This window comes from Rhinatrema bivittatum, chromosome 16, assembly GCF_901001135.1.
Source record: "Rhinatrema bivittatum chromosome 16, aRhiBiv1.1, whole genome shotgun sequence".
Classification (NCBI taxonomy): domain Eukaryota; kingdom Metazoa; phylum Chordata; class Amphibia; order Gymnophiona; family Rhinatrematidae; genus Rhinatrema; species Rhinatrema bivittatum.
This window is the reverse complement of record NC_042630.1, coordinates 4519444-4651228: the sequence shown is the minus strand read 5'-3', so window position 1 is coordinate 4651228 and position 131785 is coordinate 4519444. Positions and strand designations below refer to the sequence as shown.

Here is a 131785-nt window from a genome sequence, read left to right as displayed (position 1 = left end):
GCCACGATAAGTGTTCACCCTTTCTACTGCCCTTTATAATCTTGTGTACTTTTGACACGAGGACTTACCATTAACAATTGGCAGAGAGACCGATGATTATAACATTTTGTTACGGTGAAGCCACAATTTTATCACCGCACATTATAGATATTGGCGTTCAAGGGCAAACGAATCAATAGCCCGCCATAATATATGAGGTCTCACTGTCAAAATAATACACTAGGCTAGAGCTATCTTCGGAGTGTTGTGATGGTATTTTGAAATAGTTGCAATGTTACCTGTCATGTATTGACTTGACAGCCCGCTTAAACCTAAATTATATACCCTAATGTAAGACTCAAGTTTTTCAACATGCTCAGTGTTTATCTGTTAAATACTATATGTATTATTGCTTCACCTACATAAAGTTATATGTATCGTTGTTTCAACTGTAAACCATTGTGAAGGCCAGCTCCAAATAACGCTATATAAAAGCACATAAACAAACAAACAAATAGATAGATAGATAGATAGATAGATAGATAGATGGTGTTCCCTTTTTACAAACCAGTGCTGCAGACTCTGTTTCCTTCCTTCCATTCAGGTTGGTGATCAGCTGCAAAATTCACATCAACTTTTATGATGGTGATGTACTGAAATCATTTATTTGTTTCCATTTGATTACTTGCTTGACACAATAAGCTTCCAAGCATTGCATTATTAAAATCAGTGTGTTTTGATGGAATTTTTATTTACTGCACTGTGAACATATGATTCAGATTCCTTCCATTTTTTCAGAGCATTAAAGAAAAACTACTCTTGTAAGCAAAATAAAATAAAATAAACCCACTATAGGGAAATGCATGCATTAGTAAAATCTTGTATAATTGAATCATTGGTTTGCTAGAATGTGGACTTCTGGGCAAAATCAGTGGTTGATGCCAATTATCTAATCAACCTGGGAGGTGGTCTCATTCCTCTTCTTCATGTCATGCCTCACCCGCTCCCTTCCTATCAATCATCAATTCATGTCATCTACAACTCCAGTAGTAGCCATCACCCTGTCCCTTCCAATCAGTTTTCACCCCAAGCCCTGAACACACCCAGTAATAATCAGCACTCTGCTCCCTCCTGTCATGCCTCACCCTCTCCTTTCCTATCAATCGTCAATCCATGTCAACTACAACTCCAGTAATAGCCATCTCCCTGCCCCTTCCAATCAGTCTTCACCCCATGCCCTGAACACACCCAGTAATAAGCAGCACTGCTCCCTCCTGTCATGCTTCACCCTCTCCCTTCCTATCAATCGTCAATCCATGTCATCTACAACTCCAGTAGTAGCCATCACTCTGCCCTTTCCAATCAGCCTTCACCCCATGCCCTGATCATACCCAGTAATAATCAGCACTCTGCTCCCTCCTGTCATGCCTCACCCTTTCCCTTCCTATCAATTGTCAATCCATGTCATCTACAACTCCAGTAGTAGCCATCACCCTGCCCCTTCCAATCAGTCTTCACCCCATGCCCTGAACACACCCAGTAATAATCAGCACTCACTCCCTCCTGTCATGCCTCACCCTCTCCCTTCCTATCAATCATCAATCCATGTCATCTACAACTCCAGTAGTAGCCATCACTCTGCCCCAGTAGCAACCATTTCCTAGCGCTTTCTATCACTCCTCATCTCGTCCCCAAAAGTTCCAAAAAGCTTTGCCTCTATTGTACTAACGAAGGATCTCAGGTTTTTTTGTAAATTAGACATTGCTCTGTTCTATAGGATTTGTAAACATATTTGTTTTTGATCAAAATGAATTTGATTCGCTGCTCCTCAGGGTCACAGAAGGTAGCCTCTCTATCTTTTAATCTCATAAATTCCTGAATAGCCAACAACTAATTGACCCACTGACCAATATAATCATGAGATAGCAGCAAGAGGGAGTGATAGTCTTAGTCAAGGACATGATACAAAAATGGGTCTGCCTTGTGAAGCAAATGTCAGAGAATGCACTGCTCTGGGAAATGCATTACCAAATTTTGAACAGATTTATATATTCACCCAGATAAAGCCTTTAAAGTGGGAATTATCTCCACAGGAGTATGTAGCAAATGCAAGTCTTGTAAAGGTACTTATCTACACTGCATATGGGAACACCCAAAAATGTCATTATTTTTGATCCATATTATTACATGGAATGGTTAATTGCTTACTTACTAAGTCTTTTTTTATTGTATATCTTTGATTAATGTGCAAGTTTCGCTTCTTTAAATTAATATCATTCCTTGTTTGTAAAAGTATGCTTATGGCCAAAAATTGTATAATGATCAAATGGACAGAGGACACCCCACCAGATGGTGGACCTGCCAGTTATATATCATGCAGGTAATGGAATGGATTCCAGCCAAGTAAGGCACCTCTAGAAAGAGGGACGTGTGCCTGTAAGAGTTAGAAATCTATTCCAGGGACAGAATCTCCCATTTCACAATTAGTGTCCCAGATAGTGAATGATAAACTCATGTTAAATTGTTTAATTAAGAGAAGTCCACCATCAGGCTGGGGTTTGGGAAGGAGGGAAGTGGGTACTCTTCTCTCTTACTCCAAATTCACTACTTGTTCTTCTGACCTGTCCCCATCTGATTCCTCAGCTCTATCTCCCCTGCAGTCAGTCCTTCTATCTGCCACTGTTCTGCAATGGTCTACCCTGTTATAGAGTGCATCAAGCTAGAGCAAGAGAACATTGTAGAAATCTCATCTTTGTGAGACTTTCCTCACTCCAAATGACTTCAAATCTTTACCGAGGTTGCTGTTTGTACATCTCACTCTGCATGTCAAACTGACCCCAAAACTCTAAACCACCACCAAATCCTCACCTCGAGTTATTAGCTGGCCCTCCTATAGTGATATAAATAGTTGACTACAATGAAAGCCTTAAAAAGAGTCTCTCTCTCTCTCTCTCTCTCATGAATCTAGGCCATAGAGTTCAAACAATAACCCTATGAATCTTGCTGAACTCCCCACTTTTCAGTGAATGCTTCCTCTATTTCTTTTTTATCTAACCTCAAAGAATTGATCAATAAAAGGCCCTTGATTTGCAAAGGTGAAACTTGAAAAAGGGTTTAAAAAATGTCTCCATTGCTGAGAAATTGCAAGATGAAAATTCAATGTGAGATGAAAAGTCATTATTCAGCCTTCTAATCTTCCCTGTGTGACCTTCACCAGGGCAGCTTTAACGTCTTTGTTCCTTAGGCTGTAAATGATTGGGTTCATCATGGGGATCAGAGTGCTGTACAGTGCGTCAACGAGTTTAAAAAGTTCTGTTGTGTTCTTGGTGTGGGGTCTCAGATACACAAAAATTGCAGTGCCAGTGTATATACTAACGACCATGAGATGGGAGGAGCAGGTGGAGAAGGCCTTACTCCTCCCTTCCACGGATTGGATTTTCAAGATGGCTGAAATTATTTGGGCATAGGAAGTCAGGATGAGGAGTATGGATACCAAGGCCAAGCACAAGTTTAGGGTGAGCATCAGCAGCATGATGGTGGAAGTGTCACTGCACGAGAGTTTCGGCATTGTATAGAAGTCACAGAATAAATGGTTAATAATATTGTGCCCACAGAAAGAGAAATTAGAAATGGTCACACTGTGTGGCAGTGCATCCAGAAATCCCAGTGTCCAGGAACAGGCAGACAGCAGAATGCAAACCTTCTTGTTCATAATGATTGGGTAGCGTAAGGGGCTGCAAATAGCCACATAACGGTCAAACGCCATGACACCGAGGAGAAAGAATTCTAAACTAGAGAAGGACATAAGCAGATAGAGCTGAGTCATGCATGCTTGGAAAGAAATGGCCTTGTTGTCAATTATAAAAATTGCCAGCATTTTTGGGAGAGTGCAGGAGGTTAAGAAGATGTCCAGAATAGCCAGGTTGCTGAGGAAGAAATACATGGGTTTATGTAGTCGGGAATCAATGCACATTACTATCAAAAGTGTAAGATTGCCCAAAAGGGTGATCAGGTAGATTGATAGGAATACTACAAAGAGGAAACTCTTAAGTTTTGGATGTTCTGAGAATCCCAGGATGAGGAATTCTGTGACCTGGGATTGATTTTCCCTCTGAAGGTCCTTAGTAGTCATGGATTGCTGAGGGTGGAAGAAAAGAGACAGCACAGAGAAATCAGGGAACTGGTAATAGACAAGCAGATAGGTGAAAGGTCAATGAAACAACAGTTAGCTTTGCTAAGATGTGGGCATTCAGTTCAGCCATTTAGATTAAAGTTAACCCAGCTATAATTTATCATCAATAATTACAAATAATAGTATTGATCATGCAAATTAATATTAGTAAATTATTATTAATAAATCCTTCTTAACTTCCCTGTGGAAAATGTTAAGTAGACAGAGGTCTTTGAATTCTTAAGCTGTAAATAGCATTGATCTCATGCTGGAATGGAAGGAGACATATCTCCATTGTTATAAAAGAGCGATCATTAATCCAGGCAGTCTGTCTTGGTTGCGAGGTTACACCACACTATAACAGGCTGAAATAGGGGCTCTATCAAGCCATGTTCCACCTACTTCCAATCACCCTAGACCCCCAGCTCTGATTTCAGCTTTCTTCCATCCTTCTGACCAGTGATGATGATATCACCTAAGAGTACATATTGAAGATAACTTTCAAACAACGGCGTAAGGTATGATATATGAGCATACATGGCAGCGCGCATATTTGCTGTGATATTTTATCATACACATGTATGATATGTGCGCATTTTATAAAATACACATAATTCTGCCATGCAACATACGTGTGCAAATAGGCGTATGCATAAATACATGCAGTGCATTGAAACGTATATTATTGGATTGAATGTGAGTACTTTACAACCTATTTTAATTATATACATACACAGGTCGGCTAATTTGAAAACATGTGCGTGTTGAGAAAGTTAATTAATTTACCAATTAGTCCACCAGTTTGCCCAGTCCTTCTCCAGGTTATGAAGAGTCGCCTGGACCTTTAGCCTGAACTCCCCCCCCCCAGTTCCCCCTATCAGTATTACACAAAAAACATGCTTAACATCACAAACACCAGATAATTAGCAGGTGCACAAACAATGTCAGTGGGAAAATGTGTTTCTTAAAATAGCAACTGTTAGATCCACCCTGGAATGCTTCCCCTTTTCTTCCACGCACAACATGTGCATGAAAGTGACTATGCAAGCAGAGGCTACCTACGCATGTCTATGCTATACTTTACGCGCACGAGATTTTGAGAATTCACCTTACTGCTAACCTTACTTCTGTGGCTGGGGTGTGAGTTAGAGCTGACAGATTATTACAGAGCCTTCACACTTTTCACTGTAAGAAAGTAAATGATTTCTATTGGGCTTGTCCTCTTTCTTTTCTGTGAACTCATGTTCACTCTTTTGGGTAGGGTCCCTTCCTCACCTCACCTGTGCGCCCGTCTGCTGCTGATAAGAACAGCTAATAATAACATTAACACATCCCTCCAAATAATTTCCCTCTCACACTACCCTGGGCAGATCTCAGTCTTCCAAGCAGTTCCTTCTGGTGAGGAATAACTTTAGTTAGTGAGTGACATTCTGAGCATCAGTTATAACCATTTTACTTCTCAACAACCTAAAGAAATAAGAGGGTGGAGTTAACCTCAGAAAGCGTTGATCTTTTTTATTTTCATTTTTGCAGAGACAGCATTTAAACAAACGTTGACGCAAGCAATTCATGCAAGGAATCAGAATGCTTCCTCTTACCTGCTAAGCGAAGGGTCCCTGCTTCTTCCTCTGCATACCTGGAGGGCTCTGACAGGAATACTTAACGGGGTTTCAAAACCTTTTGGGAGCCGTGGAAGAAGCCCCAGCCTTGAGACTTGCAGTCCTTCCTCCAAGGACATTAATTTTAATTGTGAGCTGCCGCTCAGCTTCTCTGTGTACGATTCTCTTTTCTTTTCTTTTTTTTTTTTTTATTAGAAAACTAATTTGGAACCAATTTAGAACTGCACAATTATCTTGTGGAAATAATTCAATTGATACAGTGAGAACTGCTCCCACTGTTTTGGTTTGCCAAGGATATTTTTTAAGATGATCATGGTAATCATGTTTTATAGGATACTGTAACAGCATTGTTTGCTCTGTGCTGGGCAATTAATATTTAGGGCAGAAAAGTACAGAGTCCTACATCCGGTGTGCAGCAATCTAACAAGGTCATTCATCAAAATGTGTTGTGGCGTTAACGCACTTCATAATGTGTTAACGCATGCATTTAACGTCATAAAGCATGTGATAATTGTACTATCGCACGGCACGAATGCAAATTTTTGGAAGGGGCAGGATCAGGGAGGAGTTTGGGCAGGATTAATGAAAATGAGATCACAATACACAAAAGTCATGTTAGTTTTTCCATTTGTATGAAAATTCAACTGTACCTCCATTGCTGTCATTCAAGTATTTTTGCATTAACATCACAATTTACTGCATTTTTAAAGATGCATTTCTAACTTCTGTTATTGACACATTTTAATGCAATATTCACTGATGGGCATTAAGTCCTTATGGGTCAATATTCAAGTGGTGTGTCTGGCTGGACTTTACAATGCTTTCTGTGGCCTTTTAATATTCTCATGCTCTAACTGCCTCCAAGTTATCGAAGTAGTTTTTTGTATTTATCTAATTGTCTTACATTTTATGGTATTTCAGAGGCAGGAGGAAGTTGAGAGAGTGCCTTGGGGACACCTACAGTGGAATTGCAGCCATCAGATAAGGTGGAGATATGGGGATGGGAGTGAGGGAGAGAAAGAGAGGTAAATATATAATGGATGATATTGGGTGAAAGGGAGAAAGAGTAGGTTATATCTAGTCCACTCTAATACCCTCTCAGAACTCCCAGACATGTCCATCCCATCTGAGAGATTGACAGAGAGGGAGAGAATTAGAGATAGATTCTGAGAATAAGAACAAAAGAGACTGAGAGAGTGAGACAGTGAGAGAGACTGATAGAGTGAGCGACTGGGTAAGCTATATATCATTTTATTGTGTTTCTGCTTTTCCCTTATCCCAGGGGATATTCCCATCCCCTGACCTTTGGTACAAAACAAAAATTAGTAATGTGACTCGGTGTAAAATAAGTTTGCCACCCCTGTGTTAGATACATTTTAATACTCAAATGATGCAGAAGAAATAAACCTTTATTAGAGAATAGAAGCCTCTAGAACAAAAGGTCTTCGGATGGCACACCAAGGGGATAACCTGCTATGTAATAGGACATTTTCATCACTGGAGGCCTGATAGATAGGAAATCAAGAAAACAAGAGATAAGCATAGAGAATCCTTTGTTTCAGAATGTGAAAAGAAAGCCAGAGAACAAGAAGGATGTAAAACATTTCCAAAAGGTATGTTCAAAGGGAATAAGCAATGTTAGGGAATAGTGTATATCTGTATTTTTTTTCTTCTTAATGTAAGTCATTATGAGCACTCCTGGTTCAATGACTAATCAGATTAAAACATATAAAAAGTCCACCCTCTGAGTCAGCACTGACCCAGTGTCCCAGCATGGTGTTAGGGGTCACTCTTCCCTCTGAGCCAGTACTGACCCAGTGTCCCAGCATGGTGTTAGGGGTCACTCTTCCCTCTGAGCCAGCACTGACCCTGTGTCCCAGCAAGGTGTTAGGGGTCACTCTTCCCTCTGAGCCAGTACTGACCCAGTGTCCCAGCATGGTGTTAGGGGTCACTCTTCCCTCTGAGCCAGTACTGACCCAGTGTCCCAGCATGGTGTTAGGGGTCACTCTTCCCTCTGAGCCAGCACTGACCCTGTGTCCCAGCAAGGTGTTAGGGGTCACTCTTCCCTCTGAGCCAGTACTGACCCAGTGTCCCAGCATGGTGTTAGGGGTCACCCTTCCCTCTGAGCCAGCACTGACCCAGTGCTCCAGCATGGTGTTAGGGGTCACTCTTCCCTCTGAGCCAGCACTGACCCAGTACCCTGCATAGGATTAGGAGACACTCTTCCCTCTGAGCCAGCACTGACCCAGTGTCCCAGCATGGTGTTAGGGGTCACTCTTCCCTCTGAGCCAGTACTGACCCAGTGTCCCAGCATGGTGTTAGGGGTCACTCTTCCCTCTGAGCCAGCACTGACCCAGTGCTCCAGCATGGTGTTAGGGGTCACTCTTCCCTCTGAGCCAGTACTGACCCAGTGTCCCAGCATGGTGTTAGGGGTCATTCTTCCCTCTGATCCAGCACCGACCCAGTGTCCCAGCATGGGGTTAGGGGACACTCTTCCCTCTGAGCCAGTACTGACCCAGTGTCCCAGCATGGTGTTAGGGGACACTCTTCCCTCTGAGCCAGTACTGACCCAGTGTCCCAGCATGGTGTTAGGGGACACTCTTCCCTCTGAGCCAGCACTGACCCAGTGTCCCAGCATGGGATTAGGGGTCACTCTTCCCTCTGAACCAGCACTGACCCAGTGTCCCAGCATGGTGTTAGGGGTCACTCTTCCCTCTGAGCCAGCACTGACCCAGTGTCCCAGCATGGTGTTAGGGGTCACTCTTCCCTCTGAACCAGCTCTGACCCAGTGTCCCAGCATGGTGTTAGGGATCATTCTTCCCTCTGAGCCAGCACTGACCCAGTGTCCCAGCATGGTGTTAGGGGTCACTCTTCCCTCTGATCCAGTACTGACCCAGTGTCCCAGCATGGTGTTAGGGGACACTCTTACCTCTGAGCCAGCACTCACCCAGTGTCCCAGCATGGTGTTAGAGGTCACTCTTCCCTCTGAGCCAGCACTGACCCAGTGTCCCAGCATGGTGTTAGGGGTCACTCTTCCCTCTGAGCCAGCACTGACCCAGTGTCCCAGCATGGTGTTAGAGGTCACTCTTCCCTCAGAGCCAGCACTGACCCAGTGTCTCAGAGTGGGGTTAGGGGTCACTCTTCCCTCTGAGCCAGCACTGACCCAGTGTCCCAGCAAGGTGTTAGGGGACATTCTTCCCTCTGAGCCAGTACTGACCCAGTGTCCCAGCATGGTGTTAGGGGACACTCTTCCCTCTGAGCCAGTACTGACCTAGTGTCTCAGAGTGGGGTTAGGGGACACTCTTCCCTCTGAGCCAGCACTGACCCAGTGTCCCAGCATGGTGTTAGAGGTCACTCTTCCCTCAGAGCCAGCACTGACCCAATGTCTCAGAGTGGGGTTAGGGGGTCACTCTTCCCTCTGAGCCAGTACTGACCCAGTGTCCCAGCATGGTGTTAGGGGACACTCTTCCCTCTGAGCCAGTACTGACCCAGTGTCCCAGCATGGTGCTAGGGGACATTCTCCCCTATGATCCAGCACTGACCCAGTGTCCTAGCAAGGTGTTAGGGGACACCCTTCCCCCTGTACCAGTGAATGCGTAGTAACTCAACATGGTGTACAGAATATTTATTTAAAAACTCTTCTATACCGTCGTTAAGTTAGATAACCATCACAACGGTTTACAGCAAGGCACGAAAATGTAAATATGGGTGTTATAGATTACAAATTAAACATGTGCCATCATAGTACAGTAACAATTTAATACAAAAAAAACTATGTGTGTAAGTTAGGCTTGTCTGTTGGGAACATATTAGGCAGTTTGAATTTAAAATTAATATGCATTTGTTGGTTACAAGTAATAAGTTCTAGTTTGATGCGTCCTTATCAATCAACTGGATTTCTCCTTCTCTATATCTTTATAAAAAGCTTGTTTAAAGAGCCAGGTTTTCAGATTGGTTTTGAATATTTTCAGATTTCTCTGCAGCCTAATTTCGAGAGGCATGGTGTTGCAGAGCACGGGGCCAGTCAGTGACAGTGCTCTCTCCCTTACTTGCATGAGGCAGGCTGTTTTTACAGAGGGGATAGATCGTAGAGCTTTGTTAGCAGATCTCAGGTTTCTTTGCGGGACATGTACATGCAGTGCAGTGTTAAGCCAGTCAGCTTTTTCCTCGTGTATTAGTTTGTGAATTAAGCATAAAGCCTTATATTGAATTCTTTGTTCAATTGGGAGCCAGTGTAATTCGGCGAGTGTTCCTGTAATGTGGTTATTCTTTTTTTTGCCAGTCAAAATTCTAGCAGCTGAGTTTTGTAATATTTGCAGTGGCCGAATTGTGGATTGTGGTAGACCTAATAGTAGGGAGTTACAGTAATCTGTGCTTGCGAATATCATTGCCTGCAGAACTGTGCAGAAATTGTTTAGCGTTAGGAGGGCTTTCAGTCTTCTCAGGATCATTAGTTTCGCGTATCCTTCTTTTATTTTCAATGAGATGTGTTGTTTCAAGTTTATTTCAGGGTCAATTATTACTCCCAGATTCCGAGCTTTTGTTGCTAGTTTAACGGTTTGGGTATTTTTGATTGTGAGTGTTGGTTGAATGTGATGTATGTTTTTGCGTTCAAGGTGTAAGAATTCCGTTTTGTCAATGTTTATTACCAGTTCCATTTGATTTAAGAGCTGTTTGATAATTTCAAGATACATGTTGGCAAGTTTCATTGTCTCTTCAGTGGTGTTCGCAATGGGTAGCAGTAGCTGTATAGCGTCTGCGTATAAGTAATGTATGATTCCAAGTCCCACTAGTAGGTGACATACCGGGAGGAGGTAAATGTTAAAGAGTGTTGCCGACAGGGCTGATCCCTGTGGGACACCGGTTAGCAGTGGGACTTTGTCTGAGAGTGTATTTTTTATTTCTGCTTGAAAACATCTATTGTTTAGGTATGACTCAAACCATTTTATTGTTTTATTCGTGAGACCTATTTCTTTCAGTCTATTGAGTAGTATTTTGTGATTTAATATTGGGTGAGCAGTAATAGCAGGGAGGAAGGTTATTGGCTAGTACAGGAGTGACAAATGATGGTATGGGGAAAGATATGGTTATTACTGTGGTGTTGATGCTGTGGGGCCAGTAGTGACAGGAGGTGCTTGCCTCCAACTGAATTGGAATAGGCTTTTTAGGATTATGGAATATGACACTATGAGCTTCTTCCGTAGGTGTAATGTAAAACTCTGCATTAGTAGATTAAACTTAGGTTCATCACTTTTGGTGAAGATATACTGAAAAAGGTGATAAATAAATTGAAAAAATAATTGTGAGTCCCGAATCCTGCCTGAAGGTGTCGCTTAGAGTGGAGGCTAAGACATGCAGTCTCCCCCAGGTGCTGTGATCTCATTCTTTGATGTCTCATGAATCTATCACAGGTCTTCTACCAGTTAGCCACTATGGTGTCCATATAAATATTTTAATTTTATGATAAATGGAGAGTTATGCTGTGTTCTTTCAATCCGTCTAGCTGTCTTGAAACCAGCATCTATAATTGATTATATCACCTTGAAATGCTGCTACCCTGGCTGAAGTTTGATAGGATCATAAACCTGTGTCATTACTTGTGTAACTACTGAAGTGCTTGAGTCAAAATCACATCCCATGACCGATTCTGCTGGTGAGGCTCATGCTGGTCCTCATGCTGCAGCTCATGTGAACTGTTTACAGATGAGGATCTGTACCTACAGATGCAGCCTATTAGTTTTCCTGAAGTCTAGGACCCTTGCATTTGAATGAACCTTCATCTCCTGTGCTCTAGTACTGAACCACACTGTGGTAATTTGGGTGATAGTGACTTGGAAACAGCCAGAAGGAATAAGGAGGCAGACTCTGGCTGTTTCCCTTATGTGCAATTTATTTACAGTGAAAAATGAAGTGCAAAGCAAAACAAATGATGCAGCTCACCTTAAAGTTCAGGTAACCCAGAGACATCACTCATAGCAGGTTTTCTCATACAGTGGCTTCCTGCCTGCTCCCTGGGGTCTTTTTAACCCTTCTAGGTCCTGAGTTATTTTACTGTGGTGAGGGGCTCCCCCCTTCTCCCAGGATTCCTTGTGGGCCTGCATCTTAAGGAAGACTGGGTGAGATAGCAGTGCCCGGTCCCTTAGGGTAGTCTGAGCGAGTTTCCTATAGACTCCCTCACACACACCATCTGGTGATCACTGGAACCCAGATAATTGTTCACGTCAACATTAGAGACAATGTCCCTGCTGGGTCCTGCATCACATCCTCCTCTTTGGGTCCCATTACCAGTTGTCAGAACAGTTCTCCCTGCAAAGAATCCAGGACCTTCCTGCTCCTAGAACACAACATTGGGCAGATTGAAATCCCCTAGCAATAGCAACTTCCTTTGACAGCAACCTTGTAAATATCCTCCCTTACGTCCTATCCATTTCTTTTGCCTATAAGGGAGATCTGTATATTACACCAATATAAAGAGATGTTTGATGTTTGTTCACCTTGCCTCCTCTTCTTGGGAGCTTGATGCAGCTCTATTAAGAGATCCCTCTTCCTTCCATTTCCTATACCTGCTACTCTCCCCACCTGCCCTTACCACTGTGCTCTATATCATGGTTTGGGTTACTTTTGCTGGTAGGTTATTCCAGGCACCCGCCACTCTCTTATTAAAGAAACATTTCCTTAGATTTCATCTGCGTGTCCCTCCCTCCAACTTCTTATCATGACTCCTCCTTCTTGAATTTTTTTTTTTTAATAGAAAGTGCTTCCTCCTCGTTCTTTATTGAAGCCTGCTAGATATGTGAATATTTCCCCCCTGCTTTACCTTCATTCATTAGTGGGTATATTTTGATTTTCTTAAGCCTCTCTATGTAGGGCTTGTATTGCAGGCCTTGTACCATTTTGGTAGCCTTTTCTCTAAAAATGCTTACAACCTCTCAGAAGGTGATCTTCAAAGACATTTACCCAGGTAAATAGGAATTTGCACAGTAAAATGACATAAATAATTATTGCCCTCTTCATATGCAACTAAAATTTCACACCATTTCCCTAGCATAGCATAGCTGTGGGAAAAAGAGGCATTCATATGGCTGAGTTTAGGTCGGGGGAGGAAAAGAGTGTGCATATATTCAATTTCCAAAAAATACACTCGCTGTTTTCTCACCCTCTGTTCCACTATCCACACTTTTCCTTCACCACTATGGACTATACTGACCACTACTTTCTGAATTCTGTTGCTTAATCAGTTCCTTACCCTTTTAACAATTTCCTGCCCAAGCTGCCTAGGGGACAATAATCAAACTGCTCAGATGGAGGCAAACTCCCTGGATTGATATTATCCTTGAGGTACTTTTGATTTGAATATTGTCCCAGGAAAAAGTACTTGCATATTATTGCCTCTCCTGACTTAACCCTGCCTGTGGGAACATCTCCAAACAATGTGTGTAACATTACATGCAGTGTTTAATAGTACAAATGTGAGTAATATTACCTGCGGTGTTTAATAGTACATATGTGTGTAATATTACATGCGGTGTTTAATAGTACATATTATTTAATGTGAGTAATATTACCTGTGGTGTTTAATAGTACATATGTGTGTAACATTACATGCGGTGTTTAATAGTACATATTATTTAATGTGAGTAATATTACCTGCGGTGTTTTATAGTACATATTATTTAATGTGTGTAACATTACATGCGGTGTTTAATAGTACATATTATTTAATGTGAGTAATATTACCTGCGGTGTTTTATAGTACATATTATTTAATGTGTGTAACATTACATGCGGTGTTTAATAGTACATATTATTTAATGTGAGTAATATTACCTGCGGTGTTTTATAGTACATATTATTTAATGTGTGTAACATTACATGCGGTGTTTAATAGTACATATTTATTTATTTATTTAAAAATATTTCTATACCGTCTTTACAAACAGTGTTTAATCAAAACGGTTTACAAATATCAAATAAAAGGGATAAAAACTAATAAAAACTAAAGTAAAGGTTACTTAAAGATAACTTAGTTATAGAAGATATAAAAAATTACAAAAATTATTCATTAACATAAAATAAATTGAAATAAAATAGGTAATTTAAACAGATCAGAAAGCAAGTGAAAAGAATCGGGATCAGGTGCCAAAACTGGGAATATGATGCATTATTTGGTGGGTGGTATATGAAATGCAATTTGAAATAAATGTGTTTTTAAAGATTTTTTGAATTGTTTGGAGTTGGGTATGGATCTGATGGAATCTGGTAATGAATTCCATAAAATGGGACCTATGACTGAAAAAGCTCTTTTTCTAGTAATATCTAAGCGGGCTTGTCGAGGTGATGGGATATCAAGAAGATTTTTGTCCATTGACCTTAGGTGTCTGGTAGGTTTATAAATGCGGAGGATAGTGCATAAGGTAACTGAGTTAGGGGTATGAATGAGAGAGTGTATAATGGATAGAATTTTAAACTGTATTCTGTATTTGACTGGTAACCAATGTAAAGATTGAAGTATTGGGGTGATATGATTTTTTTTTGAAGAATTTGTTAGGATACGTGCTGCTGCATTTTGGATTAATTGAAGTGAATGAAGTGTGTTTTCTGGGAGACCTATGTATAGAGAATTACAGTAATCCAGTCCGGAGAAGATGAGTGATTGAAGAATAGTCCGAAAGTCATGAAAGAAAAGTAGAGGACGTAGACGTTTTAAGAGTTGAAGTTTATAGAAAGAATTCCTAGTTAGTACAGATATATGCTGTTTTAAAGAAAGGTCTGTATTGATGGTTATGCCTAAGTTTTTTGCGGATTTTGATATGGGGATAGTTGTTCCATTGAATATAAGTTGAGAAGGGGGACCTATAGATGAATCAGTTATTGATGAGAGGTGAACTATTTCTGTTTTATTTGGATTTAATTTCAAATGGTTGTGGGAAAGCCAGGTATCGATGGTAGTGAGATATAATGATACTAAAGATAATGTATGGGACCAGGAGATGTTATATGGCACCATGAATTGTATATCATCAGCGTAGATTTTGAATTTTACCTGCGGTGTTTTATAGTACATATTATTTAATGTGTGTAACATTACATGCGGTGTTTAATAGTACATATTATTTAATGTGAGTAATATTACCTGCGGTGTTTTATAGTACATATTATTTAATGTGTGTAACATTACATGCGGTGTTTAATAGTACATAATATTATTTTACCCACTTAGAGGATGGGCAGTTTTTAGAAAGTCCATGTTAATGTCTAAAATGCTTTTTTTAAAGTTGCCTTTACATGACTAGTTTGCCTACTAGTCCAGTATATATAAAAGTGTCAGCAGCTTTACTGAAGTTCAGATATGAACAATATATTGCTCTTCCCTGATCCAGTACTTTAGTCACCTCGTCATAGAACTCAATTACGTTTTTTTTTGACAATATCTCATGTTTGCAAATCAATATTCTTGGGGTTCCTGTGTTCTGGTTGCTTTTTGATACTTTTGTTTCTCGAAGTGGCTCTTCTCCCCATTGTACATTTCCTAAGGGCAGCTTTAACGTCTTTGTTCCTGAGGCTGTAAATGATTGGATTCAGCATGGGGATCACGGCATTGTAGAGTGCTCCAAAGAGTTTGTCTCCAGGCAGTGTGTTCATGTCCAGAGGTCTCATGTATAGAAAAAGTATAGTCCCATAGTATATACAAACGACCGTAAGGTGGGAGGAGCAGGTGGAGAAAGCCTTGTGCCTTCCTTCAGCAGAATGGATTTTCAAGATGGTCGAAATGATGTAGATGTAGGATGTCAGGGTGAGCAGGAAGCAGCCCATGATCAAAAACATGTTGAATGTCACCACCACCATTTGAATAACAGAGGTGTCACTGCAGGAGAGCTTGAGCAGAGTCTGGAAGTCACAGAAGAAATGGTTGACCTGGTTGTGTCCACAGAAAGAGAAGTGAGACGTGAATACAACGTGTGGTAGCACATCCAGAAACCCAGCCACCCAGGAACTGAAGGCCAGCAGGACACAAACCCTCTTGCTCATGACGACTGAATAGCGCAAGGGATTGCAGATGGCCACGTAACGATCGTAGGCCATCACAGTGAGAAGGTAGAACTCCACACTCGCAAAGACCATAAGCAGGTAAAGCTGGGTCATGCACCCCAGGAAAGAAATGATCCTGCTGTCTGTTAGGAAAATGACCAGCAGTTTTGGGAGTGTGTCAGAGATGTAACAAATGTCCAAGAGCGCCAGGTTGCTGAGAAAGAAATACATCGGTTTGTGGAGGCCTGGGTCAACGCATGTTAGTGCGAGAATGGAAAGGTTTCCGGTCAGGGTGACCAGGTAAATGGTCAGGAAGACCACAAACAGCAGAACCTGAAGGTTTGGAAGATCGGAGAACCCCAAGATTAGGAATTCTGTCACCGAGGTCAGGTTTCCCCTCTGCCCATCTTCCATTCTTCGTCCTGGCTGAGGTGGGAAGAAAAAGGAATAACACAGATGTATTTATTTTATTATTCATGTAGAGTTCTTCTGTAAATGCCTTGAGGAGGATGAAAACCAAGCACCGAAACCAGGTAGAAAGATACTTGGGTCATAAAATCAGAGATGGAGCACAACTGGGGAGTTATGCATGTCTGACACGGTGAGATTTAGGTGAGACTGGAAGAAAGACTGAAAGGAGAATAAGAGGGAGAATCTTGGAGGTTTGCTGGTAAATTTGTAGTGGTTGAGAAGGCACTGCTTTCCCACACTGAGTGATTTCTTTGAAGTAATTGGAGATGACGATTCCTAGAACTTGACAAGAACTGACTTTTTACTTTGCCTCACACATGAGCTCGGCCAGGACTCAAACTAAAAGCCCTTGGACACTGGGCGAATGGTTCAGGGCCAGGAAATGTTTCACCGGTGCTGACTTTTCACTTTACCTCCCATTTCATCAAGGTGGTGAGTGGGGCTTTAAACGATCGTCCCTCTGACCCGGGGACAGCTCCAAATGCAAACCCTTTGAGGATGTTAGGTTGGAGTTCACTGTATTTTCTTACATTTCTTACTGGATGAATGTTAAGAGATGCCAGGGTCTCATCTCCCAGAATATCTTTTCATCAATGCTCTATTCTTTCAGTCTTCTTGTATAATCCAACATCTGGTTTCCATCCCTTTTTAAACAGGGTACAAGCAGGGTGGAGATTACTTTAGGAAGATTGCTCCTCTATGCTGGGACAGTGACAAAGCCTCGGTGATCAGGGTTACAGTTCACAAGCCTTACAGCAGCTCTTCCACATCTGTTTATCGTGGACTTCCTAAGCACCAGCAGAAAGTAGAAAGGGAACTCCTGGTTAACCCCAGCACAAACGAAATCAGGTTACAGACAACTTTATTTCCTTTTCAATTTATTGTCTTTTTCTAATATTCCAGAGCAAAATTAATTTCTCTGCAACTAACTAAAATCAGTCAAGTGTTAATACTTCAGGGAAAAATGTAGATTTGTTTTTTAGTTTGGTTTGAGAGATTTTAGACAAAAGATACTATAAGGGATGGAGGAAAAATCCTAATTTACTCAGAGTTACAAATTTACATTTTGGATACATGTCTGTGTTCATTGCTAGAACATCCAAAGATAATTATAGTTTTTGTTTGAGCATCTGAGATCTCTGAGGATCCTCTTACATTGTTCCAAGCAAGGCAACCTTACCTGCAAAATGTCTAGTTCACAAGCAGAAGCAATCTTTTCCCTGCAGTTTGTTGTGCTGCTCAGTGGTTATTCATAAGAACATAAGAAGTGCCATGCCAGGTCAGACCAATGGTCAATCAAGCCCAACATCCTGTCTCTAACAGTGGCCAGTGTGGGTCACTTGGAAGCAGTATCCAGAAGGGGAGATTCTTTGCCTGTTGCTCACTTCCAGAAGAAAGAGATGCTCATCTATTTATCTGCCTGGCTAATGGTTATTAATGCAGCTGTTTTGCTGAATATTTTGTAAATCCAGCTGTATTATTAACCTTGACCACATCCTCTAGTAGCAAAGTCCTCAGCTTTATTGTGCATTGACTGAAAAAATATTTCTCCAATTTGTTTTAAATCTGCTATTTGCTAATTTCATGGCATGTGCACTAGTCCCAACACTGTTTGATACAGTAAATAACCATTTACTATTTACCTGTTGCACCCACGCAGGAATTTATAAACCTCTTATCACATCCTTCCTCTGTCATCTAATCTGTTTGGCTTTCTCCATAAGGGAGCTTTTCCATCTCTTTTATCATTTTATTCATTTTCCATTTCCGCTATGTCTCCTTCAAGATAGAGTGGCCAGAAATGCAGACAATGGTCAAGGTGTGATCACATCATGGAGTGATACAGAGCAATAGGACTTTCTGTGATTTATTCTCCATTCTTTTCCAAATAATTCCTAACATCCTGTTTGGCCCAGTTGCTCCTCCTTTCTCCTGTTGTTTTCCAGTTCAGTCTGAATCGGGCTCAGGATCTAATGTCATGAGCCTTCATTCACAAATAGCTGGAGATGTTCCCTCTATTTTAATAGACCTTCCCTCCCACTCTAATCACTGCAACACTGGTCCTGCGGCCAGAAGCCATGCACCGGCACACTTTACTGAGACTTGTAGCATAGGCTCCAAATCCAGTCACCAGGTATCACCCTGCAAATCTGATCATTTCACGCATTGCACCATTCTCCGGACCATTAATGAATAAGTTAACACATCCTAGGACAGATGCCTGGAGAACGCCATTATTAATATCTTTCCACTGGGAAAATTGAGCATTTAGTCCTACTGTCAGCTTCCAGACCATGATAGGACACTGTGTCCTATCCCAGATGTCTGAATTTCCTGAGGAGTCTCTCATGGGCAACACTGTCAAACGCCTTCTGAAAATCCAAATACACTATGACAACTGGCTCACCCTTATCCACATGCTTATTTACACTTTCAGCAAACTGTATAGGTTCAGTAAGGCACGACTGGCTCTTCTCCATTAAATCGTGTATATAATCTATATGGCCAGTAGCAATCACTTCCGTCATTGTACGTGGCACCAAAATCAGGCCCCTACCCCCACCTGGGAGACCTCAAGTTCAGGATCCATTGGTATCTTCCCTTACTGTAACCTTTGATTTACCCTGGCAAAATCAAAGTGAAGGAAATGAGAGAACAGGGAAAGATCTCAGCATTCAGGATTTCTAAGAAAGAAGGAGCAGGGCACTGGGAGCAGGGGAATCTTTTAGGTCTTTCATTTTTTTTAAAAATAATACGTTACAAAAAAAAAAAAAATATATATGCGGTTTTCCTTTACCTCCAAAAATACTCTGAAAGGGTCTTAATAATTAGGGGCACATTCCTGACAGACTCCGAGGCCTCCATTGGAGATCTGTGAAAGAATTTCATAACTGAGAAGCGTTGATTTGTCTGGAGACTCTGAATTGTTGGGTATCTAACCAGCCAGAGATGTTGCAAAGAGCTGGATACTGGATGTACAGCAAAACAAAATGCAAACTGTGTCTGAGACTCCAGCAGAGTAAAGCAAGGAAGTAACATAATCTCACTTCCTACACCATCTGACAAAGTGGACTCTGTCTTGGAAAACTGATGCCTCAATAAATTGTTTAGTCTATAAGGCGCCACCCACCTCTTGTTAATTTTCTTACAGCAGACTAATATAGCTATCCCTCTAATGGACTAACTCACTTCCTCGAGCAAGACTGGAATAGTCTACAAGGACTAAAATACTGAGCTATGGTTACGGTAATAATTAATAAATATATTGTGCATCTAAGTCTGAGGATATAACGGAAGTTACCTGTCCAAGGAACACCCCCTCATCTTCTGAATGGAAAGAGACCAGAACCCTGCTGCTCAATTTAAACAGGACCCAAAGCACCTGGGATGAAGCTCCCCAAGGAGAGGTCTTAAAATTTGCAAAACATTAAAGCTCTTTCAAAATGTTTTACTTGTTATGCGGAGCTCACCCAGGGATCAAAACATCTGTTCTCACCTGGGTTTCAGCAAGTGCTGAGACAAACCCTAACATAAGTCAAGTGGGAGTGAACCTACCTCTGACTCTGTTTCCCTGTAGTATGTTACGGTGCACTGACCCGATGACCCAGCACGGTGTTAGGGGCACTCTCCCCCCTCCCCAGAAATAGCAGATATTCTCTGTAATAGCAGAGTGAAGGAGCATTTATAATTGCAAAAGTGAGCATTTAAGGTTTTCCGTGCTGACCTGACTCCCATCTCTGTCTTTCTCGGTTATATGTTCACTTGTAAATGTGACCTCCCCAGCAATGGTTAATTAAGCCTGGACAGATGCAATGTTTCTATTCATTTCTTCAGGTTCCCCAAGGCTAAGCTCTGCAAGCCATCAGACTGAATTACCTGCAGTGTTGTTTCACTGGAGGCGCTGTCAGGCTACCCTCACCATCACCTTTATTCCAAACTCTTTCTTTCATGGAAGACAAAATAAACCTCCGTCCCTGCACCAGGAATTCTTCTAGCATTAATAATCATTTCTGGGAAGCTTCTTTCCTTTTTTTTTTTTTTTTTAAGGATTTGGCAGTTTCCTCTTGCTCTTTTGGGCTTCTGGCTCAATCAGAAACCAGGCCTGGATTTGGCACCATGAGCCCACATTTATTATTTATTTAAAAGATCTCTAGCCTGCGCTATCCACAGTCCTAGATGGGGTACAATTAAATACTCTCAGTATTTAAAACCAGACAATATACACAATTTGTCTCCAAAGGTGCAAGTTTACCAGCATAAACCACACACAGAGCAATCAAGGCAAGTGGGCCGGGCGCTGGTTCTCACTGGCCTGGATTATCAGAGTAGCCTTTCAGTGGCTCTACCACAGATAGACTTCACTGCCTTCTGTTGACCTTCTGCATACAATTTAAGGTCTATGCTTGGGTAGCTACAGGTTATCTGCAGCCTTGTATCTTTTTATCAAACAACTGGATCATTACCTTTCTCATGGGATTTTTCTTCTCAGTATCTCTTTCTTGAAGGATACACTTCTCTTTAGCAGTATTGGTCCTTCCATGTGGAAGTGTTTACTTTTTGCGCTTAGGTTACTTCAGGACCAGCAGATATTCCAAAAAGCAGTTAATGATTGGTTATCTACAATGGACACTGGCATTTCCAGGTTAAAGCATATGCTCTAACCCGTTAAATTATTCGTATCATGTTATATTTATTCTACCTGCCTCTATCTTCCTTCCAGCTTGTCTTTAAGCCTCCAAGTTTTCCATTCCTTGTTGATTGTAACTTTGACTTATTCCTTTTTCTTTTGTTATCTATTATTTACCAGAATTGTTACCTCAGTTTACCCTTTGTTAAAATGTAAACCGATCCGATATGGTTATCGACTATGAAGGTCGGTATAAAAAACTGTTAAATAAATAAAATAAATTTGTTTTTTTGGTGGGGGACACATATGGGAGGGCTGATTATCAAGATTTACGTTGTAGGGTAAATTTTATTATTATGTAGTGGAATTATTTATGCATATAGTTTGATTTTCAGTTTTAAGTTGAGATTTTATGAATTTTGTATTTTGTTTTTTACTATAATTATATTGATTATGTATACTTTTGTTGTGATTTATTTTGTTGTTTAACATTTACTATGTTTTACTTGTATTTTGCTTGGAGAATCTTGGCAATCAAGCATGCAATAAAAAAGATTGGACAGACAATTTTATACCAAACCATTTCCACAGGAAAAGCACTATTTTACCTGCAGAAATGACTTAAAAAATGACCCTCTCTTTATCTAGTACTATATTTCATAGCTCACAAGTGTTCTTTGACAGACAAAATGTTTTCTGCAATATCTATAAAATTAGATTAACTTGAAACTTAACAGATCTGAACACTATAAACAAAAATAATTTGAGTATAAACCACAGAAATATTTGACTAGTTACAGTGCTCACTGATGTTTATTTTTGTTAATTATTGCTGTAAGTTCTAGAGTTACATTGATTCTCTGTCCCTCCCTGCTGAAGGTTGCAATCTTGCAAATAATGTTCCAAGTCCTCAGCCTATTTTCCCCCTGGTGTTCTTCATCAAGGCGTCTTTAACGTCTTTGTTCCTCAAGCTGTAAATGATAGGGTTCAGCATGGGGATCACAGCATTGTACAGGGCACCAAAGACTTTGTCCTCAGGCCGTACATCCATGGATATAGGTCTCATATATACAAAAAGTACAGCCCCAGAGTATATCATAACCACTGTGAGGTGGGAGGAACAGGTGGAGAAGGCCTTGCGCCTCCCTTCAGCTGAATGGATTTTCAAGATGGTGGAACCGATGAAGACGTAGGAGGTCAAGGTGAGCTGGAAGCAGGCCAGGGCCAAACACAAGTTTAAGGTGAGCAGCAACGTTGCAACAATGGAGATATCACTGCAGGAAAGCTTCAGCAGGATCTGGAGGTCACAGAAGAAATGGTTGATCTCATTGTGATCACAGAAAGAGGAGCTGGAGGTGAACAGTATGTGAGGCAAGACACATAGAAACCCAGACATCCAGGAAGCGGCGGCCAGCAGGACACAGACTCTCTTGTTCATGATGACCGAGTAACGCAATGGATTGCAGATGGCCACGTAACGATCATAGGCCATGGCAGTGAGGAGGAAAAATTCCACACTGGTGAAAGATAGAATTAGGTAGAGCTGGGTCATACACCCAAGGAAAGAAATGGCTTTATTTTCTGTTAGGGATATGATTAGCATTTTTGGGAGAGTGTCAGAGGTAAAGCAGATGTCCAAAAGGGCCAAATTGGAAAGGAAGAAGTACATGGGTTTATGCAGGCGTGAGTCAGTGCATGTTAGCAACAAAATGATAAGGTTCCCCATAAGTGTGACCAGGTAAATGCACAGAAACACCACGAAGACCAGAATCTTAAGGTTTGGATAATTGGAGAATCCTAAAATAAGGAATTCTGTGACCTGGGTCTGGTTGTCCCTCTGTGGATCTCTCATATTCATTTCCTGCTGAGGAAGGAAGAATAGAGACAACACCAGAAAATCAGGGCATGAAGAGACTGGCAAAATGTATGAGAGGGGAAAATCTTCAGTACTTCACTCAGGTGGCATTCACTGGGGGACTGTCTAATCAGGACATTTGGTATGAAATCAACATTCTTATCATAACTGATCTGACTAATCTAATCTCACGCTGCTGAAGTACTTATTGAACAAAGAGAGATGTGAACATTTCATGATGGCTTGTTTTCTTCTGTGCTACAAATATTTGCACTTGGTAATTTACTGTGTTTGTCATGTAGATTTCTATGTAATAAGAACATGATTAAACATTAGAGAGAGTTTTTCCCTATAGGATATGAGACAAGTGATGACCTCAACTGGTGATGACAGACACTAACCAATGGCAAGAAAGCTTTGAAAATACTCAATTACATCACACTTTGCTTCGTTCTTCCCGAGATTACAGCTGAATGGAACTGAACTGGCCTGTTTTCTTATAGGAAGGAAAAAAGAAAAAAGGATTTTAAGAAGTAGCATCATCAAAGACAGTTGAAAAGTACAAGCTGGAAGGGGAGAAGGGGGTAACAGGGTGATCTGATATTTTGGCACTAATTTGAATGTAGTTGGATGACAAGATGAAAAAATATTAGGGCAGGACAGACACCATGATCTTTATGGGCTGAATTTTCAAATCCTTGTTTTATGTGTGTAAATATCTGTTACAAAATAGCCCGAGACTCAGAGCACATAAAAATACAGGAGTGAACTGGTTACATGCATATTTCTATATGAACTGGAAAAAGGTGTTCTGGGGAGGGCAGAGTTAAAACGTACACACATACTTTGTGATTTTAAAAAGTAGGGGGGATTTTCAAAGGGATTTATATGCATAAATGGGCTTTTGAAAATTGCTATGATATAGGCCATTGAATTGTCCACAGGATTAACCCGTGTTCAGTGCATGTTAAGCGCATAAATGGGATTTTGAGAATTGCTAGAATTTTGCTAATTTTATGTGTGCTAGTCCTTTTGAAATTTACCCCATGACCGTAAACTTTCAAACCAGCATGTGTGCGCACATTGGTGTGTATATTTTTTATTTATTATTACATCTTTTATTCCACCAAATCCATATTGTTCAGTGCAATTTGAAAACCACATACACAATATATAAAACAGTATTAAAAGCAAAACAACAATTAAAACATTTTTAAAATAAATTAAACCCAATTTCCTGCACTTCAAAACTGCATTCCCTCCTCCTCTCCATCATACGCCTTTTTAAACATTTCTGCCTTAATTAATTTTCAGAAGGGCAAATGGTCTTGTTCTTGATGCAGCCAGAGTGGCAACCCATTCCCCGTAGCTGGCGCTATAATAGAATAATATGCCCTGGCCCTCGCTCTAGCTAAGTGAAAAGGCTTAACAGAGGGCAGCCTGAGCACATCCTGAGCAGAGGATCTTAAAGTATGTGGCAGTACAGAATGTAAGACTCCTGCATTACAGCCTTGTGCGTGCATACTGTGCATCTCTACTGTACCCCATACGCAATGAACACCTCCCATGGTGGCTTTATTTACCGGTAACTGGGATTGAAAATAACAGAACAACGGGGTAAAGATGAAATAAATAAACAAATAACTAAATCGCCCTAGTGGCCGCATATTGTATCATTTGAAGAGCTTTAATCAAATTCAGCGCATTTCTATAGAAATACTGCTGCAGTAATCTATAAATAACTTAAAACTAATACCTGAACAATCGTTGGAAAATCCACTTTCCGCCATGGCTTTAGAAGTTTCAATCTGAAGAAAGCCCTTTGGGCAACCCTCTTCCTCTGAACCCTCAATGACAAACGCCGACTCCGATATTACTGGCAACGTACAATCCTCTAGAATTACTAATGCTGGTATTTGGGAATCCCCTAACCATAAAATGTTTGTCTTACCACAATTTAAAAGCAGTTCATTTTCCCTCAACCATCCCTGAATTCTTTCCATACTACAATAAAATTCCTGCACTGGTAATTCTCTAGCCTTAACGCTAGGAATAAATAATTGCACATCATTCGCATAACTTTTGAATGCTAATCCTCAGTTTGAAAGCACTTTCCCTAAAAGGCTTATGTAAGTATTAAACACTATCAGGGACAGTACTGACCCTTGTGGTAGCCCTACCTGAACACTATACAGTCCCAAAATGTCCCCATTATCTGTGCATATGCCTGCATGTTATAAAATAACCTGGCTGCATGCACGTGTACACGCAGGGGCGTGCAAATCCCGCTTCTACCGATTTTAAAAGGGTGCACGCCAGCACCATCCTCGGTTCACCCGGTTAAGCGACAGAGCCCTCCAACACCCCCCATGTTTGAAAGCCTTCATTCCCCCCACTTAGCCTCCACCCTTAAAACCCCACAGATCTGCTTAGTTACACAGCATCCATAGCAGAAGTAACGTTTTGCCACGGGGGGGGAGGCTTCGATGTGCGCTGGATCGATTCAGTATTTACGCACACATCTTAGGTTCACGCCACCCCTTCTTGAGAACTTTCGAGATGTGCGCTCTACGGGCGCTACGCGTGTATCTCGCAGGCTTTTAAAATCCACTTGGCGCGTGCGAGTCTGATTTCTTCATGCATTCCCTAATTAACGCACGGGTCGGGCTTTTAAAATTCACCTCTATGTGTGTAATTCAGCCTACATGAGTTGTGCCCTGTGAACAGAGGGTGTAACTTTGAGTGAATTAATCTGTACGCATATCGGCCAATTACTCAAGCATTTTGAAAGCTAATTTTGCTTTGTAAATGTTGGCTAAAGTCTGCATTGTACAACGTTACACGTGGACTTTACTCCTACCCGCACAGTTATAAAATTGCCACCTATAAGGTCAGTTTCCCTATAGGAGACTAGGCTATAAATGTATTTATATAATTATCAATATTACTAGTTTGAATTTTTAATTATTATTTGTGATCACATTTCTTATGATCAATTGCATGGCAGCCATTAAAAGTACAGTAGAATTTGCAGTGCAATAGACAACATAGCAAAAAAAACCCCAATAACACAACATTAAAAAAAAACATACAAAGATGAAATACAACAAATTCTTCCTTCTCGTCTCTCCCTTTAGAAAAGCTCCATGCGGTCTCCCAAGCCATTCCACCAAGATTTCTACATTATAAACTTCACTAGCTTCGCACATAACATAGGAATACAGTAAATGAAGGCAGATAAAGACAACACCCATTTCTGATTTTACCATTTCTCTGTCCACTGACGGCTATTAGCAGATATGGATACATCGTATGTACTGCTGAATATTTCTTCGGAGGAGGTCTCAAATCAGATAATGGAGTGTTCCAGTGTCTTATCACCTAGGACTGTTAAAAAGAAGTTATGCTTCCAGTTTCAAAGTCAATGTATTACTTATTCATTGGATTTGGCCTCTGTCCTCTTTGTTAATCTCTGTTTTAAGGTGAAATCTGGGTTTAGCACACAAGAGCTGGGGTTGAGCATCTCTGAAAGAGCTCAGGTACCTGCAGTGAAGAGGCTGGGATTGGGGGTCTCTGAGAGACCTCGTGAGCCAGCAGTCAAGGAACTAGGGTTGAGGATTCTCTGAGAGAGCTCAGGGTCCAGCAGAGAAAAATCTGGACCTGGAGATCTCTGAGATAGTTTATTTCTTCTCGCACTAAACACATCTGTAGCAGAGTCCTATACACGTGCTGAGGAGGTTTTGGAATAGAAAAAAAATCCATATCTAGATATTGCAATTGCAGACATAGTAACAAAAATCTATAACGTTCAGCACAATTCAATCAGAGGACACAGGTGACTTGGTGTTTACCACTGTACGCACCTGGTGGAGTGAATCTAAATATAAAAAAATAATAAATGATACAAAATGTCAGCATTTCTTGGATATTTGTACACATCGCAAGGGATTACAAATGCTGGGTCAGATCAAGGTCCATCGAGCCCAGCATCCTGTTTCCAATCCAGGTCACAAGAACTCAGCAGATTCCATAAAGTAAACAAAGTATTATAGATGTCTTTTTATTTTTATTTTTTATAAGGAAAGGCCGACAGAACTGGATTTCCAGAGGCCAATGGAAATAACTTATGGAGTTTCCTAATTCTGAAGAGGAAATGGTTGGTTGTTTTCAGGTCCGAGAGCTTTGAGAAACCTCTAGAAAAGGAATTAAATGTCTGGAAGCAATAGATACTCAATATTGTCAAACTAAAGTGCAGATACTGAGGGGCTCACTGGTAGGAAGTTCCAAAGAAAGAGTACAAGCAATGTTTTGAATTTTAGTGAAGAATGATTTGTTTTTGTAGGGCTTGCAAAGAGCAAAGGAGAGTCTCTGGGCCAGACCTGTTCTGCAAACGTGGTTTGTAAGACCCTTCTGAAAGACAAACGTAGGTGAAGGAATGAATTGTTTGTCCTTAAAAACAGGTGCCTGCACCGTGCGTGTGGAGAAATAAGTGACTGTCTGAAACAGGACATGAGGGCAGGCCAGTGCACTTACAGAAATCCTTGCTCATCAAACAGGGACACAATTGTTCTGAGGACATCTGTTAATCAGCTCCATCCCAGAACACGTTTAACCTGAGAGATGTCTCTGAGCAAGGTCACTGCAAACTCTTCAGAGCACTCTGAAATAATCAGACAGAGGGGAGTTTATTATCTCTGCAACACTTACAGGCTCGATGAAACGATACAGGACTCAAGGGAGGAAGGAGAGCAAATGGGAAGCCATCCGATTGGAGAGAGTCAAGGCCCAGCATGAGGAAGGCATCATGGACCTGAACAATGACCAGAAAGGAAAACCCTGTTAAGCGTTTGACATGGACAAACAGATTTTTCTGTGTCACAGGGACCAGGATGGGGTGAGTTCTAATACAGGCTTTGCAACTGGAGAAAGGTGTGTGAGTTCCCCCAAGTGGAGCAGGCTGGCGACTTTCTGAAAGGACTGATTGACTGCCCTCATTAGAAGAGGCTCAGTTTGCTAAATAACTGCTCAGGACTTTGACTTCGGCTTAAATAATCAGCACTGGAGAGGGGCAGAAGAACGGGAGTCTCTGGGAGCCCTACTGGGGCAAAAGAACAGACCTGCAACTTTTTTTTGAGGGATTTGGGAACCTGTCCTGGATTTCTTTTGACACAGCCCTTACAGATTGGCGATCATCAGCCGGAGGAAAGGCCCTGGTGCACTCACCAATTCTTCCAGCTGGGACTTGCAGTAAGGAAGAGAAAAGCCCATGTGATGTCCGCTCAGACTGGGGAATCACTGCTCCAGAGACTTAACATTACTAAGCAGAATTATCTTTACACTGTTCATCCACCATTCTTTAAAACTCTACAATGTTTTTAGGTTAGAGACTGCAAAGGAGTCCTTGGATACCCTCCTTGGTGATTATTCCCCAGAGTATGTCTTTGGTTTTACTGTACCTGCAGTAGGAGGTTTCCTCTGTGAAAATCGATAGGAAAGAGACAAGGCAACAGGAAAAGAGTCAATGTCTGGGAGCAATATCACAGGGGAACTTCTCACTGAATAGAGATTTTAGGGAGTTAACTTTAAAACAGAAAACTGTTCAGTGACGTCTGGGGAGAACGACACACAGGCTGGGAACACCTTACAGAGTAAAAGATTTATTGAGGGAAGAAGGTTTGAAGGACAAGAATATTAATTAATGCAGTCTAGAAATTGGATCTTAATACAGATACCAGTGAAAGAGTCACAGAGCAGCTGCAGATACTAAGGATCCTCCCCATGGCAGAAGGACATGTCATCAACGGGCCTCCAGAGCTCTACTGGGGACTCCAGGCTAGCAAACAGCAAAACGTACGGGGCCCAGGAGCTTGAAATACCAGGGGCCATGTCAGAAAACAATCCAAAGCACTGCTGCAGACTAAGAAAGGGCTAAAAACAATCCACCACATTTCTAGCAAATCCTGCCCAAATTAAGGACTGTATGTAATACAGAAATCACTAAACCAAAGGTTTAATATTCTAATTATACAAAAGGTAGAGTAACATGTTAATCCTGTGTCTGTTACAGCGAGGATAAGAAAGGATCTCACTTCTGTATGGTATATGCACTCGTCTTCTGTATGGAGAAAGAGAAGATTTGTGCTGCTGAATTTAAACATGACCCAGAACTCCAGGGAAGACATCCCCCGAGCAAAGAGAAGATTGTAATGCCTTAAAATATTAAACATCTTTAAGAACGTTGTGGAACAGGAAAACTGTTTATTCTGAGTCCACCAAATAAATCAGGAAAATATGCCGTAGTTTCATAGGTACTTATACACCCAGGGTCTCAGCAAGATGTTCTCTTCCCTCTGAGCCAGTACAGACCCAGTGGGTTAGGGGGCAATGTTCCTTGTGAGCCGGCGCTGATCCAGAGTCCAATCATAGCATTAGGAGGCACGTTCCTCTCTGAGCCGGCACTGATCCAGAGTCCCAGCATGCTGTCACAGGGACACTCTTCCCTCTGGTGTCCCAGCGAGATGTTAGGAGCCGATCTTCTGACCCAGCCTAGTGCTATTCATTTCATGTATCATTTATTTATTTAAAATAGTTATAGCCCGCTCTTCCATAATTCAGGGCAGGGTACCATACACCATACATAAAAATTCAAGAACACAATAGTTACAAACATGTAGGGAATGACTAATTCGTGTTACTGATCCAGTGTCCCGGCCCAGTTTTAGCACTGTTCATTCCTCTGAGGGAGTACTGTGGCTACAGAGGACATGGAACATGACATGAGAGGCGGGACAGTGTGATAGTTATTATTGTGGCTACAGAGGACATGGAGCATGACATGAGAGGCGGGACAGTGTGATAGTTATTATTGTGGCTACAGAGGACATGGAGCATGACATGAGAGGCGGGACAGTGTGATAGTTATTATTGTGGCTACAGAGGACATGGAGCATGACATGAGAGGCGGGACAGTGTGATAATTATTATTGTGGCTACAGAGGACATGGAGCATGACATGAGAGGCGGGACAGTGTGATAGTTATTATTGTGGCTACAGAGGACATGGAGCATGACATGAGAGGCGGGACAGTGTGATAGTTATTATTGTGGCTACAGAGGACATGGAGCATGACATGAGAGGCGGGACAGTGTGATAGTTATTATTGTGGCTACAGAGGACATGGAGCATGACATGAGAGGCGGGACAGTGTGATAGTTATTATTGTGGGTACAGAGGACACCGGGTGAGGAGTGTTAGGAGGGGGCAAGGAAATGGTCATTTCTTGATATAGATAACATGAGGCGAGGAGTGATAGGAAGAGCAGGGTGAACATTAATATCATGAGTAGATGAAATTGTTGACTGCTTCCCACAATTAAACCATTTCCCCCCCCCCCCCCCCCCCCCCGAGGTCCTTCTAATTCCTTTGAAAAATGTGTAGCTTCGAGGAAATATATTTTAAAACTGAGAAGTATTTTGTAATATTGATAACTGAATGAGAACACTTCCAGAAATCTCTTCCAAATATATCATTTATTTCCAGTCCCTCCCAACTACTATAAATCCTGCAAATAGTGTTCTCATTCCTCAGCCTCCAAGCCTACCCCGTGTGCATTTCCTTAGAGCGTCTTTAACATCTTTATTCCTGAGGCTGTAAATGATGGGGTTTATCATGGGGATGACGGCATTGTACAATGCGCCAAAGAGTTTCTCTCCGGGCATTGTGTTCATGTCCACAGGTCTCATATAAACAGAAAGGACCGTCACATAATATATAGCAACCACCATGAGATGGGAGGAGCAGGTGGAGAAGGCCTTGTTTCTCCCTTCGGTTGAATGAATTTTCAAGATAGCAGAGATGATGTAGATGTAGGACGTCAGGGTGAGCAGGAAGCAGCCGAGGACCAAACACAGATTGAGGGTTGTCATGAACATTTCAACGAGGGATACATCACTGCAGGAGAGCTTCAGCAGGGTCTGCAGGTCACAGAAGAAATGGTTAATCTCATTTTGACTACAGAAAGAGGCGCGAGCTGTCAATACAATGTGTGGTAGAGCATCCAGAAACCCAGCCACCCAGGAACTGGTGGCCATAAGGGCACAGACTCTCTTGCTCATAACAACTGAGTAGCGCAAGGGGTTGCAGATGGCCACATAGCGATCGTAGGCCATGGCGGTGAGCAGGTAGAACTCCACACCGGTGAAGGACATAATCAGGTAGAGCTGGGTCATGCATGCTTGGAAAGAAATGGCCTTGCTCTCTGTAAGGGTAATGGCCAGCATTTTGGGCAGAGTGTCGGAGGTGTAAGAGATGTCCAAGATGGCCAGATTAGAGAGGAAGAAGTACATAGGTTTGTGCAGGCGAGAGTCAACACACGTTAGTGTCAAAATGATGAGATTTCCCGTTAGGGTCATCAGGTAAATGGAGAGGAAGACCACAAAGATCAGATACTGAAGATTCGGAAGGTCGGAGAACCCCAAGATCAGGAATTCTCTCACTGTGCTCTGGTTTCCCCTCTGCTTGTTTTCCATATTTAGTGTTCCTGAAGTTGGAAGCACAGGGAAAACAGACTTATTTCTTTGTTACTTATGTCACTTACCCAAAGTGCCTGAGATCAGAGCACAGATAAAGTAACGGAGGAGGTCAGGAGTGGAGTCCGGTGGAAGATGAGAGAAAAGGGAGCTGGTGGTAAGTTATTGCATAGAGCGCATGCAAGATGGGGGAAGGGCTGATAGCAGGGGAGCGCATGACTGAGAGTGTGGTGAGTACAGAGAGATGGCGAGGTGGAAGGGCAGCGAACCCTTGGGACTGAAGACCAGGGCTCTGACAGAAGGCCAGTGTAGTCACAGACAGACAGAGGGACAACGAGGAAAGCAGCACAGGATGCTCTGAAAGACCTGAGCTGGCTGGGCTGAGGAGTCTGCCGAGGCAACCCAGGCAAGAAAAGCAAACAACGTGCAAGAAAGAGATCCCGGGCATTGCAGGTCACAGAAGAGCCCATTTCAGGAACATCTGGAAGCCTGCAATGTACAAGAGCAGCTGATTTAAGGAATGAGTGCATGCAGAAGGGAAGAAAGGGATGCAGAGTGAGCCGTACTGTATAATTTACTGTAATAACGTTGCCAGAAGTTTCCCCGAGATGTGCAACTTCCACTTGTATTTTAAAAGATCTGCCCCTCATTCCTACTCCTAACCTTCAATGCAGTAGCATCAGCTGCGCCCCAGCAGGGCAGGCAGGCTGCCATCCATAGTGTAAACCTTGGTGTGCACACACCCAGACACCCAGACAGTCACTTTTGTTAAAATCAGAGCACATTGAACTGCTGATGCTGGCTAAGTAGGGGCTTGAGTTTAAAACGTATTTACATACATAAAACCGGGCTTTACTCAAGTACATGCACTTTACTGGAGAAAGTGGGCTTTTGAAAATTGCTACAATAATAGTCCCATTTACACGTGTAACTCCTTTTTGAAAATTCACCTTTCTGAACTTAGGGGGTAATTTTCAAAGGAGTTACGCATGTAAATGTGACATACTATCGTAGCAATTTTCAAAAGCTATTTACTCGAGTAAAGTGCACTTACTTGAGTAAATCCTATGGACAATTCAATGGCATATATTGTAGCAATTTTGAAAAGCCCACTTTCTTGAGTAAAGTGTATTTACTCGAGCAAAAACCAGTTTTGCTCGAGTAAATGCTTTTGAAAATCTGGCCCTTAGTGCACAAATCAACCATACAAAGAATGTAATTTAATTTAAAAATATTTCCTGCTCCAGCGTAAATCGTGCGCAAGTTACAATAAACTATTCGTAAAGGCGGAGATACTTTAAACCAACCTCATAAAACAAACTTTGGGCACATTTATCCTGGTATCGTAGAAATAAAGAGAAGAATTAGTGCAGCGTCAGTGTGACGACGATTACACAGAGAAAGCAAGCTGCTCCCTGCACAGGCAGTCCCTAGCCCTCTCTCTCTCTTCCTGTGTCTTCCAGATACTGAGAGAAGGAAAGGTTTACCTTGCTGATATACGGTGATGACACTGAAACCCTTAACAGTACAGGTCTTACTTCTAGGACTGGAAGCATGCACTTATTTTCTCTTCTAAATCTCAAGCTTTTTTCTTAGCTTTTCTTTACCTCTCTGAGATCCCACACAGGAATGGCTGAGATTAAAATGGTCACTGGGTTCTTAGTTTCACTTTCACCTAAAAAAAACAAGCAAAAAAGATGAGGTCACGCCATTTAGCTGCCAGCTAGGATAAACTGGATCAAAAAAGTTTTGAATTATGGTTGGCCCTGCTCTTTCCTTCTCATATCCCCATCCGGCTCTTTTCTGTCTGGCTTTGCTTACCCGATAGACTTTAATGGGACTGAACTGAATGAGCGAAACGTTTGGGGGGAAATGTGCCCATTCAGTTCAGATAACGTGAACTAAACTGAAAATCATCTTCTTCAGAGCAAATTTCTCATTTGGATCATCTAAATGCATATCCCTATTTTAAAAACGTTTCCTCGCGGCCTACAAGTTACATGTGTGAATGCTTTCTATGACCTGAACATGCTAGAAGAGTCAAACAACAGAATAATCACAGGACATTAAACATTACACATTATCCCAGGGATCCAGGAGCTCTGCCGAAGACACTATTACGGATTTTTGTTTAAGAAATGTGCATCAGTTTTCCAGAGACCCTGAACTTTCAGGTGTCAAGCTGGAAAGGCCAGAAAGAGTCCAAGACCTCAGGAGCTGCAAAGGGCAGAAGCTCCAGCAAAATCCATGGGGCTGAGGGATAACAGCAGCCAGAGCGTACAATGATGAGGGAAATTCACAGCATTAAAAGTACTCTCGTATTCAGACTTACTGCCTATAACCTGGGACTGAGTGAGGAAGGAGTACTCAGTACTGGAAATACTGACAGTAATGACCAGCAGAGGCTAATATTGTACTGGTGAGAAAAAAGACAAAGGATCTTACTTGTGCCTGGGAGCAACCTCATCTTCTTCGTTATGGAAAGAGCATGGAATTGTGCGGCAGCATTTAAACGTGACAGAGGACTCCTGGGACAAGATCCCCCAAGGAAAGGGAAGATTGCAAAGTCTTAGCCTCTCCAAATACTTTAACTGTTCCCCTTATTTTACTGAACCCATTTGGTGTACAATGAAGGAACTGGATCTGCTCTTTGGGATCTTCCTAACGATGGCCTTCTGGCCTGACTCAGCATGGGAACGGTAACACTGCCCTCTGACCCAGCGTCCCAGGATGACCCAGTGTACTATTAAAGGGCACCTTCTTTGCTTCCTGTAGGCTCTGCGATCTTGCACAAAAGCGACACAGTCTCCAACAATTCAAACAGCCGTGTTCAAGGAGTGCCAGCGTGTTTGAGTTCACAAGTATTCAAGCACTAGGCATCATCTGAACACACAGCTGTATAATGGAAACAGCTCATGTCACACACACACAGTAGGAGAAAAGAAAAGAGGAAAGAGGACGTTGAAGCTCAGTTCAATCTCAGTTTATTGTGACAGTACACAGCACAGACAGAGAGAGAGAGAGAATATTATATGTCTTCACATCAATGACAGAATGCGTTGCTACAGGTGATAAACACCCCCTCTCGCCCATCCCACTGCAATAAAAGCACACTTCCCACACATTAAAAGAATATTTTCCAGGGGTCCTGTTTCTCAGCAGTCATGGAGATGTATTTCTCTCCAGGCTAAATCTCTAAATCATATTTAAAGAGAGTTGGGCTTTGTTTTTTAAGCCTTTCAAGGTAGCTGCTAGTAATTTGCACTAACTTCCAAGTTCTCCTGAGCACTCAGTCCCTGCTTCGTGTTTTTCACTGGCACTTCACTTTCTGCTGGGTGGGCTAAGGGTCACATGACCCGACCTGACCTGGCCCAATGAGCAATATGCGAGCTATGGAATAGTAGGCAATGACCTCACCTAACTTCCATTTTCTGGCACTTTCTTTTCACATGGTAGCATAAAATAACGTTCCGGGACTTCCATTTGAAGTGACAGAGATTCCAGGCTTTTACAGGCCTTTGTCCCTCATATGGGCAACAGAATCTGTCTGAGACATCAGTAAAACTAAGGTTTCAAGCAGGGCCCTATGGAAAACCAGTGGGAAGGCCGCGGCTTTGCATGTTGCAGTCAAAGGCTATCCGGAGGGTATCCCGCAGCTTACTATAGGACAGGACGTGACCTGGGTAAATGAAGCAGAGCTCTAGTCATGAGGGCCTTTGGAAAGAGACATTATGCTGGTGTAGCCCTGCCTCCTGGTGCCAGAACCCTTCAATATCCAAAGAAATGAACTCCTTTTACTTCTCTCCCGCTGGGAGGAGTGGGGTAGCGTTAGGAAAAACTGATCCTCTAGAATAGCATCAATAGACAGCATAAATATCCTACAGAGCAGGGATGCGGCCCACTCCTGCACTAGGCAAAACATGACCGCCATCACCTTGGAATGTAAGCATGATTCCAGGGGAGGAAATGGCACAGTCACATAGTTAGTTTGAAAGAAAACCAGGTGCCTACTGAGCATAACATTTAAGACACAATAGCGGTTTGGATGGAGGGCGTCTTCCTAATTCATCCAAGATGATGGCACAGCCTCTGCACACTCAGACGAGTTGTGGTTGCCCTGATTCAGGTTGCCCCTCTTCACATGCTTCCCATGGCCTGGGAATAGAAATCACCCAGTGAAACAATCCGGTCACCATCTGAAGCATCTCAGCAAGCTCTTGGACAACACGATGGAGCCAAGACTGAGAGAACACCCATTCATTTCATCAAGATATCCTGAAAGCAGAGACCAAAAGAAAGCAGAGGGAGCCATCCACATTGTACACAGTCACAATTTTCTATTCCTCATATACAGGACAGAATTCTGGACAACACTTATGGCCTCCCCTCCCTCTCTCTGCTAATATCAAAGGAAGAAGATTGAACAGGTCTCTGAATTAGTTTCTATCACTGTCTCCTAGTCCAATGCCATCTGTGCATTAAAACATGAAACGACCGAATACATCCCCATGTCCAGTATCTCTTCTGTATCTCATTGTAAACATACTCATGTCTAATACTATCCCTCCTACATCTCAACCCTACAATCATCAGTTCCCAAGCCTGTGCATACCCCTCCTGTATCTCAGCCCTCCATCCATTCACCCTCTCCTGTGTCCGAGTGCTACAGTACAGCCCCCAGATCTATTCATGCTTCCCTTGTATTTTCATGCAACATTTCTTTCCTTCTGTGGTTCCTGTGTATACGAGACACCTCTGAATTAAGTACATGGTCTTTCACATCTTCTGCAGATCTGGTTACCTCTGTATTTCTGGCCGCATGAAATGTGGAAGCAGCAAACAGAATTTAAGATTTAGCTTAGGGAGTCTGCGGAGAAATGGGCGGTAAGAGGCACGCTTCATTTAAGCTTCAACCCTGTCAGCAAATACATTTAGCTCAAATCAGCCCTGCCATGCTCATGGGAAAAAAACAAAGGAAAAATAAGAAGCACAGGTTAGATCATCAGAAGTACAATTTGTAGAACAAGTGACCAGAGAGAAGAGAACCCATCCAGAAATGGGGTCGGTAAAATGCTCAAGATATGGAAAACAAATTTCTCCCTCTATATAAATTTTAAAGTCGATGGAAGTGAATGATGTGGTTAGGAGGGAGATGCCATTGAAGTCTATGGAGGTGAATGATGTGGTTAGGAGGGTGATACTACTGAAGTCTATGGAGGTGAATGATGTGGTTAGGAGGGAGGTACCATTGAAGTCTATGGAGAAGGTACAGAGAAGGGCTACCAAAATGATAAAGGGAATGGAACAGCTCCCCTGTGAGGAAAGACTAAAGAGTAGGCCTTTTCAGCTTGGAGAAGAGACGGCTGAGGGGGGATATGATAGAGGTGTTTAAAATCATGAGAGGTCTAGAACGGGTAGATGTGAATCGGTTATTTACTCTTTCGGATAATAGAAAGACTAGGGGGCACTCCATGAAGTTAGCATGTGGCACATTTAAAACTAATCGGAGAAAGTTCTTTTTTTATTCAACGCACAATTAAACTCTGGAATTTGTTGCCAGAGGATATGGTTAGTGCAGTTAGTATAGCTGTGTTTAAAAAAGGATTGGATAAGTTCTTGGAGGAGAAGTCCATTACCTGCTATTAATTGAGTTGACTTAGAAAATAGCCACTGCTATTACTAGCAATGGTAACATGGAATAGACCTAGTTTTTTGGGTACTTGCCAGGTTCTTATGGCCTGGATTGGCCACTGTTGGAAACAGGATGCTGGGCTTGATGGACCCTTGGTCTGACCCAGTATGGCATGTTCTTATGTTCTCATGAGGTGAATGATGTGGTTAGGAGGGAGATACCATTGAAGTCTATGGAGGGTAATGATGTGGGTAGGAGGGAGATACCAGTGAAGTCTATGGAGGTGAATGATGTGGTTAGGAGGGAGATACCATTGAAGTCTATGGAGGAGAATGATGTGGTTAAGAGGGAGATACCATTGAAGGTTATGGAGGGTAATGATGTGGGTAGGAGGGAGATACCATTGAAGTCTATGGAGGGGAATGATATGGTTAGGAGGGAGATTCCATTGAAGTCTATGGAGGTGAATGATGTGGTTAGGAGGGGGATACCATTGAAGTCTATGGAGGGGAATGATATGGTTAGGAGGGAGATTCCATTGAAGTCTATGGAGGGGAATGATGTGGTTAGGAGGGGGATACCATTGAAGTCTATGGAGAGGAATGATATGGTTAGGAGGGAGATTCCATTGAAGTCTATGGAGGGTAATGACATGGTTAAGAGGGGATACCATTGAGATCTGCATAGGAGAATGATCTGCTTTGGGTGGATGACACTACTGAAGTCTATGGAGGGGAATGATAGGGTAAGTGGATGAAATTGCATGAATTATGGTTGCTATCACAAGAATGGAAAGGACAGTTGGGATTCCTGATTATGCATTACTTTCTATAGCACTGTTAGTCAGCCAAACCCAGTCAGCCCCCCGCATCCTGATCTTTTATGTGTACCCTCTGATGACACTGTGTGCTTTCTGACTGAGGTCATCTCCCTCCTCCGCTACATCAACAAAAGAAATAGCAATGCAGGTCATTTTGGCTTAGCTTTTGAGGACTGCATGTGCCTAAAAGAAAAGGCCAGCCAAGGCTACCCTCCCACTCAAAACGTCCAAGATTGCTGTCTTTTGGAGGAGTGCAAAAAGCATGCATAGTGGTGAGGAGTCCATCAAACCCTCAGAGCAGGGAGTTGTTTTTTCTCCCAGCCTGCTGTAAGTTACCTGTGCATTACCCTGTAAACACTATGGCACCCCCTCCAGCGATGACATCACACGCAGCACAAAATGGAGGCCTGCAGAACAAGGAAACAGCCTCTTTGTAAGCAGGCTCAGAAAGGGTGTCAGTGGCTCTCTAGCAAGGAGACTCTGTACGGGTTGTGGCACCAGCCTTCTGCATGCTGGGATAGGAAACGTACCGGGGTGTAGCGTTGGGGCTCTGCTTTACTGCCTTTCACCTTCTCCTCAGACTCTGGTGAGTTCTCATAACGCAGGAGTTTTGTAACTGAAAGAAAAATTATTTGACATTATTTCCTCTCTGCCTCAGTTCTAAACACCGGCTTTCTCACAGACAAAAGAACATAAGAACTGCCATACTGGTCAGACTAAGGATCCATCAAGTTTCCAAAAGTGGCCAATCCAAGTCACAAGACAGGAAACAGAGAGTAGGATTAAATGGTCAATTTTCTCAGTGGAAAAGGGTAAACAGTGGAGTGCCTCAGGGATCTGTACTTGGACCAGTGCTTTTCAATATATTTATAAATAATCTGGAAAGGAATACGATGAGTGAGGTTATCAAATTTGTGAATGATACAAAATTATTCAGAGTAGTTAAATCACAAGTAGATTGTGATACATTACAGGAGGACCTTGCAAGACTGGAAGATTGGGCTTCCAAGTGACAGATGAAATTTAATGTGGATAAGTGCAAGGTGATGCATACAGGGAAAAATAACCCATGATATAATTACACAATGTTGGGTTCCTTATTAGGTGCTACAACCCAAGAAAGAGATCTAGGTGTCATAGTAGATAATACTTTAAAATCGTCGGCTCAGTGTGCTGCAGCAGTCAAAAAAGCAAACAGAATGTTGGGAATTATTAGGAAGGGAATGGTGAATAAAACGGAAAATGTCATAATGCCTCTGTATCGCTCCATGGTGAGACCGCACCTTGAATACTGTGTACAATTCTGGTCGCCGCATCTCAAAAAAGATATAATTGCGATGGAGAAGGTACAGAGAAGGGCTACCAAAATGATAAAGGGGGATGGAACAGCTCCTCTATGAGGAAAGGCTGAAGAGGTTAGGGCTGTTCAGCTTGGAGAAGAGTCAGCTGAAGGGGGAATATGATAGAAGTCTACAAAATCATGAAAGGGCTTGAACGAGTAGATGTGAATCGGTTATTTACTCTTTCGGATAATAGAAAGACAAGGGGGGCACTCCATGAAGTTAGCATGGGGCACATTTAAAACTAATCAGAGAAAATTCTTTTTAACTCAATGCACAATTAAACTCTGGAATTTGTTGCCAGAGGATGTGGTTAGTGCAGTTAGTGTAGCTGGATTAAAAAAAGTTTGGATAAGTTCCTGGAGAGAAGTCCATTACCTGCTATTAATCAATAGGGAATTGCTACTGCTTGTTGCTGGCATTAGTAGCTTGGGATCTATTTAATGTTTGGGTACTTGCCAGGTTCTTATGGCCTGGATTGGCCTCTGTTGGAAACAGGATGCTGGGCTTGATGGACCTTGGTCTGACCCAGTATGGCAGTTCTTATGTTCTTACCTGGCAATAGTAAATAGATTTTATGCTTCTATTGCACTGTGATAAGTAATGGATATTTCTTAAGTCTACTTGGTTAATAACAGTTTATGGACTTTTCATCTAGGAACTAGTCCAAACCTTTTTTAAACCCAGCTACATTAACTGCCTTTACCACATCCTCTGACAATGAATTCCTGAGTTTAAATGTGCATTGAGTGAGCTGCTGAGTAACTTCATGGAGCGTCCCCTAGACTTTGAGACAACTGATTCACTTTTATTCTTTTCTCTCCACTCATGATTTTATTGACCTCTATCATATCCACCCTCAGTCATCTCTTCTCAAAGCCTAAGAGCCTTCATCTCTTTTCACTCAACGTATAATAAAGCTCTGGAATTTGTTGCCAGATGATGTGGTTAGTGCAGTTAGTGCAGCTGGGTTCAAAAAAGGTTTGGATAAGTTCTTGGAGGAGAAGTCCATTAATGGCTATTAATCAATTTTACTTAGGGAATAGCCACTGCTATTACTGGCATCAGTAGCATGGGATCTTCTTAGTGTTTGGGTAATTGCCAGGTTCTTGTGGCCTGGTTTGGCCTCTGTTGGAAACAGGATGCTGGGCTTGATGGGCTTGATGGACCCTTGGTCTGACCCAGCATGGCATGTTCTTATGTCCTTATTGTTTTGGTTACCCTTCTCTGTACATTTCCTAATGTGGTCTCATCATGGAACGATAGAGAGGGTTATGACATTCTGCATTTTATTTTCCATTCCTTTCCTAACATTCTGTTTGCAATTTTGACTGCTGCCATATACTAAGCTGAGGATTTCAACATGTTAAATCCACCATGATGTCTAGATCCTTTTCCTCGGTGGTGACTCAATATGGAACCTAACATTGTGTAACTATAGTTTGATTTATATTTCCCTATATACATCATTTTTCACTTGTCCACATTCAATTTCATCTGCCATTTGGATGCCCAGTGCAATTTCTCACAATCCGCTTGTGATTCTGATTCTCTCGGTGTGACTTCAGGGGAGTCTCTTTATCTCCCTGTTCCTCACTTCTCCTCCCTGGCTCTATTACTGACTTTGTATGCATGGCATCAAGAGAGTCATCTTATCTCCCTGTGCCTCAGTTCTAATCCCCAGCTCTGTTACTGACTTAGTGTGTGACCTTGGAGAGTCACTTTATCGCCCTGTGCCTCATTTTACCCCAGTAAAAATAATGTTTCTTCTCTATCTTCCTCTTGAGAAGCTTTCCTAAAATTCAGAGAATAATATTAGTATATAATCTTTCTGTGCCAGATGGAGCTGCACGTATGTTTTCTAAGTATTAATTTGCTGGGGTATTGTTTGGATGAAAGGTGCTGTATAATTCTAAATGTATAATATTATTGGGCGGGGGTTAATTATATTTTTTTCTCACAATCACTGTTTTTGTGGTAGGGCATTGACATTTCTCTGAGTGTTGTCGTATTGCTTCCTTACCTGGGGAGGCCATGCTGCTGGGCGTGCTGATGCTGTCCTCCAGCCAGACACTCTGCACCAGGGACTCTCGCTTTTGGGGACCCTCGGGCGAGTACATCAGCTCCTGAGGGGGTTGGAGGAGAGGCAGCGATAAAAAATCCCTGAGTTTGATCAGTAAGGGAGAAGCAAGTGGAGAGGCTGAGAGGGAGAGGCAGGGAGCAGAGAGGGGAAGACAGGAAAAGGGAAAAGAGACAGAGACTAGGACGGAGATGGGAGGGTTTATGGAAGGCAGGAAGGGCTGCATGGGAGGGAGATGCAGGCATTTAAAACAACATTGAAAACACAGGTGACATTTGTTTCATTTTTCCATCTGAAATGACAAAAGATGTGTTTTGAATTGTTTTTGAAATTTAGCGTACACTAAATGGTTTTAGCGTGCTGAAATTATCCAGTGTGCACTAAAAATGCAGAAACTAAATAAAAGAACTTCTGAAAAGTTAAAATGAAATGATAATTCTTCGCCTGCCCCCCCGTGGTGCCCGTTTCCAGAAGAAGCAGCTATGTGTGGAGGGTCCTTGCGATCTTGGGCTTGCAGTGGGATCTGCAGCTGCATATTTCCCCCTTGGCTTGATGGAGTTTGGCCGGCAAACTCCCCTCCCCCTCTCCCTCCCCCAGCACCACCTTTTCCCTTCCTTCCCTCCCACAAGGATGACTCCTGCTTTACCGCGTTGTCGTCCTCATCCTCCGAGGTCTCTTCTTCCCGCAGTGCGCTGCAGCAGCTGCTGGCGTCCGATGGGGAGCGAGAGAGGGGCTGCATCGCGCAGTATCCCAACATCTGGCTGGACAGGACCCTGTTGGAGGGGGTGGGATGGGGTGGAGAAGGACATGAGTGGGCTCTCTCAGCGTTTTAGGGAGAAGTCCGATGAGCGTGCATGGGTCTAGGAGGAAGTGTGTTGCACGCCTATGTGATGCCCATCCCTCATACTCCCTATGTCTCCTATCTCGACAGTAGAGTGGACAGATGTTTTACTGCCATCTGGGGAGCAATGGCACTATCTGGTGGCCGCTGAGCTGAATGCATGTTCGGGTTTTTTTTACTAGGAAATTTGGTTTTCTTTCTACTTTGAAAAAGTGACAAAAAAATGGTTTGTTCACCAAGTTACTGTGAAACTCTTGTCCCTTCTGGCTGCATTTGCACTCCAAATTCTGCCCTGGTGTTTCATAGAATTCCCATTTTCCTGCCTTTTTCTATTGACCAAACCATGTGAAAGATATTCCTGAAACCCCTAGGGTGAGAGAGGAAAGACTGTCGAGCAGGCATTGAGGGAAGCGGATAAGAAATCCGTGCAACGCCTGCCTCCGAGCTCTTGTTAATATTATGGGCTGCCCCCAGCAGCTGTCCCAAGCATTTCTCACTCTTTTTACCTGCTTTTCCTGTTGGGGATCTCCGGGGAACTGGGGCTGGAGGAGCCATCGGATTTCAGATCAAAGAAGGATCCTGGGCTTTCCGAACCTTTCTGAATCCTGTTGGATGAATCCCTGTGAGAGGAGTGGAGGGAGAGTGAGATACATTGAAGGGCAACATGGAAAGAGAATCACATCGTCCTCAGAATATCATTGAATAAAAACAAACAAAACAATCAAGCAAATTCTTATTGAAATCAGGAGGCGGGCTGTTGCGGTTCATTGAAGATAAGAGCTGTAGAGAAAAGTGTTTTTATTAAGTGCTATAATACAACATAAATCTTAGACCTTAAATAATACAGTACCTTATGGAGAGGAAGCAATGCCGAGCAAGAGACCAACGTAAACTGCCTCTGAAATGATTTTACCCATAATGGAGAAATGACTTACCTGATACTTTTGTTTTCCTTAGTGTAGACAGATGGACTATCGGACAAAATACACACCAGAGTGTGTATCCCATAGGCTGCTTTCATTTATCGGAAAGTACTAAACATTCATTTGGTGTTTTAAAATATTTGAGTAAAACAAGAAAAGACAATTGGTTTTGACATGAGAGAACTCCCCCCAGCTGCCTCCCTCCTCCCCCCCCACTGATCCCCCAGCTGCCCTCCCGTCCTGTTTTTGAGAATGTCAGTCATCATTTTTGCTCCATTTGGGGCTGGGGTAGTTATGCTGGGGGGGGGGGGGGTGCAGGAGTTCTGCTTCCTGTTTTAGGACCCTCCCTGTACCTGTTCTCTTCCAAAATGTTTACAATCCCAATAGCGCTGCTACGGCGTCCATGAAAGTGACTGGCGCGGGAGCGCGAGGGGCTCCTCCTGGGGAGGACGAAAGACTGTGGGGAAAAAAAAACGAGGAAATCACACTGCAGGCAGATGTTGGGAGGAAGTAAGATGGGGGTTTGTCAGGGCTGGAGAATGGGGTGAAAGAAGCTTATCATGGATGGGGGAAGGGAGGAGAAGGATTAAGGATTCATGAGGGGCAAGATCCCATCTCAAAGGCGGGCATAAGGTGGGGTGATGTGTAAAAAAGAGGTCCACGTGTACAAAGGGGCCAGACAGACGGAGAGTTATCCTGAAAAGCACAATTATTTAAAACCTTTATCACTGTTTGCTCTTAGGTCATGGTGGCACCTCATAAATCTGGGACACGACTGTTAGTCCCCAATTTATCATCTCACACCTTCCCAACAGTATGCAAAGCAAGTGTCCCAAGGAATACAGAATTCCCCCCACCCCCAAATCCTTACCTCGCCCAGCCTCTGGCAGTGTATCGCCTCACTTCATCAAAGATCTTCACCCACCCATTGATCGCCTCACTTCATCAAAGATCTTCTCCCACCCATTGATCGCCTCACTTCATCAAAGATCCTCTCCCACTCATTGATCGCCTCACTTCATCAAAGATCTTCTCCCACCCATTGATCGCCTCACTTCATCAAAGATCTTCTCCCACCCATTGATCGCCTCACTTTCATCAAAGATCTTCTCCCACCCATTGATCGCCTCATTTCATCAAAGATCTTCTCCCACCCATTGATCGCCTCACTTCATCAAAGATCTTCTCCCACTCATTGATCGCCTCACTTCATCAAAGATCTTCTCCCACCCATTGATCGCCTCACTTCATCAAAGATCTTCTCCCACCCATTGATTGCCTCACTTCATCAAAGATCTTCTCCCACCCATTGATCGCCTCACTTCATCAAAGATCTTCTCCCACTCATTGATCACCTCACTTCATCAAAGATCTTCTCCCACCCATTGATCTATTAGAGACCCTAATAAACACAAAACTGTACATCAGGAACCTAAGATCCCCATATAAAAGGTCCCTATCAGCTTGCCCAACTACACCTCACCCCATATGCACAGACCACAGATAACTCTGTCTCTAATTGCCTCTGAAAGGATAGGAAATCTTGACCTGATTTAATTACATTAAATAAATGAATTTTTCAACTCAGTAAAATGGTGATGAATTACTGATGAAGGCAGCAAGATATGAGATATGAGACAGGAGAAGGGAGAAATTCAGGAACCGAACTGATAAGGAAAATACTATTATGGTTAGCAGATTTGGATGGTGAGAATCAGGAGCTGGAGTGAGCAGTGAAGGTGAGAGTGACTGTCTTACCGCAGTGATGGCCTTGGGTCCCTCGGTAATGCTGGGGGGGAGTGCGAGGTTGGCTGTGGCTGGGCGATTCAGTGCCGGGGGGTGCTGCTTCCTCAATGCCATCCCTGTGGCATCTAAGCTTTGGCTGCGTCCACGGATCACGCGCTGGGCAATCAGCAGAGAGACAGACAGACAGAGAGAGACAGACAGACAGACACATGGGAGGAGAGCAATCACGGGTGTGGTGATGGAAGGGGAATGGATGGATGGACACTGCTCACACGAAGAGTTAATTCTCTTCCACATCGGACACTCCCAGCTTCTCCGTGGCATGGAGATTTCTCACAACATTTCCCTGACCATCAGAGACCTGTTCAACCCTGGATATTATTTCAAAGGGGGAGAGAGAGAAGGGAATGCCAATATCAACCCTCCCCCGCCATGTCCGAAAAACTGACCATGCCCAGGACAAAAATGAACAGCCGGACCCAATAACTCCTCAGCCTCAATAAACTATAGCACTACAGTGAATTGTAATGGGTCCTCACTACCACTGCCACCACCACCACCTCTAGTGGCAAGCAGAGGAGATATCAGGGCTCCCAAATCGTGCTCAGGAGGGAAGGCGTGCCCAGTGAGCGATCCTTAGCATTGCCACAGGTATTGCCTCTTTCACTTTCCTTTTTCCAGGGAGGACGTGCTTGCTATACTGAGTGGTGCGAAGCAGCCTCCTTATTAATAGGGGGAGATTGTTTGTAACTGCAGTGACAGCGAGACTGCAGGCATCCAAAGCCTTCACAACAGGATCCCCCATCCCCGAAACCTCCTCAAACACCATTCTGCCCTGCTCCGGCACTGTGCTTTGAAAATACTTGTCTGAGGAAGGCATTAGGTTGAAGTTGTTCATTGTCCTTCTGGCCCCAGAATTCAAGAAAGAACTGACTAGGATTGAATGCCCAGTTAAAAAGAAATTAAATCCAAAGCGAGAACAATGTAAAAAAAAAAAAAGTCATGCAATTCTTCCCTGCAGCCACCAAGAGGCATCAAAACTGTCCCGGGAAGGTCAGAATTACTGTTCTTGTCTTTCTCCCTGTGGGAAATAATTGTTCTTTTCACAGGACGCAGAATCCCGGCCAGAGTCGCCCAACAGAACGTTCTTCCTCACCTTGAAGTTCTCGAAGAAGCCTCCGCCCCCGTTCTCGATCTTGTCATCGTCGCCCGCTAGCCCCATCATGCTCCGGCTGCGCAGCTGCAGCTCCTCGTACAGGCTGTCCATCAGGGCCCCTCGCGTGCGCTCCTGCAGGGGGTGGAGTGGGAGTGTAAGACGGAAAAGAGGTAGCAGAGAAGCCTTGGGCAGGCGTAACTCGTAAAATAAAGGTGGGGGGAATTAGTTAGGGCTGGGGTGGGTTAGATAGGGGAAAGGAGGGGAAGGGGGGGGGGGGGGCGGAAGGAAAGTTCCCTCAGAGGCCGCTCTGGCTGCCGATTTTGCACAGCCTTGCGCGTGCCGACCCTGTATTTTATAACATGCACGTGGCAGCGTGCACAAGTTATAAAATCGGGAGATTTGTTCACCCTGGGTTGCACGAACAAATCTACTCCCGCGCGCACCTTTTAAAATCTACCCCACTGTGTATAAAAGTTAAAGGGTCACCCTAGCCATATTATGTTCTATTAGTTTATTTGTATGCCAGTTATGTTGAGAACCCTAAGTGGCTAACTAAAGAACATGCATAGTAAAACAAACAAGTAAAATCAATATGAATTAAAAGCAATTAAAATAACATAGCATTAAAACTAACATAAAACAATGGATTCAAACAATGAGGAATAAACATTTTGGATGAACACTTTTATATAAAAAAGCATGAAAGAAAAGGAAAGTTTTAATTTTTTGGGTATTCATATTTTTGGTGTCCCCTATTTTTGCTATGGTATGGCACATGTATACACAAACACACAGTCTACACGGAGGTTGAGGCTCACACTCATGGAGATGATTCTCACCTCAAGTTTGGCGAATTTCTCTGCCTTGTAGCAGCTGTACTCAGCATTTATTAGCTTGGCCAGTAGAAAGTCCCGGAATTCAGAGTCCTGGAAGGGAGCAAGGAAGATCAAACCCATGATCCAACATTTCTAATATGTGGCAGGGAGTGGAGAGAGAAGGATCACCATAAGGTGCAGGTAACGTGATGAGGTGAGTGAGAAAGAAAGAAAGAGTATTCTTTATGATAACTGCAAACTAAGAGATAAGCTCCCAATATCGTGAGGTTAAGAACGCCACCTCGAGCTTTTCAGGATTTAATGGACATCATAGGATGAGTCTGTGACCTGCTGTGTTAACTTTTCTTTCTCTGGTTATGCTAATATCTGGGTAACTTGGTAATGAGCCAGTAGTCTGTAGAAGGCATGGTGTAATAGATTTTCTATGCAAATGCCAAAGGACCTGGATCCTGTCTATGTAGGTAGTGTAGTGGCTGTTGAAGGGGTCTCTGTTCCCTAAGGAGATGCCACACCTCAGTAGAAATGGCGCAGCACATTAAGGATGGGCAGTTTGGTCTTCTTCTGCCGTCGTTTCTATGTTTCTATGACCTGCTAGGTAAACCAACCTTTCTGAAGACAGCTGGATTTGGAAGGGAGGGTCCAAAAAATGGGACATCATCTCGGGCTGTGACAGAGACCTGAAGAATGAAGATAGGAGAAAAGAAAGCTGAGTTCCAGTGATTTTCCTTACTTCTTTTACCTGTCATGATTATTCCTATCACATATCCATTTAGCCATCATACATCCTTGGTTTGCTAATCCAGGCCACCAGGGTGTCATCTGGTAAGTCAGCCATTCCACCGCTGTGCCACTATCTCGTCATGCGTCCATGCCGTACAGGCAGCCAGCCAACCAAGACGCCAAGCAGCTGGAGGCGGCCAAGCAGCCAGCCACCCGCCACCCGGAGCGCGGCAGGGGCCAGCCGGACAGGCAGCAGCCAACCACGACGCCAAGCAGCCAGGCAACCAACGAGCCGCAGGCGGAGGCGGCCAAGCAGCCAGCCACCCGCCACCCGTTAGCGCTTCATTCTTCCATCCTTACAGTCATCCATCCAACCACTACTCCAATCATCCATTCAACCACTATCCTCATTTCTTTATTCTTCCAATCATCCATCCACCCTCCACCCTTTATCTCTTCATTCTTCCATCCCTTCAAACTTCTATGCACAATCTCTTCATTCTTCCATCTCTCCAACCTTTATCCATCATCAATTCCTCATCTTTCAAGCCTTCGTGCTGTCATCACCCATCCCACTGTTCTTCCTTCTGTTTATTCACCCACTCAGTTAGTCAGTCGTTCTCCATTCTCCATACATCATGGCATAACCTGCACATGTAATCCGGAAATTGTGACCCACTAAATCTGAGAGCCAGCAGGTGGTGCCTACCTTGTAGAAGGTCTCTCCCAGGTCCCCATAGATTGCTTGCACCACCACATAGGCATGCAGAAAGTTGGAGGCAATCATGTCCGGGACAAAAGGAGTGTTTTCATCCTGGAAGACAATGGCCACAATGTCGTTTCCTATGTGGCGTTTGCGCTGTAGCTGGGTGAAAAGAAAGGGAACAGCAATCAAACATGGAGTGTTAAGAAGAAGGCTTCCGGCTTCTGCCTCGGAGAATGGTAAATGTGGAACGAGAGCTTGTTGTAATGAGGTCACACTGGAAACAACTCCTTTTCCTCCCTCTACCTTGTTGACGTCTCCATTTTTTCTTGTCTTTCTTCAACTCTCTTCTTCAGTTTCCTGACTCCCTCCCCCCTCCTCCTCTTCATCTCTGTAGCTCGCTTCCTCACTGATTCTGTCTCCATATTTATTTAGTAGAGAGGGAGAGAGTGGTAAAGCTGAGATCAGAGAGATTCTGAGATACTGCAGCAGGGAGGGAGAATGAGCAGAGACTGTATGGCCTGCAGGTCTTTCTCAGCATTTTCTGTCTTTCTTTTCCCATCTCCCTCCAGTAAATATTCGTTTCCTTTCATCTACATCTCTGTGCATGTCTGTCTGTCAGTTGGTCTCTCTATATATGCCTTTGCTTATCTGTATGCACGAAATTGTGAGACCAATGCCAGGGTAACTGACCTGCTGAGGGTCTCCCTCTAAGTAAGGCAGCTTTGTGGACACATGGAACATGATTTCCTTTCCTCGGTAACTTGTGTAGACAGACTCAGTCCCCGTCTGACCCCGGGTCACATCTAGGCCGCCACGGAAGCTGAGAAGAAGTAGAAGAAGTTCAGAAAAAGTCATCTGGATCAAGGCTGGGATATCTGGGAAGAATATATTGGAGGGACAGGAGGAAGGGGGATGGTGATCTGCTTTATCCTCTGCCCTTAGCATGCAACAATCTGCTGTGATTAATGGAAGGCTACAGAAGGCAAAATGACTTAAAGCAAGGAACTTACTAGGCGTTGAAGCCCTGTCTTAGTGTTCCTGTCTACATAGGACAGTTATGAGAAGGGCTCACCCTTGAAAGTCCTGCAGCTGAATACGTTCACCCAAGAAGTCCAGAAACTCAATGAATCCCAAACTTTCCTCATTGTTCCTGAAAACCTCCTCCTCTGTGGTCTGAAAGAGAGGAGGAGAGGGGGATATACACAGATAGGAAAGGAAAGCAAAGATGGAGAGGGAGTGATGAAGGTGCCAACAAAAAGAGTGGGGTGGAGAGAGAAGGGGAAAGGTGGAGGGAGGGGAGGGGAAAGAGGAATGGGAAGAGAGGGAGAGGAGGACTTGGAGTTGAAGGGAGAGGGAGAGGGCTGCTTCAGAATTAGAAGAGCACTGAAGGAGGGAATGAGAATCCCGAGTGCTGTAATCTGAGTTAATGAGCATGATCCGTTATCACAGCATCCATCCCTCAATAGCAGATGGGCCAGCAAGAGTTCAAAGAAAGGGGAAATCATACCAGTCAGCATTTTCCTGGTGGGTCCAGGGCAGCCTGGGACTTGTCCTTCTGTTTTCTTAGAAAGGCAGGAATCCCATGTGCTTAGCTACATCAGGAATCAGGTTGGTGGAGTAAAAGCAGACCCGGAACCCCATGGTGACCCTCAGGGAAGCTGAGACAGAGGGTGGGATTTCTCTTGTGGGTGGGGGGTTGGAGGGAAGGATTCTCACCTGTCCAGACATCTGATAGATGACTCCAAACTTAAAGTTATTGCTGATAACATGTTCATCAAAGGTCACTATGAGCTGGGAGGCCTGAAGTAAAAAGAAAACACAGCTTGCCAGACGACCAATACAGCAAAACTACTTAGTGGGCTTTCTGGGTGAGCCTAGAGAGGCGAACAACGTGGGGGGTGGGGGGAGATTGGTCACTCCTCCTCTCCACAGAGGGAGGGAAAGAGGGAGAAGTATAGAGCAATGATATGTTCTCCCAACCCTTGAGGGCCACAAACAGGTCAGGTTTTCTGGACTTCTCTAAAGATCTTGCATACAGTGGAAGCAGTATGCATGCAGATATCCTGAAAACCCAACTTGTTTATGGCCCGCAAGGGTTGAGAGTGATGCCACTCTTATAGATTCACCCTAGAAGGGTGTGTGTGGGGGTGGGGGTGAGAGATCACAGGATGAATAAAGGGGGTCAGAGGCACAGATGTAACAGTCTATGTCTCCTACCTTAGGATAGAGGACTGGGAAGCACCTGTCCACATTCACCTCCTCACACAGCAGCTACAGCGAAGGGAGAGAAGTGAGGCTATTATATTCTGTTCTTGGCATAAAATTTTAAAACAATATTAATTCCCCAGCAACTCAAATAGAAATGGGGGAAGACAGGTTATATCTTAAGGCAATGCAAAATACATTGAAAAATAATGGAACAGTGGGGGAAAAAAAAAATTGCATTCTGATTATTGGCCACCAGATGGCAGAATTGTTCCATAAACCAATCCATTAATCAGCTTCCTTTATCCTGACTTTTCAGGAAATGTGATTGCTATTAATTAATTATTTATTATTCTTCACTTCCCTTTCGCACCCAATTGAAATCATTTAATTTAGTCTGGCTTCCTGGGTCAACAAATTTAAGGTGAATATAAATATATTTTAAGGGCAGTTCAACTGCTCTCCCGCCTCATTCTTTTTCCAGCCCTCCCCTTCCCTTCTCTGATATTCACTTGTCCTCTCATTTTCCTTCCCCATCTGTTGGTCTCCTGCCCTCCTCTATCCCCCTCCCCCCCCCCCCCCCCCCACACACCCTTTAGCCACTCGCACCTTTGCCATCTGCACTGCATTCGGGAGCTCGGTCAGACAGGAGACGGGGATGAGGTCGTGTTTGGTCATTGTCCTCGATCTACAAAATAAATCCCCCCCCCACCAAAGACATGACATTTAATGTATGATGCCTCCTCTCCAGATGTCATCGGGCCTTGCCCCTTCCTCCCCCTTCATACCTCAGCAGCAGCCGCAGGTGTTCCTGCTTCTCCACCTGCTCGTACCTCACAGACAGCACCAGGGAGCCCAGGCTGGGGTCGTTTGCGTAGAAGTTCTGATGCTCCTTCAGAAACAACGAGAGGTAAGGGAGGAAGCCCCACAGTCATGGCAAAAAAGCAGCAGGGGATGCTAAAAAAAAAATACCCAGCATTCTAGATGGCATTTACTCCCCCCCCCCCAGTCTAAAAAAGCTGCATTCACCCCGACACATTGCAAAATACAACTATTTGTGAAATACCCTATGTGGCAGGAACTAGGAATCTACCCATCCAGAGGGGCCAAACCCTAGAGGATTCCTTTCTCCCCTCCTCACCTCACCTTTCCAAGGAAGTGCTTGCGGTAGAGTTTGGCGAGGGGGTCACACTCCAGCTTTGGCTTAATGCCGGGGGCTGCCGGCTGCTCGGTGGCTGAGCTTGGGACGCTGTGAGAGGTGCCCTCTATCCAGTACCCCCCAAACTGGGGCAGTATGATGAGGGGGTAAGGTCTCCCCTTCCTTAAAACCTGGAAGGGAAAGGAGAGAGGGGGCACTTAGGGCCGAGAGGTCCCTCCCTGGGCTGTGCTGCAGACAGATGGAGGGACAGATGGATAGAGAGACTGCTTACCTCATGGATACTGGGGTAGGGGATATAGTCCTCTTCTCTCTGCAAGGACAAGAAAGAACAGATGAGCTGAGGTGTTGGGGCAGAGGCAGATTAATAATTTGGAGGCTTTTAACCTATCTTTCCAAATTATGCTGATTCATGTACAATAAATCCATGCCTCAAAGAGCTTGGATACCTAAGGCAATGAGGGATAACATTATGTTCTCTTAGTCTATAGGGAATTGCCATTGCTTGTTGCCGGCATTACTAGCATGGGGTTTATTTCATGTTCGGGTACTTGCCAGGTACTGGTGACCTGAATTGGCCACTTTTGGAAACAGGATACTGGCCTTGTTGGACTCTTGGTCTGACCCAGTTTGGCATCTCTTAAGTTCTTCTGTTACCCAAGATCAGCAGGAGAGGCAGTGGGAGAAGCGAGATGGGAGCCCTGGCTCCCCTGATTCTCAATGCATTAATCTAACTGCTAGGCTACTCCTCACAGGAATCCCCCACAGAGATGTCACCTCACCCAGGTCATCCCAAAGGCTTTGATTCAGTTCTGCTTTTCCCTTCCTCTCCTTACAATTGCATTTGTGGATTGCTAGGGAGTGGGGATGGGGGCAACACCAGCACTGTAAGGCTTGTTAACCAGAATGAAATGGTGACCCTAATCCCCCCCCCCCAACTCTGCATCCCTAACTGTCCCCTAATATTGCACGTTTCCCATAATCCCCTCAGTAGGTATAAGGTGAACAGAGAGAAAATGATCCAGTCCTGGTTTTACCATTTCATGCAGGGAGATGTAGTTTTGAGTTGTCTTAAGTAAGGGTAGAAATCCAGCTCTTTGTATGCACTGGGGCTGGGAAGGAAAGTCTGGGATCCCTGGCACCATAGTGGAAAGGGTCAGGTTCCTGTACGAAAAGATGGAAAGAGTGGGGCAGACAGCTGGAGGATGGGTTGAGATGGGGGGGAAGAGAGGGAGGTGAATGTGGTGGAGGAAAGGAATCGTGTGCCAGAGACAGTGCTTAAGAATACCTTGAGAGGGTTAGGAAGGGAACATCTCTGATCATCCAGGCGACTCCCTGTGGGCAGAGAAGGAAAGGAATAACCGATGACTCTGAAGAAGGGATGTGGTTAGTGCAGTTAGTGTAGCTGGGTTCAAAAAAGGATTGGATAAGTTCTTGCAGGAGAAGTCCATTACCTGCTATTAAGTTCACTTAGAGAATAGCCACTGCCATTAGCAATGGTAACATGGAATAGACTTAGTGTTTGGGTAATTGGCAGGTTCTTATGGCCTGGATTGGCCACTGTTGGAAACAGGATGCAGGGCCTGATGGACCCTTGGACTGACCCAGCATGGCAACTTATTATATTGCTAGGGACAGAGACCATCATAGAATAAAATGATTTATCACTGATCATGTTTAGATGTTTCTTTATGTCCTTGAATTTTTGTACTTCTGTGGTTCAATAAAAATGTAAATTGCAAAAAAACCAAAAAGAATAAAGTGACTTCCTTGTCGACACAGAGAGTCAGTGACAGAGCTGGGGATTAGGACTGAGACTCTGGGACATACAGGGACCCTCTGAGTCCCACAGAAAGCCAGCGACACGGTTGGGATGAGAGCTGAGGTAGGGGATTATACTCTGGTCCCTATTTCCTATAGGTCCTCCTCTGGTGACTATGAGTTAGCCTGATGTGTGATTGTCCTCTTTGTATGCCCAGCGTATCCCATGATGGCTTCCTTTGCACAAGGACACAACACGAGTTACCTTATCTCACCTGGTGACCTGGAAAGGAGAGGGGGCTTGTATCATTCTTTCAAACTGAAAATGCAGATTTAGAGTCAGGGGAAGGGCAGGGATGGATGGGCCCCAGGCAGTATCCCGGCCTTAGGGTCCCCCCTCCCCCCTTCACCCAACCACCCACGCCCTGCTCCTGCACATTTTAGCCTTACCCTTTAATCTAACCCTGTGTGGGCCTTTTCTAGGCTTGAGCCCCTGGTAACTTCCTCATTCACCCTCCCCCCCCCACACATTTTATCTGTCACTGGGGAAGGGTCTTACCTGCATTTTCTCAATCATTTCAAAGAGGTCCACAGGCTGTGAGGAGAGAAATGGAGAGAGAGTGAAAGTTTGTGAGGGAAAGAGATCAAGAGATGAAGAGATTGAGAAATGGAGGAAGTTATCAAGGGTTGAGCAGAACCTAAGATCTGAAATCCTCTCACTGTGACCTCTGAAAAGTTGTCTCACCTTGCTGTGACTGCTGAGTGGTAGAGGTGAGGAGATGTCCTGTGTGGGGGAGTCGAGGACGTCTGTGATGCAGCGTTCCACCTCCTCTGACTTCCTGAAGTGTGAGGGAAGAGAAAGATAACACTCAGGATGGTCGCCTTGGAGAGCTCCCCCCCATATACACAACATGTGGCACACACACACACAACGAGTTACACAGAAGCGCACGCATGTGCACGCATTTATATTGCTGAGTTACACGCACACACACACACACCACACACACATACACACACACACACAATGAGTTGCACAGAAGCGCAAGCATGTGCATGCATTTATATGCTGAGTTACACGCACACACACACACCACACACACACACATACACACACACACACACACACACATACACACACACACAATGAGTTGCACAGAAGCGCAAGCATGTGCATGCATTTATATGCTGAGTTACTCACCACGCACACACACAATGAGTTGCACAGAAGCGCAAGCATGTGCATGCATTTATATGCTGAGTACTCACACACACAACACACACACACACACACACACACACACACACACTTTGCTTGGGATTGTAATGGATGTTACGCTTAAAGGCTGCAAAACTGCCCTGCTTTCAAAGCCATTTTTCCACCTTGCCATTCCCAAAGGAAAAGTAATAGCCCTATGAGACGGATTTTCCAAACTCATCAGGGAAGTGCCACATGTATTATCCACGGGGCTGCAGAGAGCCTTGGCACCATGCCTTCTTGCGAGTAGACAGCAGGTGGCAGCAGTGGGCCAGAAAAGGAAGACCCTGCAATCAGGTGACCTAGGAATGTCTGGGGGCTCAAATTCAAACTGAGCTACTAAAATCCACAGGAATTTTATTCTCTTCCAGAAAGGCCACCGTACTATGAACGCATCCTGCCCACATGAGTAAAGGGACTGCGAATACCACCTGAAAAGAACTTAGAAATGGTTTGTGGTTTGCCTTCCCCCCTCCTCTTGGATACCATAAAGCTTTTTATTTGATCTTTCTAAATTGAAAGCATATTCTCTGGGGGAGTTAAAGAGGTGGCAGGAAGGGGTTCAGGACTCCTTTACCAGCTGTAGGAGCAACCGATGCTGTTTTCAATATGGTGGATGGGGATTTCCTACAGGTTTAACTATTGCCTGTCAACATCAGTAGCTCTCCTGATTTCCTGAATGTACATCCCAAAGTACTCAGGTATTCTGTAATCAGCATTCCAGGGATCAGGAGAGGATTGTGGGAAAGCCAAGCTTGGCCCATGGTATCCTTCTGGGAGTTGGGGTCTCTGGGCTGCCTCAGGGTCCTCAGCAGCATCCATCAGGACCGGCTGCTTTCCCTCTACCCAGAAGGGATTTGTGCTCACCTAGATCCTGTGCAAGCGAAGAATTTGTCCACCCTGTATAGAGAGAAAGGAGGATCAGTTTAATCTGTTCCTGAAAGCATGGCATAAACCTAAAAATAATCACAGCCCAGGTGGACTCTAGCAGCGCATGTGCAGCCCCTGCTTACCCTCTCTGTCTCCCCTCTCCTGTAGTCAATGAAGACACCAACAATTAACCCCACTGTCAATAAGTGGACCAGTAAATGCTATGGAAGGCTCCAGTTTGCCTGTTTCTGATGCTGAGATTCACGAGATAGAATTTTAAACACTGTTTCACCTCCCCAGAACGGGTCAAACAGCTGGGGCAGATCTGGTGGAAAGCAGGTGACAAATGCAACATGTGCTGTAAGCCATGGGTGGTGCCTGGGAATCGGCCATAAAGTTCAACAAGAAGTCATATATTTTTCCAATGAGGTGAAAGGGACTCGTGTGGGTACCAACAGGCAAATAAGATATGGGAGTGGAGGAGGAGAGGTGGGTGGAGTCCAGCAGTGCTGATCTAAGCCATAAGTTTCAAGGAGATCCCAATCCATTGTATTTCAAATCCACCCCATCGCAGGTGCAAATAACTGCTGAATGCAGTTTATAACAAACTTCCCAAGTCTCTTCCTCATCCCCATCCCAGCATCTCAAGGGACTATCCTTGCCCTAACAATTTGTCTGGGTTACCAAAATAATATGTAAAGTGGGAAAGATAAAAAATACATCAAGGCAAAAAAATCCCAGATACAATTTCTGGGTTCTGGTGCTGGTCCGTATTGTCTCTTCTCAGATCCCAGTTCTGGCCCAGATTCTCTCTGCTCGGATCCCGGGTTCTGGTGCTGGTCCGGATTCTCTCTGCTCATGTTACATTTCTCGCCCAGTGAGAGGATCCCACAGACTCTGCTGCTCTCGCTGCTGTTTCTCCTCTTTCCCCCAGGATTAGACGCAGTTTTTCCTGCTCCTTCTCTTGTGGGAAGTCTGTGATTTTCTCTCTCAGCTTTGGGAAATGTGCGTCTCTTCTCTCTTTGCATTTTGCACAGTGCAGGGGAAATGCATGGCTGCTTCTGGTGCTGATCTGGATTGTCTCTGCTCAGATCCCAGATTCTGGTGCTGGTCCATATTGTCTCTGCTCAGATCCTGCGTTCTGGTGCTGGTCCGGATTGTATCTGCTCAGATCCTGCGTTCTGGTGCTGGTCCGGATTCTCTCTGCTCAGATCCCGGGTTCTGGTGCTGATCTGGATTGTCTCTGCTCAGATCCCAGATTCTGGTGCTGGTCCATATTGTCTCTGCTCAGATCCTGCGTTCTGGTGCTGGTCCGGATTGTCTCTGCTCAGATCCCGGGTTCTGGTGCTGATCCGGATTGTCTCTGCTCAGATCCTGGTTCTGGCCCGGGGGCAGGATCCCACAGACTCTGCTGCTCTCACTGCTGTTTCTCCTCTTTCCCCCAGGATTAGGCGCAGTTTTTCCTGCCCTTCATTTTGTGGGAAGTCTGTGATTTTCTCTCTCAGCTCTGGGTAATGTGCGTCTCTTCTCTCTTTGCATTTTGCACAGTGCAGGGGGAAATGCATTGCTGCTTCTGGGTTTCCAGTAGTGCACTCCATGCAGTCTCTGGTTTCTTCAGTTTTCGGTTCAGTTTTTGTCTGTATGTTCCTGTTTCTAATTTGCGACCCCTTTTCCATGTTCTGCGTGAGTGGCCGAGTTGAGGGATTCTGCTAGCCATGTCGTTTCTGTGCAGGGCTCTGTTGCAGTCTGGCTCCTTCTATTTTCCCAACAGGAAGTTTTAGGGTCTGATGTAATATTTGCAGGGCTGCCTTTTCCTAGGGAGTTGGGTGGTTGCTATGTGAGTGCTGCAATGATGGCAGATTTGCTATTTCTCCTTTTCTTTTTCGGGTTGATCCAGTTGCTCAAATCAATTCAAGTGGATGGTTCAACGGCCGTAGAAATAATGGCAGCCCAGGGGTAGATGCTTGGTAGGTCATTGCCTCAATGTTGTGACATCATCATCTGGTCTCCCGCATTTCCACAGGGACATCCCATTTCCTCCCGGATGACAATATTAACCCCACAAAAGGAACCTCTTTCACCCCCTCCCCCCAATGCACAGAGTAAAGCTGTACCTACCCTCCATAAGCACCAAAGGTAAAACTTCTCTTCCTGGAAAACATGGTCTTGAGGGAACCTTACAAAGGGCCTCCTGCATGAAAAGTCCATTTAATAGCTCCGCTCTGCTCAGGCTGCCTCTGCTACCTCCCGGTCCTGTTAGGATGTGGCTCTCTGTCTCTGCTGGAGGACTCCAGCTCAGGCAGCTTAGCTATCCATGGGGGGCTCTTCAAAGGAGGAAGGGAGTGAAGAATATCACAGCTGGAGTCAGGGAGCTGGGGCAGGGCTGAGGGCCAGGGAGGGATGGAGAGCGTGAAGAGCTCTGGCAATGCAGGGGGAGGATGGAGGGCTGTGGATAGAGATGGGGTGGGCTGTGAAGGGCGGGTTGGAGGGCTGCAGGATATTGAGGGGATTAAGAAGAGGGGGAATATTGTGGGATTTGAAAGAGGAGAATACTGAAGGATTGGAGGATGGGGTGGGGACAGTGAAGGGATGGAAGGAGGGGGTATTGATGGGTGAAGGAGAGAGAGGGTTAGGGAAGGTAGGGAGGATTTGCTCTGCTAGCAGGTGAGGGAAGGGCACAGCTTCAATAATTAAGTCCTGGAGGAGAAACTTCAAAGGCAGCTGCAAATGTCACCAGGAGAGCAGAGCAGTGCTGCTGGCTCAGAGACCCTCACAACCACATCCCTGCGTCTCGCCATGCCTCACTAAGAGACCCTCAAAATCACATCCCTGCGTCTCGCCATGCCTCTCTAAGAGACCCTCACAACCACATCCCTGCGTCTCGCCATGCCTCGCTAAGAGACCCTCAAAATCACATCCCTGCGTCTCGCCATGCCTTTCTAAGAGACCCTCAAAATCACATCCCTGCGTCTCGCCATGCCTCTCTAAGAGACCCTCACCATCACATCCCTGCGTCTCGCCATGCCTCTCTAAGAGACCCTCACCATCACATCCCTGCGTCTCGCCATGCCTCTCTAAGAGACACTCACCATCACATCCCTGTGTCTCGCTATGCTCTCTAAGAGACACTCACCATCACATCCCTGCGTCTCGCCATGCCTCTCTAAGAGACCCTCACCATCACATCCCTGCGTCTCGCCATGCCTCTCTAAGAGACCCTCACCATCACATCCCTGCATCTCGCCATGCCTCTCTAAGAGACCCTCACCATCACATCCCTGCGTCTCACCATGCCTCTCTAAGAGACCCTCACCATCACATCTCTGAGTCTCGCCATGCCTCTCTAAGAGGCCCTCACAATCACATCCCTGCGTGTCGCCATGCCTCTCTAAGAGACCCTCACATCACATCCCTGCGTCTCACCATGCCTCTCTAAGAGACCCTCACCATCACATCCCTGCGTCTCGCCATGCTTCTCTAAGAGACCCTCACCATCACATCCCTGCGTCTCGCCATGCCTCTCTAAGAGACACTCACCATCACATCCCTGCGTCTCGCCATGCCTCTCTAAGAGACACTCACAATCACATCCCTGCATCTCGCCATGCCTCTTAAGAGACACTCAAATCACATCCCTGCGTCTCGCCATGCCTCTAAGAGACCCTCACCATCACATCCCTGCGTCTCGCCATGCCTCTCTAAGAGACACTCACCATCACATCCCTGCGTCTCGCCATGCCTCTCTAAGAGACCCTCACAATCACACCTACGTCTCGCCATGCCTCTCTAAGAGACACTCACCATCACATCCCTGCGTCTCGCCATGCCTCTCATGTTGCTCTGGGAGTTTCTATGGTGTCTATGGGCAGACTGGATGGGCCTTGTGGTCTTTTTCTGCCATCATGTTTCTATGTTTCTCTCTGGGTCTCCCCAAATCAATCATGCTCCTAATTTCTGATGGGCGTGTGTGTGTCTCTTGAGCTCTGCTTTTTGGGGGTGAGGAAATAAGAAGGCACAGGGGCCTTCCAACACATCCCTGCTTCTCCTGGCTGCCCCCTTTGTCACTGGCTCCTGGGAGGTGCATGGGGGCCCTTCGTATTAACAGGGACTGAAACCTGAAAAGTGACTGAGAAATTGGAAGAGGATGGTGGCTTGTGGGGACAGATATAAAATCCAGGGCCCACGGGGAGGGGACATGGGATTGTGGCTCTCGGGGGCTCTGAGGTCCCTGGTTAGAGGCTGCCCTGGGATTCAGACGGATTGGCTGGAGACTGTATCTATGTTTCCCACATGAAGAAACCCAGCCAAAGCCCGGATCGCCTCCTGTAGTGCCCTCACCCTGGCTTCACATCTGCAATCCGATGCTCCCAAACTCCATCCCCATGCATTTCTCAGCCAATATGGAGTCATCCCCTGGTGCAATGGATCCTGAATCGAATCCAGCTCCCTGTCCCAGAGTGCAATTGCTTAACTCCAAGGATTAATATGGAAACCGACTTCCTAACTCCTCCTGATGTCGAGGCGAGCAGCAGTGAATCTGGAAGGAACGGGGGTGGGTCTTAGCCCTCTCTCTCCTTCCTCAGTTTTGTGGCTCCTGAGGATACCCCGCTCATGTCTCTCTGTCACCCCCCCCTCCCTCAATATGAAGTTGGAAATCATCTCTTTTTCTCAGCACACATAAACATTTCCTGCAGAAAGGAATGGCATGGGAGGCTTAGGCTGTGCCCTCGTAGGTACAGAATATTCATTAAGCACTGTAACACACCCCAGGCTTGGGAGGTCATTTCCACCCTCAGCAAAAACCAGACATAAGTGAATCTGAGGCAGGAATCATAGAGCAGAGATACACACAGGCAGCAACTGCAGGGTGTCACAGAGCAGACACGCACAGAGCAGACACATGCACACGCACACACAGGCAGCAACTGCTGGGTGTCACAGAGGAGACACGCACAGAGCAGACACATGCACACGCACACACAGGCAGCAACTGCAGGGTGTCACAGAGCAGACACACACATACACACACATGCACACGCACACACAGGCAGCAACTGCTGGGTGTCACAGAGCAGACACGCACAGAGCAGACACATGCACACGCACACACAGGCAGCAACTGCTGGGTGTCACAGAGCAGACACGCACAGAGCGCAGACACATGCACACGCCACACAGGCAGCAACTGCTGGGTGTCACAGAGGAGACACGCACAGAGCAGACACATGCACACGCACACACAGGCAGCAACTGCAGGGTGTCACAGAGCAGACACGCAACATTACACCACATGCACACGCACTTACACAGGCAGCAACTGCTGGGTGTCACAGAGCAGACACGCACAGAGCAGACACATGCACACGCACACACAGGCAGCAACTGCTGGGTGTCACAGAGCAGACACGCAACAGAGCAGACACATGCACACGCACACACAGGCAGCACCTGCTGGGTGTCCACAGAGCAGACACGCACAGAGCAGACACATGCACACGCACACACAGGCAGCAACTGCTGGGTGTCACAGAGGAGACACGCACAGAGCAGACACATGCACACGCACACACAGGCAGCAACTGCTGGGTGTCACAGAGGAGACACGCACAGAGCAGACACATGCACATACATGCAGATGCACTCACAAGCAGCAACTGCAGGGTGTCACAGAGCAGACACGCACAGAGCAGACACATGCACATACATGCACACGCACTCACAAGCAGCGATTGCAGGGTGTCACAGAGCAGACACGCACACACACCAAGGCAGCCCCTTCGGTGTCCCAGGGCAGAGACACACACACACAAGCAGTATCTGCACAGTGCCACAGAGCAGACACGCACATACACACACACAAGCAGTATCTGCACGGTGCCACAGAGCAGACACGCACATACACACACATACACACACACAAGCAGTATCTGCACGGTGCCACAGAGCAGACATGCACATACACACACATACACACACACAAGCAGTATCTGCACGGTGCCACAGAGCACATATACACACATACACACACACAAGCAGTATCTGCACGGTGCCACAGAGCACATATACACACATACACACACACAAGCAGTATCTGCACGGTGCCACAGAGCAGACACGCACATACACACGCATACACACGCATGCACACACACAGGCAGCAACTGCAGGGTGTCACAGAGGAGACACGCACAGAGCAGACACATGCACATACATGCACACGCACTCACAAGCAGCGACTGCAGGGTGTCACAGAGCAGGACGCACACACACACACCAAGGCAGCCCCTTCAGAGTCAAAAGGCAGACACACATACTCACACACACATACGCACACACGCCCACAGGCAGTAGCTGCAGGATGCCATAAAGCAGAGGCATGCAAAGGAATCATTTCCTTATGAGATTTTGCTGAATCCAAGGTCAGACGCGATCTCATAAGCTAAGGTCCTGGCTGTAAAAGGTTCTGAAACTCCCTCTGACCTCCATAAAATGAATAAATAATATTAATACCATTTTTACTGGGCCAATACTTAATTACAGGAATGAGTCTGCTCCATGCAGGCAGTTTCAATCCACAGGGCTCTTGGGGACCCAGTTCTTGCCGTCTTTCCATGCATAATATCCTCAAGAAGCAGACAGGCGGGGGGATCTGAAGGGATCCTCATACATGGACAGAGAGAGAGAGACAGCCAGAGAGTCATACAGAGAGACAGGGGGGGAGCTGAAGGGATCCTCAAACATAGACAGGGAGAGAGAGACAGAGAGACATCCAGAGAGTCATACAGAGAGATGGGGGGGGGGGGGATCTGAAGGGATCCTCAAACATAGACAGAGAGAGAGAGAGACAGAGAGACAGCCAGAGAGTCATACAGAGAGATGGGGGGGGGGGGGGGGGGGGATCTGAAGGGATCCTCAAACATAGACAGGGAGAGAGAGACAGAGAGACAGCCAGAGAGTCATACAGAGAGATGGGGGGGGGGGGGGATCTGAAGGGATCCTCAAACATAGACAGGGAGAGAGAGACAGCCAGAGAGTCATACAGAGAGGCAGAGAGATGGGGGGGGGGGGGGGGGGGGAGCTGATGCGATTCTTGTATGTAGAGAGACAGCTCGCCAAAAACGGCACAGAGAGAGAGAGAGAAGCCCAGATAGAAAGGAAGACAGGAGGTGCTGAAGGGAATCCTCATCTATCTGTGCACAGGCAGAGACAGGCAGGCTGGTTCTTTGCTGCTTCCCTCTCCCTGCCCTCTCCATCCCACAGTGAAGGAGGGGGCAGGATCAGGGCTGGGGAGCTCAAGCCAAGATCCTTCTCACCCACACCCTCGCTCCCTGCCCCTCCAAGGTGACTGCTGCTAATTGGCCCCACTGGGGATGAATAGCTGGGAGCTCCTTACCTCAGCGTGCAATCCCATCCCCTGCTGGTCCTAGGATGGAGAACAGCTGAGGCCCAGGCTCCCCCCCTTCCTCTCTCCTCTCTCTCCCTATCAATTATTCAGCATGCAGGACACTGCAGCTCCTCCTCTCCCCTCCCTCCCTCCTCAGTCTCTCTCTCTCTCTCTCTGCAGAATGGATTATTGGGAGTCCAGACAGGGCAGTACCTTCCACTACTAACCTGTGACAGAGCCAGTGATTAATACTGTGGCAGAGCTGGGGATTAGAGCTGAAGCCCAGAGAAAGTGAATCCCCAGAGATCATACTCAGAGTCAAGAGATTAGATTAGAACTGAGACCGCAGGGAGGTAAAGAGACTCCACCCACATTCACACACAGAAAGTTGACAGAGCTGGGGTTTAGAACTCCTATCCCAGAATTTCTTCTCGCTAATGCTAAAACAATTCAGCCCCTCTCTGACTTTCTAGGCACTTGGTGGAAGAGGACAGGTTGAGTGGAGAGGACCCCTGTTTATGTGTGGTACATGCCTCCAGGACTGTAAGTTAAAACGATCCTGGCTGAGTCTGGTAAGGCTCATGACAGGTGTGAGCAGCAGGAAGCGAGTATTAGGGAGAACGTGCAGCCTCTTTATAAGCACTGTGCCCCTGATTGGTGTGGCGAGCACGCAGCAATGCAGCATTCCCACTGCAGAGAGGGAGGGCCACACACGGCGAGAGAGAGGAGCATAGAGAGAAAGACAGGCACACACAAAAAGAATTATAGAGCTACAGCAATAAGAAATGGATGCACAGGGAGATTAAGTGAATCATGCAGGGTCACACGGAGAATCAGGGATACAGCTGGAGATTAGAGCTGAGGCACAAGGAGATAATGAGACTCCCCCGGGGTCACACAGAGAGTCAGAGACAGAGCTGGGGATTAGAGCAAGGCACAGGGAGATAAAGTGACTCCCCGAGGACACACACAAAGAGTCAGTGACAGAGTCGGGGATTAGTGCTGAGGCACAGGAAGCTAAAATGACTCCCCTGAGGGCACACAGAGAGTCTGTGACAGAGCTGGGGATTAGAGCTGAAGCACAGGGAGATAAAGTGACACCTCTGAGGTCACACACAAAGAGTCAGGGACAGAGCCGGGGATTAGAGCTGAGGCACAGGTGAGATAAAGGACTCTCCTGAGGTCACACACAGAGAGTCAGGGACAGAGCTGGGGATTAGAGCAATGCACAGGAGATAAAGTGACTCCCCGAGGACACCACAAGAGTCAGGGACAGAGCCGGGGATTAGAGCTGAGGCACAGGTGAGATAAAGGACTCTCCTGAGGTCACACACAGAGAGTCAGGGACAGAACTGGGGATTAGCACTGAGACACAGAGAGATAAAATAACTCTCCTGAGGTCACACACAGAGTTGTGGACAGAGCTGAGGATTAGCATTGAGGCACAGGGAGATAAAGTGACTCCCCTGAGGTCACACACACAGAATCAGTGACAGAGCCGGGGATTAGAGCTGAGGCACAGGGATATAAAGTGACTCCCCCAAGGTTACACACACAGAATCAGTGACAGAGCCGGGGATTAGAGCTGAGGCACAGGGAGATAAAGGACTCCTCTGAGGTCACACACAGAGAGTCAGGGACAGAGTCGGGGATTAGAGCTGAGGCACAGGGAGATAAAGGACTCTCCTGAGGTCGCACACAGAGAGTCAGTGACAGAGCCAGGGATTAGAGCTGAGGCACAGGGAGATAAAGGACTCTCCTGAGGTCGCACACAGAGAGTCAGTGACAGAGCTGGGGATTAGAGCTGAGGCACAGGGAGATAAAGGACTCTCCTGAGGTCACACACAGAGAGTCAGGGACAGAGCTGGGGATTAGAGCTGAGGCACAGGGAGATAAAGGACTCTCCTGAGGTCACACACAGAGAGTCAGGGACAGAACCGGGGATTAGAGCTGAGGCACAGGGAGATAAAGGACTCTCCTGAGGTCGCACACAGAGAGTCAGGGGACAGAGCCGGGGATTAGAGCTGAGGCACAGGGAGATAAAGGACTCTCCTGAGGTCGCACACAGAGAGTGAATGTCAGGGCTGTGGGGGTTAGAACTGACCTGTAGCTCTCTGTTTAATCCCAATCGTTAGGAACCTTGTAGCCACATGAATAATCTTTGTACAGTGCCGTGTACAGAAATGTGCTATAAAACTAGTAGTTACTATCAGTGGGATCTGCAGCACTCACAATATTTCCCTGGAGTAACCTGTACATGAAGCTTGCTGCCTTCAGCCTGTGTCCCCCTTCATGAAAGAGGATCCTGTGCCTGGGTCTGGCTTCCCTCCCTCTCTCAGTGTAACCTGCTGACCCCTGAGCCCCCTCCTCCCCCTCACAGTCTTCCCATGCGGGTGGGTGCTGAGTTTAGGGGAATGGCAGGTGGCCCTGGGTCCAGGGGAGAAGGAACTCGGGAATAGCAGAAATGCAACTCAGCTGAGTTAAGCAATACCTTCCTCATTAACTGAGTTCAGAGCTATTAAGCCACCTCAGTCTATGAAGGGGATGACCCTCCTTAATGTCCACCAGTGTAGGATTATCTGAGAGAGAGAGGATGAAGGAAGCAAGAAACATACAAGATAGCCTGGAAGACAGAGCTGGGGCGTGAGTGACCAGAAGTATTTTGTATCAATCGTATTGAGTGTGAGGGAGCGCAGGCTCTAATGAGCCCCCTCCTGCCGTCCCTCACTCAGCTCGGAGGGTGGTAGGGGTGCAGGACAGTGAGGGGACCTTTTACCACTCTTCAGCCAATAGCAGCTCATCTTTCAGGGTTGTGGTGGAGAGAGAGGGCTGCAAACCGCGGCAAAAAGAAAAATTGACAGGTGCGCTGGCAGCCATCTTTAAAGTGGATCCACCACAAAATGAGTTTCTTGGCCAAGGAAGGCTGGATCGCTCAGGATGGGGTGCGGAGCATGTGCCAGCACAAAACACCCACGTGGGTCTAAATTACATCAGTCCCTGTTACACATTTCTGGCTTTTACAGCTGAACTGCGTCTGGACTGAGCCACTCCCCAGCACGGACTGCTTACTGGATTGTAAAAAAAAAAGTTTTATCTTATCAGAGGGGGCTGGCACAGGAAGGCTTTGAAGAATCAGTTCCTTGCTTAAAGAGGATTAAGTCTACTCTGCCCCAGGGGATCTCTCCTGCCACTCAGATGCAAGGTCCAGGAGAGGGTTGGGGTAATCTGGGGTGAACTGCAGTGGGGCAGCAGGAGAGAGGCAGGGAAAAGGCAGCGATTTCAGGTAAGTCACTCTGATTTCTGTCTCCACCATCGCTCCCCTCCATTCCCATCTAGTTCCCCAACCTCCAACCTCTTCCGCACTGCCCCTCCCCCAAGCTCAGTTTCTCTGGCTGTGCCTTGTTTCTCCTTCTCTCAGAGGACCCGTCCCTGTACGCAAAGTACCAGGACCAGATAAAATTTATATCTGAGGGGGAGTCACTACCTCAAAGCACAGAAACACTCCTGATCAGGAAGCAGGTCTCCTTTACAAGATATGTAGAGTCACATCCTGATCAGGAAGCAGGTCTCCTTTACAAGATATGTAGAGTCACATCCTGAGCAGGAGGCAGGTCTCCTTTACAAGATATGTAGAGTCACATCCTGAGCAGGAGGCAGGTCTCCTTTACAAGATATGTGGAGTCACATCCTGAGCAGGAGGCAGGTCTCCTTTACAAGATATGTAGAGTCACATCCTGAGCAGGAAGCAGGTCTCCTTTACAAGATATGTAGAGACACATCCTGAGCAGGAGGCAGGTCTCCTTTACAAGATATGTAGAGTCACATCCTGAGCAGGAGGCAGGTCTCCTTTACAAGATATGTAGAGTCACATCCTGAGCAGGAAGCAGGTCTCCTTTACAAGATATGTAGAGACACATCCTGAGCAGGAGGCAGGTCTCCTTTCAAGATATGTAGAGTCACATCCTGAGCAGAAGCAGGTCTCCTTTACAAGATATGTAGAGACACATCCTGAGCAGGAGGCCAGGTCTCCTTTACAAGATATGTAGAGTCACATCCTGAGCAGGAAGCAGGTCTCCTTTACAAGATATGTAGAGTCACATCCTGAGCAGGAGGCAGGTCTCCTTTACAAGATATGTAGAGTCACAATCCTGAGCAGGAGGCAGGTCTCCTTTACAAGATATGTAGAGTCACTTCCTGAGCAGGAGGCAGGTCTCCTTTACAAGATATGTAGAGTCACATCCTGAGCAGGAGGCAGGTCTCCTTTACAAGATATGTAGAGTCACATCCTGAGCAGGAGGCAGGTCTCCTTTACAAGATATGTAGAGTCACATCCTGAGCAGGAGGCAGGTCTCCTTTACAAGATATGTAGAGACACATCCTGAGCAGGAGGCAGGTCTCCTTTACAAGATATGTAGAGTCACATCCTGAGCAGGAGGCAGGTCTCCTTTACAAGATATGTAGAGTCTCTTCCTGAGCAGGAGGCAGGTCTCCTTTACAAGATATGTAGAGTCACATCCTGAGCAGGAGGCAGGTCTCCTTTACAAGATATGTAGAGTCACATCCTGAGCAGGAAGCAGGTCTCCTTTACAAGATATGTAGAGTCTCTTCCTGAGCAGGAGGCAGGTCTCCTTTACAAGATATGTAGAGTCACATCCTGAGCAGGAGGCAGGTCTCCTTTACAAGATATGTAGAGTCACAATCCTGAGCAGGAGGCAGGTCTCCTTTACAAGATATGTAGAGTCTCATCCTGAGCAGGAGGCAGGTCTCCTTTACAAGATATGTAGAGTCACATCCTGAGCAGGAAGCAGGTCTCCTTTACAAGATATGTAGAGTCACATCCTGAGCAGGAGGCAGGTCTCCTTTACAAGATATGTAGAGTCACATCCTGAGCAGGAGGCAGGTCTCCTTTACAAGATATGTAGAGTCACATCCTGAGCAGGAGGCAGGTCTCCTTTACAAGATATGTAGAGTCACATCCTGAGCAGGAGGCAGGTCTCCTTTACAAGATATGTGGAGTCACATCCTGAGCAGGAGGCAGGTCTCCTTTACAAGATATGTAGAGTCACATCCTGAGCAGGAGGCAGGTCTCCTTTACAAGATATGTAGAGACACATCCTGAGCAGGAGGCAGGTCTCCTTTACAAGATATGTAGAGACACATCCTGAGCAGGAGGCAGGTCTCCTTTACAAGATATGTAGAGACACATCCTGAGCAGGAGGCAGGTCTCCTTTACAAGATATGTAGAGACACATCCTGAGCAGGAGGCAGGTCTCCTTTACAAGATATGTAGAGTCACATCCTGAGCAGGAGGCAGGTCTCCTTTACAAGATATGTAGAGTCACATCCTGAGCAGGAGGCAGGTCTCCTTTACAAGATATGTAGAGTCACATCCTGAGCAGGAGGCAGGTCTCCTTTACAAGATATGTAGAGTCACATCCTGAGCAGGAAGCAGGTCTCCTTTACAAGATATGTAGAGTCACATCCTGAGCAGGAGGCAGGTCTCCTTTACAAGATATGTAGAGTCACATCCTGAGCAGGAGGCAGGTCTCCTTTACAAGATATGTAGAGTCACATCCTGAGCAGGAAGCAGGTCTCCTTTACAAGATATGTGGAGTCACATCCTGAGCAGGAGGCAGGTCTCCTTTACAAGATATGTGGAGTCACATCCTGAGCAGGAGGCAGGTCTCCTTTACAAGATATGTAGAGTCACATCCTGAGCAGGAAGCAGGTCTCCTTTACAAGATATGTAGAGTCACATCCTGAGCAGGAGGCAGGTCTCCTTTACAAGATATGTAGAGTCACATCCTGAGCAGGAGGCAGGTCCTCCTTTACAAGATATGTAGAGACACATCCTGAGCAGGAGGCAGGTCTCCTTTACAAGATATGTAGAGTCACATCCTGAGCAGGAGGCAGGTCTCCTTTACAAGATATGTAGAGTCACATCCTGAGCAGGAGGCAGGTCTCCTTTACAAGATATGTAGAGACACATCCTGAGCAGGAGGCAGGTCTCCTTTACAAGATATGTAGAGTCACATCCTGAGCAGGAGGCAGGTCTCCTTTACAAGATATGTAGAGTCACATCCTGAGCAGGAGGCAGGTCTCCTTTACAAGATATGTAGAGTCACATCCTGAGCAGGAGGCAGGTCTCCTTTACAAGATATGTAGAGTCACATCCTGAGCAGGAGGCAGGTCTCCTTTACAAGATATGTAGAGTCACATCCTGAGCAGGAGGCAGGTCTCCTTTACAAGATATGTAGAGTCACATCCTGAGCAGGAGGCAGGTCTCCTTTACAAGATATGTAGAGACACATCCTGAGCAGGAGGCAGGTCTCCTTTACAAGATATGTAGAGTCACATCCTGAGCAGGAGGCAGGTCTCCTTTACAAGATATGTAGAGACACATCCTGAGCAGGAGGCAGGTCTCCTTTACAAGATATGTAGAGTCTCTTCCTGAGCAGGAGGCAGGTCTCCTTTACAAGATATGTGGAGTCACATCCTGAGCAGGAGGCAGGTCTCCTTTACAAGATATGTGGAGTCACATCCTGAGCAGGAGGCAGGTCTCCTTTACAAGATATGTAGAGTCTCTTCCTGAGCAGGAGGCAGGTCTCCTTTACAAGATATGTAGAGACACATCCTGAGCAGGAGGCAGGTCTCCTTTACAAGATATGTAGAGTCACATCCTGATCAGGAAGCAGGTCTCCTTTACAAGATATGTAGAGACACATCCTGAGCAGGAGGCAGGTCTCCTTTACAAGATATGTAGAGTCACATCCTGAGCAGGAGGCAGGTCTCCTTTACAAGATATGTAGAGTCACATCCTGAGCAGGAAGCAGGTCTCCTTTACAAGATATGTAGAGTCACATCCTGAGCAGGAGGCAGGTCTCCTTTACAAGATATGTAGTGTCACATCCTGAGCAGGAGGCAGGTCTCCTTTACAAGATATGTGGAGTCACATCCTGAGCAGGAGGCAGGTCTCCTTTACAAGATATGTGGAGTCACATCCTGAGCAGGAGGCAGGTCTCCTTTACAAGATATGTAGAGTCACATCCTGAGCAGGAGGCAGGTCTCCTTTACAAGATATGTAGAGTCACATCCTGAGCAGGAGGCAGGTCTCCTTTACAAGATATGTAGAGTCTCTTCCTGAGCAGGAGGCAGGTCTCCTTTACAAGATATGTAGAGTCACATCCTGAGCAGGAGGCAGGTCTCCTTTACAAGATATGTGGAGTCACATCCTGAGCAGGAGGCAGGTCTCCTTTACAAGATATGTAGAGTCACATCCTGAGCAGGAGGCAGGTCTCCTTTACAAGATATGTAGAGTCACATCCTGAGCAGGAGGCAGGTCTCCTTTACAAGATATGTAGAGTCACATCCTGAGCAGGAAGCAGGTCTCCTTTACAAGATATGTGGAGTCACATCCTGAGCAGGAGGCAGGTCTCCTTTACAAGATATGTAGAGTCACATCCTGAGCAGGAAGCAGGTCTCCTTTACAAGATATGTAGAGTCTCTTCCTGAGCAGGAGGCAGGTCTCCTTTACAAGATATGTAGAGTCACATCCTGAGCAGGAGGCAGGTCTCCTTTACAAGATATGTAGAGTCACATCCTGAGCAGGAGGCAGGTCTCCTTTACAAGATATGTAGAGTCACATCCTGAGCAGGAGGCAGGTCTCCTTTACAAGATATGTAGAGTCTCTTCCTGAGCAGGAGGCAGGTCTCCTTTACAAGATATGTAGAGACACATCCTGAGCAGGAGGCAGGTCTCCTTTAAGAGATTCTGATTCACTCCAGCCTAATCCGGGCATCACCTTACTGATGCTATATTTCTCCCTTCCTCCACTCTCCTCTCCCCCTCACATCCACCCTGCTGCCCCCGAGGTAGCACTGAAGGTTAAGGTTGCCTTATATTAAATATGAAAATAAGCCTTTCCTTAACTTCCATCAGTGACCATCAAGGATCCCCCTCCTTCTCACCGCGACCCATCTGTACCTGGCACTTTTCCTTGGCTGCTGTTCAAGTTCCTTGTGCACTTTTACCTTCTGCTGCCGGATCTCAACCTGTTGCCAGCAATAAATCTCTGTTCCCAGGAGCAGGCGGGGAGCCAGAGATTAAAAAAAAAAAAAATCAATACATTTCTCAGCTACCACAATCTGAAAAATGCGTCTTTTCTACCCACCCCCACAATAAATACACCATCGTCTCCCTCACTTTTGTGTTTTCATTTAAAATATTTGCATTCTGCCTTTTCCATCATCAGTGTTTCAGGTGGCTCACAAGATGCACATAAAACATCAAAAATCTCAGCCTTTGTGTGCCCAGGCTGGTTGATCATTGACAAGGGCTCGGCCCCCGTGAGCCGGAAGGTGCAGAGTGAAGGCTGCAAGGAGTCTCTCTCCCCCAGCACCTTTCATTGTTACCCCCTGGGACTTTATCCCGCAGAACTCCTGGGTGCTATAGAAGTGCAATATCTCCAGATTAGTGCAGAATGCGGCTCACGGCAGGGTCCAGACCCCCAGGATGGGATTGCTCCTGAATTGCAGGATTTACACTGGGTGCTGGTTGCCTTCCGAGTTCAGTATAAGAGCTTGACATTTGTCCATAAGGTTGAATTAGGGGATGGTCCTCAGTATATGAGGCGCTTTTGTTCCCATTTGTTATCAACTGTACGTTCGGTTCATCTGAGAAAGTGCATCTTGCAGGTCCATCTTGGGTACAGGATACCCAGCTAAACGTCTGTACCATCCCTGGCCTGCTTTCCAGCCACAGCTCCCATGCAAGGTTTCTGATTATTTCAGTTTCACAAAAGACATCAAAGGTTATTGTCTTCCCAGGCCTTTCAGCTAAAACCTTCATTTTTTGTTTCTTTGCTTGTTTGTAGGATTGTTCTGTTGTTTGCGTTAAAAAGAAGGCAGATTTTGTATTTTTATTTTTTGTAAGTCATTTGTCATTTATAATTATGTATATTTTATCATAATCTGCTGTGAAGAGGACACGGGATAAAGCAGAATCTAATTACCATTTAAATAATTAAGTTTTGGTCCACATAATTTTACTTTGTATAGGATGCAAAGAAAAAAAAGATATCCAGGCTGGCTTCTGGGAGCTCTTTGATTCTGGCTTGCAAAGGTGGATTCTTGCATGAGACTTTGCTTTTACTGCTCACCGCACTATTAATCCCGCGTCCACGCAGAGTCCTGCTGTGAAGCGCGCCACGCTCCTTCCCCCGGGCGTTCATTTATTGCCATTTTGCCAAGGTTCTGTCCTTATTCTCCTGGTTTGTGCATTCTCCCTTCCCCTCGCTTGTGTGTTACCGTGTCTTTTATTTTCAGCTTCAGGATTGTGCTAGCCGTATAGGTGACATCCGGATTTGGGACTGGTTTCAGAATTATCCAACGATGACATTCTATGTGAGATTTCAAGACCACAAATACATCCTCTTTCAGTTCAAAATAAAAACCTGCAGAGAACTTGCGAGCAGTTCTTGCTTTCCTCAATTTCTTTCACTAATTTGAGTCCTTGTCTTTCCCAGACTAACGTTCCCAAGGCCTCTGGGTGGACCTGGACAGCCCTGACCAGCTGAAGCACAGGTGACTAGGGGGAGAAGACCATGTCTGAGGTCATGCGATGCAAGCTCATAAAGAAGACGGTGGTGACAGCGGGCATGGCCATGATTGTCATTGGGGTGGTGCTGGTGGCACTCTCTGAAAATATCCTGCCCATCGGGGTCTTCTTCCTTTTGACAGGGTCCGTAGCAGTCCTCTCCTTCCTGATGAGTACCCTGGTGAAGTGCATCAAAATGCCGGCCAACCAGTCAGCAGCCACCACAGAGGGGCAGGCGGGTCCCAGGGAAGGACATCAGGAGGGGTCAGTACTGAGTCCACCACCATATTTGTCTCATGCTTTATGCGCCTCTGGATGGGTGATGCCTGCACAGGGCTCTGATGAAGGTCCGCTCTTCTGCTCTCCATAACGCATCCACACTTTACATGTGTTAGTGTGATGCAAAGCGGGTTTTTCATGATTTTGGCTGAAAAGCGAATTGAATCATCAGGTTTGAAAATGTGGCTGTTATTCTTGTGTGATCATTAGAAAAAAATGTGGAACAATGGTGGAGTCACGTCTCCATCTGATGGACAGGACAGGGATTGCATCCCTTGGTTTTCTATGAATGGGATTTTCCTTTGGATATTACATTTAAAGAGTTGTAGCTGTTTTCTTCCATCTTTACTTTGTATATGTGTATGTATATGTGTATATGTGTATGTGTGTGTGTGTATTTTCACATACACACACACACACGCACACACACACACACACACATATATATATATATATATATATAAAATGTGAAAAATGAAGGAACACAATTATCTCAGATACAAACAATATTATATGGAAAAAATGTGTACTTTTCTTTTTTAGTTGATATATTTATCAGAGATACAAATGCATACATATAATTGTTTTATAACACTACAAGTGTAATTGAAAATGAAAATGCTGCATCCATAAGACATTCCTTAAAACACAGTTTCTTAGGTAGCAATTACTCCTTAACTAGTGCACAAAGAATTCATTATTTCCCTATAACAGACAGGAGCGAGGATGATACAGATTATTTAACTTTCTCTGACATACTCTCAGCTTCCCAACTCACTGCAACGCTGCATATGTATAATTAGACAAACGTCAGATCACATCCATTTTTATGCTGATCCTCTACCCCTTTTGGAGAAACATAAAGGTCTTCAGTCAGGGCTTGAAAAGCTGTCTGATGATGTTGGGAATTTGAATACAATCTGGCGCTGGACCCAGTGCACGGCTCCGGCACAGATGATTGCAAATTGACTCTGAATACGTATCATCTTCGAGGCAAGATCACTTTATCACAGAATATTCATTTCTGTCCTTGTGGACTATTTAAGGACTAATTACTACCTAAGAAACTGCTGTTTTACTGAAGAATTCAATGTCTTATGGATGAGGCATTTTCATTTTCAATTACACTTGTAGTGTTATAAAACAATTATATGTATGCATTTGTATCTCTGATAAATATATCAACTAAAAAAGAAAGGCAACATTTTTTCCATATTATATTGTTTGTATCCAAGATAATTTTGTTCCTTCATTTTTCACATATATTATGGGTTGCAATGTTTGTAATTAGTTTTGTGTGTGTGTGTGTGTATGTATATATATATATATATATATCTTTGGGGCATATGTTTCATTGTGATTTTGCAACCTTTTACAAGGCCAAGGAATTTAGGCACCGAGTGCTGATTTTCAGTAATAGGTAGCTAACCCAGACTTGGATCTAGGCAGTTAAAGTTTTGGGCATTTTAAACTAAAACTTTGGCTCCTAAGTTTGACTGAAAATTTCCCTACATTTAAGTGGCCAAATTTTAGCCACAGAATCTTAGGTTATCTGTGAATTCTTTCCTGGATACCTTTAAACCTGCTCCTGAGGCCAGCTAGTGTTAGCAGAAAAACTTATTCAGATAACTCCAAATATCAGCTGGATTAGTCTTCCAGCTAATTCATCCCTGCCTTAGAAAGCACTCAATAACTTTTTGGATACATTTTAGCTGGATAAAGACTTACCTGGCTACAATTTATTCTGATAAGTGAAACCGACATTCAAACATCTGCATTTATCCAGATAATTCAAAAGTTATCCTGATAAATGCCTTTCAGTACTGGCCCCCTAGGTTTTTTTTTAAAATTGACCCCCTTAATGGCATTTGAAATGTTGGATGATAGCTGTGCCATATCCACAGTGAGTGGCAGAACTGAGGCACCGAGCAATAAAGTGATGCCCCATGAAGTCAAACACATATTAGATAGTCTTTTGCAGAGCTGGGCATTGGAACTGAGGCATAAGGAGTTAAAGTGACTTACCTGAGATTACACTCAGTTAGTATTTACGTTCAGCTCTCTTGGTTCCTAGCCCGCTTTCTATCAAGTCCCCACTTCCTATCAGTGATGATTGTAGAGATATCATTATATTTGTAGGGAAAATGAGCTGCAAGAATTTCTCATTCTGGTTTCATTTCATAGGACCCTTTCCATTTACGAAGTCCCAACATATGAGGAAGTGGTGGCCCCAGACTTCCGACCTCCCCTGGGAATCTGGATCATTTCACCAAGTCTCCAGCCTCCTCCGCTTGGTGAGCCCCCTCCCTACAGTGTGGTGGCTGATGAATCCATCAGCCCTAACCCTGGGGAGACCGCAATCGTGCAGACCCGTCTGCCTGCTGGAAGGGACCATGATGGAGTAGCTGAGGAACAGGATGTGAGGATGGCACACGAAGCAACCACAGATCCGAGTCTGCCGCTCCGCATCATAATGCCCCCCAAACTTCAGAGGTTTAAATCAGATATCCATGAGGTGAAGGGGGGTCAGGAGGTGGCAGTGCATCTGGAGCCCCTGACGCCTCCACCAACATACCACAATGCCTTAGAAGATGAGGTCTTTGAAGAAGCTTTTCAAGCTGCTTTATAAAGAACAATCTCAGTAGTAAGGAGTTCCCTGGAAGAGCATGGCCATAGTGATGGTCATGTCAAGTCAATGAGCTGCCCACCTTTGAGATCTGAAACCCATGTAGACTGCACTCTCTTCACTGGAGGGATAAGAAGGTGAGGAATTGCTTGAAAATGAACCAGGTGCGGTCACGAGAAGCAGCCAAGATTGACCTGAGTTTATTAGAAAAGACAGCACTTTATGAAGTTCCTTGGGGCTCTCTTCTTGGAGTTCTTCAATGGTCTCCCCTGCCCCAGATCCTCTGTAATCTGGACGGATTTGCCCAAGATTACAGACAAACTGTAATACTGCACTTTTGAAGGATTTTCTTTTAATTTTTGAGTGCTATGAACATTTTCAAAATCTTCTCAGAAATTAGAAGATGTGGATATCAGAAATAGTCTCTCTATTTTTGGCATATTTTTCATGTTCAAAATTGTGAGAATATAATCCTGATTTGGATGCCTTGGAAGGTTTTTGTTTCTAAAATTGAAAATATAACTGTAGATAACACTTGCAATATGTAATTATTATGTATTTATATATTGCCTTAGTGGGAATTCTAGGGATCCAAAAACTCCTCAGGCAATGACCATGAGCAATAGATCCATTAAGGGGAAATGGGACATATTTGAGCTAGGGACACCTCAATCAGCCATTGAGTATTATAGACCCACCATGGAGGAAATAGGAGACTCAGAGCAATGGACACCTCAATCAGCCATTGGCTGGTCTTTGTTCTAAAGCATGTGGGGACAGATTTAAAGATCTAAACATTCATACCATAGAGGAAAGGTGTGATAGGCGAGATAAGACAGAGACCATGGGAGAAACAGGATACTCGGAACCATGGACAGCTCAATCAGGCACTGACTGTGTATTATACACCCACCATGGGGGAAACAGCACACTCAGAACCATGGACAGCTCAATCAGGCACTGTCTGTGTATTATACCCCACCATGGGGGAAACAGGACACTCAGAGCCATGGACACCTCAATCAGACACTGACTGTGTATTATACACCCACCATGGGGGAAACAGGACACTCAGAGCCATGGACACCTCAATCAGACACTGACTGTGTATTATACACCCACCATGGGGGAAACAGGACACTCAGAGCCATGGACACCTCAATCAGACACTGACTGTGTATTATACACCCACCATGGGAGAAACAGGACACTCAGAGCCATGGACACCTCAATCAGACACTGACTGTGTATTATACACCCACCATGGGGGAAACAGGACACTCAGAGCCATGGACACCTCAATCAGGCACTGACTGTGTATTATACACCCACCATGGGGGAAACAGGACACTCAGAGCCATGGACACCTCAATCAGGCACTGACTGTGTATTATACACCCACCATGGGGAAACAGGACACTCAGAGCCATGGACACCTCAATCAGACACTGTGTATTATACACCCGCCATGGGGGAAACAGGACACTCAGAGCCATGGACACCTCAATCAGGCACTGACTGTGTATTATACACCCACCATGGGAGAAACAGGACACTCAGAGCCATGGACACCTCAATCAGACACTGTGTATTATAGAGCCACTGTGAGGGTAATCAAGATGTTCAGACCATGGACAGCTGAATAATATTCAGGGAATGTTTGGTATTGCCATGAACCCATAATGCATTCCAGACGTATTGTTGGAGACAAATTATTAGATCCAATAATATAATGGGAACTATGAAGCCATGAATAAGCAGTAATGAGATACTTCACTAATACATCTGGTGTCTGCTGTATTTGTTGTGTTGGGTGAAAGGTCAGAGATTAGACTCATGAATCAGTGAAACCCTGGGCAAGTGCCTGCTCTGCCACTGACCATATGATTGCCTTTGGGCCAGTACTATATTAATTCCCTACTCCTTTGTGTATCCAAGAACATGTGAGTAAAAACTAACAAGTTATGTTTTCTTGGTTCCCTTTGCAAATTGTCTTCCTAGCCCAGGCAGCAGAGATATGACACCCGGTCATCCACCCCAGCGGAGGCTGCACCATTGGGAAGCTGGAATGGTACAGAAGGGAGTCTGTGAATCAAACTACTGTTGTTATTAGTTTTTCTAAGCCAGGTCATCCTAACCATAGCGTTTCAGCAGGACAGAAATGAGAATGTATTCTTGCCTCCTGGAACACCTTTTTCACTCCTAAAAGTAAACGCGTGTATTCCTCGACTTTAACCATGTGCGACTGTGAGCTTTTAAAGGCTGGAAAATGAAAGCAGTGCCTCAGCCAGGGGTCTCCTCTGCTGGCCTTGCCGAAGTTCAGCCACATTGTATTACACGTCTGACACTGCGGCCTTATGGTTCTATTTTTCAGTAAAGATTGTAGTTGTTTCATTTTTCAGGAGTCTTTTATTCTGGCTTTATTTTCATAGGGATATTAATAGTAAGGGAAACACAAAATAAACATCCAGTGAGCCACGTTTGTGTGGCGGCTGTTTAACGTGTATGGTAGTGCTTGCCATTTACTAATTATCTCATTAGAAATACAAATCACTCCCTGTTTTATCTGGGTTTTAGTGTGTGCTCTATTTTATCTTTTTTTTTTTTTGTTATCTATTAATTATAACCTTGTGACACTGCGGAAAGCTCAGGCAGGGATGGTGTAACTTCTTATATAAGGAAGTTTAAAGGAAATGCAGCTCACTTTATTGCCTCCAAAACGTCTAGCGGTGCAAAGAGTGCTAGGAGTTTTGTCTTTGATGAGATCTGACGTTCTGATATGGCCTTGGGTGCACGGCTCCCCCTTCCCCTTCATCACCTGCAGTTTGTGATATCTGTTTGTCTTCTCCTGAAGTTCCTGGCTCAGCATGGTTTTGTGTTCATACACATACAGAAGGCTTAACCCGTTCTCCTCACCGTCAGTAAGCACGCACACTGCTTGTAGATCTCCTGGGCCTGGCCCCGCCGCACACTTCACAGCCCTCAGGCTGTTGGGAGCAACTTTCATAGAAACCCTGAGGAGTGATCTGCTTCCTCAGAGACGGGGGTCTCTGCTCCTACCAGCAAATTCATTGCAGAACTCTAATTTCCACAGCGCCCACCCACAGGTCAGAGGGCAAAACACTGGTCCTCTGACGGGCCTGCCACAGCTTCTTACCTGCGTATGGTCCAATCTGGGTCCAAAGTGCTGGAAAATTGTGAAAGAGCATACAAGGGTGCCATAAATGGATTTCCTTCGCCCTGTGCCGTCCTGCGATTTTATCACCTGTCACTGGGTTCATGATATGTTTAAAACGAGTTTCATTAAATTAACGGCGTCGTTGTCATAACAAAGGAAAGAAACACGAGGAGCAGGAGGAAATAGCTCTGCATTTTAATTCATAAGCACCTTCAATTCTTTTCACAACAGTTTTTAATTTTTAACCTTTTTAATGCAGTAAAAAAGTCAATGAATTAAAAAAATTGGTATATTTAGTTTTTTTTAGTGCAGTAAAAAATCAAATAAGTTAAAAAAATGACCTTATCAATGGCTTAATTTTAAGTAATTGTTTGTTATTGCTTGTCCGATTTTATTTTGTATGTTTTTTGAACTCTGCTGAGATTTGTGGATCAATGAAATACAAGTTTGAATATATAAATAAATACATAGAATATTTATTTATTTATTTATTTAGTGGTTTTTCGATACCGATAACCATTTCCACATCGCATCGGTTTACAGGGAACAAGGAAACGAAGGCCTAAATATATGGCAAAACAAAACAAGTACATAGAACGCATGTGAAACAGGAAACTTCAACACATAATAGCAAATACATGGACAGGATGGAAACAGGGTAATGCGATAACAATGGCAATAAATACGTTGGAGGGAGGGGAGAGAATGCAAAGAACGGAGGGGAAAGCTGGCATATGTACATAGCAGAGGTTGGTTGTGATTTCTGCGGAGAATTGTTAACAGCCCCTAGGTATTTATTTGAAAGGAACTTGGAGAAGTGCGCGTCTGACATGGACCATATTTCGAGGAGAGCTCTCTGCCTGTGGGAAAATAATCCGTATCCCTCTCATAAGATGAGAATCCATTGATAATACAGCACAAGAGCTCACCAACTGCTGACAATCCTGAGAAAAGGAGGAAGTGACTGCACGAATGCCCATGGACTTGTAAATTGTGAAATGGATGAGGTCATTCAAAAACCCTCTGATAAACTCTGTTTACGTCAAGAAACAATTGAGTAAATAGTGACCTTTAAAACCAGGCCCTCTCAGCTAAACTGATCTTTATTGCCTTATAAATAATCATTGTTCACAAGGGTACAGTCCAATTTTTTGTGAGAGCCTGAACGTGTGCAACTGAGAACTGTTTTCTATCGTGAATTGACTGGCGAGTCCCCCAGAGAATTCTATGGGCATTCAGGTTAATTGTGCTAAACTGGTGCAATTCTGGGAGAACATTTTGGGTATTGTCTCTGCTACCATGAAAAGATCTCATGAGATTTTGGGGCATGTGAGCCTGCTCTATGCTACTGCAGCATCGTCAGAGATCAAAGCAGCAGTATCAGGTCTGATGAGCTCCTCTAGATCCGGTCCTTTCTGAATGTTACACTCTTTGAAAGATTCCTTTTTTTAGCTGTTTTGGCAGAATTAGTTAATCTTTTATTGCGTGTGGGGTATTTTCCAGATTGCTTTAAAAAGGCATTCATCTGCCCTATATTTAAAGGGACCAATGAGAAGCCGGATCACACTGATCCACTAAATTCTCGCCCCATCTCTGTTCTTCCTTCTATAGGAAAGGTTGTTGAGAAGATAGTTTTGAAAAGTCCGACTCTCTCCACAGAAGATAACGATATATTCCACCTGTACCAGAGAAGGCTTTAGACAGGGCCATAGCTCTGAGACTGGCATAGCAGATTCTGTGCGAGGGAGTTGGGTAAGGTCTGCTGCCTTTCACTCGGCCTCACATGCTCTTCTATTGACCAGAGTCATGGACATTGAGGGAACGGTGGGAATGGTTTATATCGAGTGAGAGTGGACCAGGAAATGTCAGACTGTCTGGCACTGCAGTGGGGGGGGGGGGGGGGGGGGGGATCCCCAAGTTTCCTGTTTGTCAGCGATGATGTTTAATATCCACCTCCTGGTGATATGTGCATTATTACAGGAGATGAAGGATTACGCAGAGGAGTTACAGTTGCTGTTTACTGTAACTGGTAGTTCAGATGATTGTATGCACGAGGTTACTGTTACTGTAAATACTGTCCTGCAATGGGTGAGTCAAAATGCTTTACTGGTTACTGTTATAAAAAACAGAATGGATCCCATTTCCACAAGTTACAGAGTTAAAGTCCCCCTAATTTTCAAATTGATGGGGATAGGATTATGGCAGTTGATTCTGCCTGAGATTTGGGGGGTGTTATTAAGATACTGGGTTTATGCTGCGCCCCCTTCTCCAGGCTGTTGTGAAAAAGGGATTTTTTTAAATTAACGTTCTTTGGAGATTAAAATATGTACTTGAAATAAACGAAGCTATATTTCTTTATACTTGGGACCCTGATACTCAAGCATTGTTCTGTCACGTACTGATGAGATTTCTATTGAAGGCTAAGATGAAAGTCACCAATGATTGAGTTTTATTCGTACTATCATTAATCCACAACAATCAGGGTTCTTGGCATGGATTCAGATGCAGTTACGTAAAACAACGAATCCCAACCTGCTCTCTGGCCATCAGTGCAGATTTTATCCAGTTCCTTGGTTAGAAGCTGGATCCCAAAGTCTCATTGTTCGAAGAACCCTGAGAAGAGGAGGCACGAGTGGTCGGCTGGTGCTGGAGTGACGCCACCTGCGCTCCCGCTAGCTCCTGGCTGTTGGGTTTGTACACTGGCAAGTGGACCGGGAAGGAGACGCTGCCATCCACGGGAGGCCCCATGCTTTGCCCACACCTTACCCAAAGGCCTGGATATGTGTTCAGCAGAACCTGTCCCTGTTCTCCCGGGGCGCCACTCCAGGGCACCGCAGCAGCGGGACCCAAAGGGACCGTAGGGGATTCTGTAGCAAAGAGGCTGTACGGAGGGGGCTCCTCCACTGGGCCGACATTCACATGCGAGCTGATGGTCCAGATCTCTGGCCCGGGCCTGGGGTTCAATATTTCTTCAGAGGGTGGAGCCGAAGAGATACTGCAGAGAAGAGAGAAGGGAGAGGGTAAGTGAAATAAACTAGAAATTTCATAGACATTTCTCCTGTTCCCCCGCTCCACTGTCAGGAGCAGGCAGAACGAGGGTTTCTGGTCTACAGACGAGAACTGGAAGGAGGAACCAGAAGAGCTCCCGAGATCTCAGGTACATAAGCCTCTGGCTCTGTCCCTGTGTGCGTGGCCTTGCCTCGTCACCTTCTCTCCTCCTGAAGACTAATTGCTTAATACTAATAACACTCCTCTTTCTTTTCTCATAAAGATCGAACGCACAGGGCACTAAGGGAGACTCCCAATCCAACACAAGTGGGCAAGAGCTGGCAAATTGTGAGAAATTCCCTGCATCGTTAATGCCGCTCGTTATCTGGGGAGGATCATTCCATAACTTCCTGCAGATCAGTAAAGTCTCCATGTAATTTCAAAGCAAATTTATGTGCATACATTTGCTTTGGAAATGTGCATGAATTAGTCCGACATGTGCACAGATTATCTTGTGTAAGGTGACTGCTACAGAGCTTAATTTACATGCATACTTTTTAAAATAAAAAAACTACATGAGGTCCACATTCAAAAGCCAGTTAGATAGGTAATGTAATAGTTATCCATCTAAATGGCTTACCTGGCTATATTCAGCCTTGATCCAGCTAAATTCCAGCCGGCTGATAAGTTAGACGGCCAGAATTTAGGAAGATAAGTTAAGGACTGTCCAGGAGCATAACTAGGAGGAGCTAAGATAACTGACTAACTCTAATATTAAGATTTAGCCAGATAAATCTGGTCAAGTCAAATATCTGTCCTAAAGTTAGCCAACTATAGTTAGCTTCCTAACTAATTAAGGGGGTTATTTTCTAAAGCTTTATCGCGTGTGTGAGGACCCTAATGCATGCGATATCATGCAAATTAGGGGGAGGGGAGGAGTCAGGGCGGGGAGGGGAGGAGTCGGCGGGGGCTTTGCTGCCGGCGATAATGTTACTAACATTATTGTCGGCAGTAGCGCGCCGAATAGCGCCACCTTTCATGGTGGCGCTATTTGGTGCGAAGGCCGGCAGCCGGCGCACCGTGGCCGCCGAAATCGCACCACCGAGGTGCGAAGGCTGCCGGCTTTCACAGGCTCACCCTCCGCCCCCTGTTTTCACAGGATTCATCATTCTGCGAACAATGATGAATCCAGGCCTGAGACAGCTGCACTTTAGAATATGTTTCCAGAGTTAGCCAGATAAGTTTATCCGGCTAACTTTGCTATCCGCACTGTGTCCGAATATAAACTTCTACATTTGTAAGTCCCAACCCCGCTCCCCAGAATGCGTCTCTGCAGTTTGCATTTGTGCCATCCGAACCCTGGACTATTTACACGCATGAAGCTGGGTTTTAAATATGTGGATAGCTTGAAATTAACCCCACGAGAGCAGTGTTTGAACTGTGAATATTTGTGCCAGCTTCTTTTATAATATAAATCTGATGCCATTCTGGCAGGCTATGAAAGGTCCAAACTGTCGAGAACGTGAAGAAACTGGGTTTATTTAGCCTGGAAAAGAGAAGATGGTGGGGGAGGGGTAAGCCGGGGTAAGAGCTAAAGGGAGTTACAATGAGGTCAGGGATCGGACGTTCTCCCTCTTCCTGGGGGAAAAGGGCAAGTTGATGACATTTGGATTATTCTCTGCTGTAAATGACTTTGGATTGAATGTGCTAGGAGAGTTCTCTATAAAGGTAGTAGAATGTAACATTAGAAACACTTTTAATTACTGGATGTTTCAATTATTGTTTTTATTAATCTGAACATGTAACAAATGTGAATAGATAAACACACTAAATGTGCAGGTGGTCAAGCACAGGAGTGTGTGGCCCCAGGGATGGAGCTGATGGGGTGGGATCTCCAGCACTGGAGGACTTTAAGGTTATGTCCACACTCCATTTTTCTCTGACCCACTAATGTCTGAGGACATTTTGGTGACGCCAAGCACACAAGCAGGTAGATTTTATAAGATACACGCGTAGCTGCGCGTATCTTATAAAATTCGGGGTCGGTGTGCGCAAGGGGGGTGCACATTTGTGCAACTTGTGTCTGCCGAGCCCTGCGTGCGCTGCACGTTCCCTCCGAGGCCGCTCCGAAATCGGAGCGGCCTCGGAGGGAACTTTCCTTCCACCCCCCCGCACCTTCCCCTCCCTTCTCCTTCCTAACCTACCTCCCCGGCCCTATCTACCCCCCACCTTTGTCAGCAGAGTTACGCCTGCCTGAGGCAGGCGTAACTCTGCGCGCGCCAGCAGCTGCTGGCGCGCCATCTCCCGACCTGGGGGCTGTTCCGGAGGCCTTGGCTGTGCCCCCAGAAGGCCCCCGGGCCGACACCACACCCTCGACATGCCCCTGGAACGCCCCGAACGTTGGCCCACCCACCCGACACGCCCCCAACACGCCCCCTAGCGAAGCAAGCAGGGGCATTTTAAAAGGGTTAGGCATGTACCTTATGCATGTAACCCTTTTAAAATCCGGCCCTTAATGTCATAAGAACATAAGAACATGCCATACCGGGTCAGACCAAGGGTCCATCAAGCTAGGAGTCGTGGACCCTTGGGCCGGCCAGCGGATGATGATTGACAGAAGGAAGATCTCCGCAGAAGATGGAGTGGCCGGAAGGCGGAAGATGCCGGGAGACCAGAGGAAGCTTCACCCGTGGAAGCCCGAGGTCCCCCCGGGAGGAGCCTGTGAGGACCCGAGCCGCTGGGACTTAGGCGAAGTCTCCTGGAGGCAAAGTGCAAGATGAAGTCCAGAAGTCACAGTGGAGAAAGGAGCAGAGCTGTGGAACGGTCCGAGAATCAGGGCCAGAGGCAGACCGGAGAGACCAGAAAGCATACCAAATCAGAACCAGGAAGACAAGCCGAAGGATCAGGAACCAGGACTGGAGCAAGAACGGAAGCTGGATCAGGAATATTTAAAAAGGGCTCCAGGGGCGATCCGGGAAACTACAGACCGGTTAGCCTGACTTCAGAGCCAGGAAAAATAGTGGAAAGTGTTCTAAACATCAAAATCACAGAACATACAGAAAGACCTGGTTTAATGGAACAAAGTCAGCATGGCTTTACCCAGGGCAAGTCTCACCTCACAAATCTGCTTCACTTTTTTGAAGGAGTTAATAAACATGTGGATAAAGGTGAACCGGTAGATATAGTATACTTGGATTTTCAGAAGGCGTTTGACAAAGTTCCTCATGAGAGGCTTCTAGGAAAAGTAAAAAGTCATGGGATAGGTGGCGATGTCCTTTCATGGATTACAAACTGGCTAAAAGACAGGAAACAGAGAGTAGGATTAAATGGACAATTTTCTCAGTGGAAGGGAGTGGACAGTGGAGTGCCTCAGGGATCTGTATTGGGACCCTTACTTTTCAATATATTTATAAATGATCCGGAAAGAAATACAACGAGTGAGATAATCAAATTTGCAGATGACACAAAATTGTTCAGAGTAGTTAAATCACAAGCAGATTGTGATAAATTGCAGGAAGACCTTGTGAGACTGGAAAATTGGGCATCCAAATGGCAGATGAAATTTAATGTGGATAAGTGCAAGGTGATGCATATAGGGAAAAATAACCCATGCTATAATTACACGATGTTAGGTTACATATTAGGTGCTACAACCCAAGAAAGAGATCTAGGTGTCATAGTGGATAACACATTGAAATCATCGGTGCAGTGTGCTGCAGCAGTCAAAAAAGCAAACAGAATGTTGGGAATTATTAGGAAGGGAATGGTGAATAAAACGGAAAATGTCATAATGCCTCTGTATCGCTCCATGGTGAGACCACACCTTGAATACTGTGTACAATTCTGGTTGTCGTATCTCAAAAAAAATATAACTGCGATGGAGAAGGTACAGAGAAGGGCTACCAAAATGATAAGGGGATAGAACAGCTCTCCTATGAGGAAAGACTAAAGAGGTTAGGACTTTTCAGCTTGGAGAAGAGACGACTGAGGGGGGATATGATAGAGGTGTTTAAAATCATGAAAGGTCTAGAACGGGTAGATGTGAATCGGTTATTTACTCTTTCGGATAGTAGAAAGACTAGGGGGCACTCCATGAAGTTAGCATGGGGCACATTTAAAACTAATCGGAGAAAGTTCTTTTTTACTCAACGCACAATTAAACTCTGGAATTTGTTGCCAGAGGATGTGGTTAGTGCAGTTAGTGTAGCTGTGTTTAAAAAAGGATTGGATAAGTTCTTGGAGGAGAAGTCCATTACCTGCTATTAAGTTCACTTAGAGAATAGCCACTGCCATTAGCAATGGTAACATGGAATAGACTTAGTTTTTGGATACTTGCCAGGTTCTTATGGCCTGGATTGGCCACTGTTGGAAACAGGATGCTGGGCTTGATGGACCCTTGGTCTGACCCAGTATGGCATGTTCTTATGTTCTTATGTTCTTAATGACTGTAGCACGGACAGCTGAAGTACGTCACTCACCACGCCTGCCCTGCTGCTTCTTGCCTGACATTCCTCACTTGAATTCCCTGGACAGTCCAATTTGCAACTGCGGATGTGGATGGTCTGTGCTTTGAACAGGATATTTTCATAGTGTAATGTAGAAACAAAGTCATGAAGACACCACCGACACATATTATAAAGATACCAAGTGGGAACGACAGCTTGCGCATTAGAAGTAATCCCATGATGGACACAGTGAAGGCGAGCAGCAGCAGCAGCACTAGACAGATACAGAGTAGGCAGGATTTATTTCGCGCTGGCATTGCAGAACCTGGGAAGAACACAGAAGGAGTTCAGGAGAAAATATGCAAGGACAGTCACACAGACATGACAACAATCAGGAGGGCAGACATGGAAGACCGGAAGAGAAACATCATTACTAAACAAGGCAGCACACTGTAACTGTGCAAGACTATGGAACACGGAGAGATGGTGGTGATGTTAGTACATTCTGACCATGTCACTACAGATAGGGACATTACCACATGATAATGCATCATCGTATAACTGGGAAACATCATTACTAAACAAGGCAGCACACTATAACCGTGCAAGACTATGGAACACGGAGAGATGGTGGTGATGTTAGTACATTCTGACCATGTCACTACAGATAGGGTCGGGGACATTACCACATGATAGTGCATCACCGTATAACTGGGAAACATCATTACTAAACAAGGCAGCACACTATAACCGTGCAAGACTATGGAACACGGAGAGATGGTGGTGATGTTAGTACATTCTGACCATGTCACTACAGATAGGGTCGGGGACATTACCACATGATAGTGCATCACCGTATAACTGGGAAACATCATTACTAAACAAGGCAGCACACTATAACCGTGCAAGACTATGGAACATGGACAGATGGTGGTGACATTAGAACATTCTGACCATGTCACTATAGATAGGGACATTACCACAGGATAATGCATCACCGTATAACTGGGTAACATCAGTTAAGGAAAAGCCACCTCACCTTAATGCCTGTCAAATTTCTCTCCCATGCAAGCAAAATCCTCAGTTAGGAGTTTTCTCACAATCTGATGTTTTAGTATGTCCTTCTTCACACGCTGTTTCTGTGTTTGCTGGTTTGATCTCTGCTTCTCTTCTCCTGAAGTTTTTAGAAGGTATGAATCAGGAGCCTTGATCTGCACTGGGTCCGAAGTGCTAAGTATTGTGAAATAGCACACAAGGCTGGCATAAACGAATTTCTTTCAGGTATAACAGCCTAGGGTTTATGACACGGGGAGGGTGCTTGACTATCAATTAGTTCATGGGACACTAAAACAAAGGTCATGGGTGACTTTCTCCTGACCCAGTCCAGAACTGGGCTCAGCTGCAAGAGCGTTTGTCTCTCATTTCCTGGGAAAATCAGAATTAGCTTCCACCTAGATACACTCTCGTTTTTAGGCGTTTTTCTTTTCTGAAGAGTAAATAAAGGAATGCCTCAAGGCCAGGTCTTCTCCATCCATCTGTCTGTGTGGGTTTTCCCCCTCATGATGCAAAGACTGCCTCCAGGATTTTGATGAAATTTGGTGGGGCGTCTGTGGGGAACCGTCTCACTGTGGCTGACAAAGTGGGACTCTGCCCGGGCTATGGCTAGTGGCTCCCTGTGCCAGTGCTAGCAACCCCTTGGTGTAGGAGGCACACACTATGGATAAAGCACAGGGAACAAAAAGAGATTCTGGGACATCCACCCGATTGGCACCACGGCAGACTCACAGCACTGTGCGGCAGGGGAAGCGTGGCGGGATTACAGGACCGAGGGAAGGTGGAGGCAAACAGGAAAGAGTAAAAAACCAATATAGCAGAAAGAACGAGAGCACAGGAGACTGCACGGGCATGCGGGGAAGGCAGATACTACAAGCGATAACATTGCCACCCTGCATTTGTGGTATAGGGGGGCAGAGACGGTGGAGACTTACATGTCTACTGGAAAAGAGCAGTGGAATAGGAAGGGTTAGTTAGTTGCTTAACACTTAAGCTTACACTATAGTACAACTTGACGTATGCAGCACTGTACAAAAAACATATAAGAGACATTGCCTGCTCAGTAGAGCTTACAATCTAATCAAGACAAACATACAGGGCAATAGAAATCTGGGGAGCTTTATTTATTATTAAGACAATGGTTACAAATTAATGAGACTGTAAGCAGGACAATCAGGGGTTAAGATTTAAGAGCAGCCTCAAAAAGGTGGGTCTTTAGATGGGATTTAAGAAAGAGAGCATGCTGCACCAGCTCAGGAAGTCTATTCCAAGCACATGGTGCGGGCAGGTGGAAAGCTCGGAGTCGGGAATTTGCAGTGGAGGAGAAGGGCATGGATAGGAGTGACTTATCTGACGAGCAGAGTGCACGAGGAGGGGTGTAGAGAGGAGAGGCAGTGAGAGCATTTATAGATGAGTGAGGGAATGAAAAGGGACTTGAGAAGAGGGGTGATATGGATATGTTTAGAAAGGAATTGATGGATTTTGGCGATGTTACAGAGAAAGAAATGGCACATTTTACCGGGGTTTTGGATATGTGTAGAGAAGGAGGGAAAGCAGTCGAAGTGGATTCCAGGGTTACAGGCTGAGGGGACCGGGAGGATTACAGTATTATCTACTTCCTAGTTTCTCTGGATAGCAATGGAGCACAGTTCAAGGTGCAACCATGTTCAGTCTTCTCCCCTCAGCTCTGATGTCAGTCACGTAACAACAAACCCGGATACTCCCCAAGTGGAAGAACGGCCGGCACTGCCTTATGGTTTCCACACTTCCGCTGTTAGGGGACTTTGAGCAGCCACTAACCACTCAATAAAGAAGTATTTCCTCCTTTCCTCTTCATATCAAGATTCCTTCTCCTTCAGCTTCCTTCACTATTGTAAAGCTGAGAGTTTCCCTCAGGGGTCCTATAGAGAGCCAGAACTGTGCACGAGTACAGCAACCCTGCTCAGACATTTCACAGACTTTGCACAGGATGCTGGTGGGCTCAGGAATCATTCAGCAGAATATTAGTCTGTAGTATCACAGAGGAAAGACCCAAGAACCCTTCCGCCTCACCTCTATCAGTGGGCACTACCAGACTATTTGCACCATGTAGATGGGTCTGACCTCTGTGCATCCTCCAGCCCCTGACAAAGGCTTCTCCTTGTTGTACTTAGTTTTCATTATCTAGGTAACGAATGTGTAAGGTCTGAATGCGACCTCTGAGTCACACCTGCATGTAGGTGCTCTGTGACTTCTAGTTAATGTCTGATCATTTCACAAGTTTATAATCATTTCTTAAGAAGCTAAAGCGTCTTCTAATGCTGATACAATACAACAGTGGGGCTACAGTTTGGTGATACAGACCAGAATAGCTAATTGCAGGTTTCTGTAAACCTGTCCAGTGCTGAGAACTCCCGAGAGTAAAGGAGGTGATGATTTATACCAAGCAGTCTCCAAGAGACAGGCGTAACCTTTAAGCTTAATGAAACAATTTTCCTCATAATCCCAGGGGAAAACCTGTCTGCTAATCAGCGATCTCCATAACGTCAGACACAAATCCCTAAGCCTTGGAAGGTGATGGCGTGTGCTCTGTAATCTTCCAGTGCTCAAAACCCCATCTGCTAATCAGCGATCTCCAGAAAGTCAAATCTTCATTCCTCTAAGAGAACATTCAGGTGGGGAGATGGATCTCTTGTTTTCTCAGACGCAAACCTTCCAGCGCTCCTGAAACAGGACCAGAAGTCTCTGCATTGTAAAATATAGTCATGTTTCCTACTATTGCAATCAAGTTCCACGCTCTGATCATTTTTTAATCTCTTTACTGTTGGGATTCAGATGTCTAGGAAGCCTTCAGCTTTCCCTTTAAAGCAAACTTTCTCCAGAGGCGAGTCGCTCTTGAAAAGTAGCGCTTGTCTTGGCTTCCCTTGGTGGATAATCTTTCTTGGAGTAGAGTAGAGTCTGCTGTTGCAGAGAGCAAGCTTCCTTGTCCTCTGTTTCGGATGTTCTTGCTCCGATTAAAACGTGAGTTGTGAAGCATAGTTCTTGTGCCCATGCTTTAGTAAAGACTCGATTCCTTTGAAACAAAATGTAAGGCATTATGAAAGGGCTTGCGGGAAGGAAAAGTCAAATTAAAGGTTGGAATTGTATAGGTTAGCTATATCAGTATATTGTAACAAGAGAGAATACGTCTCTACATGTATTTATTTAATATAGACTTCCTAAGTGGTTTACATAAAAACATACATAATCGAGAACAGAAAATAATACGTAGATTCATAAAAGTAACAAAAAACATGAACAGTTACTGAAAACACAAAAACACAAAAACAAATACATAAAATGAGACCTTGGATTTTGCCGTATAATATAATCAAATATTAATTCTTCTCCATCTAGATCAAGGGAATTGTTTTATATAATTGGGTCCTTGGTTGACCCTTTGAAGAAGGGTGCTTGACCATTGGCTGTAGTGAAATTGTTGGCACCATTTTTCATGATAAGATTAAAACTCTTACAGTTTGATTTTTTTGGTTTATATTCTGCTTTTTGGCACGTCAAAGGAGATTACATTCAGGGACTGTAAGTATCTTGCTATCCTCAGATGGCTCATAATTGAAGTTTGTATTTAAAGCAACAGAGAGTAAAGTGACCTGCCCAAGGTCACAAGGAGCAGCAGTGGGATCTGAATGTTGGATTCTGTGGTTCAACCACAAGGCTGCTCCTCCAGCCCAGTATTTGATCAAATACAGACGAATGCCTTCCTTTACTTGAGTCTAAGATTCTTATAAGGAATTGTTGAGGTTATTCAGATTATAGCCAATATGAAGCTTTCCTTTTGTCCTTTAAGTGCTTGCTCAGATGCCTCCTTTAAGGTGAAAAGGGAAGATTTGGGTGAATTTCTTTCCGCATTTGTCAATATTTCATTTAAGGAAGATAAAACCCACTTCTGTGCATCCATTATTAGAAAATCCTAATGCAGACCCTTCAGAGTATTCTAATTTGCCATTCCTTGCAAAAGTGTTAGAAAGGGTTGTGGTATCTCGGGTATTGCTTTAAAATGCAGCTGAAGCTAAGATCGTGCATTCCCTCCTAGATGCAATCACCAGTCCGAGCTACGATGGGTTGCTCTAGCGTTACCTCCCCAAGTCCATAATCTGGGAGTCGATTTCGGCTCCTCTTTAACCTTCAAGGTACATATTCAGCATCTCTTTTTAAACTGAAGATGCTTAAACCGCCGCACTGTTTTTGGAAGCCAGATTGATTAACCATATGCTTTAGTTCTCAGTAACTTGGATTACTCAGTACTTTATTAGTGGGTTTAGTTATTATAGCGATACCACATGGCAGTAAGGATTTCAGATAATGCCAGTATTGCAGTAACGTGGAATTTGCATTGCCTCCCACTGAAGTGCAGATCTCAGTTTGGAATTTTCGTTATTACATACAAGTTGCTATTCTCTGAGGTTAAACGTGGACTGGCAAATTGTTTGACTTGGTATCTTCAGGGACTTTTCTATTAAGCGTACCTTCTGCCCATGATGGCAGATTGCAAAGTGCTGGTGAGAGGGCACTCTCTTGGATGGGTCCTAAGCTGTAGCATTGCCATTACAGCTGACCTTACTCCCTTAAACTGGAAGGCAGAAGATGAGGCCCTTCGGCTGTGATCATTTTAATGGGGAATGGCTGACCACAGATGCTGTCACCTTACACTGGGATTGGAAAACAACCCAAAGAGGGTAACTGATGATCCTTGAACGTAAAAGGAAGAGGACTTAAAAAGAAAAAGGTTCTAAGACAAACTCCATCGTTTGTATTCTTTGCATATTGGAGACAGAAAATCAGGGTTTCCCCTTTCATTTTACTATTGTATGATATCTGTTACATATTCTCGCTAAGTGGCATGGGATCAGTTTAGATATGGAACACAAATTGGGGGTATGAGATTTAAAAACGAAATGCTCAGAGCGATAGGGAGGGAAAAATGCTGGTAGGAGAGCCCCATCAACTAAGGAGGCGATCTGCTCAGTGTTAATGAGTTTTCTTCATTTTTCCTCAGGTTTTGATGAATTCTTTCCTTGTATAAATCTGTAGAAAGACTCCTCAGACAGTGTGGGCAATATAATAGCTTCCTATTATTGTATCCAGGTTTATTTGTTAGGACACCAATGTATTCCATCCTTTTGCAATATTTGTGAAACAGCAAATTTGTGGGAACTAAATGTGATTATGGGATACTTTTGTGAACCCCTACTTTGATTCTCAATATATTTAGAGAAAAGCAAACCAGCTGATGATAGTGAGAGAATATATTTCAAACAGGAAATGCCCCCTCAAAGATTGACTGGTGAGGACATTTCCCTGTGCTTCCATTCGAATTTGTGTGTCTGATCTCAGTGAAATTACATTCTCTCTCTCTCTGCCTGGGTTCCAATTCCCACCTCTGTCAGTGACCCTGTGTATGACCAAGGGGCAGTCAGTTCATCTCCTGGTCTCCATTTCTAATTCTTGGTCAGCCAGAGACTCTCGGTGAGTGACATAGGTAAATCTATGCATCTCCTGCTACCAAAGATTGAGTTCTGATTTTTCCTTCTCCTCTGCAGTAAATTGTTTAACACTACAAATGTTTGCTTCATGATTGAAAATCTGTTCTGGATTGTCTGCGGGTTTGCTTCAGCTCTTCCTGTCATCTCTGAGTATGGTGCATTCTGGCAAATGACCAGATGTAAATGTGATTCTGTGAATTAACATGATAGTGGCCATTAGGAGATCCTGAATTATCTTCCAGTTTATTTCAACTGATTCTCTTTTTTATCATAATCTAAAAAAGGAACCATGAGAGTGAGGAATCAGACGTCAGTGACAGAATTCATCCTCCTGGGGTTCTCTGACCACCCTCTGCTGCAGGGTCTCATCTGTGGGACAGTTCTCCTGATTTACCTGAGCTCCGTGCTGGGGAACTTCGTGTTTCTGATACTGATGTACATCGACCCTCGCCTCCACAAACCCATGTACTTTTTCCTCAGCCACCTGTCCTTCTTAGATATCTGCAGTCCTTCTATTACCCTCCCAAAAATGTTGGCCAACTTCTTTATACACAGCAAATCCATCACGTACCACACGTGTATGACCCAAGTCTACTTCTTTGTAGGTTTCACGAGTACAGAATCCAACCTTCTGGCCATCATGGCGTACGACCGCTACGTGGCAATCTGTGACCCCTTGCATTATACCCTCACCATGAAGAAAACAATCTGTAGTCTGTTGGCCACCACTTCCTGGACTCTTGGATTTCTAGCTATACTTCCTTATCCATGGATGCTTTCTCAGATTTCCTTTTGCATGGCTAACGAAATTAACCATTTCTTCTGTGATCTCACGGCTCTCATCAAACTTTCCTGCAGTGACACACACAATCTAGAAATTGTGATATTATTTGAAGGTTCAACTCTAGGATTCATCCCCTTCCTGCTAACTTTGATCTCTTATATCTTCATCATCTCCTCCATCCTGAGGATCCGTTGCACAGAGGGGAGACGCAAAGCCTTCTCCACCTGTGCCTCCCATCTCACCTCTGTCATTCTGTTCTATTGGACCCTTTTCTGTGTCTACCTGAGACCATCCTCCATGTATTCTCCAGCCCAGGACAAGCTCTTCTCCTTACTCTACACGGCTTTGATTCCAATGTTAAACCCCATCATTTATAGCCTGAGGAACAAAGATGTAAGAAACAGCATTAAAAAAATTTATCCATAGAAAAATTGCCTTGAAATTAGAAAGAGATGCCTACAGAAGCATTGAAATTCCTAACAATCATAAAAATATTGCCTGTGTTTTCTTCATTGGTCTTATTGGGAATTTAAAGCTCATGTTAATTGGCAGAGAGTCCACATTAGAAGAAAAGCCTCTGTGTATCTACAGGACAGGTAGAGATGGGGCAAACATCCCAATCCCACCTGGAGGGTGAGGGGGTGATTCAGTCTCTATATCATTAGTTGTTTTTATTCTCGATACTACACATGAGGCTACTGATTTGATGCCAAATGCAATGATGCTGTTAAGAACATAAGAACATAAGAATATGCCATACTGGGTCAGACCCAGGGTCCATCAAGCCCAGCATCCTGTTTCCAACAGAGGCCAAACCAGGCCACAAGAACCTGGCAAGTACCCAAAAACTAAGACTATCCCATGTTACCGTTGCTAGTAATAGCAGTGGCTATTCTCTAAGTCATCTTAATTAATAGCAGGTAATGGACTTCTCCTCCAAGAACTTATCCAATCCTTTTTTAAACACAGCTATACTAACTGCACTAACCACATCCTCTGGCAACAAATTCCAGAGTTTAATTGTGCGTTGAGTAAAAAAGAACTTTCTCAGATTAGTTTTAAATGTGCCCCATGCTAACTTCATGGAGTGCCCCCTAGTCTTTCTATTATCCGAAAGAGTTAGAGGGACACGGATACCTGTCACGGGGAACTCAATAGAAATTGCTGACTCTTGTAATATGGTGTAGTAATGAGTTTCTTGTAGCAGCTCTCCTCAGTCACTTTGACGCTGAATTAGATTTGAACTGTGACCTAAAAACAGAGCCTGGACCAGCTTAGTCTGTGCCAGACGAAGATATTCAGAATTAGACCCACCCTCATCTCCTGCATACACACACTCACACACACACACACACACACACACATCTTGAGTTCGCTATAATAGTATGATGGAAAAATAATGAGTTAATATTGTAACACCAAAGAATTACTGGGAAAAATTAGTAAAACAGTAATTTATTGGTTTAACATTTTTTGGAACAATTACAAATTTGGTATCAGAAGGATGTAGCCAAAAAAATCTAATGGCATTTACAAAAATAATTGCAAAGAGCCAAAAATCACAATTTCACATGAAAAACTAGGAAAGATAGGTCTCTCTTACATATGTAGCAACATAGTCATGAGCCATGATCAGAATCAAGGCCCTAACTCTCTATACCCTAAAGCACTGTTTTCCAACTTTCTCCGGGAGATACACCTAGCCGGTTGAGTTTTCAGGATTGCCACAATGAATATGCATGAGAGATTTGCATATTCTGGGTCTCCAGTGGATGCACAGGTATCTCAATGCTATTCTTTGTGAATATCCTGAAATCCAGACTGGTTCTGTGTACCTCCAGGAGAGGCTTGGAAAACACTGCTCTAGAGGGAAGGAGAGGCAGGGTGGATATGATAGAGTCATTTAAATCCCTTAAGGGTATTAATAATGCACAGGAAACAAACCTTTTCCAGAGGAAAAAACCTTCAGAAGTAGGGGTTATGATGTGACGCTCAGAGCGGGTGCTGCGGGCGTGGACCCTTGGATTGAGGTGGGGTTGGTGCAGGTCCCCACTGTTGGCTGGTGGAGATGTCTGTGGCAGAGGCCCAATTGGAGCTTCACCTAGTCCCCTTAGAATGAGCCCTTGGGTGCTGGCATCACTAGGACTTAGGCACAGGCCTCTGGTGATGAGGTGAAGATCTGCTGAGATAGTCAAGTCACAGGCCAGAGTCCGTGGCAGGCAGAATACAAGCGGAGTCACAGTCAGAGCGTGATCAGGGCAGGAAGTGTTCCGGGCTGTCAGAGTCAGGAAGTGGTCAGTGGCGAGTGGAGTTCAATCAGAGGCGAGAATCAGGCAGTGGTCAGTGGCAGGCAGAGAGTCATGAGTCAAGCTGAAGTCAAAACTGAAGATCTGCCCGAAGGAAGACTGGACGGAGAGGCAGGACGGGAGGGAAGGAATAGCCCAGGTGGGAAAAGAGGACACTGAAGGCTGAAGGCTTGAAGACAAGGAACTGAAGACTGACCACAGGAAGAAGATGGAGAACTGAAGACTGACCTCAGGACGATAACAGGGAACTCAGGAACAAAGACCAGAAACTGCCAGGACAAGGGCTGGGAATGCAGGGACACATATTGTTTGACTTGTTGATTTGTTTTGTTGAATTTTATTGTCTAAATCATTTTATGAATGTTTAACTTGTGGAATATAAAAAGTGTAAAATAAATAATAAATAAAGACCAGGAACGTGGTGAGGCAACTCGCTCTACCCAAAGGTAGTCGACTTATTGCCGAGGCAAGGAAGGGCTGAAGGCAGTGACATCATCGGTGGGCGCTGTAGGGTTTCCCACCTGTACCCCTACGACAGATGTGCACATGCAAGGCCTAGAAGCAGCCTTCAGGGAGGTTGGCAGAGGCTTCCCACAGGCCTCATTGGGCCTCTAGGAGCCACATTGTTGATAGGGGGGGTCTTCCACAGTGTCAGGGGTGACGGTAGGTGTGGCAGTCCATAGCTTTGCCCCGCGGACTGCTGAACGCAACGGGGGGTAGTCTGGGGAACCTCATGACATACTTTTTAATAGAATAGCTGGAGCGCCTTTTCAGAAGAGGTGATGAAGACAAAATTGGTAACAGAATTCAAGAAGGCATGGGATAAACACAATGGCAAAAGGAAAGGAATGAAGCACAGAGGTTTCCTGCATTACATTTCCAAGAAGGCTTGGGGGTCACATGCATGGTGCGGCAGTTACAAGCTAAACCCCTTGCTGGGCAGAGCGGTCACTTGCTGGGCAGAGGGGTCACTTGCTGGGCAGAGCGGTCTTTCTGTGCGTTACATTGATGGCGGTGGTGGTGGCGGCAGCAGCTCCAGCATCCTTCTCGCCTTCCTGTCAGATTTCTCTGTTGCCCCTCTCTATACAAGCTCCAGGCAGATTATTACAGTAAATCCTTACATCATGAAAGGATTATAAAATGCAAACACAATCTATATCAAAATACATTCTATAATGCCAATTGTATGAGAACAATAAAAGCAATATTAATTGCAAATAAAATAAGCAAGCATTCCCCTCTCTCTCTCCCCCTCGCCAATCTCTCTCTCTCTCTGCCTCTCCTCCCCTTGCCCAGCATCCCTTCCTCCCCAATACTCCTCGCTCTCTCGGTTTCCCTCTGAAGCATCCTGCTACCTCACTCCCCACCTCTTCCCGGACTGCATTATCTCTGTTCCCACTCCCCACAATCCCCTCACTCACTTCCATCACTCCCACCCCCACCTCCTTCACTCTCACCTCCCAACCCCCTTATAATCCTCTCACTCACCTCCTTCACTCCTAACCTTACACCCCCTCACCTTCACTCCCCCCCCCACAATCCCCTCATCTCCTTCTCTCTGACCCTCCCACTCACCTCCTTCACTCCCACTCCCACCCCCACAATCCCCTCATCTCCTTCTCTCTGACCCTCCCACTCACCTCCTTCACTCCCACTCCCACCCCCACAATCCCCTCACCCACCTCCTTCACTCCTAACCTTACACCCCCTCACCTTCACTCCCACCCCCCACAATCCCCTCATCTCCTTCTCTCTGACCCTCCCACTCACCTCCTTCACTCCCACTCCCACCCCCACAATCCCCTCATCCACCTCCTTCACTCCTAACCTTACACCCCCTCACCTTCACTCCCACCCCCCACAATCCCTTCATCTCCTTCAGTCCCCCCCTCTACCCCCTGAAGAAAAGTCTCATTGGTGGCTCGTGGCTTCAATCACATATGGGAAGGTGAATTCTCCTTTCAACAACGAGAGGTCATGATTTGAAGTTGGAGGGAGGAAGGCTTAGAGCAAACATAAGAAAATAATTCTTTACTGAAAAAGTGGTAGATGCCTGGAGTATCCCACCGGCAAGTGCTGCTACTGCTAACCACGTGTTCAGCGCTGCTCACTCTCCAAAACCACACCCAGGGCAGTCCCTTATCGGTAGAGCTGGCAGGGCAGCCCTGTTTCCTCTCCTGTCGCAGGCTTTCATCATTTCCGCAGCCCCTTCTCTGCACCACTTCCATCCTCTCCGTGTCCTTACTAAGGCACGGGACCCAGAACCGTACTCAGCGCTTTTATCTACATGTCAAAGGGCTTTGGAAATTCATAGCGGGGAGTTAGAGATCATTCATGAACTGGCAACTCACATAGGCCCCATTTCCTTTATTTAATGCAATGAAATTCTCAAGGGAGACACAAGGAGAACTCATTTCTATTCGGTTTGAAATCAGGCATGCAAGAAGGACTAAGACATCAAAACACATCCTTTATTCATTTCTCCTAACGTTTGTGAATACAGGGTAGGGAATGGAAGAGGAGATAGCAGCAAACTATGTCTATTATGAACTCTCAGATCTGAAAAAGTTCCTAGAAGCAAAGAATTTGCTGGGAGTAGCAGCTCATGATTAAAGGTAACCGCAGTTAGAAATGATATGGGGTTATTAGTGCCAGTACTTATATAGATTTAAACTGGCTTTTATTTATTGCTCAATGTAAGGCTGAACCTTGTATATAACCTTGTATATAACCCCGTATACAACACTCGTTATATACAAGGTTATATACAAGGTTATATAACCTTGTATATAACCTTGTATATAACCTCGTATATAACCTCGTATATAACGAGTGTTGTATACGGGGTTATATAACCTTGTATATAACCTTGTATATAACGAATGTTGTATACGGGGTTATATAACCTTGTATATAACCTTGTATATAACGAATGTTGTATACGGGGTTATATAACCTTGTATATAACCCCGTATACAACACTCGTTATATACGAGGTTATATAACCTTGTATATAACCTTGTATATAACCCCGTATACAACACTCGTATAACGAGTGTTGTATACGGGGTTATATAACCTTGTATATAACCTCGTATATAACCTCGTATATAACGAGTGTTGTATACGGGGTTATATAACCTTGTATATAACGAGTGTTTCGCCAAACCCTGTACATAACCTTTCCCTCTGTGTCTTTGTTTTACTCCTTCCCCGCCCCCACCTCTGTCACTCCTAGTTGGATCCCTCCTTTCTTATTTATCTAGTTTTTGCTCTGTTACTGCGTTCTATTGTTTGCTGTTCTCTGTAAAGGCAATGCCTATATATACATTGGTTGTAAGTTACATGTAAACCGACACGATGTGCCAACGGTTGTCGGTATATAAAACCGTTTAAAATAAATAAAATAAATAAATAAGGCTGAATCCTCCAGTTTCATTGTACACTGAGTGCTTACAGGAAAAATGTTTAAGTTTAATTTCTATATTTCTTTTTATAATTGAAGTGTTGTAGACACTCAACTTTGCAAATGACAGTGTTATGACTTCATTTTTGAAAACTTAATAAAAATTTAAATTGAAAAAAAAAAAAAAGATATAATTGCGATGGAGAAGGTACAGAGAAGGGCAACCAAAATGATAAGGGAAATGGAACAACTCCCCTATGAGGAAAGACTAAAGAGGTTAGGACTTTTCAGCTTGGAGAAGAGACGGCTGAGGGGGGATATGATAGAGGTGTTTAAGATCATGAGAGGTCTAGAACGGGTAGATGTGAATCGGTTATTTACTCTTTCGGATAATAGAAGGACTAGGGGGCACTCCATGAAGTTAGCATGGGGCACATTTAAAACTAATCGGAGAAAGTTCTTTTTCACTCAACGCACAATTAATCTCTGGAATTTGATGCCAGAGGATGTGGTTAGTGCAGCTGGGTTTAAAAAAGGATTGAATAAGTTCTTGGAGGAGAAGTCCATTAACGGCTATTAATCAAGTTGACTTAGGGAATAGCCACTGCCATTAATTGCATCAGTAGCATGGGATAGACTTAGGCCAGGATTCATCAATCCATATGGAATGATGAAGCCTGTGCTAAAGGGGGCAGGGGGGTGAAGGAGGGGTGAAGGAGGGGGCAGGCGGGCATAGTGCCACCATAAAAGGTGATGCTATTCCCTGTGCTACTGCCAGCGATAATGTTCGAAACATTATTGCCGGCAGTGGTGCCGCTGCCGACTCTCGCTAACTCCACCCCTACTCCTCCCCTCCCCCTAATATTAATGTTACCACTGTGAAAAGGCCCTTTTGGCGTGCGATAAGGCCCTAACGCACGCGATAAGTCCTTAGAAAATAACGCCCTTAGTTTTTGGGTACTTGCCAGGTTCTTATGGCCTGGATTGGCCACTGTTGGAAACAGGATGCTGGGCTTGATGGATCCTTGGTCTTAACCAGTATGGCATGTTCTTATGATTGCTATTTTTGATGATAAGTTGTCTACTTCTTCAAAATTTCTGTGTAAGAATTTGTGGTTTCCTTTCTTTCTGGCTGTTTCAAGTTTAATTCACTGAAATCCAAATACAATTTAAAAAAAGAAGCATAGAATTAAAAATAATCAGTGATTTGATTGCGCAGTGCTGATGCTGTTCCACATTCACAGTAAGCGTGGAAAGCCGTCCTCGTATTGCCTGCCTCATCTGTAGAGAGACGCTGTGCACGGAAGGAAACGAGGCCTTTATGACGTCTCCGCATGTGACTGCTGGAAATTCAAACCAGCACATGGAAAATGGACTATGAAAGGCAAGCTGTGGTGTTCCTTTGCTGCAGTTGATCGGCAGCCTGGCATTATTCTTATATGAGAATTTCTATATTGGATCAGACCAAGGGTCCATCAAGCCCAGTGTCCTGTTTCCAACAGTGGTCAATTCAGGTCACAAACAACACATAGATCCCATGCTGCTAACGCCCAGGGATAAGTAGTGACTGTGTACCTGGTTAATAGCAGCTGATGGACTTTTCCTCCAGGAACTTGTCCAAGCCTTTTTAAAACCCAGCTATACTAACTGCCTTAATCACATCCTCTGGCAGTGAACTCCAGAGCTTAATTATGCATTGAGTGGAAAAGTGTTTTCTTTCGTTTTAAATGAAAGAGAAAATAACTGATTCGCATTTATCTGTTCAACTCCACTGATTATTTTATAGACCCCTATCATATCCCCTTCTCAGCCGTGTCTTCTCCAAGCTGAACAGCCCTCGCCTCATTAGTCTTTCCTATTAGGAAAACCTTTGCATTCCCTTTATCATTTTGCTCGCCTTTCTATGACCCTTTTCCAGTTCCGTTATATATTTTTTAGATTTGGTGACCAAAACTGCACAGAGTACTTTACATGCAGCTGCACCATGGAGCCATACAGGGGCATTACCACATTCCTCACTTTATTCCTTTCCTAATAATTCCTGAACCTTCTGTTTGCTTTTTGGCTGCCGCAGCACACTGTGTGGATGATTTCATGGAATATAATGTTTGTGGAGCAGTCCAGCACAGATTGGTTGGAAAGTTTCTGGGAGATAAGATAAACTGACGTCATTTGCTCTGTTCCCTACTAGAATCAGGCAGAAGTTTGCAACTATTGCAAAGAAACTTTCCAAATCAAATAGTGAGGAAGAAACACCAAGAGAGATGACATCAGGTAATCAGCAAATCTCTAGTGCATCAGAGCCTCAGCCGTCAAGATTTAAATTCAGGGGAAAATCAGATGAAGACAGTCAGAGGTCAGTGCCCTGTGAGCTGGAGAAGCGGGCACCCCCCCAGGCACGTACATACACACAGACTCTCACCTCACACTGCCAGCTTCAGAGACAGCGTGGATGTGGAGACTGCCAGGCCCACAGCGGCAGTAAGTACCTCTGCTTATGATGGGAATGGGGGGAGAAGCTCTAATACACGAGGAGTCAGTGGTGCTTCCACCGCCTCTCTGCCCAAGACTTCTTTGGGAAGTTTTTGGCGCACCTCTGCCTGCGAAGTTTCATTCCTCGGCTGCAAAGCTTAATTTTCTGAGAACCGGAGATCTGTTTGTGTTTTATGCTGCCCATGATCCTCAAAGTACAAGTGAGTGGCTGGCAACATTTGACAAAGTCTGCAGCTCTCCGGTTCCCCCTAAGCTCTGGTCCAGGGACTGTAACTGTTTTCCCAACTGATCAAACAATCATGAATAATGCTTTAAATCAGGTAAAAACAGGCTAACATAGTAAAAATAAGAGTTGCACGGAGCGTAAAATGAATAGATTTACTGCATTAAGTAGTTCTCCCTGGTGCAGAGAGATACTCTGGCAATAACCTGCGTTTTCTTAGCACTGGAAACTTAACTCATGGACAGAGATGGATTCAAGTTTCCAGCATTATTGAGAAAAGAAATGTCAGGATCACTTAGCTGTATGAGTACCGACTTACCTGGCTCTCCGGCTGTGGTTAGCCACTGCTTACTTGGAAAAGTACTTAAATAGCTCTCTCATCCTCTCTGTTAGCTTGGCCTGAAATGTTGATGTCATCTTTGATGAATCTCTTTCCTTCTGCATATGCGCATCCAAAACTCTGTTAAAATGCATCTTCCTTCCTCTCTGCATTGCTATAGTCCCTCCTTTACTCTGTAAGCGTGCTACCAAAATGCTCATCCACTATCCTATCACTTCCCACATATACTACTGCAGTTTGAACTTTGTGGATCTCCTATTAAGCCATCGTTCTCCACTGCAATCTCGGCTGCATGACACTACTATGACCCATAACTCCAATGTATGTTATTTACAGATACTACATTGGCTTCCTCTCTGCTTCTGCATACAGTTCCTGCTTTTCCTAATCCCCTAAAAACGCATTCTCTCTGCAGCTCCCCATTCCCTATCTTCTGCATCTTTTCTCATGACCTCCATTTATCAGTTAGGCTGTTCTTTTCTATGCCCTTCTATTCCACCTCCAGCTGCAGACAGGTGCTTTCCAATCTGCTGCGCTGTATGTCTGGAAGAGACTTCTCGAGTCGATGTGTCATGCTCCTTCTCTGGCTATACTCGTCCAGACTAAAAACTGAGCTTTTTGAGGCTGCTTTTAAATCTTAAACACTTCTCTCCAATAAATATACTCCTCACTGAGTCTATTTTGCCTTTACTATTTAGTAAGCTCCATGTAGCAGTACTGTACGTTGGGTTTGCTAGTGCTGTAGAAAGCAGTAGTAATAAGATGGCTTCAGCTCGTCCCATGATCTCTGAGCTGGGATCTGATATAAAGGGATTCTGTGAATTTACCCAGATCCTGCTGTCCTTTTTGTTTATTTCACTGGTTTTCTCTTTTTTTTTGTGTCATAATATTGGAGTCACTTTATCTCTCTGTGTCTCATTTCTAATCCAGGGAATGTCTAATCATTTCTAATCTCAGGGAAGTCACTTCTTCTCCCTGTGCCTCAGTTCTAATCCTGGTTCTGTCTCTGTCTGTTTGTTACCTTATTGGAGTCACTTTATCTCTCTGTGTCTCATTTGTAATCCAGGGAATGTCTAATCATTTTTAATCCCCGGGAAGTCACTTCTTCTCCCTGTGCCTCAGTTCTAATCCTGGTTCTGTCTCTGTCTGTTTGTTACCTTATTGGAGTCACTTTATCTCTCTGTGTCTCATTTCTAATCCAGGGAATTTCTAATCATTTCTAATCCCCGGGAAGTCACTTCTTCTCCCTGTGCCTAAGTTCTAATCCTGGTTCTGTCTCTGTCTGTTTGTTACCTTATTGGAGTCACTTTATCTCTCTGTGTCTCATTTCTAATCCAGGGAATGTCTAATCATTTCTAATCCCCGGGAAGTCACTTCTTCTCCCTGTGCCTAAGTTCTAATCCTGGTTCTGTCTCTGTCTGTTTGTTACCTTATTGGAGTCACTTTATCTCTCTGTGTCTCATTTCTAATCCAGGGAATTTCTAATCATTTCTAATCTCAGGGAAGTCACTTTTCTCCCTGTGACTCAGTTATAATCCTGGTTCTGCCAGTGTCTCATGTAATTCCATTTATGACCCTGTGCCAGTCCTGACCATTCCTACTCTTCTGTAGTAAATTAACATTACAATGTTTGCCTTTTTCAATTGTATTCCCTGACCTTTTGTGGGTTAGAGCCCAATAATAGTGCTTCAGTTCTCTCTCTGTGATCTCTGGAATGGATGCATTCCAAAGCAGGATCTGACTTAAAATGGATTCTCTGAATTAATGTGACTGTGGCATGATATATCCACATCCTGAAGTATCTTCCTATTCTTTTCACCTCTTTCCTCTTTCTATTATAATCCCAAAAAGATCAAGAATACCGAACCAATGGGAGAGAGGAATCAGACGTCAGTGACAGAATTCATCCTCTTGGGATTCTCCGACCACCCTCTGCTGCAGGGTCTCATCTGTGGGACGGTTCTTCTGATCTACCTGATCTCCATGCTGGGGAACTTCATGTTTCTGATGTTAATGTCTGCTGACCCTCACCTCCACAAGCCCATGTACTTCTTCCTCAGCCACCTGTCCATAGTGGACATCTGCTACCCTTCTGTCACACTCCCAAAAATGCTGGCCAACTTCTTAACACACAGCAAATCCATTTTGTTCAACGCATGTATGACCCAACTCTACTTCTTTCTGGTTTTCACAAGTACAGAATGCAACCTTCTTGCCATCATGGCCTATGACCGTTACGTGGCAATCTGTGACCCCTTGCGTTATGCACTTATCATGAATAAAACAATCTGTAGTTTGCTAGCCACCGCTTCATGGATTGCTGGATTTCTGGCTGGGTTGCCTCTACCACAGATCATCTCTCAATTCTCCTTTTGTGTATCTAATGAAATCAATCATTTCTTCTGTGACCCCTCAGCTCTTATGAAACTTTCCTGCAGCGACATCCACAACCTAGAAATTGTGATATTTTCTGAAGGTTCAACTGTAGCATTCATCCCTTTCATGCTAACCCTCATCTCCTACATCTTCATCATCTCCTCCATCCTGAAGATCCGTTGCACAGAGGGAAGACGCAAAGCCTTCTCCACCTGCACCTCCCACCTCACCTCTGTCGTTCTATACTATGGGACCCTTTTCTGTGTTTATATGAAACCAGCTTCCGTATATTCACCAGTCAGAGACAAGCTCTTCTCCTTACTGTACACGGCTCTGATTTCCATGTTAAACCCCATCATTTATAGTCTGAGGAACAAAGATGTAAGAAGCAGCATAAAAAATTCAGACAGAAGAATTGCCGAGAGATTTGGTAGAAATGTCTGCAGAAGAATTAAAATTACTTACAACCATTAAAATGTTGCCTGCCTTTTCTTGATTGGTCATTGTGAGATATGTGTTGGAGAGTTTGTACTGGCATTTGAAGGCTCCATTGGGCAGATTTCTGGCCAACTTTTCAAGTACTATCCTGCAAAATGCAGCTCAGCCATGACTGAAGGCTGAGGGCACAATTCAGTCACCCTACCATTAATTGTTGTTATCTCTCTTTTGTGTGCCGGTAAGGCTACCAATGACAGCTCAACCATGATGGTGATGTTAGAGGGACACAGGGAGCAAACCTGAGACCACGGGCTCGTATCTTGTGGCTCAGCAAATATCATTCAAGTGTCAACCGCCTTCGGTCACTGGGACACTGAAATAGATTTGAAATATTGACCTAACGATAAAAAATAAAACTCCATGAATGTTGCAGTCTTGTGAGAATGCAGGTCCTCCCATGATTTTATTGCAAAGATCTTTTCCCTGATCCCCAAACAAGAGTATTTGTTCTTTAATTTTATTCTGTTTTTTTCTTACCAGATTTTTATTTCATTTATAAATTTCCTTCCCTACGTTCTCTCTAGAGCTCTCTGTGCTACTTTCAGAGTTTGAGTCTCTCAGGGATTTGCTGTTTCTTCCCTTGAGATTTATCTTCGGATCTCTGCTCTGTATTCAGTCTCCTCATGCATAGGGGGCCGAGGAACAACGGCGCTGTAGAGATAAAGATGCAGCGACGGGGCCCATGCGCGGTGCTGGGTCCAGAGCTGGAAGGGAGGAGCAGGGGATCTTACCAAGCCATGGAGGCAGCGTGTGGTAGCACAATGGTGGCGCTGATATTCAGAGCCAGGGTGGCATTAGCGCTCCTGCGTGTTACCCGGATGGGGAAGGCTGTCGCAGTGCTTGTGTGGCCATCAAGCCGGCCGCTGGGTGGATCAGGAGAGAGCCATGCCAGGTTGCCTAGGGGTGCCAATGTGAGGCGGGAACCAGGTGGCTGGGGGAGTGCCCTGTGGTGATTCCTGCACCCGTTGGGTGCCTCAAACCCTGGGAGGGTGGGCCGGGGAGTGACCAGCCGGTGCAGGGGAGTCTGACTCTGGGATCTGGCTGGCAAGCTGCCCCTTTTGTTCCCGCTCCCCCCCCTGCTGCAGCTCACTCTCCATTGCGTCTCTGTGCTGCGGCTCTCGTGCTGGCAGTGAGGTCCACCTTCCGATTAGTTACAGGCAAATTAGGATTAATTCCCAAGTCTCCAGCTCCAAAAAAAAAAAATTTAGAAAGCCAGTTCCATAGGCAGGACTGATCTATCCGGCTCCGGGTCCGTCAGTTTCACTCTCCTGGCATGGGCCCGATTGCCATGCCTTGTAACCACGTCAGCCCGCCATGCCTCGGGTGCAGCACCGCCCACTGATGAATCAGCAAATGCGCTGCCTAGTGGGGTCCCCTGAGACTGAGAAGGGAGGGGTGGGCACACGGCTCACATGGCAGAGGTAGCCAGGGTGCTCTGTAGCTGACCCGACCTCTGGGGGGGGGGGGGGGGGGGGACGACACAGCTTGACACCAGCAGTGCAGGGGGGGGGGGGGGGAGCTGGACAGGGGCACAGCGGTGATGGAAATTCTGCAGGGGGTGACCACAGTCCTAGGCCCCAGGAGCTGGGCCTCTAGCCGGTCAGAGGTGAACCTGCAGTGGACTATGCCCAGTCCCACCACGGACATTTCATATTGCCTGGGAATGGGTGGTATCTGGTGGGAGGAATCCATCCAGGCAGCCACCCTATTCCCACCTACCCTAGTCCTCCCTATCCATGCAAGCAGTGGCTGTGCTCGCAGGATAGCTGGCCTGGGCTTGCACAGGTGCTGCGTCTTCCTATCCTGCCTATCATCCCCAGGGGTGGAAATTCGGGATGCTGCAAGCAAGGGACGTGGTCATCGGTTGGGGGGAAGGGGTTGCCATATCTCCTGCATTCCCCCGGGGATAAGCTTTGCAAAACCACATGGTGGACACATCTTTTGTCCCTCAGTCACCCGGGGGATGAGCCTGCCCCTCAGTTCCTGTCACCCCAGGGCCAGCCAGTGCCCTCTTACCGGACCCCTTGCCAGTACTAGCATCGGGGGTCATCAGCAGCCCTGGGGTCTTCATCCGGAGTGGATGTGCCAGCAGGCCCTGCAAGCATACGCAAGCGCCAGAGGGTGAGTTTAGCATGGCTGTGTCTTTGGTTGGGGGAAGAGATCAGATTGGTAATGCGGTTGTATTGAAAATAGCGAGGCAGATTCACCTGTCCCTGAGAGCCCCAAGGTTGCTGGGTGCAAACATAAGCAGGGAGGCCGCAGACACGCCGGCCGTTCTGATCTGTTTGGCACTCGGAGTTTCTCTTCGTCATCCTCGGCTTCTCAGGACTCCTCAGTCGCAGAAGGCACAGACCCCATGCTGGATGCAAGCTCAGGTTTGCCCACCTTGGATGCTACCAGACATTTGCGATGGCGCATTCAGAAAGGGGAGAATCCTAGGAAAGGCAGAGGCTGCACGAGCCCCCGGCTGGTAACAGGAGGATTGCAAGGAACATTAACGAATGGGTATGTTCCTTTGCCCATCTGGCAGGGCAGATCCTTTGCAGCACTTGGCAATGTGGTTGCACCTTGACACAATTGTCAGCGCTCACTCTAAGTAGGAAGGAGTTGCCTGACTCTCTTATGATGAGAATGTCTGACGCTCCCCAGCGTGTCCTGGGGCGCCCACGATGTGGAACATTGGCTCACCCACATGATGGCTAGCAGTGCTGTGAGGCAGCCGCTCCTTTCAGAAGCCCCGAAAAGGTGACTTACAGGGCAGGACGCTCAACTAATGCTACCGCCAAGACATGTTCGTGGTACGACAAAGGGGGGATGCATGTCTCAAGATACAAACATATCTGTACCACCTGTGAAGCCAGTCACCCCGCCACAAGGAAGGCCCATTTTGGTAAAGGACAGTAGTGCGTTCGAGAGGTCCCCAATCCAGTGGCATGAGCTGGCGAGGAGTTTGAGGTGGTACCAATCTGAGTGTGGCCACTGCCTTGAAAGAGGGCTTCAGCGGTGATTTTAGAATACCATAGGAAGGGTCTTTTAATTCTGGCGCTGTCCAAATGCCCCATCTGCCACGCGGTTTGTGCAGATAGTAAAGGAAAAGTTGGTCACTGAATTGGGTCTGGGTCTGTTCCCAGCTGTAGTTCCCAAAACAGAGTCGGGTAAATTCAGGTTGATACACAACCTCTCTTATCCGACTGGGCGGGCAGTCAATGACTTTATCCTGCAGGACGTGTGCACTGTGTAATATGCATCTTTTCACAGGGCCCTCGACCTGCTCAGAGACTGCAGAAAAGGGGCCCTTATGGCTAGGGCCGACATTGAATCCATGCACCCAGACAGCTTCCCTTTGCTGGGCTTCATTTTCGAAGGTGCCTATTATTTTGATAAGTGCATGGCCATGGGATGCTCAACTTCATGTGCGTACTTTGAGGCCTTCAGCACCTTCCTACATTGGGAACTGTCCCGTTGCACTGGTCTGGATAGTGTGATGCGTTATTTAGATGACTTCTTATTCATTGGTCCTTGCAACCTGATGGGTGCCGAGACTTGTTCCTTGGTTTTCAAAAAATGGTTTGCAAATTCAGTGTCCTGCTGGCCACAGGATTCTTCTGAAATGATATCGAGACTCCCAAACAAAAAGATATAGGTGTTTGTCCTGATTCACATCACCCTTCAGAGGTGCAAGGTGGCCTTAGCATTTACCCGGTCCCTCACTGGAAGTCTGGCGTTTTTGTGTGCAGGGTCATTCCAATGGGGGTGCACCTTCTTGGCATCCTTGACGATCAGTAAGAAACACCACTGTTTCAGGATTACTCAAGTGCTCCATGAAGATTTAAGGGTGTGGGAGCTTTTCCTGGCAAATTGTAATGGCTTACTGGTGTGGCTATCCCCACTGGTGTCTATGTCCGACCTATAGCTCTTTTCAGATGCTGCAAATGGCATGGGGTTGTCCTGTACTGGCAGGGATCATGGTGTGCAGAGGCATGGGCAGCAGGGCAGTCGTGCTTGGGAATCACATCAAATATCACCATTCTGGAACTGCTTTCAATAGTCGTTGCTCTGTACATATGGGGTCAGCAAATGGCTAACCAAAGGGTGACATTCTGGTGTGATAACCTGGCTGTCATCCAGAGTGTTAACTGCCAGTCCATAAAGTGCCCAAGTTGTTGAGGGTAATGGTCCTTAGGTGTTTATAGCCAAACATCGTAGCATGAGTGAAGCATATCCCAGGGTTGCGCAACGAGATTGCTGAGTGTCTCTTTCATTTCACAATGAGAGCGATGACTAACAATACATACAGCTGAAAGTCACCAACAAACGGAAAATTGACAATTTTATTATTTGTTACCCATTATTAAATATTAAATTGAAACAGTATACACATATATGATTATCTCAAAATCATATAAATAGTAACCCCAACCCATCTCTCATTTAGAGTATATTACTGAACTATGTAACCGTAAAATATTGGCACACCATGGATAACTTCCCTTGAAGTTATATGGCAAGCAGTGAAGGGAACTGAAGGTAATCTTACTATTTTACAAGTGAGCAGTTTGCACATTCCTGGAGGGGACGACAGTAGCAGGCCAGATTTTGGGCCTGCAAGCCTCCAGTTTGGCAGAGTCAATGGAGAACTTTGCTAGATTGAGGATTTTGCTTACTGAATTCTCCTAAAACTTGATTATCCTACCCCAGGAGCTTTTCAATAGATTTTCAGATCTACGCATGTCATGACTTATTTTGATGCTGCAAAGTTGGACACAGCAACTTGTAATAAGGCTTCAAGGCTCTGCCTTCAGAAACTTCAAAATGAAAAGAATCAATCATTTGATTGCAGAGTCATCAGGGTACTGTCCCGCCCTTACTAACTCTCACACACACTGTGAGTGGAAAGCTCTCCTCATAAACCTGTCCCATCTGTAGAGAAAGCAAAGCACAAAAGAAAGAAACGAGACCTCTGCATTATCTCTGCACGTCCGTGTACTGCACAGGGAAAATGGAGTGTGAGAGGCAGGCTGTGTTTTTCCTTTGCTCTCTGGCATTTATTCTTCTGTGCTGCTAATTTCAGAGAGTGGTGTCTGTAAAACATTCCAGCACTGATTTGTTGGAAAGTTTCTGAAAGATTAGGTGCGTGGGCTTCACGTGCCCTGATCCCCACTGGAGCAAGGCAGAACTTTACAACAATTGCACATAAATAAATGTTCCAAAATGACAGAGCCAGAGTGGAGAGGAAACACCAGGGGAGACGGCATCAGGTAATGAGCATCCAGTCCTTAGCTCTTAAGATTTAAATGTAGGGGAAGGTGAGGCCGGTGCTCTGCCTGCTTTATAGCTCAGAGACAGCGAGGACCTGCAGACTGCGGTAAGTACATCTCTGCTACAGCTCTGGTTATTAAATGTAGGGAAAGGTGAGGCCGGTGCTCTGCCTGCTTTATAGCTCAGAGACAGCGAGGACCTGCAGACTGCGGTAAGTACATCTCTGGTTATTAAATGTAGGGGAAGGTGAGGCCGGTGCTCTGCCTGCTCTATACCTCCCCACCAGCCCTCACGCTCAGAGACAGCGAGGACCTGCAGACTGCAGTAAGTACATCTCTGCTGCTGCTGCTCTTGTGATTATTACAGAGGCAGGGCTGCCAGGCCATGAAGTGCAGCAGCTCCCTGCTTCCACTTCCTTTCTCTCCAAGGGGTTTCTCTTCTACCATTTGGTCTTTCATCTGAGAGAGTTTATAGTTTTAGCCCTTGTTGCAAACCTTAATTTCCCTTTGCATTTCCTGCTGGCCATGATCCCTCGAGTGTGAGCCGATGCCCGCAGCCATCTGGTGAAGTCGGGAGCTCTCAGGGTCCCCCTAAGCGCTGAGCTCCTGCAAGTGTTTCACAAAACTTTCAATGCTTTTGGTATCTATCCTGGTTCACTTTGTTTATTTAATAAAGAGGAACCTCTCACTGTGATTCCTGACATCAAATTATGACTGCAAGGTCCCCAGAGGGCTTTTGATGTGCAGGACAGGCTGAGCCATTCCTGGCTTTATCCCCATTTTTTTAAATCTAAGGTATATTATTATCTAAAAGTTCTTGTAATTCATCTTCCTGATATTGAAAGAGCACCCAAGGAGGTAAAGTAGATCTGCTCTTTCTTAGGCAAGGAACTACAAGTGCCAGCATGCACTGGGGCCAAGCAACCTGAGCATCAGAAGCCAAGGAAGACGTTTGTGAGCAGCAGCTGAGGTTTAGCCCAGCGAAAGGGATCACAGCGTCGCTTCAGCCAAGGCAAGAATTATTTTCTTGTTGAGGAAACCCAGTTTTATACAAATATTTATGAATTATTTTATTGAATAAATCTAGAGCTGGGACCAGAGAAAGGCTTGGAGGGGTTTTATTTCATATCTCCAGGTGTCGCCTTGTCCGTTTTGGGTATTCGCAGATCGCATGCATTTTTCACTCTCTTACATTTCATCCCCCTTCCTGTGGCCATGAGACATTTTATCTTGTACTCTCTCAGTACGAATCCCTGCTTTCCTGTGTGCGATCGTGGGATGAGTCCCTTTATCTCCCTGTGCCTCAGTTTTAGTCACTGGGGTCTCTGTGGCTCTTCTCCCATCCTTGGTCAGCTTGGCTGAGAGATGCTCAGACGTCCATCCAGTTCTGTCTTCTCATTGCCTAACCTCGCTCCCTGCTCCCCTCCTCTCCCCCTCAGTAAACCTGAGTCCCCTGCACCCTATCATCAGGCACGCCAACGCCTTTATCCTGCAAGGATGTGTCCAGTTTCACTGTAAAACTATTTAGTCTGATATTGAAAGGAATCTTCTCCTGCAAAACGTTTCCTGAAGAGGGCCCAGCACTGAATCTCGTGCAATAAATGTGGTCTGAGAAATGCCTTGCAGAAGGGCAGGATGATATTCCTCTTCCTTGCTTCTACCCCTCCATTTAATGCAAGCCAGTGGGCACCCTGTTGGCTCCGCACACACATTTTCCAGGTTATCAACTTGCATCCCCAGGTCTTTTTCCTGGTTGGTGTTAAAAAGGATTGCCCTGTTCAAAATATACTTCACCTTCCTACACTGTGCACATTATATCTCATCTGATAGCTGCTTGCCTATTTGCTGAAAATATAGAAATCCTAAATTATCTAAAATCTGGGAAACCTGCTCTGAATTGATCAAATGAGCTGTATGTGTTATCTGCAAGAATGTCAATATTGCTGTGCATTTCCTCCTGCAAATCATTGATAAAAATACTAAGGGGGCAAGTTTTGATAGTCTGCCCAACTGTAAAGTCCAGGAGGATTATTTAACCTCTATTGGTTCTCTCTTATTATACAAGGTCAAGAAAATTGATCCAGCAGTGATGAGAAATCAGACGTCAGTGACAGAATTCATCCTCTTGGGATTCTCCGACCACCCTCTGCTGCAGGGTCTCATCTGTGGGACGGTTCTCCTGATCTATATTATCTCCGTGCTGGGGAACTTTGTGTTTCTGATGTTAATGGGTGCTGATCCTCACCTCCACAAGCCCATGTACTTCTTCCTCAGCCACCTGTCCGTCTTGGACATCTGCGGACCCACCTCCACCCTCCTGAAAATACTGGGATACTTCCTAACACAGAGCAAATGTATTACATACCAGGCATGTATGATCCAACTCTATTTCTTTCTTTGCTTCTCAACAACAGAGTTCAGCCTCCTAGCTGCCATGGCCTATGACCGCTATGTGGCAATCTGCAACCCCTTGCATTACATCCTTGTCATGAATAAGAGTCTCTATATCCCACTAGCTGCTGCGTCCTGGCTCATTGGCTTTCTGGATATCCTGCCTATAGCAAAGATGATATCTCACTTGTCTTACTGTGAGTCTAATGAGATCGACCATTTCTTCTGTGATCCCTCAGCGCTGATGAAACTTTCCTGCGGTGACAACCACAGTCTGGAGGTTATGATATTCATTGAAGGTACAATTCTAGGGGTCATTCCCTTCCTGCTAACCCTGATCTCCTACACCTACATAATCTCTGCCATCCTGAAGATCCACTCCATGGAGGGGAGGCACAAGGCCTTCTCCACCTGCTCTGCCCACCTCACTTCCATCATAATATTATATACAACTGTTTTCTCTATTTATATGAGACCATCCTCCATGTACTCACCAGGCCAGGACAAGCTCTTCTCCTTAGTGTACACAGCTGTGATTCCAATGCTAAACCCCATCATTTATAGCCTGAGGAACCGAGAAATCAAAAATACCCTTATAAAATTCAGAACTGGAAAAAGGTATTTTAAATGCTAGGGATTATTAGGAAAGGAATGTAGAATAAAACAGTGCATATCATAATCCTCTGTATCGCTTCATAGTGTGACCTCATCTTGAGTATTGTGCGCAGTTCTGGTCACCACATCTCAGGAAAGATATAGCAGAATTAGAAAAGTACAGAAAAGGGTGACCAAAATGATAAAGGGAATGGAACAGCTCCCCTATGAGGAAAGGCTGACGAGGTTAGGACTCTTTAGCTTGGAGAAGAGACAGCTGAGGGGGGATATGACAGAGGTCTATAAAATAATGAGTGGAATGGAACAAGTAAATGTTAATCAGTTGTTTACTCTTTCAAAAAGTACAAAGACCAGGGGACACACAATGAAGTTACGGGATAATACATTTAAAACTAATAAGAGAAAATATTTTTTTTACTCAATGCATAATTAAGCTCTGGAATTCATTGCCAGAGGATGTGGTGAAAGCTTTTAGTGTAGCTGCATTTAAAAAAAGATTTAGACAAGTTCCAGGAGGAAAAGTCCATTAACCATTATTAAGGTGGAGTTGCAGAAATCCACTTCTTATCCTTGGGATAAGCAGCTTGTCATGGTTTTGCCTGCTATGCAGTCTTCCTGTACCGAGGTTCAGGCTGCTGTGCAGTCTTTCCTCCGTCAGGAGTCCTCAGAGAGCCTTGCTCACTACCTTGCCAGGTACCTTCTTGATGATTACACTGTGTCCAAGCATCAACCCTACTTAACCCAACGTGTCCAGTGCCTCACTGCCTCTTCATTGAGTCATCTTGGCTCTCTGATCTGGCCTGCCTTACCTTGTTATTCTGCCTTGCCTTGTGGCCTCTTTTGGCATTTTGCCTTTTTTGGGGCCCTTCTGGCCTTGCTCCTTGGCTTCCCAGGCCTGCCATGTTCAGTGCCACTTGGGCTTTCAGACTTTCCCTCACAGCCTACAGGCCTGCCTTGTGCCTTGTTGGGCTTTCCTGTCTATTGTTTCCTGTTCTGTTTGGTCCAGTCCTTGTTCTGTCTTGCAATGCCCAGTCCAGTCCCTTATCTGTTTCCTAGATCTTGTCCTTTTGCCTCAGGCTTTGCCTTTGACCTCCAGCCCCAGCCTGTGCCTACCCTCAGCTCCCAGTCCATGCACTGATGTTCTACAAGTCCTACCAGCCCATTGAACCCAAGGGTTCCACCTGCAGGGGTGGGGGGTTGGTTAGGCAGAAGATCATCTCCAGTCCTGTCCTGCAGCCCTGGTCCACCTCTCTGGGGGGTACTCCCTGACTCCAGCCTGCCAGTCCATGACACAGCATGGAATCTCTCTACGCCTTGGGATCCTGCCAGGTTCTTGTGATCTGGATTGGCCACTGCTGGAAAACAGGATACTGGGATTGATGGACCTTTAGTCTGACCCAGTATTGCAAATCGTATGTGCTTATGTGAATTAGATGTAAATATCTGTTAGAACAATAAGAGTCCACTCATTTATCAAAAATAATAGCTTGGCTATTTCTTGGTTATATGCTGCCGAATACTGGTCTTATTCAGAATGTTCTTTCTCCATTTTATGATGGACCATTTCCATTCGTTCCAAATATCTTTCCTCTGAGAACAAACGTCTGTGCTAGCAAACCCTGGATGCCTTTTGTGAACCACATTTCCCCATCTCTTTTATTAATCGAAAGTAAAGGTTGGCCAGGCAGGACCTGGCGTTCTTGTTCCCAGTTTGGTTCCTGTTACTCACTCCTCTTCCACTTTTGATGTGCAACCCATTCCTTTTTACTAATGATTCTCAGTAATTTCCTTGGGATTTACACTTATTCACTAATCTGCCATTCTCTGGTTGACCCTTGTGTATCCTGTTTTGGGAATGGGAAGTACATGTGCCTTTTTTCCCATCCTGAGCACCCTGTCACATCCTACTAGGTAGCATGAATCCTTCGCTTATTTACTTATTTATTTTAAAAGATTTATTGCCCGCCCTTCCTACATTCAAGGCAGCGTACAATGAGACATGCATAGTCAATATAAAAAAAATAAGATCAAGTGAGACTATTGTCACTATTGACCCATGATTAAATATAAGGCAGAGTAACAAAGTCAGAGCACTGTGCGATGATGTCAATCATAATTAACATAAGCGTCTGATTTAAATCGTTGGGAGGGTTTTATGGTTTACTATTGACATCCTATTATGTAACATGTATCTTGCAATGACTTCACTTATTTATTTATTTATTTTATTACTTATTATTTATCAGCTTTTTTTATACCGGTATTCGCAGGTATATCATATCGGTTTACAAAGAGCTTAAAGAAAATACAAAAAAACAGGGAGGGGGAAACAGGGGAGCAGAAGGAGAAGTGAATGAAGGGGGGGGGGGAATAATGTACAAGGGGGGTTACAAAGCAGAGAAGGAGAAGGAAGAGGAACTAAAGTACATAACATTTATTGCCCACCTTTCCCACATTTAAGGCAGCGATTGATGAAACATGCATAGTCAATATAAAATGACAAGGGAAATGATATGACCATAATATAATGATGCAGGCAAATGCCAAGAGGAAGCTATTTCTGGTGACATAGAGGGTATCTCACATACGCCTTCTGGAACAGGTACGTTTTTACAGATCTTTTAAAGAATTTGGGCTCTCTGATGGTTCTTACTTCCTTCGGAGAGGACCAGCTAGGGAGAAGGCTCATACTCTGGTCTCATCAAGATGTGCCGCTTTTGGCGATGGAGTGTGTAGTAGGCTCTGGCCAGAGGATCGTAATGGTCTGGATGCTGTGCTGCAATTTATTTATTTCTGTCTTTTATATACTTTACACTCAGGAAGAGCTCATCGGAATGGTGAACAACAAATCAAACATTATAAAATACAATAAAAACATAATAAAATACATAAAAATAAAATGTGCGTTTTATCTTAGAGAGGAGTGATGAACAATCATATCTGACAATTTTAACCCCCACTTTCTGGGAACAACCAGGCTTTTATCCTTTTCCTAAACGTCAAATAATTCAATCCAGTCCTAATATCCTGAAGAACCAAATTCTACAGCTCAGGTCCCTTTATGGAAAACATTATTCTGAGGGCAACAGAGGCCATCGCACATCCCTTCCAAATGGGTGATGGCCCGTTCAGAAGGTTCCGTGTTGCGATCAGGGGGTCAGCGAGTGAATAGTTGTTAAGAGCTTTTGGATCAATGCCATCCAGAGCAGGTGCCTTCTTTATTTTTACATTGTTTGGATCTTTTTTTTTTTTTCAGTCTCCAGGTTCTGATATCCTCAGGGTAACCTACATGAAGACAGTGGTAACCTCAAGCAGCCCTTCCATCATAACATCTTTACATGCAGGATTCCTGATTCATAGTGGAGCTTGATGGTCAGCTTGAATTTCCTGCTGAAGCATTGTTTTTAGCAAGGGCTAGTAGGGATTTGCATTCGTTGGTCGATTCGTTTCAGCGGTACAAGCATATCTCACAAATGGATAGTAGGCATGGATAATATGCACATATGTGGGTGGCTGTCTACATACGCACATATTATCTGTTTTGCACGCCTACAATCAATTCAAGAGATACGAGCATATCACCAAAACAAATGAAATGAATTAATCAAGGAATGCACATCCCTTAATACCTAGGTCCGCCAAATGTCAGAGACCTAGCTTTTCTCATGCTATAGATTACTGCTCTGTTAAAACTGAGGTCATGTGCTTTCATTACAGGATATATTATAGCCTTCCTTCCTTTCTTGTCCTAACATGTTTTATCACTTGTTTATGAATAAAGGGTTTTTTTTTAAATTATGGCCATACTATTTTTACTAAAAATATTCCTTTCATGGGTCTGCTCTTCAGCTCTGTGAGCTAGTTTGAAGTTTATTGTTTAGCAGAAGGTTGCTCTAGGGAAACAGTGACTGTTTCAGCCCCTTCTAGAAAACATAAGAAATTGCCATGCTGGGTCAGACCAAGGGTCCATCAAGCCCAGCATCCTGTTTCCAACAGAGGCCAATCCAGGCCACAAGAACCTGGCAAGTACCCAAACACTAAGAAGATCCCATGCCACTGATGCAATTAGTAGCAGTGGCTATTCCCTAAGTATAATTGATTAATAGCAGGTAATGGACTTCTCCTCCAAGAACTTTTCCAAGCTTCAGTTACTCATTTATGAGGGTCTTTTGATGTTTCAAAGCTGGTGTAAGTTTGCTGTTAAAGTCCTGGGGTCCAAAGGAATGAGGGAAAGCTGTGTCATACTATGAGGCCCTCACCCTACTTTCTGCTGTTGTTAGTGGGGTAGAGACCTTATAGCCTTTACCTTTCATCACCCCTCTTTGAGACTGCTTTAATTCTTTACCGCAGCTCTCCCCAAACACTCTTATTTGACAGGAATATGAGGTGGATGGAGCAGGAACTGCCTTATGTGTATCTGGACAGCTGCAGACATAATTAATAGTGCTAGTCAGAGTATTCATGCGAAATGCCTATAGTTCTCATGATGATCAGTACAGGTGCACCCTTGAATGACTTACATTCATAATGGTAGCAGTCATTAAACTCTAGTCACATTCAAAAACTTTAAATCCTAATTACTCCCTAGTAATTAAAAAAAATTAATGTCCAAAAACGTTTTTATTAAGAGGAGGACATAATTGACTTTTTTTTTGTCGATTATTGAATTATCTCTCTGAAAAAAACCCTCTTATTGCTATTTGGAGAGGCCTTTGTGGTAAAGGTCAATGTGCATGCAAAGGGCCTTTCCTATTTGCCCAGAGCCTACCCAGGTTCCCGAAGTTTGCACTGAACATATTTGCCACTTGCATTGAGTCACCTAACTTTAGGTGCGAGTGCTGGAAGTCAGCATTGATCACTTAACCTCACCCCTGTGACATGAGCCCTCATCTGGCATCTAAATTTGAACTCTCAGATAAGGCATACATTCAGTTTTCCAGATGTGAGAGAGGTGGGTTGGGAGTTCTTTGGGCACAGTATTCCATACAACGAGGGTCACACTTTCGCCTGCTGCTCAGTTTAGCCTCCTCCAGGAGTCCTCAATGAGTCTTGCTTGCTACTTTGCCAGTTACCTCCTCGCTGATCCTTTGTGCGTTGACTTCCGAGTTGGATGGCTTAGCATTTATAACAACAGTATGACGGTTGGAATCGGGTAATGGACGCCATTTAAGAAAATAAGGGGTTTATGGAAGGAACTGGCATGGGTTTGAATATCTCCCTGAAGAAGCCGTCTCATAGCGGGCGAAACAAGGAATTCTTTGTCGGATGATACAATAGAAGAGAATATATAATAGATGCGTCGTCATTGGAGACCATTGTAGAGGAATGACGTTGCAGTACAGCCTTCATAGGAGTATACGGCACAAAGATACCATCGCAAGATGAGTGGTGATATGAGAACACTGTATAAATGTAATATATAATAGATGAGTCGTCATGGGAGACCCTTGTAGAGGAATGACTTTGCAGTACAGCCTTCATAGGAGTATATGGCACAAAGACACCATTGCAAGATGAGTGGTGATATGAGAACACTGTATAAATATAATATATAATAGATGCGTCGTCATTGGAGACCATTGTAGAGGAATGACGTTGCAGTACAGCCTTCATAGGAGTATATGGCACAAAGACACCATCGCAAGATGAGTGGTGATATGAGAACACTGTATAAATGTTTGCATCACATCACAGAAGAACATGTTGAATAAATGTACAAGAGTAACAGATGCAGTGAGGACATTGTTTAGAAATGGTTTAGAAATTCAGTTAAACTAATCTTCAAACATCTTAGATTCTTGTATTTTTGCATTTTTAATTAAGTGTGACTGTGTGATGGCAGGTGTGAGTTAGAAAGTTTTTATTGTATACGTAGGTTGTTATCAATTTTGCAATATGCATACAATTAAGTAGTGCATTTGTTATAATAATATTAAAAGATGGAATGCCATTATTGAATTAAGTATTTTCTCACTGAGTGGATGGAGCATAGATGTAAAGGCATTTCATGTGTACTGTTTCATCAGACGCCAGCTAAAGGTGGATCCTGCGTTAAGAGAGCACGCGTATTCGGGATGCTGCTATTGTCTAAATCAGCCATTAGCCATGTGACGCTAAGAGGGTTATGTCATAAAACTCATGGTAGAACAAAACATGTTACCTTGCAAGATGGTAATGGGGTGCATGCCCCGATCTCAAATCTCATCTCCCAGTCCCCTGGCCCATAGTAAGAAGCAGCTGCATACTCTGAGTACCTCCATAACTCCCCTCCCCCCCTCCCTTCCCAGACCAGGTCTGACCCCTTTCTAGCCCTTCCAAAGGATGATCAGGGTAGGAGGGAGCCACAGCTGCCAAGCTTTGCCATGGCATTGGCCGACCTCCTGCGCTACGTTGACAATTATTTGGTTCATGTAAACGTTGTGCCTGGCTCCTGCTGGAGCTGCTCTGTGTAAATCATCACCCGAGTTTTACAGAAAATTCCCATCACTTCTCATCATTAGAGGGAGAACACATCCTGTGCTTTCCATTCCAGTTACACTCTGCAGGACACGGAGTACAGAGACAAGAATATTTAATGGTGCAAATGACAGGAGTACCTTTGAGATGAGTCATAGAAAGGCAACAGAAAGGCGCACGTTTTATGTAATCACGTCCTTCACTATGGGAGGCACCCAAGCAGAACGCATTTACACTCTTCTTGAAATCATGACTTTTGGAAGTTAATAAAACATTAAAACAAAACAGAGAACATGGACGAGAAGGCCCAGGCGGTCTCTGTCCAATTTAATTCCTGATGCAGTGCCAGAGGCCCCCAGTGATCTCTCTCTCTCTTATTGTTCCCTTCTTTGTAAGAGGGGGTCCTCGGTGTCTGTCCCAGGCGTTTTGGAATTATATTGCCGTAGTTCCCTCCATCGCCTACTCTAGGAGGTCTTTCCATACATTTATTTATTTATTTAAAGGCTTTTATATACCGATTGCCGTTTGCACATCGAATCGGTTTACAGGGAACATTGCGTTTATGAGAACGTGCATAAACAAACAGTTACATAGAACGAGTGGAAAACATGATAACAACAAGCGGTTACAGGCTCTTGCTGGAGCGGGAGGAGGCAGCACAGTAATTGTTTGCACAGGCTGGCCCTGGGTCTGGTACAGGCTCTTGCTGGAGCGGGAGGAGGCAGCACAGTAATTGTTTGCACAGGCTGACCCTGGGTCTGGTACAGGCTCTTGCTGGAGCGGGAGGAGGCAGCACAGTAATTGCACAGGCTGAACCTGGGTCTGGTACAGGCTCTTGCTGGAGCGGGAGGAGGCAGCACAGTAATTGCATAGGCTGACCCTGGGTCTGGTACAGGCTCTTGCTGGAGCGGGAGGAGGCAGCACAGTAATTGCACAGGCTGACCCTGGGTCTGGTACAGGCTCTTGCTGGAGCGGGAGGAGGCAGCACAGTAATTGCACAGGCTGACCCTGGGTCTGGTACAGGCTCTTGCTGGAGCGGGAGGAGGCAGCACAGTAATTGCACAGGCTGACCCTGGGTCTGGTACAGGCTCTTGCTGGAGCGGGAGGAGGCAGCACAGTAATTGTTTGCACAGGCTGGCCCTGGGTCTGGTACAGGCTCTTGCTGGAGCGGGAGGAGGCAGCACAGTAATTGCACAGGCTGACCCTGGGTCTGGTATAGGCTCTTGCTGGAGCGGGAGGAGGCAGCACAGTAATTGCATAGGCTGACCCTCGGTCTGGTACAGGCTCTTGCTGGAGCGGGAGGAGGCAGCACAGTAATTGCACAGGCTGACCCTGGGTCTGGTACAGGCTCTTGCTGGAGCGGGAGGAGGCAGCACAGTAATTGTTTGCACAGGCTGACCCTGGGTCTGGTACAGGCTCTTGCTGGAGCGGGAGGAGGCAGCACAGTAATTACACAGGCTGACCCTGGGTCTGGTACAGGCTCTTGCTGGAGCGGGAGGAGGCAGCACAGTAATTGCACAGGCTGACCCTGGGTCTGGTACAGGCTTGTTTGCTGGTCCCTCTCAGACAGGGTCCTTGAAGTAGAGTGGGCCAATCATAAGGATGGCAAAGAAAGATGACAGAACATTTTGGGGGGTAATTTTAAAACGATTTACATATCTAAATCTAACTACTATTAAAGCAATTTCTAAGTGCACTTACGTGAATAAATCCTATGGAGAATTCAATGGCAAATATTGTAGCAAGTCAAAAGCCCTCTTCCTGGAGTAATGTGCACTTACTCTTGTAAACTCAGTTTTAAACTTGTAAATGCTTTTGAAAATCACCCCCTTTGTGTCTCAGAATGCAAACTATTGTCTTTATTAGTGATTTTTCTCATTAATCTCCATTTGGTCCAGTGATGAGTAATCTTTATTATGGCAGAGGAATTGTACACAGCTCTGTATAAGGAATCTATATTTCAGATATTTGGTATGCAGATGAATTCCCTCCCTCCCTGCCCTGCTCTGCTCTCTTCTTGATGTCCCTTTCGTTCTCTTTGCTGTGCACCCTCCTCCCAAACCCTTCACCCAACTTTTATATTCTGCTTCTGACCTTGTTCCATGGGGGTTTCAGAAAAGTCAGATGAGAGCTGAGTTATCTTTGCTGCGGTAATGTTGGGAGCTTTGCTTTATTTCAGTTGCTAACCGTGCAGTTGGTATTCCTTGCTGTCTGGCCTGCGATGACAATATTTGCCATGGGGCGGGTTTTCCCCATTTTGTGTCTGTTGCACGAACATCTGCAGTCTGAGATGCTCAAAGCATGAGCACAACATGATCATCTGAAGACAGATGCAAATAAGAATTGTACATGCTTTACTTAAATTATCAGCGGGTTAAAAAGTGAAATAAACTCTAGCGCAGAAGAAGGAAAGTCACAAAATAGTGACATTTATGTTCTCCACATTCTCATTTTGCCTCTGACATTTCTCAATGTATTTTTTATTTCTCGGTTCCTCAGGCTATAAATGATGGGGTTTAGCATTGGAATCACAGCAGTGTACACTAAGGAGAAGAACTTATCTTGGGCTGGTGAGTACATGGAAGTCGGTCTCATGTTTATACAAAGAACTGACCCATAAAATAGAGCAACAGAGGTGAGGTGGGAGGTGCAGGTGGAGAAGGCCTTGTGTCTCCCCTCCGTGCAACGGATCCTCAGGATAGCAGAGATGATGAAGATGTAGGAGATGAGGGTTAGCAGGAAGGGGATACATCCCATCAAAATACCTTCAACAAATATCAAAATCTCTGGACTGTGAGTGTCACTGCAGGAAAGTTTCATCAGTGCTGAGAGATCACAGAAGAAATGGTCGATCTCATTAGACTCACAGTAAGACAACTGAGATATTGTATCTGCTACAGAGAACGCATCCAGGGAGCTAATCACCCAGGAACCGGTGGCCAGCAGGACACAGACGCTTTTCTTCATGATGAGTGAATAGCGCAAAGGGTTGCAAATTGCCACGTAGCGGTCATACGCCATGGCGCTGAGAAGAAAAAGTTCTGTAGCTGTGAAAAATAGAAACAAGTAGAGTTGGGTCATGCATGCATGGAAAGATATGGAATTGCTCTGTAGTACGAAGCTGGCCAGCATTTTTGGAAGGGTGAGAGAGGTACAGCAGATGTCCAAGACGGACAGGTGGCTGAGGAAGAAGTACATGGGCTTGTGGAGCTGAGGGTCAGCAGACATTAACATCAGAAACACAAGGTTCCCCAGCATGGAGATTGGGTAGATCAGAAGAACCGTCCCACAGATGAGACCCTGCAACAGAGGTTGTTCGGAGAATCCCAGGAGAATGAATTCTGTTACTGATGTCTGATTCCTGTTTGCCATTGTTTTAATTGTATTGATCTTGTGAATGATAACAAAGATGAACCTCTCATATATACTGCTGTCTCTTGTATGTCATAACATCTCATGTTCCTGGCAAACTCCTTGATCTGAAGCCACAAATCTTCGTATGAGCAGGCAGTGGCAAAGTTGATGATGCATACTAAGGCACTAGGAGATAAAGCAGACAGCCATAAAAATGCTACTTTTTACCCATGGGATTTGCTTCAGTAAAGCAAAATTACTTGCATAGTTTTCCTTTGACTATGGCCATGTGTATAACTCCTTACCTGCCCCTTCCTCCCCTCCCCCCAACTCACCTAGGGTACAACCACAGAGGGCCTGACTGGAGGTTTGGTTATGTGATGCATAACTGAACCATTGCCCTATCTAAGGTCTTGGAAGAGTTGGGTTGTCACTAGATCTTGGATGCATAACTGAGCCGTGGCCCTAAGTCTTGGAAGAGTTGGGTTGTTGCTAGATCTTGGATGGATAACTGAGCCGTGGCCCTATCTAAGGTCTTGGAAGAGTTGGGTTGTTGCTAGATCTTGGATGCATAACTGAGCCGTGGCCCTAAGTCTTGGAAGAGTTGGGTTGTTGCTAGATCTTGGATGGATAACTGAGCCGTGGCCCTATCTAAGGTCTTGGAAGAGTTGGGTTGTTGCTAGATCTTGGATGCATAACTGAGCCGTGGCCCTAAGTCTTGGAAGAGTTGGGTTGTTGCTAGATCTTGGATGGATAACTGAGCCGTGGCCCTATCTAAGGTCTTGGAAGAGTTGGGTTGTTGCTAGATCTTGGATGCATAACCTCACTGCATCTGAACTATGACCTTAAACAAAGATGAATTGCGTTGTTTCAAAAGATTCTTACTAAAGGCAGTTTTGAAAGCATATCTGCACAATAGATTCATATATCAAACAAGGGTAGGATTGTGGGTGAAACATTGTGACGCAGACTAACGACAATGTTTTGGTGTTCAGAAATTTAAAATTGAAATTGTTATTGTTCCTATCTTAGAAATAGTTCTTAGCTGATAATTCCAGAAAGAAGTTATTGTGGGGTAATTTTATAACAGCCCTCCTAAGTCATGCATCAGAATCATGCATAGGTTTAACCAATTTTTCAAGTGAAATTCTGTGTATAAGTCTGCTTAGATAATGAATCCAGCACAGCTACCTGCATAAAATTACACCTGCTGAATAAATTTAAGAAGGTCGATATTTAAAAAGTCATTTAGACAGATAAATGAAGTGGCTAAGTAGCGATATTACATGCCTTATAATGAGTTATGCAGCTTGAATTTAGCCGCATAGGTCGGGGGTGTTCCAGAGGTGGGTGGGAGGGCTGGAGTTACGAGGCAAACTCTTGTCACACCATAGCGCTCTCCTAAAGTTAGTCGGATATCTGGCTAACTTTTTGATAGCCAGGTATAGTTTCCAGCACTGCTGCACCAATGAATATCCCCGTTAAGTTAAGCAGATAGCTATATCTGGCTAACTTAATGAGCCATTCCGTGGCTGAATATCGGCTCTTACAAGTCTGACTTAGAATTTTCAAAGATTTGTATGTACATGTAAACCCCTCCTGACCCTGCTCCCAAAACAATATTTGCACAGTCTGGGTATAGAAACATAGAAATGATGGCAGAAGAAGACCAAACGGCCCATCCAGTCTGCCCAGCAAGCTTTCACACTTTTTTTTTCTTCTCATACTTATCTATTACTCTTGGCCCTTATTAGTAACTTTTTGGTCCTATTTACCTTCCACTCCCACCATTGATGTAGAGAGCAGTGCTGGAACAGCATCTAAGTGAAGTATCTAGCTTAATTGGTTAGGGGTAGTAGCTGCCTCAATAAGCAAGCTACACCCATGCTTATTTGTTTATCCAGCCTGTGCAATTCAGTCCTTGTTGGTTGTTGTCTGAATATAAATCATCTTTTCTTCATCCCCCCCCACACCGTTTGAAGCAGTGAGCTGCGCTGGATATGCTTTCCAAATGAAGTATCAGGCTTAATTGATTCGGGGTAGTAACCGCTATAACAAGCAATCTACATCCATGCTTATTTTTTTACCCAGACTATGTAATTCAGTCCTTGTTGGTTGTTGCCTGAATATCACTATCTCCCATACTATTCAATATATATCTTCTTCCTTTATGTCATATTTTATCTTCTTTTAATCTACAATTCAAAATTTACGCAGATGATATCCAATTTCTTGTTCCATATAAAATATCTTGGTCCGTTACCTTATCTATGGTTTCCCTTTATCTATCTACCATTAATTCCTGGCTTTCTCACAATTGTTTAAAACTGAATCCATCAAAAACTGAAATTATACACTTAACTTCTATTTCAGATTCATCAATAGGTCCACCATCACATTTGATAATTAACAATACATCCATTCCAATAACACATTATGCTACAAATCTTGGTGTAATCATAAACTCTGATTTATCTATGAAACAGCATATTTCTTCACTAACAAAAAAATCATTCTACAAATTACGACTCTTAAAACATCTCCATCCCTTACTCTTTTACCGTGATTACAGAACTATTCTTCAATCTCTAATCTTTTCTGGTCTAGACTATTGTAATGCCCTCTATCTAGGACTACCAGATTCTTCACTCTATCCCCTCCAACTGGTTCAAAACAGTGCAGCCCGGATACTATCCGGGATCTCTCTACACAATCATATCACTCCCACCCTGCAATCTCTACACTGGTTACCCATAAAGTTCAGGATAAAATATAAAATACTTTCCATTATTCATGGTCTAATTTACAATCCCTCATCCACTTGGCTCTGTTCTTTATTACGTATCCACAAACCAACTCGACACCTAAGATCACTTACCCAAAACCTTTTAGATATTCCATCACCCAAACAAGCCAGATTAGATATCACCAGAAAGAGAGCATTCTCGGTAGCCGGAGCTATACTCTGAAACTCTTTACCAAATCCTTTACGATTAATATCAAATCCTTCTCACTTAAAAAAAATCGCTTAAAACCTACCTCTTCCAAATTGCCTTTAATATTCCACCCAATCAGTCTACACTCAATACTTAACGTACACTCACATAGACATTCATAGACCTCACATATCACACATCAATTACTACATTCATCAAATGATCTTCCTTACCTTCCATATCCTCCCTTTCCCTTTCCTACCCTATCCCCTCCCAGCTCTTTCACTAATCCTCTAAATTTCTTCTCCACTTCCCTTTTCCCCCATACTTTTCCTCTGCAGGAATTATAAGTCCCATGGCAACAATATTTTGTTTAGTAAATGATTTTTGTTTATGCTAGTATTTCATCTAGCTATTTGTTAATTTTATGTACACTTTAAACTTAATTTTTATTTTTGATTGTTTCATTTTTATTCCTGTAAACTGTTTTGACAAAAATTAATTTTGTAAAATGGTATATAAATACCTTTAAATAAATAAATAAAATAAATCCTCTTTTCCTCTCCCCCCCTGCCGTTGAAGCAGAGAGCTATGCTGGATATGCATTGAAAGTGAAGTATCAGGCTTATTTGGTTTGGGGTAGTAACCGCCGCAACAAGCCAGCTACTCCCCGCTTTGTGAGTGCGAATCCTTTTTTCCACATTTCCTCTTGCCGTTGAAGTTTAGAGCAATGTTGGAGTCGCATTAACAGTGAAACAAGACATAGCCACATATCAGGCAGGCAGTTTTTACACTGTTTTAATCATGCAATAATTAGCCCGTTATAAAACAAATCCAATGCCACAGGGTGTGCTGCACCAGTAAAGAAGGGAGCTGGGCCATATTTCTAGGAATAAAAACAATTGCAGTGCTTTTTCCATGGACATGACTTTGACAATTACCCTCCTTATCTCCAATTTATAAAGATCTTGTAGGAGACCATCATAAGGTCGAGAGGATGGAAATGAGATAAGCATGCAGGCGGGTAACTTGCTGGTGAGGCAGTTACTACCCTCAGCAGAAGGCATGGAGATTACTACCCTTACCTGTTAAGTGTTGATGCTTTTAATGCAACTCCATCAGTACTCCCTGCTTAGACTGCGGGGGGAAAATAGGAATTGGATTCACACAACTGAGGCCTCTGACGTCCACGGTCTGGGGTCCTGATACGCAGACATAAGGGAAAAAGCACAGGACTGCTTCGAGGGCCAAGTCCATAAACAAAGCACCGTCTGAACTTTCAGGAAAGCTTGCTAGCTGCAATGTTTATGGGTTATCATAGGGCTAGGGGACAACTGCACAGAGCGGCAATTACTACCTTTGGAAGCTTGCTGGGCCACTTGGTCCTTTTCTGCCATCATTTCTATGTTTCTATGCAATAAGTCCCAGAAAAAAACAGATTGCAACGGAAGCTGCCACATTAACTCTCTGAGATAAGAGGGACAGTGGAAGAATACAGGCAATCCTCTAAGTCCAATATTCACATTTATGCAAATAGCATCTCTCAGCTTTCTTGTACAGGGCTGGTCCCCTTTGGTTTGAAGAACCCAAATGAATTCTGGTAACACAGGGTCACACACGGAAAGGCGGTGACAGAGCCGGGGATTGGAACTGAGGTATAGGGAGATGAAGTGGCTCCCTGAATTAAAGACGCTTGATTTGGCCTCATCTATAGTCACCTCACTTTATTCTTCTCTGTCTGCTTTTTTTTTAGATCTTGTTTAAAATATTTTCTTGGGTTCATCCTTAACTTTGTTTTGCAGGAAACCAGATGCACGTAATGTGAGGGCTTCAGAGGACAGCCCCAGACTCACACATTATTCGCATAAATTTACAGAATTTCCCAGATAAAGTCTGAAAACTTCTCAAGAACTTTGACTAAAGGTGTGAACAAGCCCATGTCCACAAAGGACAGACAGAGGACTCTTCTGGCCCAGACCACTCCCTTGTCAATAGATTTACATTCACATGTAGAAGATAAAAAGTGACTCATTGCAGGTTATGGGAAAACAGAAGAAATGCACTAAGATGGTTTTGGACAGAAGCTCCCAGATCCATCCCTCACATCCAGAATGATCTGTCAGTGATCCAGTAATCTCACGTATCTCATCCTCTTTGGATCTATCTTATTTAGGTGCAATAAAGGTTATCCTGAGCTGCAAAGAGCCCAGTTCTCTCTAGAACCAGCGCTGTCTTTGGAAATCTGCCTCAGTAGGAAAATGACATTGTTCCTTCTTGTTGAGCTGAAGGATCAACCTCCTTAGCTGAGGTTCTTTAAGGTCAGGCTCTGTTTCCCCCTCTCAGCCTTTCCACCCTCACAGAACCTCTCCTGGGTAGTTGATGGTCTCAATTTTGGGTTTGTCAGGTACTGCTGCTTATACATGGATTACACTGTCCAGGTGCTAGTGACCCAGGGGATGTTACATGATCTTCTTTATCTATATTCAATTACATTTATAACCTGCACAATTGTAACCAAGCAGTTACTAAGCAGGTATCAGTTTCATAAGAACATCACAAACTGTGCATAATAGACAAATATAGAACATATTAAAATGGAAACACATTATTGCATGATACATGAAGTTATGTCAGCACACATAACCAGTTAATTCAAACCTCTAGCAAGAAGAAACAGAAGTAAAGCAGGTCAAAGTTCAGTGCATGGGAAAAGGCATTTGAAACAGCTGAGGGAACTGTAAATTGTCTGCAGAGAGTCCAGACTGATGGAGATCTGTGAGGACTCACAGAAAGTCAGACTGCGTGTGCTGGGGGAGACTTAGCAGAGTTGACAGTGCTGAAGGCAAGAAGAAGAATAATGCACAACATGGGCCTAGCTTAGGTGGCAAAGTCAAGCACAAGTTGCACTGACGTTCAGAGGGAAATGCACTGTACATTATCCCACCAGTGTAGAGCCGGAGAAGCTGATCTGTGCCTCAGTTCCCCAGGCTGAGAAAGCTTCGTGCAGAAGGTGAATCACTAGATTATGCTGAAGGTGATAACAGAAGTGAGAGCCAGAGCTGAGCAGGAGCCCTGCGGGGACACAATCTGTGCTGAGAGCACTATAACCCCTGTAACCCCAGCCCGCACCCCTCACCCCCTCCCTGTAATAATGATGAAAATGGCAGATGTACTTACTGCAGGCAAAGGAGCAGCAGCCTTTACCTCCTCACTGACTCTGGCAGAGACATCGGGCAGGAGTCAGCAGACTGAGGGTCCAGAACCCTGGAAGATTGCAGATTTCCCTCACTTCCCTTCCCTATTTATCTAAATCTATGACAAGTGACTGAGCGAGGGAGGTCCCTGATTACCCCTGGTATTCCTTCCCTGTTCTCTTACAGGCAAAGTGTTTCCGTTAATGTAAACGTTGTTCCTGTAAGAATCATCCATAGGGGATCTCTCAGAGCTCAGCTCAAAGCTGCAGAGGTTTACGGAAACTGGCAGTCACTTCTCACAATCTGACTGTCCACTGCCAAACCACCTCAGGTTCAGGAGAGAAAACACATTCTGGGCTTTCTATTCCTGTCTAGGGATGTGAATCGTTTTAGGACGATTAAAATTATCGTCCGATAATTTTAATATCGTCTTAAACCGTTATGGAACACAATACAATAGAGATTCTAACGATTTATCGTTATAAATCGTTAGAATCGTGAGCCGGCACACTAAAACCCCCTAAAACCCCCCCCCGACCCTTTAAATTAAATCCCCCACCCTCCCGAACCCCCCCCCCAAATGAGTTAAATAACCTGCGGGTCCAGCAGCGGTCCGGAACGGCAGCGGTCCGGAACGGGCTCCTGCTCCTCAATCTTGTTGTCTTCAGCCGGCGCCATTTTCCAAAATGGCGGCGAAAAATGGCGGCGGCCATAGACGAACACGATTGGACGGCAGGAGGTCCTTCCGGCCCCCCGCTGGACTTTTGGCAAGTCTCGTGGGGGTCAGGAGGCCCCCCACAAGCTGGCCAAAAGTTCCTGGAGGTCCAGCGGGGGTCAGGGAGCGATTTCCCGCCGCGAATCGTTTTCGTACGGAAAATGGCGCCAGCCATACGCGTATGGCTGGCGCCATTTTCCGTACGGAAAATGGCGCCGGCAGGAGATCGACTGCAGGAGGTCGTTCAGCGAGGCGCTGGAACCCTCGCTGAACGACCTCCTGCAGTCGATCTCCTGCCGGCGCCATTTTCCGTACGAAAACGATTCGCGGCGGGAAATCGCTCCCTGACCCCCGCTGGACCTCCAGGAACTTTTGGCCAGCTTGTGGGGGGCCTCCTGACCCCCACGAGACTTGCCAAAAGTCCAGCGGGGGTCCGGAAGGACCTCCTGCCGTCCAATCGTGTTCGTCTATGGCCGCCGCCATTTTTCGCCGCCATTTTGGAAAATGGCGCCGGCTGAAGACAACAAGATTGAGGAGCAGGAGTCCGTTCCGGACCGCTGCCGTTCCGGACCGCCGCTGGACCCGCAGGTTATTTAAGTCATTTGGGGGGGTTCGGGAGGGTGGGGGATTTAATTTAAAGGGTCGGGGGTGGGTTTTAGGGGGTTTTAATGTGCCGGTTTTGCGATTTTTCGATTTTTCGATTTTTCACGATTTTTCACGATATTTTACCCCCCCAAACGGCAACAATACGATTCCCTCCCCCTCCCAGCCGAAATCGATCGTTAAGACGATCGAGGACACGATTCACATCCCTATTCCTGTCACCCTCTGCAGGAGACTGAATGTTATCTGATGGCTTAGATCTTAGGGGACGGTTTGAGATCAGTGATGAACAAGCAACATACAGGACCCAGCTTATGTACACAAAGAAAATAAATTTCTACTCAGCTTGAAAAAAATGTTTTGGAAGGAAATAGAAATATGACTTGAACATCAAAATGCAGGTATTTTTCATAAGAACATAAGAACATGCCATACTGGGTCAGACCAAGGGTCCATCAAGCCCAGCCTCCTGTTTTCAACAGTGGCCAATCCAGGCCATAAGAACCTGGCAAGTACCCAAAAACTAAGTCTATTCCATGTAACCATTGCTAATGGCAGTGGCTATTCTCTAAATGAACTTAATAGCAGGTAATGGACTTCTCCTCCAAGAACTTATCCAATCCTTTTTTAAACACAGCTTTACTAACTGCACTAACCACATCCTCTGGCAACTAATTCCAGAGTTTAATTGTGCATTGAGTAAAAAAGAAATTTCTCCGTTTAGTTTTAAATGTGCCCCATGCTAACTTCATGGAGTGCCCCCTAGTCTTTCTATTATCCGAAAGAGTAAATAACTGATTCACATCTACCCGTTCTAGACCTCTCATGATCTTAAACACCTCTATCGTATCCCCCCTCAGCCGTCTCTTCTCCAAGCTGAAAAGTCCTAACCTCTTTAGTCTTTCCTCACAGGGGAGCTGTTCCATTCCCTTTATCATTTTGGTCGCCCTTCTCTGTACCTTCTCTTTCGCAATTATATCTTTTTTGAGATGCGGCGACCAGAATTGTACACAGTATTCAAGGTGCGGTCTCACTATGGAGCGATACAGAGGCATTATGACATTTTCTGTTTTATTCACCATTCCTTTTCTAATAATTCCCAACATTCTGTTTGCTTTTTTGACTGCCGCAGCACACTGAACCGATGATTTCAATGTGTTATCCACTATGACACCTAGATCTCTTTCTTGGGTTGTAGCACCTAATATGGAACCCAACATTGTGTAACTATTGCATGGGTTATTTTTCCCTATATGCATCACCTTGCACTTATCCACATTAAATTTCATCTGCCATTTTGATGCCCAATTTTCCAGTCTCACAAGGTCTTCCTGCAATTTATCACAATCTGCTTGTGATTTAACTACTCTGAACAGTTTTGTATCATCCGCAAATTTGATTACCTCACTTGTCGTATTTCTTTCCAGATCATTTATAA

The 131785-nt window shown here is 44.8% G+C and overlaps 8 protein-coding genes across 8 annotated transcripts; 2 read left to right on the top strand and 6 right to left on the bottom strand.

Moving 5' to 3' along the window:
- Positions 1-3160: 3160 nt before the first annotated feature.
- LOC115078462 (olfactory receptor 13F1-like) lies at positions 3161-4111 on the bottom strand. The gene has a single exon (XM_029581376.1). It carries the CDS (start codon positions 4109-4111, stop codon positions 3161-3163), a length of 951 nt encoding a protein of 316 aa, XP_029437236.1.
- An 11090-nt stretch (positions 4112-15201) lies between these two features.
- On the bottom strand, positions 15202-16212 carry LOC115078461 (olfactory receptor 1020-like). Its single transcript, XM_029581375.1, has one exon. The coding sequence runs from the start codon at positions 16210-16212 to the stop codon at positions 15202-15204; it is 1011 nt and encodes a 336-aa protein (XP_029437235.1).
- Positions 16213-21806: 5594 nt separating this feature from the next.
- Positions 21807-22748, bottom strand: LOC115078460 (olfactory receptor 5V1-like). Its single transcript, XM_029581374.1, has one exon. It carries the CDS (start codon positions 22746-22748, stop codon positions 21807-21809), a length of 942 nt encoding a protein of 313 aa, XP_029437234.1.
- Positions 22749-30212: 7464 nt separating this feature from the next.
- LOC115078339 (olfactory receptor 8D2-like) lies at positions 30213-32894 on the bottom strand. Its single transcript, XM_029581233.1, has 2 exons — positions 32768-32894; positions 30213-30725 (listed from the first exon to the last, which is right to left on the bottom strand). The coding sequence occupies exons 1-2, from the start codon at positions 32834-32836 to the stop codon at positions 30336-30338; spliced, it is 459 nt and encodes a 152-aa protein (XP_029437093.1). The 5' UTR covers positions 32837-32894; the 3' UTR covers positions 30213-30335.
- A 9601-nt stretch (positions 32895-42495) lies between these two features.
- Positions 42496-55282, bottom strand: LOC115078459 (rap1 GTPase-activating protein 1-like). The gene is made up of 18 exons (XM_029581373.1): positions 55107-55282; positions 53948-54041; positions 53762-53797; positions 51716-51754; positions 51432-51614; positions 51074-51177; positions 50895-50973; positions 50298-50351; positions 49797-49880; positions 49153-49253; positions 48771-48900; positions 48084-48239; positions 47260-47331; positions 46658-46744; positions 45819-45950; positions 44675-44818; positions 43270-43373; positions 42496-42613 (listed from the first exon to the last, which is right to left on the bottom strand). Exons 1-18 carry the CDS (start codon positions 55280-55282, stop codon positions 42496-42498), a joined length of 1893 nt encoding a protein of 630 aa, XP_029437233.1.
- Positions 55283-65773: 10491 nt separating this feature from the next.
- On the top strand, positions 65774-76302 carry LOC115078466. Its single transcript, XM_029581379.1, has 3 exons — positions 65774-65997; positions 72238-72572; positions 74772-76302. Exons 2-3 carry the CDS (start codon positions 72316-72318, stop codon positions 75214-75216), a joined length of 702 nt encoding a protein of 233 aa, XP_029437239.1. The 5' UTR covers positions 65774-65997; positions 72238-72315; the 3' UTR covers positions 75217-76302.
- Positions 76303-92688: 16386 nt separating this feature from the next.
- LOC115078458 (olfactory receptor 1F1-like) lies at positions 92689-93609 on the top strand. The gene has a single exon (XM_029581372.1). The coding sequence runs from the start codon at positions 92689-92691 to the stop codon at positions 93607-93609; it is 921 nt and encodes a 306-aa protein (XP_029437232.1).
- Positions 93610-121975: 28366 nt separating this feature from the next.
- On the bottom strand, positions 121976-122917 carry LOC115078457 (olfactory receptor 1G1-like). Its single transcript, XM_029581371.1, has one exon. It carries the CDS (start codon positions 122915-122917, stop codon positions 121976-121978), a length of 942 nt encoding a protein of 313 aa, XP_029437231.1.
- Between the last annotated feature and the right edge of the window lie 8868 nt (positions 122918-131785).

Excerpts from the sequence above, each read along its gene's own strand:
- LOC115078462 (XM_029581376.1), bottom strand. The coding sequence starts at position 4,111 with ATGACTACTAAGGACCTTCAGAGGGAAAATCAATCCCAGGTCACAGAA.
- LOC115078461 (XM_029581375.1), bottom strand. The coding sequence starts at position 16,212 with ATGGAAGATGGGCAGAGGGGAAACCTGACCTCGGTGACAGAATTCCTA.
- LOC115078460 (XM_029581374.1), bottom strand. The coding sequence starts at position 22,748 with ATGAGAGATCCACAGAGGGACAACCAGACCCAGGTCACAGAATTCCTT.
- LOC115078339 (XM_029581233.1), bottom strand. The coding sequence starts at position 32,836 with ATGCTTCCAGTCCTAGAAGTAAGACCTGTACTGTTAAGGGTTTCAGTG. Across the intron at positions 30,726-32,767 it reads CATCACCGTATATCAGCAAG|ACCCTGCTGAAGCTCTCCTG; the intron begins GTAAACCTTTCC and ends TGTGACCTGCAG.
- LOC115078459 (XM_029581373.1), bottom strand. The coding sequence starts at position 55,282 with ATGGATGCTGCTGAGGACCCTGAGGCAGCCCAGAGACCCCAACTCCCA. Across the intron at positions 51,615-51,715 it reads CCTACCCCAGTATCCATGAG|GTTTTAAGGAAGGGGAGACC; the intron begins GTAAGCAGTCTC and ends TTTCCCTTCCAG. Across the intron at positions 48,901-49,152 it reads CAGCTGCAGGACTTTCAAGG|CTTCCGTGGCGGCCTAGATG; the intron begins GTGAGCCCTTCT and ends ACTTCTTCTCAG.
- LOC115078466 (XM_029581379.1), top strand. The coding sequence starts at position 72,316 with ATGTCTGAGGTCATGCGATGCAAGCTCATAAAGAAGACGGTGGTGACA. Across the intron at positions 72,573-74,771 it reads AGGGAAGGACATCAGGAGGG|GACCCTTTCCATTTACGAAG; the intron begins GTCAGTACTGAG and ends TTCATTTCATAG.
- LOC115078458 (XM_029581372.1), top strand. The coding sequence starts at position 92,689 with ATGAGAGTGAGGAATCAGACGTCAGTGACAGAATTCATCCTCCTGGGG.
- LOC115078457 (XM_029581371.1), bottom strand. The coding sequence starts at position 122,917 with ATGGCAAACAGGAATCAGACATCAGTAACAGAATTCATTCTCCTGGGA.